The sequence below is a fragment of the Mesoplodon mirus genome, assembly GCF_964341445.2.
Source record: "Mesoplodon mirus genome assembly, chromosome: 19".
Taxonomy (NCBI): domain Eukaryota; kingdom Metazoa; phylum Chordata; class Mammalia; order Artiodactyla; family Ziphiidae; genus Mesoplodon; species Mesoplodon mirus.
The window spans coordinates 33494982-33638064 of record NC_138995.1 but is presented as its reverse complement, the minus strand read 5'-3'; the positions used below and the strand labels follow the sequence as shown (position 1 = coordinate 33638064).

General features: G+C 43.8%; 3 protein-coding genes across 16 annotated transcripts; 2 read left to right on the top strand and 1 right to left on the bottom strand.

Moving 5' to 3' along the window:
* Positions 1-3124: 3124 nt before the first annotated feature.
* On the bottom strand, positions 3125-10676 carry SNX20 (sorting nexin 20; the record flags this gene model as incomplete). The annotated part of the gene is made up of 4 exons (XM_082606930.1): positions 10336-10676; positions 7064-7202; positions 5289-5440; positions 3125-3793 (listed from the first exon to the last, which is right to left on the bottom strand). Exons 2-4 carry the CDS (start codon positions 7191-7193, stop codon positions 3125-3127), a joined length of 951 nt encoding a protein of 316 aa, XP_082463056.1. The 5' UTR covers positions 7194-7202; positions 10336-10676.
* An 11829-nt stretch (positions 10677-22505) lies between these two features.
* On the top strand, positions 22506-49519 carry NOD2 (nucleotide binding oligomerization domain containing 2). Of its 7 annotated transcripts, XM_082608273.1 has the most exons (13): positions 22506-22825; positions 23707-24173; positions 26024-26129; positions 29515-31330; positions 35189-35272; positions 35504-35587; positions 37857-37940; positions 39862-39945; positions 40437-40520; positions 42211-42294; positions 45653-45736; positions 47215-47296; positions 49286-49519. In XM_082608273.1, exons 2-12 carry the CDS (start codon positions 23715-23717, stop codon positions 47285-47287), a joined length of 3042 nt encoding a protein of 1013 aa, XP_082464399.1. In that variant the 5' UTR covers positions 22506-22825; positions 23707-23714; the 3' UTR covers positions 47288-47296; positions 49286-49519. The 7 variants fall into 7 exon arrangements, with proteins under 7 accessions (XP_082464399.1, XP_082464397.1, XP_082464398.1 ...); XM_082608271.1 differs by lacking the exon at positions 49286-49519 and having other exon boundaries at positions 47215-47400; XM_082608272.1 differs by lacking the exon at positions 49286-49519 and having other exon boundaries at positions 23450-24173; positions 47215-47400.
* A 7605-nt stretch (positions 49520-57124) lies between these two features.
* CYLD (CYLD lysine 63 deubiquitinase) lies at positions 57125-125193 on the top strand. 8 transcript variants are annotated; one of them, XM_082606247.1, is made up of 18 exons: positions 57125-57182; positions 57812-57872; positions 63551-64202; positions 65351-65653; positions 67793-67898; positions 96531-96629; positions 98768-98884; positions 103636-104015; positions 104905-105070; positions 105994-106135; positions 107456-107578; positions 110253-110344; positions 111174-111240; positions 115950-116082; positions 116988-117096; positions 117909-118027; positions 118309-118525; positions 120167-125193. In XM_082606247.1, exons 3-18 carry the CDS (start codon positions 63699-63701, stop codon positions 120349-120351), a joined length of 2862 nt encoding a protein of 953 aa, XP_082462373.1. In that variant the 5' UTR covers positions 57125-57182; positions 57812-57872; positions 63551-63698; the 3' UTR covers positions 120352-125193. The 8 variants fall into 8 exon arrangements, with proteins under 8 accessions (XP_082462373.1, XP_082462370.1, XP_082462376.1 ...); XM_082606244.1 differs by having other exon boundaries at positions 57812-57892; XM_082606245.1 differs by having other exon boundaries at positions 57128-57274.
* The last annotated feature ends 17890 nt before the right edge of the window (positions 125194-143083 follow it).

The window sequence follows — 143083 nt, the reverse complement described above, 5'->3', positions numbered from 1 at the left end:
TGTTGGCTGTGTGACCTTGGGTAAGTCACTTAACCTCTCAGGGTGCCTGTATCCTTGTCTGTTAAATGGGATAAGAATATCTCTTGGGCAGAGCTGGACCGCCAGTAATCAGAGAAGCCCTAGACACACAGTAGGGCTCCAAAAATGCTGGGGAGCCCCTGGTAGTAACCGTTTCCCCATCCTGGCTTGGGGGTAAGAGACCTGCCAGCATCTCAGGCATGGGGTCTCATAAGGATGACAAATCCCATCCAAAGGGAGACCTTTGGCTCTGTGTCACATCCAGCAGGAGCAAGAGGCTGCTGGAGCAGACCTTCGTGTGAACCGGACCCCCTCAGGCTCCGGGGCCAAGTGCCCAGAGCAGGTTCCCGGGTGTGGGTGTGGCTGGCATGGTGCTCCCACTAAGAGCTGCTCGGGCCCTGGGCTGGAGCATGTGTACCGGCGAGGGCCTGGGCTGGGAGGAGGTGGGGCAGGGAGGAACCCAGATGGCAGACTGCCCAGGCTCTGTGGATGGTTTTCCTCAAGGCCACCGTCAAGTCAATTCAACATGGGGCTTCTCAAATTTTAACCTGCGTACAGAGGAATCACCTTCGTGGGGCAGCAAGGAGAAGGTGGGTGAGGGAATCTTGTTAACATGCAGATTCTGGTTCAGAAGGTCTATGGTGGAGCCTGAAATCCTGCCTGTCTCATAAGCTCCAGGTGACACAGATGCTTCTGGTCCAGGGCTCCACCCTGAGCATTGAGGGCAAGTGCCCCTCACCTGTCCTGTGGGCTCAACTTTTGAGAAGTCAGGAGAAAAGGGTCCAATCCTAGCTGCCACCACCCCAGAGTTCCCTCAAAAGAAAGACTTAGCAATACCGTGGGGTGGGAGAGGGTCCAGGCAAACAGGGAAGTGGGGTACCCTTGTGGGGTACCCTTTTGGGGTCACAGTGGGCCACAAGGAAAACTTCCTAGAGGAGGGGGTTGAGGAATTCAAGGACTTGTTCCAGGAACCCAAGAAATGAGCGGGTCTCAGACTTCTGCGGCAAAGGGAGATGTCAGGAGGAGAGGCCGTCGGACACCCGGAGTGGATGAAGACACAGTGTGCGTGGCCCGAAGAAACACCAGTGGACCCACAGGCCAAGGCCGTCAGAAGAACTGGGAGGGCAGCATCTAGCATCACCAGGAGGAGACAACGTGGGAGGCCTGAAGCCGTGCTTTGTGGGTGGGCCCTTTTCAGAAGCCAGGGTAAGTCCTTTTCCTTATTCTGTGGTACCCAGCCCTTCTTTAAGGATACTGATGGGAAACTCCCCCATATGATTTCTTAGGTCCCTTTTACCTCGCGTAAGGTTTTTTCCTCTCTCTCGACACCACACACATGTATACCATATATATATATGTGATTTTCAGATGCACAGGCACCCTCCACCCCCTACACTTTAGCACCTCTGAAGTCAGTGGCATCTTCCTCTCTATTGGCCTGGATCTATGCTGACTTCCTTCAGAGAGAATTTGCATCTGTGGTGCAAGGTACCTGAAACACCTGCATCTGAAACCTCTTTACCATGACTTCTCAGCTTGAGGATTTTGGACCACACTGTGTGTGTTTAGGCCCCAAACCTGGGTGAGTACCAGTTTGCAGTTCTAATTCTAGAGTCCACACTCTCCACTCAGTGTCAAATTTGATTCATGCCTTTCCTCACTGTCCCTTTCTACAAAGCAGGTTTATTTTACGTGGACCGTTACACTGGGAGCTAACTCTTTGTTCTCCCAGCTTTTTGCTGGAAATTCCTACTGAACTCCCCATGTTGGGCATTTTTTTCTTTCTTAATGAATATTTGGTGCATCTAAGAGTTGACAGTAGCATTTTATATTTGATGAAAGAACTTGTAAAATCAATATGATCTTCTCTACTATTACAAAAGAATTGCAGCTCTTTTTATTTTTCCATTTAACACTTTAATTATCCACCTGCCCAGATTTCCAAGAAATCCGATCTCTCCCACTTAAAGTGTCCTTCTCCTGGAGTAAATTGAGATACTTGAAAACTTTCTTTTTCTGAAGGTGTCAGTCTGTGTCTAACCTCCAGGAAGGAGCCTGGTTGGGCCACTCCAGTTGTTGCTGTTTAATACGTTCGGTGTACTTCAGTGAATGCTTGTCCGCTGCCCTTTGCTGAGCTAGATCTTGGCTCAGGCCAGTGTGGTGCCCCAGGTTAAGGTTCCCAAGTTACAGCCTCACCCTGGTAATAACCTCAGCCACATGGTTTAGGTCTTCAGGGACTACTAGCCTGATAGGCATAGGGGGTCCAAACCAGTCTGTACCATCATCTCCTGCCCTGTGCTGAACCCAGGTCATTGGTCCAGAATCCACTTCACTTGGGGGCCTGACAGCAGACTTCGGTTAAGGGCATCCCAATCCATTGTCCTTCAGATGCGGAGGTGTCGAGCATTCAATCTCTTCTACCCAGAGGCCCCACCTCCTGTCAGGGCTACGTCTACGTAATCCAGAAAGGCCATTCAAGGGACGGTTGCCTTACAAATGAAAACCAGCCCCAGGCAATGATTGCTGGTTCTAGCCCAGGGTCCTCTCACCCTTCAAAGGATGACATATGGCTCATCCTGGGGACAAAGCTGGCTTTGAGGAGCAGTAGGTGACCTTTTGTTTGGCTGAGTTGGGCCTACACCTGACAGGGAAGAGCTAGAATACTTAGGATAATAGGTAGGAATATTCGCCAGCAAGGCTGAGGTGGGAGGAACAAAGAGGAAAGACTCAGGGCAGCTAAAGAGAGACGTGCCTGAGGAAACGGATTAAGCTTTGTCTGTGATGTGCAGTTTAAACCCCTCCTCCAGCTACCTACAGAAACACCAGTAAGGTTGATATGACTCTCCAGTGTTTTGGCAGCTGGGTTTGTGGTTTTGAGACGAAGTGGGCCTGGCATCAGGGGGACACAGGACACAAGCAGAGGCTTCCAAGGATGCCCGGAAGCATCTCCGCTCAACATAGATGGGGAAACGGAGGACCAGAGGAGGGGATTGTTCAAAGTCATCCCACAAGCTAGAGCCCAAAGTGGCTCTTCCCGCTCAGAATCAACCCCCAAAAGCCCACGAGCTATGGTGATCCCCAATTCTCAAGCTTCCCCGGGGAGTGGCTAGTATAGATACTCTTGGACAGTGAGTTCCTTCAGGGTGAAGCCCCGGGGGGCGGGCTTCCGGAGCTGGTTCTCCTCCAGTCTCTTCTGCAGGGACACAAAGTCCTTGCCCAGCGTGTAGGCCAGGCGGGCCATGGCGTCCAGCAGCGGGGCGTAGTAACGGTGGCCCTCCCGGGCCTGCAGGCACTGCAGAGCCCTCTCCCCGGCGGCGAAGGCCTCGGCGGGGCGCTCCAGGTCGCGGTGGCACACCAGCATGGCGCACAGGGATGGCACCACCATCACGGGGCAGTGGGACGTCAGCTTCTCCTGTAGCGGCACCGTGCGCACCAGGATGTCCAGGGCCTTGGTGTACTGCCCCGCGCGCAGGCAGCCGAAGGCCTCCTTCAGCTCGGGCCGCGTGAGGAAATCGATGAACTCGCGCGAGCGCCGCACGCAGCGGATGGCGTAGAGCAGGCCTAGGTACTCTTTGAGGGCCAGCTTGCGCTCGGAGATCATCTCCGGGGTGAAGTTCCCCATCAGGTGCTTTTTGGGGAAGACGACATCTTCGATCTCTTCCCGGAAGGTCTTTAGGAGTTTCTTCTGGAGCATCTCGAAGTCTGAATAACGCCGTTCCAGGATGGCTTTGTTGCTGTCAAAACTCCCCGTCTGGATGACGACGATTTGGTACATCTGCGGTGCAAAGAGAGAGGGCCTTTGACTACACCCTCACGGAGGGTTTGAACGGACAGAGAGAGCCCGGGAAATAAAATAATGATGACCATCGTTTAAAGCATACCCTGGAAATGGGTGATGGCTATCTGCAATTCTGTTTTAAATTGCCATCAGCATTGGCTGAGCTGTAACAGCGAATCGTGACAAGAGTCAACCGGAGAATAACAAACACAGCGACGTGGAGGCATCCTGGGGCCGAAAGGGCACACAGGAAACTGCCGTGCGGGGGGCCTGGGGTGTTCTTGGTTTTACGTGGTCAAAACTGGGCCTCGGGCTTCCCTGGTGGCGCAGTGGTTGAGACTCTGCCTGCCGATTCAGGGGACACGGGTTCGTGCCCCGGTCTGGGAGGATCCCACATACCACAGAGCGGCTGGGCCCGTGAGCCATGGCCGCTGAGCCTGCGTGTCCGGAGCCTGTGCTCCGCAACGGGAGAGGCCACAACAGTGACAGGCCCACGTACCGAAAAAAAAACAAAAAAAACAAAAAAAACCCTGGGCCTCAGGTTCCTGAACTGGGAGGCTTGGATTAATAAGATCTGTGTTTTCCAGGTGTGGAACTCCTGGGAGATGGTTTTAGGTGATATACTGGCAGTGATGTTGTAAGTAAGGAAACTATTCTTTTCTCTTTCAAGAGAATGCTGATTAAGGACACAGACTGCCTCGGTTATAATTCCAGCCCACCACGGTCTAGCTGTGTGGTTTTAGGTAGGTACTTTAACCTCTCTGAGCCTCCGTTTTCTCATCCAGAGAATGAGGATAGTAGCCTGCCTCACTGAGTGAGGATTAAATGAATTAATGCACTGAAACCATGACGTGAAGTCAGCACTCAGGGTCAGCTATTATTATGACTCCACTCCCATTTGGGGAATGGTGGGGGGCAAAGAAAGGCTGTGTGGGGGTCTTCCATAGTCATTAACCTCTCCCCCAACATAGGCTGAAATTCCATTCCAAAGAAAACAGCCCCAAGCCCAGCTTTCCACCAGCCATGGTAACCAGCTAGAATTTAATAACAGCCCTGAGCTTTCCTTGTATTTACTTTTATAATGACCTTTTCTTATGCCGTGTGATACTGGTTTTCCATTTAAGGTATTTCCCTTTTAAATAAATCTATTCAGTGTTTTTAAAAAGTGATCCACTTTAAAGAAAAAATGAGGTACATAATAAAAATGATATGAGGATATCAAAAGCAATGAAGCAGGGACACAGATGCTAATACCGGGTAACATGGGATTAAACTGGGCAGTTTGCTTCTTAGGCTTAGGCACCTTGACTCTCCAATTCTCACAGTGCTGAGCATGAAATCTCACTTTTGGACCATTTTTTGCCAGAAGACTTCTGTGAGTTAAAGTGTGTCAATCCATTTCCTGGTCAGGGAGACTGAGGGGCCACCGGCCTTGCCCAGGGCCGGGAAGGAGGCCGTGAAGGTGCGCCATCACCTTTTGGTCTCTGCTTACCACAAACTTGGAGACTCTCCCCTCCTCGATGCGGGCGGAAGCGATCTCGAAGAGCAGTTTGACGTGCTTCCAGCAGCGTTTCTGGGTCCGCCAGTACTCCTGCAGCTCCCGCGTGGTCATGCTGGAGTTGGAGCTTTGGCTGCCGTGGGCATCTGGAAGGACCACGCGCTTAAGGACTAGCACAGGTCAGCGCGCTTTAGGGGCAAGGGCTTGGGGAGATGGCTGGGTCTGTCTGGGATGAGCCGTGGGAATCTGGAAATGCTGTGAATATCCCTCTCCTCCATCCCACCTTGGATAGGCCCAGTCGGGCATCAGTCAGACCCCTACACCCAACCTGGCTGAATCCATCTCACCATGGGCAACCTGGAACAGCCCAGCGTCCCCAAGAGCCTTCTTGGTTGTGAAATGCAGTGTGTCTGTGGTACATCGTCCACGTCTGGCTGTTGTGAAACCCAATGATCCGGAAGAGCAGGGATGTGGCTGGTGGGTTTCCACCCTCCCTACTGTCGGCTGAGCGCACACCAGCGGACGATGGGGGCAGCTTTGAGGATGCTGGGCTCCAGGTTCAGCTTGGCGGGCCCTTCCTCTCTCATCTCATTCCCCACACTCCCTGCTTTTTCTTGCACATGCCACTTCTTTGCGGTACACGGGCCTCTCACTGTTGTGGCCTCTCCCGTTGCGGAGCACAGGCTCCGGACGTGCAGGCTCAGCGGCCATGGCTCACGGGCCCAGCCGCTCCACGGCATGTGTGATCTTCCCGGACCGGGGCACGAACCCGTGTCCCCTGCATCGGCAGGCGGACTCTCAACCACTGAGCCACCGGGGAAGCCCCTAACAGTGTTTCTTAAACCTCACTTGAGCCCTAGGCCATTCTGAGAATCTTGGGAAAGCTTAGAATCCTTCCTCTCCCCAAATGCACAAACCACTGTACATTTTATTTCAAGGGACATGTGTCCCAGGAGCCCTTCTCCAATATGTCCTTCAGGACCCAACCCATGTATCATTTCAACTGCCCTTTGGTGTTAGAATAAGAGCCTCCCACCTTGTCCCTGTGCCTTTTCCATGGCATCTTACATTATTTTCTACAGATCCGTTTCCTTACTAAACTTGAAGGCCAGCACGGTGTTTGATTGTTCCTGCTTCCCCAGTGCCTGCATAGGGCCAGGAACAGAGCAGGCGGTCAGCCAGCACATCTTGAAGGGTTGCATGCATATGACAGACGTTTGCTCCAGGAGCTGGCGCTATAGCAGACACTGTCAGTGCCCGGCCATGCCCCCTCACTGGCATTGACTGTTTTGGAACATCCCACTGGCTTCTATTGGAAGCACCTGGGACTCTCCCCCTGAGGGCTTTCTTGGGCCATTGCAGCATGCTGTGGAGCATACCTCTGCCAGTGGAGGATGGGACCAGGGGATAGCAGGCTGGCCTCCTTGCCGTTGGGTTGCGACAGCTCTAAGGTGTGATCCATACGGTCTCCCAGACAACCCCCATTGGGACTGAGCCCTAGTTGCCCACAGTGGTAATCTTTTCATCGACATCCCGTACTGGTTTCCTGCGCTTCCTTTCCTCGGTTTCCCACTCCCCTGCCATACCTCCTGGCATTGTCTCCTGGATAAACCACTTGCACCAAATCCCTGTCTCAGTGTCTACTTTGGGATAACACAAGTTAAGTGAGCTGCCCTGTTTCTCATGGCATCCACCGAAGTATGCACATTTGTATTTCAAATGTCTTCAAACCTCTATCCCCCCGACCAAGCCCCAAGCCTCAAACCCACCTAAGTGCTCTTCAGGTCCTGGACGTGGGAGGTCTGGGCCAGGGGCTGATGCTTTCGGCTTGGTCCCTGCCATGCACTGGGCTAGGGGTCTTGTCCATCCAGGGCTCCTGGCGTGCTTGGGAGTTGCCATGCTCCAAGGCTGCCAGGAAAACAAGAGAGAACAGTGAGTGCCCACTTGTGCTGGGGTTCCTGGTGGGTCCTGAGGTCTCCACTGCTGAGCCCTCCACTGCCCACCTAGCCATCCGCCCAACTGCCATATGCTAAACCTGGGCCTGGCCCTTTGCTGGACTGATCAAGGCTGAGCAGAACCTTCTCTTAGAGTTAGGATCCTTATATTATCGAGTTGCTCTGAATTTTAAATGAGGTGACTTTAAGCAAAGGTAGTAGCTTAATGATTGCTTGAGAGAAAGTTGCTGGCTTGTCCAGAAAAACCAATATTTCATTTCATATTACATGTGTAAATAAAATCTTAGTGTCCAAAGCAAGGAGGCTGGTATGTATCCTTCCCTTTTCTCTCTCTTTATCTTTAAGCAAACATTTACTAGCAACTTGTTATACCCACTTCGTATACACGCAGGCTCTTCATACCCACCATCTGATTTGACACCCACGATAATCTATCGTGACTCGAATAACAGATAAGGAAACTGAGGTTTAGCCCGAGGTCACGTGGCTCATGAGCGTGACCCACCAGCAGAGCCAAATGCCTGTGGTGTGCAAGCTGCACACCCTGCATTCAACACCCACTCTCTCACTTCATCTGAATCAGTGCGTGGTAGGAGTTTTTCGTCTCCATTTTATGGTAAAAGAACTGAGACTTTGAGCTGCCCAGGATCAAGAGCTGGGAAATGGTGGGCAGGGCACAAACGCAGGCTGGTCTGACTTCAGAATCCTCTTCCTGGTACTCAGGGGAGGGTGGGCAGCGGGAGTCCTGGGGTTCATTTTATGCATAACTCTGTCTGTGACCCAGGTAAGTGAACAAGATGAGCTGGTGCCTGGAAGTTATTTAACTTCTCTGAGCCTCAGTTTCCTACAAAAGGGACACAGTAACCTTCACGAGGCTGGTGTGAGTGTTAAGTCAGGCACACTGTGCGAAGTGCCAGATCAGGGCTGCGCACATACCAGATACTGTATTCGTCCCTTTTATTAGTACCTGACCCGTGATAGAGGCTCTAGGAAATACTTGCGAAATAAATGGCTGAATGAAGATGTAAGTTGGAATACAAGTTAAAATGTCTGAGACAAATTAGAAAAAGGGCCAATTAAAACATCAGCTCAGATGGAGCGAGTAGCTGGGGTACCATTTAGGCACAGAAATTCAAAATAAGAAGGATGCAAGTGACCTGACCTCCTTCTATTTTTTTTTTTTTTTGCGGTACGCGGGCCTCTCACTGTTGTGGCCTCTCCCGTTGCGGAGCACAGGCTCCGGATGCGCAGGCTCAGCGGCCATGGCTCATGGGCCCAGCTGCTCCACAGCATGTGGGATCTTCCCGGACCGGGGCATGAACCCGTGTCCCCTGCATCGGCAGGCGGACTCTCAACCACTGCGCCACCAGGGAAGCCCGTGACCTCCTTCTTAATGTGCTCTTGCTGTGTCAGGTGAAAGGAACCCTGGGGCATTCTCCAGGGGGCTCTGTGCTGGTGTCCAGTGGGGGGCTCTCAGGGACTCTCTGTCCAGCCTCATCCTATACAGATGGGAAACCGAGGCACAGAGCAGGGCATGGCTGGACCAGGGCTGCACACGCTTGAGTACCCTATAGCTTTCTCCCCTTGAGGAGTCAGGCCTTCCGTCCTGACCAACTGTGGGTCCGTAGGCAAGTTATTTAATATCTCCAGTCCTCGGTTTCCCCACCTGAGAGGTGTGGCCACCAGCCCTGTCCTAGATGATGGATGGCTAGGAACAGGTTCCCTATATTCTGGTAGGTGCCCAGGCAAGATAGCAAGTGGTCCACACACTCTTATCCAACGGACTTTGGGTAGCCAGGACTCTTGGGGGCTCAGTGATTCCTGTGGGCACTCCTATGCACCTGCTTCAGTTAGCTCATCTGTAAAATGGGTGATGGCGAGTAGAATTGGCCTCAATGGTCCCTGCCCTTCCAGCTCTGCTGTCTTGATCAGGCAGCTGGTGCCAGGTCAGAAGCAGGGCACTGTTTGCCCAGAGACCCCATGAGAATCCCAGGAATGATGGCCTTGGCTGGGCATTCCAGGAAAGACCTGGAAAAGCTGAGCATGAACCCAGAGCTTAGAATAAATACCAAATTCAGCAGCCAAAGCCAGCTCCCTTAGGTTCTCTTTTATGGGATCGGCTGAAACTGGAAAGTGGCAGGGAGAAAGTTGTCACTGGTGCATCTATGGAGTCTCTAGTCCTCAGTTTCCCCATCTGTGAAATGGGGAAAGCAATCCTGTGGCTCCAAGAGCTCTCTGGGGACAGCTGTACATGGTGTTCTGTGGGCCCTTCCCTCCCATCTCTACACCCCGCAGAGCAAAGATTTCTAGGCTTTACAACAAAATATGACGAGTGTTGGTCCTCCTGGCTTGGGGGCCTGTCCTTGGCCCAGCGGACAGCAGCTGCCCAGCCCCTCCACCATCCAGCTCCGGGAGCAGTCACCCTTGCTCCTTCCTTCCCAGGTGCCCTGAGCATCACTTCTCCCTCTAAGGGATGCCTGCCATGTCCAACCTTCTCGTGATGGGCACACAGGGCCCCCTTCAGAGCCCATGCTACCTCTCTGGGGGGGCAGGAGGGGACATTCCATCAGGGGTGAAACTCCAACAGAGTAAAGCACCCTAGTCCAACCTAGGAGACAGAAGATCCTAGACACTCCCAAATGTGAGCATATATCAGAACTTCCTCAGGGGCGAGGGTGGAAGTGGAGGTGCCGAGGGGCAGATTTCCTGCTCCCAACGTCAGAGAGTCCCATCTAGCAGGTCCTGGGGTGAGCCCTGGATTCTGCATTTTGCACCAGTCCCGAGGGCTCTGCTGATACAGGCGTTCCCTGGCACCACTTTTTGAGAAACACAGGTTTGGTGGATTATTCCCCAGGCTCAGGAGAGGTTGGAGAAGCATCTGGCACTTCAAAAGGCATTGAGGAGACGGAGGGTCGAGGAGCTGCTCCCTGCTCCGCCCCAGTGCGCTGAGGGGAGCCCTGCGTATCTGTCACCAACCCTTCTCCCTACCACCCTGCCCCCAAGAGGTACCGAGGGACGGTTACAGGAGGAGGGGGCTCAGGCCACAGGTGGGCAGAGGCCCACTGAGCTTGAGATCAGACACTGACCTGAGGTCTCTGGTCCTGTGCGTGTCCAGGGGTCCAGGAGGGATGTCACATGGCCCCCTTCAGCTCTCTGTTCCAAGCTCTGGGCGAGCAGGCCAGTGGCTGCCACTTTGCTAAGTTCCCTGTATGAAAACAGGAAATAAGCTGTGTGACCCGCTCCTGGTGGCCCCAGCCCATTGGCTGATGAAAGATGGTAGTGAACTCAACTAACAGACAGTCTGAGGCTGCCCTGCTGGGCAGGACCTGGCAGGGCAGGGCGGGCCTGGATCTCAGTTCCCACATCAGCCTGTCTGACCCTCAGGGTCCTTGACAATCTCTGGCATTTCGGACATTAGTTCCCAAAGCTCTTTAATGTGCATTATCCTACCCTAGTGAGCTAGGCACGATGGGGGCCATCCTGCTCTAAGGACAGATGGGGAAACTGAGGCTTGGAGAAGAGAGCTGGTGGGATGCAGAGCCAGGGCCGGATTGGGGACGGGTAGACTCAGAGTGCCTTTCTCTGGCGGAAGCTGCATCCCACATGCCAGACAGAAAGTACCAGGGAAGCCAAACCTCTGGGCAGTTGCATGATTTGTAGTCAACCGTATTGTGGCCTGGAGTGCAGGAGGCTGGAACAAGACAAAAAATAAAACCTCTCCAGCTCACCCCGCCCCCCCCAAGAAGTCTACCATGTATCTCTCCCCAGCCATGATTCCTCCCCTCCCCAGTCCTGATTTTGATGGGGATTAATTCCTTGCTTTTCTTTTTTTTTTTTTTTTTTTCTTTTCTTTTTTTTCTGCAGTACACGGGCCTCTCACTGTTGTGGCCTCTCCCGCTGCGGAGCACAGGCTCCAGACGTGCAGGCTCAGCGGCCATGGCTCACGGGCCCAGCCGCTCCGCGGCACGTGGGATCCTCCCGGACTGGGGCAGGAACCCGCATCCCCTGCATCGGCAGGCGGACTCTCAACCACTGCGCCACCAGGGAAGCCCCCTTGCTTTTCTTTGTAATTTATCACCTACTAACAGACCCCAAAACAATAGTTTCATTTTATTCATTTTTGAGTTTTATATTAATTGAGCCACACATACTGTTTGTATGCTTTGGTGCTTTGCTTCTTTCATTCAGCATTTATGTGAATAAGATTCATCTATTTTTGTGTGTGTAGCTAAAGCTTTTTCATTTTTCCTGCTGTATTGCTACATTATTTGAATATATCAGTACTTTTTTTTGTCTATTGATGCACATTTGGGTTGTTGCTAGTTTGGGCCATCATGATCAGTGCTGCTGGGACTATTCATACACATTCATCCAATGTACATATTTATCTGAAGCGAAATGACTGGGTCTCAGAGTATGAATAGCTTCAACTCTACTCAATCATGCCAAACACTTTTCCTGAGTGGTTGTGTCATTTTTCAATCCCACCAGCAGTGTATGAAGGCTCTAGAAGTTCTGCATCCTCACCTACACTTGCTACGGTCAATATTTTTTGTTTCAGCCATTCCAGTGGGTGTGTAGTGGTATCTCGTCATGGTTTTTAGTTGCATTTCCCTAATGACTGGTGATGTGAGCATCTTTTCGTGGGCTTATTTGCCATCCTTATATCCTTTTTGGTGAAGGGTCTGTTCAAGTCCATTGCTCATTTTTTTGATTGGCTTATTTTCTTCATGGTTTGTAGGTGTTTTTTATGTATTCATGTGGTTATATGTACTTCTCTATAATATCCTTCCCATCCTATGGTTTGCAGTTATACTCTCTTATAATGGGGTCTTTTGATAAATAGAAGTTGCCAACTTTAAAGCATTCAACTGTATCAATCTTTTCTTTCATATCTGGTGTCATACCGTAAGACCATGGACGTTACTCCTTTATCGTTCTCTCTGCAGCAACTTCACAGGCCACTGTGAGGCGTAAGATGAGTTAAGACGCTCAAAGCACTTAGGACGGTGCTGGTATCTAGTAAGCACTGTACAAGGGTGGGCAATTCTTGTTATTCTACAAACCTTTCTAGTTTGCCTTTCTTACTTGCAGCAGTATAATGCCCTTAGAGTACGTAGATTTTTGTGTATGGTGTGAGGTAGGAGGTCCATGTTTTTTCCCCACATGTTCACCTACTGGCCTTATTTATTGAAATGGCCGTCCAATCCCACTGCTTTGCAGTGCCATCACTGTTATAAAAAGAGTATCCACACATGTCAGGGTCTGTTTAGCTCAGGGGGAGGGGCATCAGTAGTGTGCCTCTGGCCTGCTAGCTGGTGAGCCCCTGGGGTGCAGGGGCCATATCTCATTCACCTCCACCTTGCACTGCCCCATAGAACACCTGGTGTGGCATGGAGATGCAGGTTCTGTATAGAGGGAGGCTGGAACGCCATCTCTCCTCCTCTCTGAGTCCTTTCATGGTCCTGGAACCTGCGAGATGCCAGCGTAGACTCTGAGTCCTTCTCTACAGGCCTGTGTGTCTCTCACCCACAACCAGCAACTGTGGGGAAGAGTGTGTAGAAGCCACTGCTTCCTCTTCTCAGGGTGGGAGATGCTTTTTGGAAACCCCCAGATGTGCAGGAGCGTTTGGCCTGCATAGGAAGGACCTAGCTGGACCAGAGTAACCAGGAGAGGCCACACTTGGCCACCTGCCGGGTGTTGGCTTTTCTCTGCAGGACAGGGCTCGAGGTGGCAGAGGACCTCTATATGTCTACGAGGACAGGCAGGGCCCCGCTGTCATGGTTGGGGGGCGGGGACAGGAATGGGCATTCCCCCACTGCACTATTGAAGCCAGAGGGGACACCAAGGGGCCTTGGGAACTCAGGAAGGGGAAATGCTGGCATGTCAGAGTCTAGGTGTCTTCCCTAGAATTCACCCTGCTTGGACCCTTCATTGGCTTCCCCCCACATTCCGAGTAAACCCAGCCCCCCCCCCGACCGCTGAGGCCTCCGTAATCTGCTGGTTGCTCCCTTCTTAACCTCATTCGCACCCCTCCCAGCATCACTTACCGCACACCAGCTATCTGGGCTGCTTTCTGTTCCTCAAATGTGCTTCACAGCCTTTGCGCTTGCAATTCCTTCAGCCGTCACCGTCCTGCTCTCGGTTCCTTCCATGACAGGCTCTTTTCTTTCTCATCCTCAGGGTGCAGCTCGATTGTCTCTACTTTGTGCAGCCCTCCTTGACCCCCCGTCAAGAACTATCATTGTTTTGCTTATTTGTTTACTTGTTTAGTGCCCGTCTGGAATGCCTTGATCACGGGGACTTGGTCTGTGGCAGCGTTCTGTCCCCAGTACCCACCGCAGCGCCTGCCACCTAGTGGATGCTTGGTAATTGTGTGAATGAATGAATGAGTGGGCGAACGCAGAGAAGTGGAGATCGGGCTGTGACTCCAGATCAGCCCTGACTCACTGTGCGACCTGGGCAGGCCACTGCCCTCTCCGAATGTCAGTTTCCTTAATTGCGACATGAGATTAAGTTAAGGATCCTCCCGGCACCAAAGCATTCCCCACTGGGCAGATAACAATACTGTAAACTACCACTCACTGCTGCTCTGGATGTCTGACAAGCTTGGGACTCCAACACCGAAACACCACTTTTGAGAAATTCAGTAAGAATTGATTGATCACAGGCGTGCCTCCACTTGTCTGGCAAAGAAAACCCAAACTGGTGAAGTTTTTGTTCGTAAGTAGGTGATGCAAAACCCGGTCATGTCGGTCTTGTTTTTCCATAGCCGGGTATACAAACATTAGCTTTTTAAAAAATCTCAAAAGTTCTTAATACTGCAGGGTTTTAAAATTAGGGCCACAGACAGAGTGCGCTGTAGGGCACCGATGTGATGTGGTTATACTGAGACATAGCAGAGCGTCGGGTGGGCCGGGGGGTGGTGGGACTGGGGTGTGGGTTTCTATTTTTATACTGCAGGCTGGGGAGACACCTCAGCCCTTCCTGGGCCTCACACAAGCTCTGTCAGTCCTTCTGATCTGTGTAAGAATTCATGGCTAAAATGTGGAGAAAATCTAACTTTAATTATCAGCAGGACACAAACATCTTGTGTTCCTGGGAGATCTGTTTGCTTAGGTAAAGACTTTGATGAGTTTGCATGGGAGTTTAGGGCCATCACACGTAGTTTGAAGGTTTGTGCCCTGCCCAGAGCACCTCAAGAGGGCAGGAGTGGGGCTGAAATCCAGCCCTCACTCTGCTTTTCCAAGCTGGCTCCTGTGTTCCCTCAGGTAAAGGGGTCGCCTTTTTCTAATCTGAAAAGAAGGGTGATGTGAGCTGGCTGTGAGTGAACTAATGACGGAGGATTGAGAAACTGTTTTTCAAAGACAGTAAGTTCAGCTGGTGGAATATTCTGTTTTGCTGAAGTGGAATTTGTAAGCTTGGGGCTAGAAGGGAAGGGTTTGAGAAACTGAAGGTGATTCTAGAAATCATATGGGGGAGGGGAAGAAGAGAGGAGACACAGTAAGGGGTCTGCAGAAGAGGAGGCCCACCCATCAGGGGAGCTGGATTTGTTGGGTGTCTTATCTTCAGCAAAACCTGCCTGATTCACTGATGAGCTTGGAGGTGGTTAGGGCTGGAGGTGGGGGGAGGGGACAAAATGTGGGTCTGGTCTTGAGATGGGGATGGGTAAGACCAGAGGCTGTCCAAAGGCCCCAGGTACATTGGGTTCCCCAGGTTTAAGGCAGCTCAGTAAAAAGCCGCCTTCTCTCCTGTGCCTTTCCCTCATGCATTGTCTCTCTTTTAATAAGTCACTCAACAAACTTGGGCCAGGCACTGGGCCAGAGGTGGAGGTCCGGCAATGGTGAAGGGATGTCTCAAGCCCGCAAGGACTCACAGTCTGGTGAGAAAACAGGATGGACGCATGAGCTGAAACAGAACACCATTTAGGCTGAGAGCAAACAAGAGCACAGGCAGGCTGCTCCTTGGTAGCTCAGAGGACTGGAGAGTTCTGTGGGGACAGTGGAAAGCTACCTGGAGGGAGGTGGGCATTGAAGGATAGGTAAGTCCCAACAAAAGAAGTGAAAGAAAGATGTGGGCTTGATTAACAGCTCCACCATCCTGTAGCTGAGTCATCTTAGGAAAATTGTTTACCTCTTGGAACCTGTCTCTTCATCTCAAAAGAGTGGGGACAAAGAATAGTACCTATTCCATAAAGAGGATCATGTGATGGATGAGAGTACAGTGCCCGGCATATAGTAAGTACTCAATAAATAACATTCATATTATACAGAGTTTAGGGCTTACTCTGTGCCAAGTTCTATATTTGTACTCCTCACGACAAGATCTAAGTGAATTGTCAGCACCACTTAGCTGTTAGGGAAACTGAGGCCAAGGTTAAATAACTGGCCCAAAGGTATAGAGATCTGGGATTCAAATCCAAGTTCGCTGGAGCCCAAAGTCTATGCTATTCAACCTGTTGCCTCCCACTGAGGCCCAGAGTGAGCAAAGCACAGAGGTGGGAGGACCAAGAGCTATAAGGACACTGGTGCATCATTTGGGCCTGGTTGTAGAAGGGTCTGGACACTGGTGGGTGGGTGGGCTGCTTAGAGCAGGGGACCAGCATGGAGACTGCTGCACAGTGTGAGGTTGAAGAGAGACTAGTTAGAATCGTGGGGAATGGCTGGGTGCTCTTGTCAGGTGAGAGATGACAGTGATTTGGACCCAAGTAGTAATAGTGGCTATGGTAAGAAGTGGCTGATTATGAATATGTTTTGAAGGTCAGGTTGACAAATTTGCTTCCAGGTTGGGTGTGGAGTATAAGAGAAGATGAATCGGGCAAGTTTTCCAAGTTCAGTTGCTCTGTTACTTTTCTTAAGTAATCTGCTATTACTGGGCATTCAGGAGGCTTCCAGCTTTTTGCTGTTTAGATAAGATGGTGGTGAACATCCTTGCAGACGGATCTGTACACCATCTGGAATGATTTTCCTGGGGTTAGAGTCAGTGCTTCTAACACAGCATTTCCCAGCCTCAACCAAATGTACACCAGCAGTGTGGGGTAGTGGTTTGAGCATGAACTTTGATGTCAGACATCTGGGGGCCAAATCTCGGCTCTGCTGTCATGACTTGGATAAAGTAATTAACTTTTCTGTGCCTCAGTTTCTTCCTCTACAAATTAGGGTAAAGATAGTCAATATCCTGTAGGTAGGATTAAATGAGTTAGTATCTGTAAAGCACTATGTCAATGTCAGTTTTTTTTCTTGAAATTGACTTTACATTTAAAATTTTCCAAGTACAAATGTGTTTTTTTAAATTTATTTTTATTTAATTTATTTATTTTTGGCTGTGTTGGGTCTTCGCTGCTGCATGCAGGCTTTCTCGAGTTGTGGCGAGCGGGGGCTACTCTTCGTTGCGGTATGCGGGCTTATCATTGCGGTGGCTTCTCTTGTTGCGGAGCATGGGCTCTAGGCACATGGGCTTCGGTAGTTGCAGCACACAGGCTCAGTAGTTGTGGCGCATGGGTTTAGTTGCTCCGCGGCATGTGGGATCTTTCTGGACCAGGGCTCGGACCCGTGTCCCCTGCATTGGCAGGTGGATTCTTAACCACTGTGCCACCAGGGAAGCCTCCAATTACAAGTGTTTTAAAAGGAATGTTTATATTAATACCTTCCATGAAAAACCAGCAATCACTTACCAGGAATAAGAAATCATAAAATAAAATAAATCTAGTGAAAACAAAACAGTGCTGGTGAATTCTAGTTAGATAAGGTCACAGAGCCAAGTAGACTAGGCAGTGTTAGAGAGGTGTTCAAGCCCTATTAGTACTAAACTGAGATGGCTTGCCTCAACTTAGAAGAATGGAAAGAAAAATGTAGAAAGAGGAAGTTTAAATGCCCTGTCCGCTGTTACCTGACACGGAACCATCACACTCCAGAGAGCTCCGTCCTGGGACTTCACAATAGTAAGGCTTTAGATGACTATGAACTTCCTGACCCTCAAAGGGTGCGTCGGGAACAGCTTTCCTAGCTTTTCAATTCACAGGATACCTCCGTGTGTGTGTGTGTGTGTGTGTGTGTGTGTGTGTGTGTGTGTGTGTGTGTGTGTGTGTGTGTGTGTGTGTGTGTGTGTGTGTGTGTGTGTGTGTGTGTGTGTGTGTGTGTGTGTGTGTGTGTGTGTGTGTTGGATGGGGGACTTGTCCTGAGAGGCTCTTCGATTCCCTCTGGTTCAAAGGTGGCTCAGGAAGGATGACATACTTGGCCCGGGTCATGCGGCACCGGCCGTCCAGCCTGCCTCTGCCCTGCGTGCTCCTCCGCCCACGGTCCGGCTGCCTCTCTCGGGAGGGGCGGGGCTGCCAGGCAGAGGGTGGGCAGTGGGGGCGGGGCACGTCGGGGGCGGGGCCGGGGCCGAGCGCCCGCGCATCCCAGGCTGGAGCTGAGCCGGGGAGTCAAGACTCAAGCTGCGAGGAGGAATCGGGAGGCCGGGGGTGAGTGGTCCTGAGCCCCGCGCGGGGGCGGCAGGTGCCGAGGGTCCCGCTCCCGGGACTGGGACACCTGACTTCCGAGCGGTCCAGGCCGCCAGCCTTAGGATGGGGCTGCCTCGGTTTCCCCTTCGGGAGTCCTGGGGTCTGGAAGGAAAGGGGGGTGTTTCGAGGTTGGGGAACCTCCTGGTGGGCTGTGACTACAAACGATGAGGGGGTTTGGGAGAGTGGGCAGAACTTCTGCCCCAGGAGCCTCTGAGGTCTGGAGAGAGACCGTGATTTGGGGATCGAGGGGTTTGTGGGGGCAGAACATGCAGGATGAAGTTTCGAGGCACCGGGCCGGCCTGGGAATGAGAAGGCCAGGCTTCAGGTCTGAGCGGGAGCTACTCTCTGTTCAGTCCCCTCCTCTCTCCCTCAGTTTCCCCATTTTCACCTTGCTTGTGGATGGGTGGGTATAAATGAGAGTGCCTGGATAATCTCTAACCCTGCCTGTGGCCTTGTAACTCTCATGGGGGTCTCCTACCTCCTCCTCCTCCCCCGTGGTGGGTGTGGAGACCCCTGCCCACTCTGCATCCCGTCCCTGCCCAGACCCGCCCACACCAGGGCATGCCGGCATCACATCCTTTGTGCTGTTCATCCTCTCCTTCTCTCCTAATGTTGAGGAACAGCCATCTGGTCCTACTTGCTTTGCAGCAAACTCAAAAGCCTCCCTCCATCCCCTCCAGGGAGGCCTCCCACCGCTGGACCCTTGGTTCTGAGTTTGCTCTTGCTTCTCTCTCTCTTTTGGAGCTCTTAGTCTCCTCCCTTTGGTGGGCTCCATCTCCCCATGGGCTGTTCCCTGGCCACAGGGTCCTTGTTCCATAGAGGGGAGAGAAGCCTGCCATGTCATCCATCTCCTGACCCCTTGATGAAGACCCGAGTGACATTCCGGTTGCTTCTGCTCTCCTGTCCCAATCACTCTGCCCCTAAGTTGGTTGGTTACTCAGATCCCCTTAGCCAATTGGCACTCTGAGATCTGAGGCAGGAAGGGACCCCATCTAGCCTACTGACCTCCCACCCAGTGCAGGATCCCTCTGTTGCATACGCTCAGTGATGGGAAGCTCATTCCTTATGAAGCGCTGTTCAGTGTCCTGCAGCTCCAGCTTCATTTAGTCAAAATCTGTGGCTTGCACATTCCACCCCTTGGCTCCACTTCTGCCTCCTGGAACCATGCAGAGTAAATTCATTCTTTTATCCATTCACACAATCTTGATCAGGGCCCTGCATGAGACACTGGGGAGATAGCAATGAAAAAAGCAGACAAAATTCCCTGCCCTCATGGGGTTGGTTTTCTAGAAGGGAGTTGGACAGCAGTCCCATAAGTAAATACAAGGTATGTCAGGTGGTAAGAAGTGCTATGGAGACTAATAAAGCAGGCAAAGGGGTGAGGTATTGGGCTGGGGGTATTGTGGTTTTATATAGCTTAGTCAGGGAGGGCCTCTCTGAGATGGTGACCACCGAGCAAAGCCTTGAAGGAGGTGAGGGGGGAGCTATGTGAATAACTGGGGGGAAAGGACAGTGCACCCACAGAGGGAAGAGCATGTGCAAAGGTCCTCGGGCAGAAGCATGACAGGTGGGAGCAGGTCTGGCTTGTTCTAGGAACAAGTGTGGCTGGAGCAGCGTAGGTGAGGAGCCAGTGAAGGATTAGTAGGAAATGAGTGCAGAGACATAAGGGGTGGGGAGGTGTGGATCCATTGCATGGGGTCTTGACGGACACTGCAAGGGCTTTGGTTTTCACTCTAAGTGCACTGGGAGCCACTGGAGGTCTTTGAGAAGAGGCGTCACCTGCTCTTACCTAGGGGTTAGCAGGTTCATCTGGCTGTGGACGGGAGAGAGAATGCAGGGAGGTGAGGGCAGAAGGGTGGGGGGACCAGTGAGGGGACCACTGCTGTCATTCTGGGTAGAGACCGTGGGGGCTTGTTACCCATGGCATAGAGGCGATGAAAAAATACCAGATTTTCAGATTTGGGATATATTTTGAAGGTAGGGGGTGATAGAATTTGGGATGTGAGAGAAAGGTGGAGTCAAGGGTGACTCGGAGGTTTTGGGGCTGAGCATCTTGAAGTTTAGAGCTGTCATCGGCTGAGATGGGACCTGTTTAGGGGGAAGATCTGGAGTTCGGCTTTGTGCTTGTGAAGTTTGCGATGCCCATTGGGCATCCACATGAAGATGTCCATTAGGCAGTTGCAAAAGTTTAGTGTGGGGCTTCCCTGGTGGCGCAGTGGTTGAGAGTTCGCCTGCCGATGCAGGGGACCCGGGTTCGTGCCTCAGTCCAGGAGGATCCCACATGCTGCGGAGCGGCTGGGCCTGTGAGCCATGGCCACTGATCCTGCGCATCCGGAGCCTGTGCTCCGCAACGGGAGAGGCCACAACAGTGAGAAACCCGCGTACCGCAAAAAAAAAAAAAAAAAAAAAAAAAAGTTTAGTGGGGAGGTTGGAGCTGGAAATAAAATTTGGGGCATCATCACCATATAGCTGGTATTTAAAGCCATAACAGCAGGTAAGCTCACTTAGGGAGAGAGTGATACAGAGAAAAGAGGTCCCACCAGGGAGTTCTGGGGCTCCCAGCATTAGGAACTAGCCAAGGAGACAGAAAGAGTGGCCAGTGAGATGGGAGGAAAAAGCAGAGAGTTGGGGTGTTCTGGACGGCAATATAGGAGGGTATAGGAGGGTATAGGAGGGGAGAACTTGAGGGCAGCAGTATAGACAACAGCTAAGGAGTCCTGCTGTGAAGGGGGCAGATGGAGAAATTATAGTGTGTGTATGTGCTGGTGAGAACTGCTCTCCCAGAGGGAAGCCCGGTGAAGGGGGCAAGAATGGAGGATGCCGCAGGAAGTGAGAGGGATGGGTCCACTGCCCCAGGAAGGGCGTGGCCCCAGCTGAGAGCAGGACAGTTAGGCTGAGCTTCCAGGGCCTCCCTCTCTTCTGTCTGCAGTGGCCCAGCCGGCTGAGATTTCAGCACTTAAGGAAATCAACTGGCTCAGGGCTCCAGAGAAACCAGACTGGCTGTGTCTCAGGAGGGAGGGAGGTGTCAGGGCTTGGCCTGGGCTTGGGGATAAGGGGGTGCCCACGTGGGTTACCCCTTCCACTTGACCCTCTGTTTCAGCAAGGAAGTGCCCTTTTCTTTGCACAGACCTCACCTTCCTCGAGAAAAGACTACAATGACTCCAAAGTTGCAGTAATTGAAGCAGAGAAGAAAAGGCAACGGAGAGAGGCTGATTTAGTCTGAAGAGGGGAAGTCTGAGCAGGGAGTAAAGGGGTAAGAGGTAGGATTTTAGGGACAGTTTTTATGAGATAGGTGATGAATGGACATCTGTTTTCTCCCATTCCCAATTTAAACTGAAGCAGGAAAAACTTTGGTTAAACATAATGAGGAACTTCCTGTGCTGGTTAGCGAGGACAGCAACAGGCCAGGTCCTCTGCCCTGGATGTTTAAGATGAGAAAGAACAATGCCTTCTTAGAGACAGGATGCTGGTCAGATTGGTCCTTGGGGATTCTCCCACTTCTGAGGTTTCCGGAAGAAGGCCAGGACAGAGTTGGGACTTTCCAGCTACTGGTGCGAAGATAGAGCAGCAAACCTTCTGGCTTGGGCCTGCCTCTTTCTCCAGGTGCCCTGACATCACGAGTTGGATATGTGTGGCTCAAGCATCCATCGGCTGACCCAGACTCGGAGTGTTTGGGAAGGGCCCCCTGCTTACTTGTAGCTTGTCCACTTGCGGCCTAGCATGTCTACGGGTGTGTCGGAGATCACTGGGCTTGGTGGGGTCTCTCAGTGCAGCTAATGGTGGAGGGGGAAGGCTTTGTGCCAGAACTGCTGAGAATTGTGTAGTTCTTCACAGCTGGTTAGCCACTTCTGGCTTCTGCCCATCTTTTCGGGGGTTTTCCCGGGAAAGAGGTGGGATCTGTGGGCAAATCTAGACCTGCCAGTCCTGTGCCACTCAGCCTTGCCTTCCTGCTCAAGGCCTGCCTGCAGATGACTTGGCCATGACTATTCTAAGCCTCATGATGTTTGACGGGGTGGGGAGGGTGGTCCAGGCTCTCCCGATGCTGAGGAGAGAATCAGCTGTCCGTCCTTAGGCATTCTCTGAGTAAAAGGGGCAGGGAATGTCCTATCTCATCTTAACTCTTCAACTTCTTTAATTTCTGGCTGCACACATGCCCTCCAGGCATTGGGTCGGAAAGAGAGTGCTGACCCCATTTCTGGGCTGTTTCCGGAGGGGTGGGTGGTAGTTCTTTCCCCCAGAACCTGGGCAGGGGTGGTGATGGGGCTGAGAACCACTCCAGGGTCAAGCCCAGAGCTCTTCCTACCCTGTCCTGTTCTCTCCTCTCCCCTCTCCCCACCTCTACCCTCTTGCCTCCTCTGCTTGGCAGTGGGCGCAAGAAGGAGGCCTGCTTGGCCAGAGAGAACTATTTTCCTTTCTGGTTTACGGTGGCCTCTGCACTGGGGATGCCCTCCCTCCCAAGCTGCCAGGCACATGGGTAACCTCGCTGCCTCAGTTTCCTCATCTGGCCAGCGCAAGACTTCCAGCCTAAGTGTTGGCAGCATTCCGAGCTGGCGATTTCTCCTTTCCCTTACTTTGGGTGGCATATGAGGACAGGCGCAGAAAGTTCCAGCCCCACCCCTTCCCTCAGTGGGTTTTTGATTCATGAACATTCCCACTGTACTTCCCCTTGGCCCAGCCCCATGCCAAGCTTAGTGATGCCAGGATGAGTAAAACCTAGGCTTCCACTTGGGCCAAGAAGGGAGTTAGACGCATAAACAACCAATAGGAAATACACAGACTTTCCAGGCCCCTTGGCGTCTGCTCCTTGGAGTATCCTGGAATGTCCCTGTTTTGTAGAAAGAAGCTGGCGTTCCTCTTCTTTTTCCATGCCTACCTCCTTTCACTTTCATTTTCTGCGGGCACTGCCCCAGCTCACAGCCCTGGATTCCGTTACTGTCGCAGAAGGGACCCTGCTGAGAGATTTTCTCTGCCGCATGGGGACACTCCCAGGGCCTGAAGCTCCGTGAGATCGCTTCCCCACAGATTCCCAGGACGCAGAGTCTGAAGGCTGAGCCCAGAGCAAGCCATCGACAGAGGTGACGGCACATACTGTGTGGTGGAAGGGAGTGGGGGGGTGGTAAGGGCCTGGGCATTTGGAGAGGGTGCAGTGGACTGGGGTCAGTACACCCATAAGCTTTGAAACGTCTTAGTTGGTACCATGAGTTTCGCTTCACCTGGGTTGGCATCTTTATAGCAATGTTCTGGGTCTGTCCCTGGCGGTAGCAGTGGGTTACCTACACATGCCTGGGCTCGGGCCCCTGTGGGGAACCCAAACAGAAGGGAATTAAAGACATGCCTTCTGGAGTTGCACTGCTTGGGTTCAAATCCTAGCTCTACCTCGTTTACCTTGTACCCTTCTACAAGCCTCAGTTGTACTCAGGCCTCTCTGTGCCTCAGTTTCGTCACATGTATAATGGGGCTGATCCTAGTACCCACTTCAGAGTGGTTGGGAGGGTTAATGAAAGCACTTAGAATAGTGCTTGGCACATTGTATGTGGTTAATAAATGTTAGCCATTGTTGAAAAGACAGCTGCGGTAGCCTGAATCCAACCAGCATGTAAGGGCCCTCTCATATGGCCTCAAAGAGAATTGATTCCCTGATCCCTTGGGAGACATTGCTCCTAGTATTAACTCAAGCCTTTTAAAACTTCTTAAAGCAGGGATGAAGCATGGATGTGGGAGCCAGGGGCCTTGATTTAACTCCTGGCTGCTTCAAACCCTCTGTGGGACCTCGAGCCAGTTTCTTGCCTTCTCTGGGCCTCAGTTTGTACATCCATACAATGGGGAGCTTGCATTGGTAATGTCTAAGGGTAGAACTGTGGCCGTCTTGGTCTCAGGGTGGGGCTGACTTGCCCTCTCCACTGCCGCCTGCCTGCTTCCTGAGAAGTCCTGCACTGGACCTCATTTTCCTCCACAGATTGTGAAATGTACACGCAGGACGCTTTCCAGGCACAGAGGAGCCAGCTGGTGGAGCAGCTGGTCTCGGGGTCCCTGGAGGGCTTTGAGAGCGTTCTGGATTGGCTGCTTTCCTGGGAAGTCCTCTCCTGGGAGGACTACGAGGGGCTCAGCCTCTTGGGCCAGCCTGTCTCCCACTTGGCCAGGCGCCTCCTGGACACTGTCTGGAATAAGGGCGCTTGGGGCTGTGAACTACTCACTGCGGCTGTGCAGGAGACCCAGGCTGACAGACAGCCCCCTGAGCTTCCCGGCTGCTGGGAGCCCCACTCACCCCACCCAGCCCGTGACCTGCAGAGTCACCGGCCAGCCATCGTCAGGAGACTCTACGGTCACGTGGAGGGCGTGCTGGACCTGACACAGGCGCGGGGTTTCATCAGCCAGTACGAATGTGATGAAATCAGGCGGCCCATCTTCACGTCATCCCAGCGGGTAAGGCTCTTCCCTCTTGGCTCATCAGAATTCAAAGGAAAAGCGTGCTTAGTTACCGAGACTGGTTTGTGAAGTCAGCCCTGTGGGGAGACATGGGTCGTGGCGCTTCCCTTTTAAGGGTAGCCAAGCAGGTAAAAGTTGCTCTGGAATTTTGGTATCATGCCACTTCTGACGAGAGGCAGCGATATATGGTGGCGAGCATCTTGGATTCTGGAGTCAGGACGATGCAGGCTCAAGGCCTGTGACTTTAGGCTTCTCTGTGGAAACTCACCATCCTTCATCTCTCCTGTCTCGGATTCCTCATCTGTGAAACACAGATGGGAGAATTCAATGAGGTGAGCTACGGAACTCTTAGAACGGTGTCTAGCACGTAGTAAACACTCGTTAACATTACCTTTGGCTACTATCAATTCTGTTATCAGTGATATTCTGTACTTGTACACTTTTAATGCTGTCTGCTTTAAATTAATAGCTCAACAGATGATAAAAATTCATTAAATTAAACCTGTGTTTAATAATGAATATAGCATACTATGTACTGATATAGTTTAAATGCCCACATAGGATTTCTAATATGAAATTGCATTAGATCATAGACATTTGGAGTTGGGATAACTGCCTCTGAATGTGACATCCCACAAGAACAGAAGAGTGTCTTTTGGGTATTTTTGAAACTCTTTGTTTTATTTTCTCCCAAATAGTGAACCTCAGGCCTCCCATGATGCAGATGGAACAGTCATTAACACCTCACTTTATGGATTGGGAAATTTGAGTCCCAGAAAAGTGGTTTGAAAAAGCTCACAGTAGGGGCTTCCCTGGTGGCGCAGTGGTTGAGAGTCCGCCTGCCGATGCAGGGGACACGGGTTTGTGCCCCGTTCTGGGAAGATCCCACATGCCGCGGAGCGGCTGGGCCCGTGAGCCATGGCCGCTGAGCCTGCGCGTCCGGAGCCTGTGCTCTGCAACGGGAAAGGCCACAACAGTGAGAGGCCCGCATACCGCAAAAAAAAAAAAAAAAAAAAAAAGCTCACAGTAGTTCATGAGAGGGCCAGTGCGTTACACAGTGCTCTGACTAATTCATTCATCATTAATTTATTCATCCAGAATCTATTTTGATGCCTACTATGTGCCAGGCTCTGTCTTAAAGCTTGTTGTGTTGAGAGCCTTGTACATAGTAGGCACTCAAGAAATACTTGTTGAAGAAATAATGAATTATTGAATGAATGAATTGGAATTACATTGCAGTGTTAGGATGGGCTGGGTTGGGGGACTTTCTAGTTACTGTTTTTGTCTATTTTTTAAAATATGTATTTGGTGTCCACGTGAGTTTAGGTAAGCCTGGTTGAGACTGATGGAATAAATCTGTTCAAGGCTGTTTTAAAGTATTTGTAGTATTTATGTTCAAGTATTTATAGAGCAGACATGTTCTGGTCCTCTCTCACTAGTGCACCTGAAACCTACAATTGTACCCTGAGCACTAGCTCCTTGAGCCTGGCCCTGGAGGGATTATAGAGACTCAATGAAATCACCTCTCATCCAAGTGATTTACATCTTCCAGAATTGTTTTTCCTATCCTTTATAGGGTTATGGCGCTTTTTTTCCCCCTCTGTTTTCAGTTATTCACTCTTTCAGTGGGTCCTGAGAGGGAACCAGATTGGATGTGTATTCAACTGTTCATTTCACTACCCGATACTGTATTGACTTCTCTAAACGCATCTTGTTTATGGATGTTTTTCTGGCCTTTTATTGTGGTGGAAGAGAGATGCCCATGGTATTGTCGTAATCAGTAGAAACCTTCCCACACTTCTCCATCCGCCTTTCTGGAGAAATAATGACTTTTGCTTTCCCCACAGGCAAGAAGGCTCCTTGATCTTGCCGCAGTGAAGGCGAATGGGTTGGCTGCCTTCCTTCTACAATGTGTTCAGGAATTACCTGTCCCGTTGGCCCTGCCTTTTGAAGGTATATATGTGTTCTTCTCAGTTCATCAGAAAGGGGAAGAAGGACTTTCAGATTCGTGCTTAAGAGCAAAAACTCCAGCATGAGACTTGTCAGAATCCCACTTACTGGCTGTGCAAACCCCCCTAAGACTCAGTTTCCTCATTTTAAGGGCAACATCACCACGGTCTCACTGGGCTATTGCGAGGATTAACAGGATTAATGTGTGTAGTATTAGGGCTTGCTTTTATTTCTTCCTGCACTGTGGAGTGATCACTGGAGCTACCTTGTCCTGAGAGCTAATACAGCTGTTCCTTACTAGCCATACTCTTGTATTGGAAAGATGTGGGTACATTTTTTTTTTTTTTTTTTTGTGGTACTCGGGCCTCTCACTTGTTGTGGCCTCTCCTGTTGCGGAGCACAAGCTCCGGACGCGCAGGCTCAGCAGCCACGACTCACGGACCCAGCCGCTCTGCAGCATGTGGGATCTTCCCGGACCGGGGCACGAACCCATGTCCTCTGCATCGGCAGGCGGACTCCCAACCACTGCGCCACCAGGGAAGCCCGGGTACACTTTTTAATGGCTGGTATCTCTTGATCTCTGCAGTTTAGCTACTCATCATCAGAAACTCAGGAGCCAAATGGATTTAGATAATGTGATATCTCTCATTTCACATGGTCACCAACCCAGTTCAGGAATGGGAGAGGCTTGGATGGCACAGCTTGAACATCCTAGGCATCCTGCCAGGTGCTTTATTTACGATGTCTGTCCTTGGCAACAAACTTGAGAAGTAGGTATTGTTTTTTCCACTTTACAGATGTGGAAACTGGGACAGGGAGTTTGAGTGACAAGGTAGGGGGGATGGATCTGGTTTTAGGCCACCTGCACCTACACTGCCTCTTTTCCTGGGAGAAGAGCTTGTCGGTTGTAAAGAGAGGAAGCAAGCCTGGTGTGTCTTATTCCCACATCACCGTCAGGAAAGCTCATCGGCACCCAGGGTCCCTGAATTGTGCATGGTGCTGACAGATGGATTTATCACCCTGGGGCCTGCCCTCTGGGCAGTGAGCATACTTGTGGGAAGGATGTCGGAAGCCTGTGCTTGGTGCCTGGGTGTGCACCCTCTCACCTGAGAACAGAACACAGACGTCGGTTTGTGACAGGGGATGCTGCCCAGAGCGTGGTACCCAGCTTGACCCTTGGTTAATGTTTAATGTTGATATCATCAAGCACAGCTGACTCTTCATGCACTGTAACACTGTGCCATGGTGCCAGATTCCCCAGGGTGATGATTCCAAAAGTGATGATCGACATGTGTTTGTTTTTAAAATGAGAGATATATTTTTTTTCCTGGAAAATTTTGATGGCAGCTGGAAAACCTGCATGGGAAATCAGGGTATTGAGAAAATATATATATTTCGGTGTCTGTTCAGTGCTCCTAGTTTATCCAGATGGCATTAAGAGCAATGACAGGGACTTCCCTGGTGGTCCAGTGGTTAAGACTCCACGCTCCCAATGCAGGGGACCTGGGTTTGATCCCTGGTCAGGGAACTAGATGTCACGTGCCGCAACTAAGAGCCTGCATGCTGCAACTAAAAGATCCCACATGCTGCAACTAAAGATCCCGCATGTGGCAACGAAGATCCCGCTTGCCACAGCTAAGACCTGGCACAGCCAAACAAACAAGTAAATAAATAAATATTAAAAAAAAAAAAAGCAATGACAATCATCAGCTTTGGGAACAGAACAGGAAGCACAATCACAGGGCATGTCCTTCGGACGACCATAAATACAGCTTCAGTGTGCTCAGAACGCTCTGTGAGAATTACCTGTTAGTCTTTGAGCTGAGAACAAATGGGTCAGTACCTGGTTGGGGGCAGTGAGGCTGTGATGCTCTGAGGTCCCACCACCCTGGGGTTCTGTACCATAATTTCCCCGTTTCCTATAAAAAGAACTAACCCCTGACACAGGGAGTGGTTTGCTCATGCTGGTATTAGGATGATAAAGGAAAAACAGCAGCTCTGTGGACACATCCTAGACATGAGAATTTTTATTGCAGACGGCTGTATGAAGAGGATGGGGAAGTGGATATTGATCAGGGAACCTTGTCTAAGTCCTTGACCTGGGCACCCCAGTGACCCTGACACCATCCAGTGCTAGTTCCACCCATGTAATCCAGGATAATCTTCCCATCTCAAGGTCTTTAATCACATCTGTCTAGTCCCTTTTGCAAGTAAGTTAACATTCACAGATCCTGAGGATTAGGATGTGGGCACCTCGGAGGGGCCCCTGTTGTGCCTATCACACCCAATAATAATAATGATAATCAACACCATTTTGTGAGAGTTAACCGTATGTCAACATTCTTCTAAACTCTATTTTATCTCATTTCTTTCTAAAACAATCCTTCAAGGTGTGAATTGTCTCCAATTTTAGAGATAAGAATACTGAGGCCAGAAAGGATGAGAGGCTTGCCCAAGCTGATGGTGGACCCAGATTTCTTTCTTTTTTTTTTTGATTTATTTATTTATTTATTTACTTTTGGCTCCAACGGGTCTTAGTTGCGGCACGTGGGATCTTCGTTGAGGCATGTGGGGTCTTTCGTTGCGGTGCGTGGCCTTCTCTTTAGTTGTGGCGTGTGGGCTTTCTCTCTCTAGTTGTGACGCGCAGGTTCCAGAGTGCGTGGGCTCTGTAGTTTGCCACACCCAGGCTCTCTGGTTGGGGTGCGTGAGCTCAGTAGTTGTGGCACGGGCTTAGTTGCCCCACCGCATGTGCAATCTTAGTTCCCTGACCAGGGATCGAACCCACCTTCCCCGCATTGGAAGGAGGATTCTTTACCACCGGACCACCAGGGAAGTCCCTGGCCCCGGATTTCAAACTTAGGTGTATCTGACTTCAGAAACCGGGCTCCTAAGCCCTTAAACCTTCTGTTTGCCTTTAGAAAGAACAACTGAGGCTGAGTGGTGAGGGGACTTGTCTAAAGCTCCTGAACCAATATGGTGGGACAGGCATCAGAATGTGGGTCTTCTGACCCCAACCTGGTGCTCCTTCTAATCTTCTACAGCTCTTTCCAATGTCAGTAATAATAATGGTGCTAGGCAATGTCTTTTGACCACTTTGTGTGGGACTCTGAACAAAGAACTGCCATGCATGATCTTCATTGGGCCATGGTTTCTTACATGGGTCCCTATCCCTGTAAGGTAGGAACCACTGCTTCTCCCATTTCACAGGGGAGAAAACTGAGTCTTGGGAAGGTTACGTGACCAACCTCAAAGTCCCTAGCCTGTGAGTGGAGAGCCAGGATGAGCACCGCCCATGTGCCACATCCCATTCCCCCAGGCAGCCCACCCTCTGGTCAGGTCCCATCTTCATCATGGTGCCACCTCATTTGTTTCTTCTCCTGTCTTCCAGATGCCGCCTGTAAGAGGTACCTGTCCAAGCTGAGGACCACGGTATCGGCTCAGTCTCGCTTCCTGAGCACCTATGATGGGACAGAGAACCTTTGCCTGGAGGAAATATATACAGAGAATGTTCTGGAGATCCGGATGGAGGCGGGCATGGCTGGACCTCTGCAGCAGAGCCCCGCCACCCTGGGCCTGGAGGAGCTTTTCAGCACCCGCGGCCACCTCAACGAAGACGCAGACACTGTGCTGGTGGTGGGCGAGGCGGGCAGCGGCAAGAGCACGCTTCTGCAGCAACTGCACCTGCTCTGGGCTTCAGGGAGGGCCTTCCAGGAATTTATCTTCGTCTTCCCATTCAGCTGCCGGCAGCTGCAGTGCCTGGCGAAACCGCTGTCGGTGTGGACACTGCTCTTTGAACACTGCTGTTGGCCCGACCTTGGCCAGCAGGACGTCTTCCAGGTCCTCCTCGACCACCCCGAGCGCATCCTCTTAACCTTCGACGGCTTTGACGAGTTCAGGTTCAGGTTCACAGATCGAGACCGTCACTGCTGTCCGACCGCCCCCACATCTGTCCAGAGTCTGCTCTTCAACCTTCTGCAGGGCAACCTGCTAAAGAATGCCCGCAAGGTGTTGACCAGCCGTCCGGACGCGGTATCGGCCAGCCTCAGGAAGCACGTGCGCACGGAGCTCAGCCTCAAGGGCTTCTCGGAAGAGGGCATCGAACTGTACCTGAGGAAGCGCCATCGCGAGCCTGGGGTGGCCGACCGCCTCATCCGCTGGCTCAGAGGCACCTTGGCCCTGCACAGTCTGTGCCACCTGCCCGTCTTCTCTTGGATGGTGTCCAAATGCCACCAGGAACTGTTGCTGCAGGGCGGGGGGTCTCCGAAGACCACCACAGATATGTACCTGCTCATCCTGCAGCACTTTCTGCTGCATGCCTCCCCGCCAGACTCAGCTGCCCATGGGCTGGGAGCTGGCCTGCTTCGGGGCAGTCTCCTCACCCTCCTGCACCTCGGCCGCCTGGCTCTGTGGGGCCTGGGCACGTGCTGCTACGTGTTTTCCACCAAGCAGCTGCAGGCAGCACATGTCGACAGGGAGGAGGTTTCTCTTGGCTTCCTGGTGCGTGCCAAGACGGTCGTGCCTGGGAGTACAGCCCCCCTGGAATTCCTGCACATCACTTTCCAGTGCTTCTTTGCTGCATTCTACCTCGCGCTCAGTGCCGACACGCCGCCATCCTCGCTGAGACACCTCTTCAACTGTCACGGGCCTGGCTGCTCGCCGCTGGCCGGGGTGCTGTCCAAACTGCGCGTGCGGGGTTCCGGGTGCAAAGAAGGCAGTGTGGCCACTTTGCTGCAGGGGGCCGAGCCACACAACCTCCAGATCACAGCGGCCTTCCTTGCAGGGCTGTTGTCCCAGGAGCGCCAGGGCCTGCTAGCCGAGTGCCAGGTGTCTGAGAAGGCCCTGCTCTGGCGCCAGGCCTGCACCCGGCAGTGTCTGACCCACAGCCTCCGCAAGCACTTTCGCTCCATTCCACCAGCCGTGCCAGGCGAGGCCAAGAGCGTGCATGCCATGCCCAGCTTCATCTGGCTCATCCGGAGCCTGTATGAGATGCAGGAGGAGCGGCTGGCGCAGGAGGCTGTGCGTAGGCCGGACGTCGGGCATCTCAAGCTGACATTCTGCAGCGTGGGCCCGGCCGAGTGTGCTGCCCTGGCCTTTGTGCTGCGGCACCTCCGGCAGCCTGTGGCCCTGCAGCTGGACCACAACTCTGTGGGCGACATTGGCGTGGAGCAGCTGCTGCCTTGCCTCGGCGTCTGCAAGGCTCTTTAGTGAGTGTTGCTGGGCGATGCTGGCTGGGCGAGGGGGGAGTGCCACCACTGGGGTGCAGGTAGGGGAGCTCCGTGCTGGGAGCCAGGAGTCCAGGCCCAGCCCCAGGCCCTGCCACCCCTTTGGTGTAACCCCAGCCGAGTCCCCTCCCCAGTCTGGGCCTTAGTTTCGACTTACGATAGCGATAGCCATAATTCATGAAATGGTCCACGTGCCAGGCACTGTGTTACGCTCTTCCCAGAAATACCTCCTTTAATCCCCATGACCACCCTGGGCTATAGGCAGGGGCATTATTTTCCCCATGAGCCTCAATTAGAGGCTCCGAGAAATGAGGTAACTTGTCCAGGGTCACATAGGAGATGGTAGAGCTAGGATTCACAAATCACATCTTTCTGGTTACCAGTCTCTGCTCTCCACAAGCAACCTGTGTACGGACGGGCTTCAGAGGCACCAGGGCAACCTTTAAGTCACAGGCACAGTTGGGTGTAATATGTGTTTGTATTAGGAACCACCTCCAAATCAAAGGTGACTTGCACCCCATGAGAGATTTGATTTTATTTTGTAAATTTTATTTATTTATTTATTTTTAATGGACATATCGTTGATTTACACTAGTGTATTAGTTTCAGGTGTACAGCAAAGTGATTCAGTTATACATACCTATGTCTATATCTATATATTTTTTCTATTCTTTTCCATTATAGATTGTTACAACATATTGAATATAGTTCCTTGTGGTAGACAGTAAATCCTTGTCGTTTATCTATCTTATATATGGTAGGGTACATCTGTTAATCCCATAGTCCCATGAGAGTCTTTAAAATCCCAATGAGATGGAAATTTCGAGGCCCAAGAGATAGAAAGTGGCCACAGAGTTTCACCTGCTTTTTTATTCCTTATGTAGTGCAGAGATTTTGGCCTGGCCCTTCCTGCTCTCGGCCCCTGTCTGAAGGTGTGAGCTTTCCTATGTTTCTGCCTCAGCCCCCGTGGGCCTCTCTTCACATCTTGGGCCGGATGAGGGCAGAGGGTGTGCCCAGTCAGGTTTGCCTGCATGCTGCAGGCTCCCCAACTTCCCTTCCAGCCTTCCTGCTCCCTGCTTTAAACCTCTGAGAATGCAGAAGTTATAGCTTTAACGTGAAATTGACTCACAGCCTCTCCAGGGCTTTTGGTCTACCCCAGGTGACCTTAGATTGACCCTGAGCAAAGAAGAAACCCCTCCTTGACTTTATTAGGGTGACCTACCTTCTCTGGGCCAAAGCAGCGAGATTTTTTTTCTGCATGGAGCCAAACACATGGATATCTACTAGAAACTGTGTGGCGGCCTTTGTTATCAGGACCGTGGTCATAGATTTATAAATATAATGCAATAATAATGTACTATATAACATATCATAGAGAGTTAATATGTATATGATACATAGTTAATGTATGTGATAAACATGTATATATAGGGAGGAAGCTGATTTGGATGATTTGAGGAGAGTTTAATAAAGGGACAGCTTACAAAAGCTTGGGCAGGAGTTAGGAAGAGCAGGTAGAGACGGTGCAGGGTCCTGGGGCCGCTGACGGTGGGGACAGGGCTGTTGGCCTCCTTAGACCTGAAAGGGTGGGGGATGGGAGGAGTGGCTCTTGGCTGAGAGGAGCATGCGCAGAGAGGTCTGTCTGGAAGGACCGAGGCTGCAGCAGCCTGGAAGGGCGAGAGCTGGGGGTAAACCCTGGCCTTCCTCTCCTCCTCACTCTCGCCTTAACCCACAGGGAGCCGGAGCAGGGTGTCTACAGTGTAGTCCACTGGAATCAGCTCCCCACCGAGAGCCAGGCAGAGAAGGAGGAGAGTGGATCTGGCCGGGTAGACGGAAGTTGGCAGCACAATACCCTAGTTCCCCAGGAAGGAGGAATCACGATACATTCACTCAGGAATTTCGAGACCTGACTGTGGGAGCTGTTCTCCGGATAGAAATATGAATGTGTGTTTTTCTGGGTGGTGGACCTCCAGAGTAGTTCTCCAAAGGGTCCTTGAACCCCAGCGGGTCAAGAACCTCTGGTCTGGATGATCCTCATAGATGGATCCCCAGAATGCGTGGCTCCCCTTCTCCTGGGCTGGGAAGGCCCACGTGACTGCCACGGTGTGTGGAAGGGCTGGGTGGAGACTGGGGCCCTGCCTCGATTTTCAGAGAAAGACCAGGATGGTCTGGTTCTAACGCTCAGACCGGAGTGTGCAGGGGGACTTGTGGAAATGCAGATTCTTGGGCCTGTTCCCAGTGGGTTCCATTCTGTAGGTCTGAGGTGGGGGCCCCGGAATCTGGTTTTTAACCCAGTGATTCTGCTACAAGCGGTTCAGAGGCCACGCTGTGAAGACTGATGCTCTGTGGGAACCAGCTTGATTTTCCATTAACAGTGAAAGTCCCTGACCAAGTTCCACCGAGCTTTACCCTACACACACTTGGTATTGAAACTGCCATTGCCACGGGGGAGGGGCAGAAACCATGAGGTTGCTGCGTGGGCATTTCCTGTGTGTGACAGAGACAGAGACAGATAGTGAATGAGGGAGCGGGGCAGAGGGGCAGAGAGAAAGAGACAGCGACAGGGAGGGCGGGCGGGAAGCAGGGAAGAGAGAGAGAGGTTTCTCTCCCACAGTGCCAAGCTGCATCCCTCCCACTTGAAGCTGTTTCCATGCCAACCGAAACCCTCAGGCTTCAAGAAGCCCCATACACAAAGTGCCCCAATGCGTGTAGGTTTCTTTAGACCCCGATTCTGACTCTAGGGCGATGGCTTTCGAAGTTTTTTGACTGTGACCCACAGCGAGAGAGGGTGTGAGCAAGCACACGGGCATGTCAGATTGAAATTTCACAAAATGACTTATTAACCGTGATACACTCTGCTCTCTTTTTCCTTTCTCTTCTTTTTCCAATTTAAAAATGCTACTCCAAAGCTTCTGAGTTGATTTTGTGATCCACCAATGCATGAATCTGATGTTAAGAGCCCAGAGCAGGCCGGAAGGGAGAGGCTGTACAACGGCATCGTTCAGAGTGGCCTTTGGAGCCAGAAAACCTAGGCCGCAATCCTTTAGGTGCTGTGCAACCTTAGTGAAGTCGCTTCACTTGCTGGGCCTCAGTTTCCTTCTCTCTGGTGGACATAATAGTACCTACTTCATTAAAGATTAAAGAAGAAAAAAAATGAACAAAAACAAAAAAAAAGATTAAGGAAGATTAAATATTGTTACTATTGGGAAGTGCTCCATACGTGCGAGGAATCATATTACAGGTAGCTTTTACTATGTGCCAGGTGCGCACAGGGCTTTATGTGAGCTATCTCTTTAAATCCTCACCAGAGCCCAGTGAGGTCGGCATTACCCTCCTTCCTTTTCTACAGATAAAGGGACCAGCAAATAGCTGGTAAGTGGCTGCCAGGATCAGAACTTCCTTTGAGGGGCTCCAGAGAGCTTGAGGTGTTAACATTTAAGTCAGGGCCTCCCAAGTTGGCCTGAAGATGCAGAATCATGGGCACAGTTATTAAAATACACAGATCCCTGAGCCCCTCCCCACACTTGCAGACTCACCAGCTCCAGGGGAGGGGCCCGAGAGTCTGTATTTATTTATTTATTTATTTATTTATTTATTTGCGTGAGCTCTGGGTCCCCACTTCCGAAGCCCCCCACCCTACAGAGTGAGTGACATCAGCACCCTGGCCAGGCATGAGGGAGTCTCCACTTTTCTGGGGTGCTCTTTCCTTGCGGCGTTTTCCAGAAGCACAGATGCTGGCACTTCTGGCTTGAGCAAAGGTCCCTTTTGGGGTTTTGTTCGTTTTTTCCCCTCTCTCATTGGCTCTGTTTTCAAATTTATTTATTTTGTCTTTTTTTTCAGCTTGCGAGATAACAACATCTCAGACCGAGGCATCTGCAAGCTCACTGAACATGCACTTCACTGTGAGCAGCTGCAGAAGTTAGCGTAAGTCAGGCTGGGCCATGGACGTTTGGCCCCGTGTCCCCAGCCTCACTCCAGGCCATGCTGCCTGGGCAACAGCTGTGAGCAAGGGACAGGCTGGGACAGGGACCTTTGCGTGGCCGGAGGGCACAGGAGGCTCCTGTCCTGAGGGACCCGGCTACCCGGGCTTTGGGTGGCCACTGTCCACTGTGCCTCATCTCATCTCCATGTCTCTTCTCTCTCGGGATTTTCCAGTCTTTTCAACAACAAATTGACCGACGTCTGTGCACACTCCATGGCCAAGCTCCTTGCATGCAAGCAGAATTTCTTGGCTTTGAGGTGAGCCTGGGGCTTCCCTACCCCTGGAAACTGTTTCTCATCCCCACAACTGAATCAGTCTGGTCTGGTCTCGGCTCATAATGGGCGCATGATCTCCTCGCTGAATACAGGGGCAGTGTCTCGTTGTGAGCAGGGTTTCACTAATGCTGTGACCTCCCTAGCAAACTCTAGACCAATTCTGCTGAGGCTTCCTGCCCTTTGACCTTTATCTCCCAGGACTGAAGAGGGTTTCCAGGACCTTTTTCGGCCCTGTGTCTAAGAGTGTCACCAGCTCTCTGGGGTGCCCGAGTTCCCTGATGTACATTGAGCACGTGCTTGGCAGGGGGCGGAATGCAGCCGTCACTTGTCACCACAGTGAGGCAGCCAGTTGCCAAAAAGTTCTCAGAAGGTCCTTTTACTGCTTGGCGGGGGGGTGGGGGGGGGCGGGTCCAGTCTGGGAAGTCTGCGTTTCTGCTGCTCCCAGCCCTCTAGGCCTCAACTGGAGTCTCTCTCCCATCTGACACTGTTGTGTCGCCCCTCCAGCTAGTCCCTGGGTTGGCCTGGCTTCTCTTCCTCTCTGGGATATTCTTGCCTCCTGGATTTATGAGGCAGTAAAAGAAGACAAAGTGAGGAGTTGCCTCCATCCTTTCTTTCTACCTGCTGGGCTGGGTTTAGGAATAGGAGCTGCCATTTTGAAATTGTTGACTCCGTCTCAGGCAGGGCTGCTGAGGCCCACACCAGAGGTGTCATTCTGTACCAAGGACTCTCTTTTGCTACCACCACCTCCTCCTCCCAACTCTGGAACCCGAGAGCAGCTGTGGCCAGAGCTGGGCTGGCCCAACCTCCAGGGAGGGCTGTAGGGTAGCAGAAAGGTGCTGCACCCAGAACTTGAGACCTGTGTTTTTGGTCAATATAGCATCAGAGTTGAGAGCACAGGGCTCTGGAGCCAGACCAACCAAGGTTTGGATCCAGCATCCCTGAGATTTGAATTAGCTGTGTGACCTTGGGTCAGCCCACTATCTCTGTGTCTCTGTTTTCCCTTCTATAAAATGGAGATAATGGTTATAGCTACCTCATAGGTTGTTGTGATGATTAAGTGAGGTAACATACATCAAAAGTTGGCACAATATAGTGAGTGCTTTCTATAAGGGGCTTAGTGCCTGAAAGATGGTGGGTAAATCACATAAGTTCTCAGCATGTTTATTCTGTTCGTCCAGTGCTCCCAGGACGGATTAGATGTGCGACACAGTTATTGGGGAAAATGCCTATAAGGGAAGATTGGGGAAGGAAGCTGGGGGAGCCTGGGAGAGTTGGCCGACTGCAGGGTAGGTCTGACCCTGAGTGAGGGAGAGAGGGAAGGAAGGAGGGGTGGGAGGAAGCATCTTAGACCCCAGTGCAGATCGGGGAGAGGACAGAAGGCTGTTGGCGAGTCCTCCAGCCAGTGTGCCCAGCAGAGGAGTCTCAGGTCTCCCAGTCCTTGGCTGGGAGCAGCCCGTTGGAAACAGGCCTTGGTGCAGAGGGGACGTCGGACTTCCCAGCACGGCAGCTGGGGCCCTTCGTTACCCAGGAAGCTCAGAGGTCTGAGAGGCTGCCACACCCGTTCCGGAAGGGAATACTAATACCTGCCCTACAAGATTGTTGTCGGCCAGAGTGGCTTAAAGTGTATGAAAGTTCTTTGAAAGATGAAACTGTATTATTATTCCAGGAAGCCTCGAGCTGTGGGTGAGAGTTCTGGGCACCTCCCTGAAACTCTCTGAGGTGTCTGGATTTTGCTGAAACCCCCTCCTCGACCCCTGCCTGAGGGCTTAGCAGGATCCCTTTCTTTCAGCCACCTGGGCCCGCCCCAGGCCCTTTCCCAACAGGTAGAGGCTACCGGGCAGCCACAATGAATCTGGGAAGGCTGCAGCGGGGAGGCAGGGTCTAGCGAGGAGACAGTGGAACAGTGAGTCACCCTTGCTCCCTGGGGGAAGCCTCCTTCCTGGAGGGCAGCCTCTTGTGGTTCCTGCTCAAAACCTGTCCCACTGCTTTGCAAAACAGGCCCTTCCCTTTGCTGGTGGAAAATGAAGTCCGCAGGAGCCTTGAGGGAGCTCCCCCTGCGTGAACAGCACGCACTGCATCTGCCCAGCTGGAACTGGAGGGCCGGTTCCTGCATCCTGCAGAGAAGTCCTCAAAGCTTTCTTCCCTGTTTCTCTGTCCAGGCCACACTTCCCCCACCAGACCCCAGTCTCGGGGCACTAACGGTCCTCCCATCCTGCTCTCTTTCTCAGCCTCCTGTGTCTTTTCCTTCCAGGCTGGGGAACAACCACATCACAGCCGCGGGAGCCGAGGTGCTGGCCCAGGGGCTCAGAGCCAACGCCTCCCTGCAGTTCCTGGGGTAGGTGGGATTCTGGGGCGGAGGGGCCTGTGAGGATTCAGGGGCAGGCGAAGCCAACTCTTCAGCCAAAAGGCCCCAGGGGCTGCCCAGGCTGCAGTGGGGAGGGCGAGGCAGGGAGAGCGTGGGCGGCCCTTGGCTGCCTCTGCCTTGCTTCGAGCTCAATAAACAGGAAGTTCTGTATGCCAGGGTTGGGGGAGGGCAGAGCCCATGAGTGGTGGCAGGAAGTCCTCGAGGGTGCTAGGGCCGTGCTTCTCACCTTTGGCTATAGGTTGGAACCACTTGGGAGCTCCTGAAGAATGCCACTGCCTGCCCCAGACCAATTAAATGAAATATCCAGATACAAGGTCCAGGAATCAGTAATTTTAAAAAGCTCCCCAGATGATGCACAGCCTGGGGTGAGAACCAAGGAAAGAGAAGGAAGTGGGGAAGTTTGGACCCTGGACCCAGGATGGGAGGGGCTGCACCAAGTCCTGCAGAGCCCTTGCCACCTGTAGGGTCATGACAGGCCTGCCAGGGAGGGGAGAGGGGTCAGACGCAGGCGGTGGGGGGGCAGTCCTGCAGACCTCAGGGCCCCTGAGTGGGGCTTCCTCTGTTTGCTGGGCAGAGCGATACCCTCCACTGTTGTACCTGTACAGTCCCCTACAGCCCCTCTCCTGTCCTGTCTTCCCCTGGTGTAAACTAGGATCCATTTGATAAGAACTGGGGGCTTTAGAACCCAGGATTGTAGGAAGAGAGAATGACCTTAGGGCTGGGTGTTCCAACCCATTTTATAGGCAGGCAAGTTGCCCTCCAGCTCGGTTTGAGCCCTGAGTGGGACCGCATTGCTGGAGACATCAGCACCTTTTCCAGGATGCATTAGGAGCAGCACGGAGTCTAGGAAAGGGTGGCTGCGGCCCCACCGAGTTCCTTCCTGCTTGAGATCACATCTTGCACATCGGGGGGTGTTTATCTCTCAACACGTTATTTATTAAGGTACCTGTCTGGGCCTGGCCTTGTGCTAAAATCCCAAACACTGTCATATGATACAAACTGTTCTGTAGCTTGCATTTTGTTTTTCTTCACAGTATATTATAGGCATTTTTTTCATATGACATGATCTCATTTTTTAAAGGATAGCTGCCTTAGTATTCTGGTGGATGTCGTGATGCGTTTAGCTGGTTGCCTGTCGACGCACACTTTAGGTTGTTTGCAGGGTTTTTGCTATTACAGTGTCACATCCCCGGAGCACAGAGCAGTGCTGGCACAGGGCCCGAGCTCAGTAACGATTCACCTAATGAGTGAAAGTGCAGTGAGCATCTCAGAGCCACTGTCTCTGCTCACGTGGGCACCTACAGGTCCAGCCTAACTTCCCACACGTAAAATGACCAGGTCCCAAGGTATGACCGGGGCTCCACCTTTGAAAAGGGGTGTGTCCAAATTAGGGTGTGTCTGAGGAGTATGAGCCGAAAGGTGAAGGAGTTAGATGCCGTGAAGGGCCCGTGGATGCGAAGAAGGAGGAAGAAATGAAGAGCTGGCTTGTGGAAGAACAGTTAGCCTTGTTCTGGGTGGTCCCAGAGGTAGTTAGGGACACATGGGTGCCAGTTAGCACAAGCACGTCTGACCTAATGTCAGGAAAAATATCACAACCATGAACTGGCATTGAGAATGAGTTCCTCGTCCCTGAGGGTGTACACTGGGTGGGCCTCTAACTATTTTGTAAGCCTGATTTAAAGAAGCTAAAAAAAACCTGAGTGAAGTTTGGCCATCCCTCCAAAAAATGAAGGCAAGTTCACTTTGCTGGGACCTAGGAGTCCCCCTGAGACCTTTCTGGGATTGGGTGGTCCTGCCCCTCTGACTGGGGCCACAGAGAGGAAAGGCACATGTCTAGAACACATGGCAGGTTCTCACTGACACTATCTGTTGACTCTGTTGGACTTTTCAGGTTCTGGGGCAACAAGGTGGGTGACAGGGGAGCCCAGGCCTTGGCTGAAGCCTTGAGTGATCACCAGAGCTTGAGGTGGCTCAGGTATGCCTCAGTGTTTGTCCTGAAATTGTCATGGGGGAGCCAACAGGAGGAGGGAGGAGCTTGGGCCAGTTCTGAAGACCTTTGAACTTCATTTTTAGCCCCTATATTAGATAATTGGATGAGAAAGAAAGACCACTGGATTTGGAGTCAGGACACTTGAGTCTTTCTGGGTGACTTTGGGTCACTTCTCCTCTCCGGGGTCTTGATTCCCTATCTGTACACTGAAGGTCTTGGGCTAGATCAGATACACTTTAGCTCAAGGGCCAACTCCAGTCTGTTAGTGGGGGCTGCCCAGTGCACTATGTTGGGAAGGATTCTAAAGCTACTTCTGGGCTTAATGAAAAAGAGCACTGTAATCAATTAGTGATGTCTGACATGGAGCAGACTAGGACATGGGGCAATGTGTGCCATGCATTTTGCACTTCGTGGGTTATCTTATCTCTGAGGTCCCTCCCTGCTCTGACACATTTTTGTTCCTTGATTACATCCAGCCTGGTGGGGAACAACATTGGCAGTGTGGGCGCTCAAGCCTTAGCATTGATGTTGGAAAAGAACGTGGCCCTGCAAGAACTCTGGTGAGTTTAGGAGATTCATTGCTCTAGAGAGGCAGACATCAGCCTTTCTTCATTCTCTGGCCTCATCTGTGGAAGCCATTGTGTGTGTAAGACAAAGATGGATGACTGAATGATTGGGTAATTGTGTTTGTCTTTGTCCTGGGTGGCATGAAGCTTATAGAGCCTGGCATAGAGGTGCGAATTCTTTTCATTTAATTATACTGACCGGTTTGTTGTTTTGTTCACTGCCTCCCTGGGGCATAATGGTTAAGAGAACAGACTCTGGAATCCAGCCAGCTGACCTTCAAGGCCTGCTGTGATCTTAGGCAAGTTAGGTAACAATCTCTGAGTCTTAGGTTTCTTACCTGTAAAATGAGAGTATGGATGCTTTCCACTGTAAACCACCTTTGTAAGAATTAAACGAGGTAATGTTTGTGAGGAGCTTAGTGCAGTGTCTGGAGCGTGTGCAAGCAACTCCGTAAATGTGAGACTGTAGTAGTGACGGTGTTTCTACTACTCTTGCTGCTGCTGCTGCTGCCCCAGTGACTGCTGCTTTGTCATTTCGAGGTAAATGTGAGTGCCTAAGGACACTGGATAGTAAAGCCAGGGTCACGTGCAAGGTGGAGTGGAGTTTGGCGGAAGTTAAAAGATGAACCGTGAATCATATTTATCCTGATGCCAAGCTTTCCATCCTTCAGCTGCCACTTGTCTAGCCTTCTTCTGACATATTCTGGGCAGTTCCAAATTATATCAGGGAGATAAAATGCTAAATGTTTGATTTTTCTGGGAAGTATAAAGGCACTGAAACCTATGAGCATGGCCACAAAATGAATATTGCCAGTGGGCCTTGGCAGGGCCCACTAGCAGGGCCCAGGGCTCACTAGCCCTGCCATTGTACCATTGAGTATATCCTGATTGGGTTCTACAGCTTGGAATTTCTTGTTAGAGGAGCGCCTCACTGTGAGGGTATCAGTTATGACTGCATTAGGCTGCAAGTGATGGAATACCTTTATTTACAGTGGCTTAAACTTGTAAAGGGTTGATGTTTTCATGTACATGCAGTTTGGAGGTAGGCTGCATAGGGCTGGTATGGCAGCTACATGAGGCCAGCAGGGGTCTGGACTCTGTCCCTCTAATCTTTCACATCCTTGGCGTGTGGTTTCGTCCGCATGGTTGGTTTCCTCGTGGCCACAAGGTGGCTGCTGCAGCACCCACAGCACTCCTGTGTTCCAGGCTCAGTCTCTATATCCAGGAAGGGCACAAGACTGGGTCTCTCCCCTTCAAAGAACATTCCCAGAGGTCCCATCCGTCAATTTCCCCTTATGTGTTGATGGCCATGTGGATGTCACTTGGCCAACCCTGGCTGCAGTGGAGAGTGGGAAATGCAGTTTTTCCACCAAGCACATGGCTGCTCCAAATGACATTAACCTTCCATTAATGAGAAAGAAAGGGAAATGGGTATTGAGTCACTGGGACATGAGGGAACTTCTTAGGTGAAGGAGCCCTGGGGCAAATTCTCTCCCAGAGATGTCCCAGGAATTGAGAACCCTCATACCCTGCTTGACCTGTTCTTACTTTACTGGTAAATGTGAGTTTTCAGATGTTGGATAGTCTTAATTGGGGGGGGGGCACATGCATTCATTTTTATTGACGTCATCTTCCATAATAAACATCACCGCATCAACTGGGTTTTCTCCCTTGTTCTTGCCAGCCTGGAGGAGAACCACGTCCAGGATGAAGGTGTGTGCTGTCTTGCGAAAGGACTTGAGAAAAATTCAAGTTTGAAAGTCCTGAAGTAAGGAACCTGTAAGCAGGAGCTGGGACAATAATGACTGGCCTTGGGAGGGGGTGTTTCTGAATCAGAGATCTGGGAGGCTTCCCAACCTGGCTGACTCACAGGAGGTAGCTCGGTAGAAAACTGCTGGTTTTTCTGTGTTCCCCCAATCCCAGGCAGGGGTTCCAGTGTACATAGTTTACTTGGGAGGTAGTCCCTGCAAACACTGGCGAGAGGGTAGTGAAATGAGGCCAGGGAGGGACAGTAACCAAAAAAAGGTGTGTTATCAAGCCGGTTATCACTGGGGACCTCTGGGGTACAATCCTGTGGGCGAGAGGCAGCGGGGGTACTTATCCACCAGCTGCTATCCTTCACATATTGAACTGTGCTTGTGGGGATATTTGTTTCCTGGCACATCTGGCTTGCCCCGAACATGGTTGAGCATGCTCCTGGGGTCAGCAGAAAGGCCTCAGGCAGAGAATGGGGGTCTTCCCGGAAAGCAGCCCTGAGAGGTAGAGGTGAGAGCTGAGGCAATGTGGGTGGGTTGCCCACAGCATCTGCTATAGTGGCTTACAGGCTGGGCCCTTCCCCTGCTCCAGGGGTCCTCTCTGACTCAGGCAGGAGAATTCTGATGGTCATCCCCAGTGGTTCCTCTTGGTGTGTTATGCAGGCAGGCATGCTTGCTTTTACTTATGTGTGCGTTCATCCATTTATGTATTGATGCAAGAAATGTTTCTGGAGCAGCCAGTCTGTGCCAGGCTCTGTTTGAGGCACTGAAGATAGAGTGGTAAAAAGGCCCCTGCTCACATAGCTCTTAAATTTGAACAGGAGAGACAAATGATGAACAAGTAAACAAATGAGACCATTTCTGTTAGTAATAAGTGCTCTCAAGAAATTCCAGAGAGAGATGACAGGGAGTGACTGGAGAGGGTAGGGGAGTTGCTGCTGGGTAAGGCCTCTCTAAGCAGGTGACCTCTGAGTTGAAACCTGAATAACAAGAAGGTTCCCACCATGCTGAGGTCTTAGGAACGTGCATTCCAGGTGGGCAGAACAGCAAATGCAAAGGCCCTGTGGCAGAAACGAGCTTGGTGGTTTTGAGAACAGAAGGAGGGCCTGTGAACTTGGACTGTTGTGGATGGTGGAGTGGGAAGGAGCTGGCCACAGCAGCCTCAGAGCCCTGGGAAAGATTCGGGAGTTTATTCTAAGGACATGGAGATGCCTTCGGAGGGTTTTAATGAGGGCAGTCATGTGATCTGATTTATATCATCCAAAGATCGTGCTTACTGCTTTGTGCAGAACAGGTGGAAGGAGAGTAAGATGGAAGCAGGGAGACCAGCCAGGAGGCTCTTGCACCCTTCCAGGCGAGAGATGGAAAGTGGATCAGGCTGAGGGCCGTGGAGGAAGCTGGTGAAAGGGGATGGGACCTCGTGCAGGTCCTGCGGGTCCAGAGCTGGAGGGCTGGGCAGCGGTGGTGTTGCCAGGGAAGTGATCGGGGGACCACTAGAGGTGCACTCGGTGGTCAGGGACCCATGCCACAAGGAGAGGGATGGCGGATCTGAGCAGGATCCCAGCCAGTGGTCACCACAGGCTTGTGGACCGGTGCTCTCTGAGGCTGGCGCCACACCAGCCATGGTGCCAAAGGTCTCACTTCCCAGGGATGTCAGGGCACCAGCAGATGGCTCTTTTTGCTAGAGGAGACTGGCCTCTGCCCTGGCAAGCGTGGCCCGGGGAAAACACTCACCTTCCAAGGCCAGCAGACAGCTGCAGCTGGGAGATCGTCTGCTTTGCTGCCAACCCGCCATCCACTCTGGCAACACTTGTTTGTGTTGCTTCGCAGGGGCTAGGAAGTTGCCAAACGTTTGGGGAAAACACTTCCACTCGTCACATGGGTGAAGCTCGGGCTCGGAGGCCCTGGTGAAGCTTGGGTTTGTCTGCGCTGGGATCCCAGGCTTTGCACACAGGGCGGCTCTCGGCAATACCTGGTTTATCATCAACCCTGTGTAGATGAGGCGCATTTGTCCTCCCTCACTGTCACAGGCTTACCCCAGTCGAACCCCACAGAGGCCAGGCGGTGGGAGCCGCCGATGTCCCACGCTGCTCTGTCGAGAGCCTTATAATTCAGCACCGCTGAACTGGATCCTCCTCCACTGTTTCCCCATAAAAATCGAGCTTCTCACATATCTTAAAAAAGAAAAGCAAAGCTTACATCCTTCTTCCAGACGTGGTCTGTGCCAAGCCTTGGTTAAGACTGCAGGCTCTGGAGCCTGACAGCTGGGGTTTGGGCCCCAACTCCACCATGACCAGCCGGCCCTGCTTGGATTTGTGCCTCAGTTGCCTCAAGTATAAATGGGGTAAAAACTGAACCCTCGGGCTTCCCTGGTGGCGCAGTGGTTGAGGGTCCGCCTGCTGACACAGGGGACACGGGTTCGTGCCCCGGTCCAGGGGGATCCCACATGCCGCGGAGCGGCTGGACCCGTGAGCCATGGCCGCTGAGCCTGCGCGTCCGGAGCCTGTGCTCCGCAACGGGAGAGGCCACAACAGTGAGAGGCCCGCGTACCGCAAAAAACAAAAAAAAATACAAAAAAAACTGAACCCTCCGCATAGGGTTCTGAGCATGAACCCAGGTGGTGTAGGTTATGAAGTGGCACATAGTAAGAGCTCTAAAAATATGGGCTGCGGTTATTTTTAGCACTGCCTTAGGGTCAGCTTCTCAGAAGTTCCTGAAATTGTTGAGGGGGAAGCCAGGTAGTGGAGATTATAGAAGGCCAGCTGTGAGCAAAAGAGCAGTGTGGGGACCACTTGGCTCTCCCCCTGCTGTCCCTGACTGTATGCCATCTTCCCTCCCCATTTCCAACCTCATATTTTCTTTAGTCTGTGTCCTTGTGCCCCCAGGGCCCTTAAATGACAATATTACTGTTCATGGATTATTTTCTATCAGTTAAGTACGGTGCCCAGGGCTTTAGAATATGCCATTCTTTGTTTAATTCTTGTACTCCATGAGGTGGGTACTCTTCTAGGTCCTTTTTACAGATGAGGACATTGGGACTCATTTGCTTGAGATCAAAAAGGGAGTAGCGTAAGGTGGATTTGAACCCAGGAAGTCTGGCACTAGAATGCACATACTTAACCACCATGCTCCTTCCTAAGGGAGCAGCTACTTAATACTCATCTGGTGACTGGAGGAGAGAGGGGTGCATTTCACTTTGGGCATTGAGCCTTTGCGGATGAGCTCATTGGGAATCTCAGGCAGGAGAGGGACATGCTGAGGGGGCCGGTGGGCTTCAGGAGGCTGGCCGGCTCCCAAAGCCTCCTTTAATTAAACAGGCTCAAGAAGAGAAGCAAGCATCCTCAAAGCTCACCATTCCATCTTCCTCTCCAGACTGTCTAACAACCGCATCACCTCCCTTGGGGCAGAAGCGCTCCTGCAGGCCCTTGAAAAGAATGACACCATCCTGGAAGTCTGGTAAGGCCCCTGGGCAGGCCTCTTTAACCTCCCTCAGTTTTCCAATCTATAAATTGGGGTGAAGGGAGAGAGAAACTTGAGAATTTCTAAGATCCCTTATGACCCTGACATTGAGTCCCATTCTGCATGTGATGGATCTGGCTCCCTGGGAAAGATGTCTTCATGTTTCTAAGCTGGGACCAACTCTCTCATTTTTAAATCATGAGCATTTGTTCAGGAATGTCTCTGTTCTAGGCAATCGTGTGGGATTTGGGGTGTGGTTGAAGAGGGAAACAGAGAAAAGAACTTAGCTCTTGCCTTCCCTGGGTATTACATCTGCCTTCACAGGTCAATGCTGTTATATTAGACCCTCTGCAGTTCTGGGCGGCTGTTACACAGGATGGGAACTGTTGGCCAGTGTTTCCAAGTCTTATACATTATGAAAAGCCATGTTCCTTTATGTATTTGAAAAGAGCAGTGCATCACAACTTCAAAGATTTCTCCTTCTTCTTTCCAGGGATCTATTTATTGCTCAGATTAGAGGTAGAAAGATTTCCCCTGATTTAACATGTTATGAGTGAATAACACTATATATGTTTCAGACACTGGGCTAGAAACCAATATTTTAAAATGAGGACATTCCCTATAAAAATCTGTCTTTCAGGGGTTTCTCAAAAAAAGCTGGCCACTCTGGAACTCCATTTAGAATGCCAGTAATTAAGCAGAGTAGAGGACAGGCTGACCCCATGCAGCTGGGCAAACCGGCTCAGGCTGACCCCAAACCCCACCATGCTGATTGGCTTGGACCAGGCCCCTTTGGCTGCTGTATATTACATGCCTCATCCCTGAAAGCTCGTGAACCCTGCTTTACATATGCAGATTTGTCCCTCCCTCAAAAAGCACATCAAGACAGTAGCAACTGTAGCTATCAAACGATGAAGTTAAAAATAAAGACTTGTAAAAATCTGTCCTGCCATGGAGAGATTTTTCCTTTCTGTGCGATTGTGTAATCCCTGTAGCCTGTGAGGTCCTCGGGTCCTGGGTAGAGCGTGGGCTTTATTTTTTTCTTAAACCATTGCACAGTTCTGAGAAATGTCACATTCTGTGTCCAGGGGGAGCAAGCTAGCATCAGGTTGATATTTTAAGGGCTCTGATGTTATTGGCAGAGCTTGGGAGGACATTGGGACTTGCTCATTGCATTCTTGACAGATTCTGCTGTTGCCTTAAAAAGAATGGCCAGCCTTGGGAGTCAGGGCTGGCTGGGCCCCCTGTGGACTCTGCAGAGCCGTGGAGGCTTGTTAAATCATGCACAGTGATTCATGAGCCGTCCTGGCTGACAGAAGGTAAAACCTGAATAGACTTCTCTCCCAGGAGAGCTGCAGCTGGGCCGGAGGGCCAGGCCATCCAGGCATGAGTTCATAAAGCGGCAGCTTCCCGGATGAAAACACTGCTCTGGTTCCTGTTCTTACTCAAACCTCTCTTTGCTTTATCCCCTTCAGGCTCCGAGGAAACACTTTCTCTCCGGAGGAAATTGAGAAGCTCAGCCACAGGGACACCAGACTCTTGCTTTGATGTCTCCAGGTCAACGTTCATCTTTGTTTGGGAGCAGGCCGTGGGTTTGGATCCCAGAAACGGGATGACATCTGACAGCAGTCCACTCAGATGGAACCTGGTCCTGCCCAGGACCAGCCCAATAGGTCACCTTTGTTCTGGCAGAGGAAGGCGCATCAGTGCCCTGCAGAGCAGACTTTCCCAAAGCCTATTTTTCCCGTCAAGTTCTTCCCAAGATTCAATCCTGGGATGTAAAAGAGGGGCAGCCCCCCTCTACACGATGGGGCTGGTCTCCGGCCAACCTGACACGGGTCAGTGGAGCCACGGATGCCACTGCGTGCTTATTGGTGTAGAGAGCTCCACGTGAGGAGGGGTATTCAGGAAGCAACTTTCTGCTGTGTCTCAACTCATGGTCACCCATTAGGTTGTTCTCTATGTCTGGTTCCTCCACTCATCCTGGACCCCCTGTACATGACACTTACTCTGTGGTTGAGGATTCAGAATACTGGCGTTTTCACCTTTGCTCCTTCTGTTACACCCCAGCCCTCCTCCCGCCCTCCCATCCCCCTCAACACCCCACACATCCTGGATGGGAAGGGCTTTAATTTACCCTGCTCTCCTTCTGGTACTTAAGGCATTTTTGAAAGGGGACACATGACAGCCGTGTGTTCCTCAAGACATTCTAGATTTTCAAGAAAAATATGACCACACTACAGCTGGTATCACATCTGGACCTTTATTTCCAGTGAAATCAATTACTCTTCAGTTAAACCTTTGGAAACCACTCCCCACCCAAATGCAGCTTTTTAAAATTAATCTGGGCCAGCATTTTGAACAGCCCCACTCTGATGCCTGTGAACTGAACTCTGGCAGCAGACTTCCAAAATATATTCATAAGAGACGGTTCAGTTTTATTTGTGCCGGAATGCTTTAGGATATAAAGTTATGGATCAAAAGTTTACAGGGCAAAATCAAAGGCCCTTCCTTATAAAGCAAATGTTTTTTCTGAATTTTTCAAAATGATGCATGTTGAAGCTTTTCTAAACTGTCAGGTGCTGTGCAAGTGTTATTATTTTAAACACTGTTATCTGTGAAAAACTGGTTAATATTTATAAACCACTTGGTTTTTTTCTCCCAAGTTTATGTTTTTATAAAAAAATAGGACCATGAATTTTATGCGCACATAATCACAGAGGAGAAAACTATTGAGTCACTGAAGCTATCTTTGTTGAGACCAAACATTTAAAAATATTCCTGAACATTGTCAAATATTAAAGCACAATTTTCTACTTGAAGGGGGGAAACATGATGTTTCAACCAGATAGTTGATTGCTTAAGGCACAAGCAAGTTTTAGAAATAGGCTTGCAATCAAAACACATTTGGCTTTGGTTTAGAAAAGTCTAATCCAGCATGAACTTTAGGCTGTGGCAAATGTGAGAAATGCGAGAAGGACCCCTGGGCCTCCCTCCATTCTCTCCAAGTGGCTCTGGGAGTCTCTAACAGGCGAAGATTTGGGAACAGTTCTCCTCGGCAAGCAGCCTCCTGAGTGGGCCTTGGCGAAATAATTCTTAGATGCATTTAATTAGCAAGGACTCAGGTGGCTGCTCATCAAGGTGAAATCTGCTTCCTTGAATGGTTTTGTGTGTGTCTGGTTGGTTAAATGTTGTGGCATCTCCCTGGGCCCTTGCCCAGGGAGAGCATGTGTGTGAGTTCTCTTTGTTTGTTTGTTTTAGTTTATTTTACTGATGCATAGTTGATTTACAATGTTGTGTTAATTTCTGCTATACAGCAAAATGATTCAGTTACACATATATGTACATATTCTTTTGCATTATGGTTTATCACAGGATATTGAAATAGTTCCTTGTGCTGTACAGTAGGACCTTGTTGCTTATCCATTCTGTAGATCTTATGTCTGCTCACCCCAACCTCCCACTCCATCCCTGCCCCACCACCCCTCCCCCTTGGCAACCACAAGTCTCTATGTCTGTTTCTTTTTTTCTTTTTGCGGTACGCAGGCCTCTCACTGTTGTGGCCTCTCCCATTGCGGAGCACAGGCTCTGGATGCGCAGGCTCACCGGCCATGGCTCACGGGCCCAGCCGCTCCGCGGCATGTGGGATCCTCCCGGACCGGGGCACGAACCCACGTCCCCTGCATCGGCAGGCAGACTCTCAACCACTGCGCCACCAGGGAAGCCCTGTGAGTCTGTTTCTGTTTCATAGATAAGTTCATTTGTGTCCTATTCTACATTCCACATATAACTGATATCATATGGTATTTATCTTTCTTCACTTAGTATGATAATCCCTAGGTCCATCCGTGTTGCTGCAGATGGCATTATTTCATTCTTTTTCATGGTTGAGTAATATTCCATTGCATATATATATATATGTGTGTGTATATATATATATATATATATATATATATATATATATGTATATATATATACTGTATCTTCTTTATCCATTCATCTGTCGACGGACATTTAGGTTGTTTCCATGTCTTGGCTATTATAAACAATGATGCTATGAACGTAGGGGTGGGTTCTCTTTGTTGGTGGCATCAGGTTCTGTCCAGACCATTCTTTCAAATAGAGCAGATCAGGAGGAAGAGGGAGGGGGGGCCTGCTTTCTCAGAGGAGTGGACAGAGCAGCCTGTTTGCATGGCACCATCTTGGATTGTAAATTCATCTGAACAGAACAGACACCAGCCCTGTCATCAAGGCACTGATGGGGAGGGGAGAGGGAGAGGCAGGCAGAAAACAAGTAAATTGGAAAATATATAAAATAAGGTCCACTGTGTCAAGTGCCAGGAAGGAAATAAAGTTTCAAGATAGAGGGAAACTTTTGGATTGGAGGTTGTTCAGAGACAGGTTCTGCGAGGTGGTGACAGGTAAGGTGACAGGCCCCCAGATGAGAAGGAATTGGCCATGCAAAGAGGGAGGGGGACCTGGGGGGGGAGCGGGACCAGTCACAGGGAACAAGCTGTACAAAGACCCTGTCATGGAAGAGAGCTTTGTGGGTGTGGTTAGGCTGAATAATCCACCCCCCGCCTCAAATAGCCAGGTCCTGATCCCCAGAACCTGAAAATGTTGCTTTACATGACAAAAGGGACTTAAAGATGTCATTAGGTTAAGGATCTTGAGATAGGGATATTATCCTAGGTTATGTGGGTAGACCCTAAATGCAACCACAAGTATCTTTATAAGAGAGAGTTGAAGGGAGACTTGACACAGAAGAAGAAGGCAAGGTGACCACTGAAGTAAGAGGCTATACTGCTGGCTTTGAAGGTGGAGGAAGGGGCCTCATGGGCCAAGGAATGCAGCTTGAGAAGCTGGAAAGGGCAAGGACACACGTTTTCCCTTAGAACCTCTGAAGGGAGTGTAGTCCTGCAGCTACCTTTGTTCTAGCCCCATTTTGGACTTCTGGCCTCCGGGACTGTAAGAGAATTAATTTGTGTCATTTTAAGGCACCAAGTTTGTGATAATTTGTTACAGCATCCACAGGAAACTAATACAGTGTGTTTGAGGCAAGCTAAGGGGAGAGTCCACCACATGGGTCTGCAGAGGTAGGTAGGGCCAGTTCATGAAGGGCCTAGTTGGCCATGGGAAAGAATCATGGCAGGCCATTGGAGAGTTCTAAGCAGTGCAGTGGAACCCACTGAAAGAAGATCTCTCTTGTTCTGGGGTGGAGAAGCGACTGGAATGCATAAAGGTAAGGGTGAGGAGAAGAGGAAGTAGGGAGACCACCTAGGAGCCATTGCAGGGGAGAGGCAGCTGGGCAGCATGAGGGGGTATCAGTGGAGGTGGAGAGAAAAGGGTGGATTCCAGAGATATTCTAGAGGTCAATTCCCAAGGGTTTACAAATGGAATGGATGAGAGGGATGAGGGAAAGTGAAGACTCAAGGATATCTGCTAGATTTTTGTCTTGAGTAACTGGGGAGGAAACAAGTTTGGAAGCAGGAGAGGCTTCTGTCTTGGATTTTCAAGTCTGAGGTATCTAAATAGAAAGGTCAAATGGAGACGCCACGTTCTGGAGCCCGTGGGAGAGGTCACCACCAGATATAACACCATGGGCGTCCTCAGCATCAAAAGGGGAATGGGGTCCTTGGACCTGGATGATATAACCCAGGGAGAGATTATGGAGAACAAAGAGCTCAAGAGGGCCCAGGTGAGACTGCTCTGGTGGCGCAGTGGCTAAGAATCCACCTGCCAAAGCAGGGGACACAGGTTCGAACCCTGGTCTGGGAGGATCCCCCGTGCTGTGGAGCAGCTAAGCCTGTGCACCACAACTACTGAGCCTGCGCTCTAGAGCCCGCGAGCCACAACTACTGAACCCGCGTGCCACAACTACTGAAGCCCGCGCGCCTAGAGTCCGTATTCTGCAACAAAGAGAAGCCACCGCACTGAGAAGCCTGTGCACTGCAATGAAGAGTAGCCCCTGCTTGCAACAACTAGAGAAAGCCCACGTGCAGCAACGAAGACCCAACACAGCCAAAAATAAATAAATAAATTTATTTAAAAAAAAAATCTAAGAGGGCCCAGGTAAGGGTGGAACTGAGATCTTGACATGTGATTACCGTCAGAGCTCAGAGTGGATGTTTCCTAACTTGCGAAAGGCCAGTAGGTCCACCAAAGGCGTTCTAGGTATCTGCAGGTAACTTGCGAATTAGTACTCTTAAAATTCTCCAACAGGGAGGTTACCTGAAAGATGTGTGCTTGTGGCCAGTGGCTTATCCAGGAGAAGGCAGATTCCAGATCTGTAGCTCAGAATATTTAATTCTTCCACGCAGAAAAAAAAGGTATCAGAGCAGAAGAATTTTTTAAAGAGCTTGAGACTTTAATTAGATTCACCATCATCTTAGAAGAAAAAAAAACGTCAATCTGAGTGTTTTTTTCCCAAAACCTAGAGTGCCAAACCCAGATGCTGAAATGAATACACCCCACGGAAATGTGGGAGGCGGAATCCCATTCCAAGCGGGCTGCGTTGAGACTACATGCAGCATCATTTCATTATTGCACCAACACCTTCACGCCTCCTTTCCTGCTCGGGAGATTGGTGCAGCACTGTGAGTGAAGCACACAGCACTCAGGGCACACTCCCCGGCAAGGCCTTCCGGGAGGGGACACAGGGCCTCGGGCCCTGGGTGGCAGGTTCCAGTGGGCAGCAAGGTCATGAACACCATCGAGGACCGGCCTGGGCAGTTGCCCTTGGAGAATTACACAGGGGGAGACTGCAGCTGTGCAGACTGGCAATCCAAGCTCTTTGGATCCCCCAAGATTTCCTTTTTTTCTCTCTCTCTCTAAATTTAATCCCACCTATCATCACTTCCAGAAAAATCCACAAATCCAATCCCCTAAGTGCTACCCCTCCCCCGTCAATCACCTGAAAATCCTTCCTCTCAGGAAGGGCTGCATCTCTTCTTTATCTGGACCTTCTTTCTTGACATCTTCAGTTCCACATTCCCCTCCTCCCACCTGCTCTCTCCCACCCCCCAAGAAACAAGGGGCTCCTTTGGGGCCCACCCTTGCCCGATTACTGACTGTTCTCTCTGCTTTTGTCCTTGTCCCTCTGAGTGAGCCCATTAAAACATAAGTCAGATGAGCCAGGGCTCTGATTTAAACGCCTCAGGACTTCCCATCTGGCGCTGGGTAAAAGACGAGGTCTGCTGCTGGCCTGGACCACCTCCCCTGTGCTTTCTCTGGCCTCACCCTCGTCACTCACACCCCCATTCTCTGAACTCCAGCCACACTGGCTTCTTGGCTCTTCCTTGGCAACGCCAAGCACACCACTGCTTCCAGACCCTCTCACTTGCCTGTCTCCTCCTACTGGGACACTCTTCCCTAGACGGCAGCATGGCTGTCTTCCTAGTTTCCTTCGGGTCTTTGTTCACATGCTACCACATCAAGGGAGCCGTTCCCTGAACAATCTATGTAAAATAGCAGTCCCCAGCCACCTCCTCGCCCCTTCCCTGCTTAGTCCTCTCTTCTCAGCATGACCACCTGATGAACCCTTGTTTCTTCCTTCCCCTAGAATATCAACTCCATGAGAACATGGGCTATGCTCACGGCAGCATCCTCAGAATCTAGAACGGTGCCTGGCACATAGCAGGTGCCCAAATATTTGTTGAATGGAGAATCCACCTACTTAAAAGGGGGCAGAAATAGAAGTTTCTGCCCCTGGGGTAGATTCTGATAATGAGTCACTTTTTTCCAACATTGCTAGTGTCTGCTTCCTTAGGGAGGAAGGCTTCCTGGGACATGGGATCATTCCTAACGTATCTACTGCTCAAAGTGAGATTCTAGATGTAGCACAAAGATCCCAATGGAGAGCATGAACCCCTTTTTCTCTGTGTGTGTGTGTTTTCTAAATCACACAGAAATCATTTGTCATTGTTAAGAGCAAATAGCTCAAACAGGAGAACATGGGTTTATAGTTCAGCTGGCTTCGTTTAAAGATGATTAAAGTAATCTCTTTTATCTGATTAAAAAGAGCTTTTAGGTGACTGGAGTACAAGCCCTCAGACAGAATGTTCAGTTGTGTTTAGAGTGTGCCCTCGCTAAGAGAGAAGCACATCCCCGAGTTGGAGGGCTCTCGACTCAGCCATTGACTGAAACACCACACTGGTCTATCATGGAGAAAGCAGTGGTATGGTGTCCTTGTCTGTGGGGACGCCTGGTCCATTTAGCCTCGTGGTTTAGAGTTCATGAATGCACACGGTGCTAGGACTGGACCCACGGGAGGCTGGATGAAAAACCGGCAGTTGCCATTTACTGAGATGGGGGAGTGGAAGTGTGAAATATCAGGAGTTCACCTTGGGTTGTGCAACAGGATATAAAATTCACACTGAAGTTGGCAAGGCTGGAAGTAGGGGTAGCCTGTGGCAGCGATTTGGGAAGCACGGGGCAGGATCTCATGAATAAGCATGACTCGTGCTGCTGCGAAGGTTTTGCTGAGACCTGACTGGGTGTTACTCCAAGTCATAGGCCTCTACCAGGCAGCCAGGAGGGTCCCAGCTCCTGGGGGAGAGAGCTCCACTCAGTTCACTGGCTTTTTGTTGGGGTCCTGCTATGTGCCATAAGAGAAGTATGCAAGGTAGTGTAGAATTACAGTTACTACCCTGCTTAACCCCCTTCAGAGGGCTCCGACTGCTCTTGGGATATAGACCCCCCCTTGGTCCTCGCTCATCAGGCCCCGTCGGACAGGCCCTTCTGCGCCCACACTTTCTGTGCCCTGCCCCTTCCAGTTCCTCCAATATGTCATGTAACATGTTCCCTTTGCCTGGGGTGCTCCCCTCACCCCGGCTGCCAGTCAACTTTCCTACCTCATCTTAAAGATGACTTCCTCAAATAGGCCTTCCCTGGGTACCCAGCCACCTTTGATGTGTGCTCAGAGCAGTTCTCCTTCTGGGGCTCCCTCTAACCTCCCCAGTTAAGTGGTGGTGTAATTATTCGTTTAAGGTCTGCCTTCCTTGCCAAAGGACGAGGGTGGCATCTCTCTCAATCGCTGCCGTGTTTCTTGCTGCTCGCGAAGTAACAGAACCACCGGTCATGTGAAGCCAGGGCCAGGCTGAGTGGAAGAGGCTGCCGGGTGGTGGGTAGACAGAGGGGATCAGTGAGGCCTGGAACCATCAGCAAAGACCCCGGGAAGTGGGAGGACTCTGGCTGAGCCTTAAGTGAAGGAGGATTTGGAAGGCAGAGAGGATGGGCATTTCAGTTGGAGAATCCATTTAAACAAGGTAGAAAGAGCCCTGGCTTGCAATTAGGAGAATCAGGGTCCCAGCTCATCTCCTGGGTGACTGTTGACAAGCTGTTTTCCCTCTCTGGACCTTAATCGCCCATCTGTAAAAGGAAAGGCTAGCTTACTAAGGACTGCAAATAATAGCACCATGACACCGTTTCCCATTTCATCCCCTGGCAGGCATCTCTCTTCCCCGTGAGCCTGAATACAGCTTTAGAATTGTTTTCGACACAATGTTCTAGGCAGTCATTACCAACTGATAGGAGACGGTAATTGAGATAAGCCCTGTTTATCCCATCTGGCTTGGAAGAATATCTGTTGGATGAATTTGGGCCCTGACACTGTCTGATTCAGGGAACCTGTGACAGGAGGGCTGACCACCGCTGGTAGGGAAGAAAGCCCTCCTGAAGCCTAGGGCTCAGCGGCACCAAATGCCATCATCAGAAAGGACACGAGGATGTTCTGTGCCAGGGGTGGCAAATTCAAATGCCTTCAGGAGCCGGCAGATAATGTAAATGAGAGAAGTGCTCCAGCAGGATAAAATAGGGAATGGTGAGGAGTGTGGCAAACTGGAGAAAGGGAGTGGGCTTGCCCTGTCTAAAAGGATTCAAGATCTTTCTCCCTCACCCCACTTCCTCCTCCTCACTGTATGGGTCAAGCAAAAACAGTCCTCAGGCTGAATTTTTCTTCCCGACCGCCAGACTGTGACTTTGGAGTCCTATTGACTGTTTTTGGAGAATCTAGATCTAGAAGGGAAGTGTTGCCTAAGGCCACACTTAGAGTTAGGCCTGTTGAGTCTCATTTGATTGCTTTCTCCTGCATTGTGATCATGAAGATGGCTAAGGATGGACTAAGGAGGGACAAGAATGGATTGAGGTTTTTCAAAAGATGTCCATTTCCTTCTGGGCTCTTATGGCAAAGGAGATGGGTGGCCTGTTTACCAGTAATGTTAATAATCACTCCTGTGACTTATTTTATGGACTCACTGGTTTAAATTCTCCAGATTTTCAGAAATGTCACTTTCCACTGAGGAAATTTTCCCTCTCATGGTTAAACACGCACACACACACACACACACACACACACACACACCACGTCTTCCTTCCTCAGTATTAATCACCTTCTCCTATAATTGGTACTTAAAATGTCAAAGGAGAAGGAATTAATTAACAGGAGTATCCGGTGCAGCAAGGCATGCTGCAAGGCTCTGGGACTGATTATAAAAAGCACTTCCTTAAATATTGTGAGCACTTTTGGGAATCAGAAATCTCCCTTCTAATTGAAAGATCCTTAACTACACCCCAAGTCCTGGCTGGTGGCCAGGGGTGCAGAGCTGTGGGAGGCCTTGTGTGGAAATCCCTTCTCCATCACCCTAGGGAGACGTCCCTCCAAACTGGGATAGGTGGCAACGGAGGTTCAGAAACAGCAGGGGTCCCACACAGAATCTGAGGAAGAGGAAAAGACTTAACTTTACTGAGCTCTTGCTGTGTGTCAGGACTTTACATACGATTTTTCACAACAATCCTGTAACACAGGCGATCCGATTGTCTCCATTTTACAGATGGGGAAATTGAGGCTCAGAGCAATTGAGTTCCCCATGTCACGCGGTTACTAATTGAAAGCGCAAAGGATTCAAACTTAAGTCTTATTCTAAAGCTTTGCTTTTTCGTGGAATCCTAGAATCCTATTCCTAGCTTGCGTCTGGGCTTCTCCCCACCCCAGCTCCGAACTCTCAGTCTACGGGAGTTTTGACAGCTAAGCCAAAAGCCAAGACCCGGGTGGAGCCGGGAGAAGCACAGCGCCCCGCCCAGGCTCTGTTGTTAGCCAATGGGGCCGTGGCACCCGCAATATTTCATCCAATCAGCCAGAGCCCCCGCCCCCCATATCTCCAGTTCTCCTCCCCTCCCCTCCGCTTTCCCTTTGGCTCGACCGAGCTTGACGGAACGGAAAGTCCCTTCAGTCCGCTCCGAGCCGGCAGCCATTGGAGGAAGGTCTGTCACAGGAAGGCCCAATCAGAGCGTGCTTAGGAACGCAGCTCGGGCTGCGATTGGTTAGTGTCGGGGTTGCCCCCGCCTACCCCTCTCCCTCCCTCTGTCCTTGGGCGGTTCGGAGGCGGGGCAGGTGGGGGCGGGCCCAGGTAGCAGGTTCGGCTGCACTGGTGCTCGCGCGTTGGAGGTAAATACTAGGGCGGCGGTTGTGGGGCGCCGGTGCCGGCCCGATAGGCGGGCTAGCGAGACTGGGGAAAGGGCGACGCCCCGCCGCCCGAGGTGAGTGAATGAGCCTGCGGCCGAGCGGGCGAGCGACTGGCGGCCCGATCCCTCGGGCGCCCCTCCCCGGCCTCTGGGCTCCTCAAGCTACCGCGGCGGCCGTCGGGCCTCGGCGCCGGCCCGTTACTTGCCCCGGCCCTTAGCCGGCCGGGCCCGCGGGGTGCTGAGCCCGTGACGTCAGCCTGGACTTACCCACTCCCCGGGGCTTCCCCACCGACACCCCCGACCCCCCGGCCTTCCTGAGAGGGCTCCCAAGTCGTGGGAGCGTGGTCACCACCGCCAGGACCCCGGGAGAAGAGAGGACTTGGGGGTGGGAGCAGCGCAGGAAACGGTCTGTCCCTTGGGCCCCCCATTTGCAGATGGCGAAACTGAGGCACGGGCCGCTGGCTGGCTCCCGACAGCCCGGGTTGGCATCGAGAGCCCCGGGTTGTAATGTCTCACATCGGTGCCTTGGGTTTTGGGGTGTTTGTGGCTCCCGTCCAGGAAGAGCAGTCGGGGTTCTGGCCTCGTTAATGGCGTGTTGTGTTTTTCTTTCAGTTTCTCCCTTTCCAGGGTGAGGACGGTTTTACACAACAACCCGGAGTTCTTTAGTTGAAAGGTGCGCTCTGTTGAAGCAAGGTATTCATTCTTTTCTTTCTTTTTTTTCTTTATTGACATATTAACGATCTCTGGGGAAATCGTGAAGTCTTGGCGGAAGATGGTGTTCCTGAGTTTGGTTTTCAGCCGGCTCAAGTGCCCAGTTATTCATTTACTTGGCATCTTTTCTATTCCGCCCTATGGCATTTGCATGTTTTAGGATGGTTGTCACCTTCCAGCCACCAAGCTTTTCAGTCCCCATCATGCCTGCCCCCTTCCTCTCCTCAGGCTCCCTAGAAAGTTGTATGCTTAGCTTAGCTTAGCTAAGGAGCATTCCCTGCTTGGCTTTTGATTTCGGGCTAATAGGGATCTTAATAGGATTGTTCCTTTTGCAGTCATTGGCTCCAGGAGAAAAATCCAGGCCTTGAGAGAGGGTGTTCATTCAAGCGTTGGTTTTCTGCGCACCCCCTCACTCCCCAAGTAGATTGAATGGTCTAAGAATTTAGCTTGCTAATTCCCTACTGAGTAGTGGGTGGATTTGAACTAGCACAATATTAGGTGAAAATGATTTGCTGGAAATTCTTGTTGAAGTTCACGTACTGTGAGTGTTGATAACACCTAGAACATTCTCTGATGTTCTGCTACAAAATTTTACAGTACTCTTTCGAAGAAGCCTTCCTTTGGAGGGTAACTTTAGTGAAGAGCTGATAAGACCAGGGCACTTGTAATATAAAACAACAGACATGCAGCAGGAATGATTTCTTGTGATCTGGCATGCCTAAACTGTGATTTTGTTCAAGGAAGTCTTCAACACAGAAGAAAGGAGTAAATTATCCTATTCATCAAACTTTTAGTATTTTGTTCCTGATTTTCACACTGTGATCTCAAATTTGTCAAGGTATTTTCATTGGTTGCGCAGAATTTATAATTTCTGCGCAATTTCTATAATTCCTCACACCAGACATGGTGTGAGGATCTAGGAACCCAGTTTCAAATGAACCTCAAAACAACTTTTCGTAACTGTGAAATATTCCTTATCTGTTTCCTCTTATGTGTGTAACAATGAAGTGGTATAAAGACTGACCATTCCTTCATTGAGCCAGAGAATTAAAATTAGCATTTATTTAGGGAATTAGGTAAAAACCATTATATACTCTCAACTCCTGAGTCTTTTCTCTTTTTCTTCTTTTAACCTAAAAGAAGCTTTTAATCACTTAAACGATTAGGATGAGGAAGTGGAAGTTTGGCTTTCATTGTTATCACCTGAGTTAACCAAGTCATTCATTCATTTCTTATGTACTGATTGTCTAACATACTGTCAGGCTCTTGTTTGGGCAGTGGAAATATAAAGATGAAGGACTTAGAGAGTTCACGGTTTGATAATGCAGTGGCCAGGTTTAACTCCAGTGAGACAGGAGTGTTTCAGGTTCTTCGGAGAACGTGAATATGCGGATGTGGGAGCCAGACTTTCTTCTAAACCTCATAAAACCCACTTGTTTAGGGACTGAATATGTGTGTACTTGGGTCACAAATTAATCTGTGAGGAAAACGGACTCTTCTCTGGTTTGGTCTCTTTTCTGGAATCTCTGCTGTTTGGGAATATACAACCTTGTTCTTTTAATGGGAAATATTCTTTCTTAAAATGGTAATTATTCTAGCCATCTAGAAGCATTTGGAAAAAGTCCTGTGTATCTTCTTTTTTTGGGGTATGCACACTGACCTCCCTACCTGTTTGCCATTTATAATTCTGGGCAATTTTTTAGTGTTGTAATGTTTATTCTGATCTACATAGCCCCCTGTGGTTTTTAGAACAAGTCACGATATCTCAGGAGATGCAAAACATTACTGAATTGCATCTGTTTTTGTTTTCTTTAGTGAAGTTCTTTGAACAATAACCTGATAACTTGAGAATCAAAATGACATTGTTTCTTCTAGATAAGTTAACCATTGTCACTTTTATGTAGCTAATGCTGTTCATCTGTACTATATATTATCTTTGAGAACTAATTTGGACCTTTAATATTTTCATATGAAACTTAATTCTCAATCATCTTCTTTTCATTGCATTTGATAGGAAACTGATATTTGTGCCTTCCCACCCTCATCTTGGTTTAATGACTTTACTGTAATACAATTAAATTCTCCTTTACTCAGAATCCAGACCATCAACAAGCTTAGATAACCAGCTATATTTTCAAATCTATCTGACCCTGAATCTCATCCGAAATGTTGTCAAAAGAAAGTCCTGTTCAGTATGGTTTTAGGGTTAAAAATATTATTGTATTCCAACTCTTTGATAATCTTCATTCAGTACTTATAGTATTTATCAGGATATTCATAATTACTCAGTTTTTCGGCCTGAAATAAGTACGATGGTATTTTAGATGAATCGTTTGTGATACATTTACACTCAAAGTGAAGTACAGTATATTGTTAGAGGCAATTTTTAAACAATTAGACCTGGAAAGTAATAAAAGAACACAAATGATGGCAGCCACCAATCTTAAATCTTCTGTATTTTTCAGTGTCTAACACTGTGCTGAGTCCATAAAAATACTAAACTAACAAACCTTGATTGATAAAGAACTCACTGACAATGTGATTTAAATCTTTCCCATGTGGTCTTGAGTCAGTTTTTACTGCTTGGGGTTCTTTATAAGACTTAATTTTAGTGTTGTGCATATCCCAGTGAAAGAAGAATGTGGGCATCCTATTCATTTCTACAGGGAGGAAAGTCTGTATTAGCATATTCTGCTGTAATGCCAGTACGTTGAGATATTAATGATCATTAAACTTGTCTTATATACCTCTAATAGAGCCATAAAGTTCCCTGTTCAACTTTCTCTATCAGTTGCAATGAGGAGAATCAAATTTTAATATGATAATTCCAAACCTATTCTTTCTTCATGTGTTCTTTTTCAAAGAGGAAAAACCACATCCTTTTTACTTTTTGGATAATGCTTTTTAAATATTTTATAACTTTTGCTGTGGCTGTTCTAGTTGTCTAACATGACTCATCCTGTTAATGAGTTAAGCTCACTCTGACTTGTGCTAATGCAAGTCAGAAAAAAGTTACTACTCCTTGTGTAGTTAACTTTAAAACACAGTTCTTATTAACTATTATTAAATCACCCTCAACCTTTTTATAAACCAAAGTAGTTATATTTTACTGTGGACTGTCTCTTAAATGATTTGCAAAAAACCAGTCTTGTAATCAAATTCACTTAAAATAGGGTGTCCTAATGCCTTCCATACAGTGATTTAGTTTTGTCTTGGTAATATTCCATTAGCACTGGTGGTTTTTATTTTAAATCATGACATGGATTGTTAAGCTAGAGCATCAATAGAGCAGAAGTTGTTGGCATATACTAATTATTAAGATTCAAGGAATTTCTTAATTTTAATATTTGAAGATATAATTTGTAGGAACTTAAAAGATTTCTTTTCAAAATAGAATTGTCATACTTTAAAAACAATTTTTGGCCCAAAATATTTAAATATATTCTAAAGAGAACAAAACAACTTCACTTTTTTAGGAGTTGCTTTTTGACCGTCTCATCCTTCCGGGAGCAACTGAAATAATGTCTATGCAGTAAAGCCTATGCGCTTTACTCCTAAAAGACCCGTTCAGAATTTATGCATTCCTCTTTTTGTTATTGTTTTGTTTGTTTTTTTAAAACACACAACCATATTTCATCACCTGGTTAGAAGCAATAAGTTGGAAAGCAGCAAGGCTGTAAAAGAAGTCAAATGCATGTTGCAGGAAACCACAGAAAATGGCTGATGGCAGGGTAAAACCATAGACTGTAAATCTACAGAAGGCAGATGAAGAACTCAGAAAGCATGATGTAAAGCCTCATAACAAAGTAACGAACACCCTTGCATATTGAGGGTCACACATAATAATTTATATTCATGTTGATAATTCAGTGATCAAGATAAAAATGAGGCTATTGTTGAAAAATGTTGACATTTAAAAAGAATTTCAGTCAGCAATAACAAATACTTCATTTGAGGACTTTCAAGGAATAGAGCCAAATTACGGTTTGGGTCGCCTTCCTAAGGGGTTTTGTTTATATGGGGTTTCCACAGGTGTCTTATATAAGTAGCAAACATAAATTGATCCTATTCCTGCTGAAGAGACAGTGCCCTCAAGTGGAATTAAGACAAACACATTATAAAAAGAAAAGGAAAAGAAAAAAAAAAGAGAGAGAACCACTTTATGCTGCTTGCCCTCACTAAATATTGTGCATATATTTGTTGTGCATATATTTGGATAATGTTGGCTTGAGGAGGTGCCAAGCCCTTTACCCTGTCTTGGGTAATCTTCATGTCTCATTCTGGCTTGTAGAGGGACAGACTTTTAAAAACTTTACCATTGTAGAGAACCTCACTATCTACCAGTGTGTTCTAAAAGAAATATTATTCTGTGTGTAGATTTGCCAGATTACACATTTAATCATTAAGTTAAATGGTTAAACTTAAAATTTGGCTCTTAAGTTTTAGGAGTATTTATTTTTTAATTCCAAGAATAAAATAGATAAATATGATAGTGCTATCATCTGCTGCTATTACCCAGAATAATGGAAATGGATATGGCTACCTCAGAGAAGGATGGAATAAGTACCGTATTCAGAAACCAAATAGCCACATGCATGTGACAGAGAATACCTAAGAACTATTGTTTTCAGTAAGATAATTAATTAACATAATGAATTAAAGTCTTTACTTGAATTGATGAAATTGTGTAGTTTTAAACCAGTGATTCAAGTAGGGTTGAGAAGGCTATTTTAATTGCAAAAGATTAGTATTCTTGTAAAAATTTTTACTGAAAAATTGAAACTGGAAAAGAAATAATCTTTCATGTATTCCTTTCTAGTATACATAGTTAAACTTGTGGTATAAAAACATTTTATATTTGATGCTGTTACGTGCAAATGTAACTGCAGTTACATTTCTTCCTTATGTAGTACAAGTTTTGATGGCTATAAAATTGATTTTTAAAATATCTTTAATATTAAGCAGATTTATAATATCTGATATTTATGACTGAGAGGAATTAAATGATAGCTATGATTAATACTATTAACATTTGCCTAAGGACAAAATGTACAAGATTAAGGAAATGAAACTGAGTTAGATAAAATGTTCCATTATCAAACTATGGTACATAGATAAATGAATTGTGGTTGAAGTTTCAGAATGTGATTTTATGGTATTTTTATTGATAAAAATGTTCAATATAATAATTGTGATGGGTAACTTTTTACTTAAACTACCTGTACAGATATATATAAAAATAGCCTTTTTGATTTGTGTGTGTTGCCCAAATATAGCAGCTTATCCATTTAAGTTAGGCAGGATCTATTAAGACTTCTACTTTTGAAAGTTTGAAAATGTCAGAATATGTATATAAGGTTATCTTTTACTAGAATTTGAATTCATAAATTTCAGTGCCTTGGAAACAAACATTATTGTATTGTCTTTGGAGATAATTTACAATTGAATCTCCTTAATTAAATATGCGAGATTACAGTAGAAACAAGTAATATAGTATATCTTTTAACCTTTTAAGATATTTTTGGAAGTATGTCATTAGTGTGTGTTTTTACTAGTCCAATGAAGAATTTAAAAAGTCTTTGACCGTAATTTTAGCTCACGTAGAGTGAAGTGTAAAGTTTCTTTTTGCTTGTCCTCCAGGCGTTTTGATTTGCTGTCTTTTTACAGCATGGACACCAACTTGCTAAAAACATGCTTTGGGACTGCCAGTGAATTTATCTTTTGTGGTTTTACTACACACTTAGTAGTTCCCTTTTTTTTGAGTTAATGTTTTGGAGTTAATATCACAATGAGTTCGGGCTTATGGAGCCAAGAAAAAGTTACTTCACCCTACTGGGAAGAGCGGATTTTTTATTTGCTTCTTCAAGAATGCAGTGTTACAGACAAACAAACACAAAAACTCCTTAAAGTACCAAAGGGGAGTATAGGACAGTATATCCAAGACCGTTCTGTGGGGCATTCAAGGATTCCTTCTACAAAAGGCAAGAAAAATCAGATTGGATTAAAAATTTTAGAGCAACCACATGCAGTTCTGTTTGTTGATGAAAAGGATGTTGTAGAAATAAATGAAAAGTTCACAGAGTTACTTTTGGCAATTACCAATTGTGAAGAGAGGTTCAGCCTGTTTAAAAACAGAAACAGACTAAGTAAAGGCCTCCAAATAGATGTGGGCTGCCCTGTGAAAGTCCAGCTGAGATCTGGGGAAGAAAAATTTCCTGGAGTTGTACGCTTCAGAGGACCCTTATTAGCAGAGAGGACAGTATCGGGAATATTCTTTGGAGTAGAATTACTGGTAAGTTTGATAAGCCGTTTTAGTGGGCTGTGTGTATGTGTCTGTGTCTGTGTGTGCACATGTTTTTTCCCCTTTTAAATACAAAATAAGTTTTCCCAGAAATCTTCTGTAATTTTTAATATTCATAATCCTTAGGATTTACTTTCTAATGGTAAACTGAGATGATGCAAAGATGCTGCATTGAAAACTTTTAAAAACTACCTACTGTAGTAGGAAATGCAAGTAGATGATGTAATTATTGAAGACTTTCATATCTTAGAAATTTTAACATTGAATGTTAAAAATGAACTCTATCAATTGTAAATGAATTCATTACTTAAAAGTGTTAATTATCCTGTGATATTATCATCAGTAGGTTTCTCAGTTTTTCTTAAAGTGTACTATTAAGTAGTGAATTTTGGTTATATAAAGTTGCAGCAGTTTCTACTTGCTTATAGTTGTCCCTGATAATATACGTGAAAATCATCTTGGAATTTGTTTCTACTGAAAAGAGAACCAAGAACTCTGTGATAATGTTTCCAAAATTAATATTAATTCTCAAGAACTTAAATGTCAGTTATATTTTGACATTCTTGCAAGTAGAATTTCATGCCTTGTTTGCTTTTTGATTTAATTTTTAAAAGCAGCAATTGTAAAACAATTGGAGATTTGAATCCTAGCTATGCCATTTGCTAGCTGGGTTACCAGGCTATTTAAGCAAGCCACTTCTCTAAATCTGCTTCCTCATCTGTAAAATAGTAATATTATACACAACTTGCAGTGTTTTTGTGATATATTGATTCAGGATTTAGCACAGTGGCTGGCACACAGTAAGCGCTCAATAAATGGAGCTAGCATTACTGTCATATTAAAGTTTTCTTTTTATGACAAAATTTTTGTTAAAGTCACAATGTAGAATCTAGCCCAAGCTCTCTCACAGTAATGATTTGAAATTATCAAGTAATTTTATTTCAGCATCAGATACAGTTTCTTCCTTATTTTTTAAACACCCTAAATTCAGTATCAGCTTCTAATAATTATATTTCTTATATGTGTCATTTAGAATTTGTTCAGTGATTTCTCTGAAGTCCCCAGAGTGGATCTTTTTCCTTAGGGATCATCTTTCTCTATCAGTCAATCATTTTTTTTCTCTCTCATTTAAAAACTAGGAAGAAGGTCGTGGCCAAGGTTTCACTGATGGGATATATCAAGGGAAACAGCTTTTTCAGTGTGATGAAGATTGTGGAGTATTTGTTGCATTGGACAAGCTAGAACTCATAGAAGATGATGACACTGGATTGGAAAGTGATTATGCAGGTCCAGTGGACACAATGCAAGTTGAACTTCCCCCTCTGGAAATAAACTCCAGAGTTTCTTTGAAGCTTGGAGAAACTCTAGAATCTGGAACAGTTATATTCTGTGATGTTTTGCCAGGCAAAGAAAGCTTAGGATATTTTGTAGGTGTGGACATGGTAAGAAACTTTTGAATTATGTTATCTTTATGAATATATCTATTAGCTTTATGACCAATTTAGGTACAAATTAAACACTTTGAATATCTAAAATGGACTAATTTGTAGTAATTTAAAGAACACTTTATAATTTGTCTTTGGTAGAGGAACATTGATAGGGGACAGGTGTCTAGCTGTAGATTTACACTTACTCGTTTTTCCAGTTTGAATAAACTGGAATAATGTTTTCAGTCTTTAAATTTGCTCTATAAATAGCTGACCAATAAACAGAAAAAAGCCCCACTGAAATATATTTCATGATGTCTTATTTTTCTTTATTTTGAAAAGGGTTTTTTTTTCTATAAGCTGTGTTTCTCTTTTTGTAATATTTTGCTGAATTTAATTGGCTGATCTGATTTTAATGAGTAGTGTGTAAAAGTCATTCTTGGAAAATATCAATACCTGAACAGAGGAAAGGCACATTGCTTTAGAGGAAAAGACAATTAGAATGTCTTCTTAGGATATAATTCACTCAAAAGAGTTTTTTTTTTTACTGTGGTAAAATATATGTGACATAAAATTTACCAATTTAACCACCTTAAAGTGACATTGAGTACATTCACATTTTTGTGCACCCATCACCCCTATTCATCTCCAGCCCAAACTGAAACTCTGTACCTATTAAACAATAACTCCCTATTACTCACTCCTTTCAGCCAGTATTCTACTGGTAACCAGAATTCTTTCTGTCTCTGTGAATTTGCTTATTCTAGGTGCTTCATTAAGTGGAATCATACAATATTTGTCCTTTTCGTTTGTGTCACTTATTTTTAATGTTACCTTACAATCATATTTGTTAATTATGGTTACATCCCAATATGGCAAATTGGACGATACCTGTGGGATTAAGAGAAGGAGAAGAAAAAGTCTTGAGAACATTTCTCTCATAGATTGAAAATACGGACAAGAATTTGTTAGGTATAATGAAGGAAATTCGTACGGAATTATTAAATACTAGAAAGAGTTGGGAGAGGATGTGAGTAATAGACTTGTACTCACGGTGTTTTTCGTGATTATTTTTATCACTTCAGGTACACTTTTTAGTAGGATATGAATGTTCTAGCTTAAGTTTCTCTTACACTGTGCTTGGAAATTCTATTTGATACCCATTAGTTAGACAAATGTTACTATGTTGTTTAGACAAACACTTACTGAACATTTACCATGTGAGAAGTTAGAGCCAGCGTAAAACATGTGGGTCCCTCGGGATAGCTAGAAATAAAGCACATCTTTAAACCATTATTCTTTAAATATTCAGAACTTGTTTAGAGAAGAGGTTGTGGGCTGAGTGGAGGGAAGGTTGGAGAAAGAGGGCCACTGGTCATTAGGGTTAGTTTCCTCTTGCTTTAGGTCATTTGGGCCTTAAACTTGGCAAAAGCCATTTAGGCCTGTCGCTTCTTAGATGGCAGTCTAGGGAGCATCTTGTTTACTTGGGGCAGGCTGCCTAGTGATTGCACCGCCAGCTTCTCCCCCTGCCTCTGTCTGTCTTCCAGTTGGCTTGTGCAAGCATTCATTCCAAACCCCTCTAGTGCACTCCTTGAAAGGAAAGTTCTGGCAAATGCAATAGTGTTCATCTCCTATTTCTGATGACATTTTGCATGCTGTCCATATTGGTGCTCAGGGCTTAATCTGGCTCCATGAACAGCACTTGTACCGTGCTGTTCGTGGAGTACATTTTTATAATTAATATAAAAATCTCCATTTTGGAGGGAATTCTTGCATACCCATAAAATGACAAAAGAACAGTTAAAAAAATAGACTTTCTGTCTACAGAAAGGCACACAGGAATTCAAATCGAATATTTAAGTGCTCAGGGAATGTGAAGTGACTAGAGCAAGCTAGGGTTAATTAGGGGCAGATTTCTGGCTGAAACAGTGTATGATTAATACATCTACCTATGTAGATGGGTTGTTATTATATAGATAAGTATTGTCCAGTGAAATATGACAAATGCTTTTGATCCCTTGCTCATCCATGGGTTTACTATGGCTTGATTGTTCTTGGATCTCATTTGTTGGAGGATCTTTTTATGGAAAATACTTTCATATTTATGTTTTGTTGAGGAGGGTTTTAAAGTTTATTCTATTATTTAATTTCTAGGATAACCCTATTGGCAACTGGGATGGAAGATTTGACGGAGTACAGCTTTGTAGTTTTGCAAGTGTTGAAAGTACAATTCTCTTGCATATCAATGATATCATCCCAGGTATGTTTTCTTTGTGTTTTAAATATTATGAAGGCAAAGCTTCTAAGACATATTTAGTTATGAGGATGTAAATATAAGCTTCAAGATGCATTTTTGGAACTTGACTTTTATATTATGGAATTGTTATTACATAGAATATCCTTCCTTACCCCCAAATAAAAACAATATTTAAAGATTTGCACTTCTAAAAGTATGTGAGTGTGGGGTAGCATTTATTCATTATTGTTCACTTTTTCATTATGTGTCCCTTCTAAGTGGGTGAAAAAAAAACCCTTTCTGATAATTGCAAGGGTCAGAAAATGTAATAAACTGCTACCTGTTTGAGTGAGAGGCTGGTTTAAACTAGAAGCCTTTAAGCAGAAGTTGGTCATTTAATATAATCTAATATACTGTGGAGAGGATTCTTGCTGGATGCCCTACGATATCCCTTCCAGTTTTGAGAATGGCGCAATTGATCAGGCTTCATGACTCTGTAGTCAGAAACAGATCACTCAACTTTCACATCTTAACAATAATCTTAAGCAACCTTTTATTTGACCCTAAACAAGTAGCACCTAGTGGCTGCTGTCAACTAATTGATAAATTCCTATTGATAGCAGCATCAACATCACCTTCTCCCTGCTCTTAGTGGAATTCCAATTATAAGCTAGTCTGTTGGTAGTCATGGAACTAACAGAGGCCATCAGAGGTGGTGATTCTTATTGAGCATCGAAAGGCTGCATTCAGTAGCCACAAATGACGAATCTCTTAATTAGATTGGACATTAATTCTTAATTAGTTTCTACATTCTTGACAAACTTATAAGGTAGGTCTTAATTATCCCCATTTTGCTGATAAAAAAACTGGGGCTTAGATAGAGATAAGACTGACTAGGATCAAGTAACATCCTAGTTGATTCTGGTAGAGCCAAAATTCAAATCCAGACTTGTCTGATTATAAAGCTCTGACCTTTTCAGTACCTCCTCACCCCAAATCCTGTGTGTATACTTAGGATGTGAAGCCCTGCACAGAAGAACATGATTCTCAGCCTCTCATGTATACTTGGGAATATTGTTTCCATGGAGATGTATTTTGTCTTTAATTCTTTAAAAACTGAATTTTACTATAGCAAGGATCACAACTGAACAAAATGTTGTTTTTGCTTCCAGTGTTATTTCATTACTGTTGATTTTGACACATAACACTTTTGAGTTTCCCAAAGCTCAAAAGGTCATTTCAGGTCCTCAGTTTCTCTTTTTGTAAAAACGAAGGGGCTAATACTAGGCGATCCTTGAGATTCCTTCTAGCCTGCCCTCTTTGTCCTACCTGTTTCCCTGTTGGCTTGGCAAGTAATAAATGCTTGTTTTGCTGAGTTAGGAAATGCTTTCTACGTTAGCTTTTAGCCTCACAGCAAGAGTACATTAATTTAGTTGGAGGTATGGGATTCAAATGATAGCTTTATTTTGATTTTGCTTTGTAAAACTCTGACATACTTTGTTTTCCTTGACTTCTTTAAAATCAGTTTTTAATTTCTTACACATTGGATTCTTAGCTGTTTCTTTGCTTCCCTTTGGAAACAAATGGGTTACATTCAGTGGAAAGCATACATGTGCTTTATATTTTATCTAGTAATATTTAATTTACCTTTTCATGACTGCTTATGGAAAAACACAATTTGTGATCTTATAAATCAAAATACTTTTTAATGTTACAATAAATGCTTATTGTTTAAAAATCAGTTTTGTAAAGGGTTGTTCCTTCATCAAATATTATTAAAGCCTTACTTAGGCTTCTTTTAGGTGTTGAGGCTATAGTAGGAAGCAAAACAGGCAAAAGGTCTTCCAACATGGAGGTTTTATTCTAGTGAGTGAAGACAGACAATAAATAAGACACATGGTCAATTAGATGGTGATTGCATGCCGAATGACAAGGCAAGGTGGAAGGGGAGTGCTGGGGTGTGAGGGGTGGGATTCTTCTACTTTATATAGGGTAGTCCCAGTGAGCCTCTCTAATGTGGTGACATTGGAGCTCTTGACATGAAGGAGATCTGAGGGCTTGGCCAGCTTGAGGAATAGCAAGGGGTTCATTGTGGCTTGAACGAGGGAGAGTGATAGGAGAGGTAGTGGAGCTGGACCAGGCAGGGCCAAGTAGGCTGGTGTATGGATTCTTGGCTTTACTCTGAGGGAGATGGGGAGCTCAGGTGGGTTTTGAGTGAAGGACAACTTAACCCTAACTTACATTTTAAAATGATCGCTTTGGCTGCGTGTTAGAAGGCAAAAACAGGGAAATCAGGAGGAGGACTGTTGCAATTATCCATATGAGAGATGGAGGATGGTGGCTTGGATTGAGGTGGTATATTGGGGTGGTATATAATATATTGTTTAGTTTAGCCTGTTTTTAAACTTAGTATAAACAGAGTCACAGTGATTGTATTCTTTAATGCTTACATCATTTACTTAAAGTGTATTTTGAGAGTCTTTCCTGTAGATGATGGTGTTAGTAGTCTGTTCACCCTCACTGCTTCATAGTATATTTCATTGTGTGAATACCTCATGATTTAATAACCCATTCTAATGTTAATGGATGTTTGGGTTTTGCGTATTTGCGTATCCTCTTCAACACTTGGTACTGATTAACATTTTTGCCAATCTGATGCCTTTGGGAAATGGTATCTCAAGGTGGTTTTAATTTGTAGTTCCCTGATTACAAGTAGGGTTGAATAACTTTTCATATGTTTATGGAACATTTGTGTCTTCTATTAAATACCTGTTTGTGTCTTTGCTCAGTTTTCTGTTGATTTATTTATTGATTTATGAGTTCTCTATTTTAAACTTTTAATAAAATATTTTTTCAACATTTTATTATGAAATTTCAAACATATGGAAAAGTTGAAATAATTTTATACTGAACATCCCTATTCCTATGACCCAGAGTCTACATTTAATATTTTTGTACTTGCTTTATCATCTGTTTATCCATCCCTCTATCCATGCACCGATCCACCTTTTTTTTAATGCATTTCAAAATAAATTACAGACATCAGTACACTTCCTCCTAAATACTTCAGCGCGCATATCATTAACTAGAGATAAGTATTTAGGTTTTCTTTTCCTTTTGAGATAAAAGACATACATGTAATGAAATATACATTGTATCATTTGAGTTTTGACCAATACAAATACCGTTGAGTTTAGTAACTATCAAGTTACTAAAATAATTTTTAATAAGAAATGCATTCACCTAGCTCAAATCAAAATAATGAAACAATATAGGAGGGTATCTTGTTTCCATTCTTATCCCCTCTGCTGCAGTTGCCCCCTCACTCCACTCCTTGCCTCCCACTAGTAACTATTTTTTTCAGTTTCTTGTATATCTTTCCAGAGTTTCTTTACACAATATAAATACATAGTCTTTCTTCCCTTTTTAGGCATGAAGCATAGTATTTACATGGAACGTGCTTTATTCTCTTCACTCTATATCTTGGAGCTCTTTGTATATCTGAATAGAGAGGTTCTTCTCATTATTTACAGTGTTTATTTTTCCATTGTATTGTGGTTCCATAATTTATTGATTCTTATTGATGGATATTTGGATTGTTTCTAATTTTTTACTATTACAAACAATGCTGCATAGCCTTGTACATATATATTTTCCACATGTGCTTAACTTATCTATAGGATAAATTCCCAGAAGTGGGATTGTTTGGTGAAAAGCTGCATTCATTTGTATTGTTCTAGATACTGCTAAACTGCTTTCAGTAGTGGATATAACAATTTATATTCCTACCAGCAGAGTGTGAGGGTGATTTATTTTTATTTTTTTATTGAAGTATAGTTGATTTACAGTGTTGTGTTTCTGGTGTACAGCAAGGTGATTCAGTTTTACATATATATATATATACACGTGTGTGTGTGTGTGTGTGTGTGTACACACAAATTCTTTTCCATTATGGTTTATTACAGGATACTGAATATAGTTTCCTGTGCTATACAGTAGGACCTTGTTGTTTATCTATTTTATATAGTAGTTTGTTTCTGCTAATCCCAAACTCCTAATTTACCCATTCCCCACCCCCTTTCCCCTTTGGTAATCGTAAGTTTGTTTTCTATGTCTGTGAGTCTGTTTCTGTTTTGCAAATAAATTCATTTGTATAATATTTTAGATTCCACAAATAAGTGATATCATATGATATTTGTCTTTGTCTGACTTACTTCACTTAGTATGATAATCTCTAGGTCCATCCGTGTTGCTGCAAATGGCATTATTTCATTCTTTTTTATGGCTGAGTAACATTCCATTGTATACATATACTGCATCTTCTTTATCCTTTCATCTGTCGCTGGACATTTAGGTTGCTTCCATGTCTTGGATATTGTAAATAGTGCTGCTGTGAATATTGGGGTGCATGTATCTTTTTGAATTAGAGTTTTCTTCAGATATATGCTTAGGATTGGGATTGCTGGATCATATGGTAGCGCTATTTTTAGTTTTTTTTAAAAATATATTTATTTATTTATTTGGTTGCACCGGGTCTTAGTTGTGGGAGGCAGCATGAGGGCTCCTTAGTTGCAGCATGTGGGCTCCTTAGTTGTGGCATGCATGTGGGATCTAGTTCCCTGACCAGGGATCGAACCCGGGCCCCCTGCATTGGGAGCGTGGAGACTTATCCACTGCACTGCCAGGGAAGTCCCTCTATTTTTAGTTTTTTAAGGAATCTCCACACTCTTTTCCATAGTGGCTGCAACAGTTTATATTCTCACCAACAGCATAGGAGGGTTTCATGAGGGGGATTTTTTATAGCCTTGTCATAGATTTTTTTTCCAATCTGATAGGTGAAAGATATATTTCAGTATAGTTTTAATTTGCATGTCTGTGATGAAGTGGTTAAGCATCCTTTTGTATGATTAAGAGAAATTTGTATTTCTCTTTCTGTGGACTGTTTATACATATTTATTGTTTATTTTAAAAAACTGGATTATCATTTTTTTTCTTACCAGTTTCTTCTTTATGTGTTAGGGTTGTAAACTCTTTTGTGATACGAGGTGCAAATGTTCCTGTCTCATTTGTCCCCAACCCTCATTTGTCATTAGTGTTTTTAATTGTTTGATTATCTGATTGTCCTCATTTTTAAACATTGTAATAAAATATATGTAATAAGATTCACCATTTTAACCATTTTTAAGTGTACAGTCAGTGGCATTAAGTATATTTACAATGATGTGCAACCATCACTGCCGCTTCCAGACCTTTTTCATAATCTCAAACAGAAACTCTATACCTATTTAGAAATAGCTCTCCATTTCTCTCTTCCCTCAGCCCCTGGTAACTTCTGTTCTCTACTTTCTGTCTTTGTAAGTTTGCCAATTCTAGATACCTCATGTAAGTGGAATCCATACAATATTTGTCCTTTGTATATAGCTTATTTCACTTAGTTTAATGTCTTTTGACTTTGCTTTAGGTGATTTTTGTCACACAGGATTTAAAATTTTTACATAGCTGAGTTTATCAAATTTGTTTAGAGGCATCTGGATTTTATCATTCCAAGGTTATAAAGGAATTTCTCCATGTTTTCTTCTAGTACTCTTGTGGTTTTATTTTTTACATTTATATCTTTGATCCATTTTTATTTTATATAGTGTATGATGTGAAATATGGATCTAATTTAGTTTCCACCCCCCTGCCCAGATAGTTACCTACTTGTCCCAACACCATTTATTAAAAAGTACATCTTTTTCTTCCTCCTTTGAGATGCCACTTTCATCATACTAAGCTCCCACATATACTTCAGTTATTTCTGGACTTTCCATTCTGTCTGTTCATGCTTCAGCACCACATTGTTTTTAATGATTCTTTATAATATGTTTTAATAAGAGCCCTAGTCCTGTCTCATTGCTCTTCTGAGTTTTCCTGTTATTCTATATTGTCTTCTAAAAGTTTAATAGTTTTGCTTTTCACATTTAAGTGTATAATACACCTAGATTTTATTTTGTGTAGGATATGAGGTACATATACCCAGTTTTCACTACCGTGCTTGCTGGGTATAAATCAAGTCCTAACATATGTATATATGGATCTCTTTCTGGGCTCTACTCTTTGTCTACATTAAGACCTCTAGGCCTTTATCATCAGAGCTTTAGAAGAAGTCTTACAGCTGTAAGAGTACATTTCCCTTCTTGTTCTTTTTCCTTTTTCTTTTTTATAACTAAAAAGATTTATTAAAATTAATAACCAAGTGTTTTAATTGACATCAGAAGAGCAAAACAATAAACCCTGAGCTTTTTCTTTTTCTTAATGAGTGTCTTGGCGGTGATTGGCCTTCGACTCTTCACTGTAAATTTAACAGTCAGCTTCTCAAATACTATGAGAGTTCTGTTGGGATTTTGATTGGAATTGCAGTTAAGCTGTGGAATAATTTGAGGAAAATGGACATTTCTATTATCTTGAAACTTCTAATACATGAACAATGTATAGCCTTTCATTTGTTTAATCTCTTTTTAGTAAAATTTTATAATTTTCTCCATTTCTTGCATATATTCTGATACATTATAAAGTAAAACATATTTTCTAATAGTTTTTTGGTGGTAAGTAGAAATATAGTCTACTTATAAAAACAGTTGTATTGAGATCTAGTTCACATACCATATAATTCACTAGTTTAAGCCATACAATTCAGTGTCTTGTAGTGTATTTACAGATATGTATAGTTATCACAACAGTCCATTGGAGAACATTTTCATCAGCTCAAAAAGGAACCTTGTACCTTTTAGCTATAACTCCATTATCCCTTCATCCTCCTCAGTCCTAGGCAACCATCAGTCTACTTTCTGTCTCTGTATGTTTGCCTATTGTAGACATTTCATATAAATAGAATAATATAATCTGTGCTCTTTTGTGACTGACTTCTGTCACTTAGCATAATGTTTTCAAGGTTCATCCATGTTATAGCATATATCAGTACTTCATTCTTTTTTATGCCTGAATAAATACTCCACTGGAGTAATATATCACATTTTGTTTATCCATTCATCTGTTGATGACACTTGGGTTCCCTCCATCTTTTGGCTATAATGTATAATGCTGCTACAAACATTCGTGTACAGGTTTTTGTGTGGATGTATGCTTTCATGTCTCCTGGGTATATATCTAGGAATGGAATTGCTGGGTCATATGGTAGCTCATGTTTAATCATTTATGGAACTGCCAGACTGTTTTCCAAAGTGGCTGCACCATTTCGCATTTTACAGCGATGTATGAGAAGTCTGATTTCTTCATTTTTTTGTTGTAATTTGACTTTCTGATTCTAGCCATCCTAGTGGGTGTGAAGTAGTATCTCAGTTGACTTCTGTATGCTGAGTTTTGTTATAAACAATCTTATTAAAATCTTTTATTCACAGTTTATCTGTAGATTACTCTTTTAGTAGCAAGTCATTATCATCTGCAAATACTGTTTTACCTCTTCCTTCTAATCCTTATATCTTTCATTTTTAAAATAGGGTTTTGTTATCATAGTGTCCCTGTAAATAAAATATTGGATAGAAGTGGTGATAGGAGGCATCTTGGCCTTGCTCCTGATCTTAAAGTGAATGCTTTCAGCATTGCACTATGAAGTATGATGTTCATCATAGGATTTTATTGTTGTTGCTGTCATTTATCAGGTTATAGAAGTTGCCCACTATTCCCCATTTTCAAAGAGTTTTATCATGAGTGGATATTGAATTTTTTTTTTTTTTTTTTTTGGCTGTGTTGGGTCGGGTCTTTGTTGCTGCACGCGGGCTTTCTCTAGTTGCAGCGAGTGGGGGCTACTATTCGTTGCGGTGCATGGGCTTCTCATTGCGGTGGCTTCTCTTGTTGCAGAGCATAGTCTCTAGATGCATGGGCTCAGTAGTTGTGGCTAACGGGCTCTAGAGCGCAGGCTCAGTAGCTGTGGTGCATGGGTTTAGCTGGTCCGCGGCATGTGGGATCTTCCCAGACCAGGGCTTGAACCCATATCCCCTGCATTGGCAGGCGGATTCTTAACCACTGTGCCACCAGGGAAGTCCCTAAATTTTATCCAACTTTTTTCTTTATATATTGAGATAGTCCTATGTTTCTTTTCTTTTAATCTGCTAATTTTCTAATATTAAATTAGCCTTACATTCCTGATATGTCCAGTTTTATCATGAGTCATGCATTGCTTGGTCCAGTTTGCTAATTTTTGCATGTTTCAAAATTAAAGAACAAATTTGCATTGCATGTTTAAAATTTTTTTTACATAGTGCCCTGGAATGGGCTTGCCTCAGGAAGGGCCTGTTCCTTGGAAAGTGTTGGGGTAAAATTTAAAAAAAAAATGTTTTTAATGCATGTGTTTAAATTAAAAAAACATTTTTGTTTGGTAAAGTGCATATGGCATAAACGTACCATCTTAACCATTTTTACATGTACAGTTCAGTGGTATTAAACACATTCATAATTTTGTATAACAATCATCACCATCTGCCTCCTTAATGCTTTTCATCTTGTAAAACTCTGTACCCATTAAGCAGTAAACGCCCATCTCTCCCCTACCCTCAGCCTCTGGCAACTGCTGTTCTATTTCCTGTCTCTGTGATTTGGATTACTCTAAGTACTTCATTTAAGTGGAATCGTACACTGTTTCTTTTTTAATGATTAGCCACTCCACCCGCCACTCCAGGGTAACCACCACTCTACTCTCTGTTTTTCTGAGTTTGTCCTTTTCAGATTCCACATATAAATGAGATCATACAGTATTTGCCTTTTTCTTTTTTTTTTTTTTTTTTAATTTTTTGCCTTATAACAAATTTAATCAGTTATACATATACATATGTTTCCATATCCCCTCCCTTTTGCGTCTCCCTCCCACCCTCCCTATCCCACCCCTCCAGGCGGTCACAAAGCACCGAGCTGATCTCCCTGTGCTATGCGGCTGCTTCCCACTAGCTATCTACCTTACGTTTGGTAGTGTATATATGTCCATGCCGCTCTTTCACTTTGTCACAGCTTACCCTTCCCCCTCCCCATATCCTCAAGTCCATTCTCTAGTAGGTCTGTGTCTTTATTCCTGTCTTACCCCTATGTTCTTCATGACATTTTTTTTCTTAAATTCCATATATATGTGTTAGCATACAGTATTTGTCTTTTTCTTTCTGACTTACTTCACTCTGTATGACAGACTCTAGGTCTATCCACCTCATTACAAATAGCTCAATTTCATTTCTTTTTATGGCTGAGTAATATTCCATTGTATATATGTGCCACATCTTCTTTATCCATTCATCCGATGATGGACACTTAGGTTGTTTCCATCTCCGGGCTATTGTAAATAGGGCTGCTATGAACATTTTGGTACATGTCTCTTTTTGAATTATGGTTTTCTCAGGGTATATGCCCAGTAGTGGGATTGCTGGGTCATATGGTAGTTCTATTTGTAGATTTTTAAGGAACCTCCATACCGTTCTCCATAGCGGCTGTACCAATTCACATTCCCACCAGCAGTGCAAGAGTGTTCCCTTTTTTCCACACCCTCTCCAGCATTTATTGTTTCTAGATTTTTTGATGATGGCCATTCTGACTGGTGTGAGATGATATCTCATTGTAGTTTTGATTTGCATTTCTCTAATGAGTAAAGATGTTGAGCATCCTTTCATGTGTTTGTTGGCAGTCTGTATATCTTCTGTGGAGAAATGTCTGTTTAGGTCTTCTGCCCATTTTTGGATTGGGTTGTTTGTTTTTTTGTTATTGAGCTGCATGAGCTGCTTATAAATTTTGGAGATTAATCCTTTGTCAGTTGCTTCATTTGCAAATATTTTCTCCCATTCTGAGGGTTGTCTGTTGGTCTTGTTTATGGTTTCCTTTGCTGTGCAAAAGCTTTTAAGTTTCATTAGGTCCCATGTGTTTATTTTTGTCTTTATTTCCATTTCTCTAGGAGGTGGGTCAAAAAGGATCTTGCTGTGATTTGTCATAGAGTGTTCTGCCTATGTTTTCCTCTAAGAGTTTGATAGTGTCTGGCCTTACATTTAGGTCTTTAATCCATTTTGAGCTTATTTTTGTGTATGGTGTTAGGGAGTGATCTAATCTCATACTTTTACATGTCCCTATCCAGTTTTCCCAGCACCACTTATTGAAGAGACTGTCCTTTCTCCACTGTACATTCCTGCCTCCTTTATCAAAGATAAGGTGACCATATGTCCGTGGGTTTAACTCTGGGCTTTCTATCCTGTTCCATTGATCTATCTTTCTGTTTTTGGGCCAGTACCATACTGTCTTGATTACTGTAGCTTTGTAGTATAGTCTGAAGTCAGGGAGCCTGATTCCTCCAGCTCCATTTTTCGTTCTCAAGATTGCTTTGGCTATTCGGGGTCTTTTGTGTTTCCATACAAATTGTGAAATTTTTTGCTCTAGTTCTGTGAAAAATGCCAGTGGTAGTTTGATAGGGATTGCATTGAATCTGTAGATTGCTTTGGGTAGTAGAGTCATTTTCACAATGTTGATTCTTCCAATCCAAGAACATGGTACATCTCTCCATCTATTTGTATCATCTTTAATTTCTTTCATCAGTGTCTTATAATTTTCTGCATACAGGTCTTTTGTCTCCTTAGGTAGGTTTATTCCTAGATATTTTATTCTTTTTGTTGCGATGGTAAATGGGAGTGTTTCCTTGATTTCTCTTTCAGATTTTTCATCATTAGTATATAGGAATGCCAGAGATTTCTGTGCATTAATTTTGTATCCTGCAACTTGACCAAATTCATTGATTAACTCTAGTAGTTTTCTGGTAGCATCTTTAGGATTCTCTATGTATAGTATCATGTCATCTGCAAACAGTGACAGCTTTACTTCTTCTTTTCCGATTTGGATTCCTTTTATTTCCTTTTCTTCTCTGATTGCTGTGGCTAAAACTTCCAAAACTAGGTTGAATAAGAGTGGTGAGAGTGGGCAACCTTGTCTTGTTCCTGATCTTAGTGGAAATGGTTTCAGTTTTTCACCATTGAGGACGATGCTGGCTGTGGGTTTGTCATATATGGCCTTTATTATGTTGAGGAAAGTTCCCTCTATGCCTACTTTCTGCAGGGTTTTTATCATAAATGGGTGTTGAATTTTGTCGAAAGCTTTCTCTGCATCTATTGAGATGATCATATGGTTTTTCTCCTTCAATTTGTTAATATGGTGTATCACGTTGATTGATTTGCGTATATTGAAGAATCCTTGCATTCCTGGAATAAACCCCACTTGATCATGGTGTATGATCCTTTTAATGTGCTGTTGGATTCTGTTTGCTAGTATTTTGTTGAGGATTTTTGCATCTATGTTCATCAGTGATACTGGCCTGTAGTTTTCTTTCTTTGTGACATCCTTGTCTGGTTTTGGTATCAAGGTGATGGTGGCCTCGTAGAATGAGTTTGGGAGTGTTCCTCCCTCTGCTATATTTTGGAAGAGTTTCAGAAGGATAGGTGTTAGCTCTTCTCTAAATGCTTGATAGAATTCGCCTGTGAAGCCATCTGGTCCTGGGCTTTTGTTTGTTGGAAAATTTTTTATCACAGTTTCAATTTCAGTGCTTGTGATTGGTCTGTTCATATTTTCTATTTCTTCCTGATTCAGTCTTGGCAGGTTGTGCATTTCTAAGAATTTGTCCATTTCTTCCAGGTTGTCCATTTTATTGGCATAGAGTTGCTTATAGTAATCTCTCATGATCTTTTGTATTTCTGCAGTGTCAGTTGTTACTTCTCCTTTTTCATTTCTAATTCTATTGATTTGAGTCTTCTCCCTTTTTTTCTTGATGAGTCTGGCTAATGTTTTATCAATTTTGTTTATCTTCTCAAAGAACCAGCTTTTAGTTTTATTGATCTTTGCTATCATTTCCTTCATTTCTTTTTCATTTATTTCTGATCTGATTTTTATGATTTCTTTCCTTCTGCTAACTTTGGGATGTTTTTGTTCTTCTTTCTCTAATTGCTTTAGGTGCAAGGTTAGGTTGTTTATTCGAGATGTTTCCTGTTTCTTAAGGTGGGATTGTATTGCTATAAACTTCCCTCTTAGAACTGCTTTTGCTGCATCCCATAGGTTTTGGGTCGTCGTGTCTCCATTGTCATTTGTTTCTAGGTATTTTTTAATTTCCTCTTTGATTTCTTCAGTGATCACTTCGTTATTAAGTAGTGTATTGTTTAGCCTCCATGTGTTTGTATTTTTTACAGATCTTTTCCTGTAATTGATATCTAGTCTCATAGCATTGTGGTCGGAAAAGATACTTGATACAATTTCAATTTTCTTAAATTTACCAAGGCTTGATTTGTGACCCAAGGTATGATCTATCCTGGAGAATGTTCCATGAGCACTTGAGAAAAATGTGTATTCTGTTGTTTTTGGATGGAATGTCCTATAAATATCAATTAAGTCCATCTTGTTTAATGTATCATTTAAAGCTTGTGTTTCCTTATTTATTTTCATTTTGGATGATCTGTCCATTGGTGAAAGTGGGGTGTTAAAGTCCCCTACTATGAGTGTGTTACTGTCGATTTCTCCTTTTATGGCTGTTAGTATTTGCCTTATGTATTGAGGTGCTCCTATGTTGGGTGCATAAATATTTACAATTGTTATATCTTCTTCTTGGATCGATCCCTTGATCATTATGTAGTGTCCTTCTTTGTCTCTTCTAGTAGTCTTTATTTTAAAGTCTATTTTGTCTGATATGAGAATTGCTACTCCAGCTTTCTTTTGGTTTCCATTTGCATGGAATATCTTTTTCCATCCCCTTACTTTCAGTCTGTATGTGTCTCTAGGTCTGAAGTGGGTCTCTTGTAGACAGCATATATATGGGTCTTGTTTTTGTATCCATTCAGCCAATCTGTGTCTTTTGGTGGGAGCATTTAGTCCATTTACATTTAAGGTAATTATTGATATGTATGTTCCTGTTCCCATTTTCTTAATTGTTTTGGGTTCGTTATTGTAGGTCTTTTCCTTCTGTTGTGTTTCTTGCCTAAAGAAGTTCCTTTAGCATTTGTTGTAAAGCTGGTTTGGTGGTGCTGAACTCTCTCAGCTTTTGCTTGTCTGTAAACGTTTTAATTTCTCCATCAAATCTGAATGAGATCCTTGCTGGGTAGAGTAATCTTGGTTGCAGGTTTTTCTCCTTCATCACTTTAATTATGTCCTGCCACTCCCTTCTGGCTTGTAGAGTTTTTGCTGAGAGATCAGCTGTTATCCTGATGGGGATTCCCTTGTGTGTTATTTGTTGTTTTTGCCTTGCTGCTTTTAATATGATTTCTTTGTGTTTAATTTTTGACAGTTTGATTAATATGTGTCTTGGCGTATTTCTCCTTGGATTTATTCTGTATGGGACTCTCTGTGCCTCCTGGACTTGATTAACTATTTCTTTTCCCATATTAGGGAAGTTTTCAACTATAATCTCTTCAAATATTTTCTCAGTCCCTTTCTTTTTCTCTTCTTCTTCTGGAACCCCTATAATTCGAATGTTGGTGCGTTTAATGTTGTCCCAGAGGTCTCTGAGAGTGTCCTCTGTTCTTTTCATTCTTTTTTCTTTATTTTGCTCTGCAGCAGTTATTTCCACTATTTTATCTTCCACCTCACTTATCCATTCTTCTGCCTCAGTTATTCTGCTATTGATCCCATCTAGAGTATTTTTTATTTCATGTATTGTGTTTTTAATCGATGCTTGATTCATCTTTAGTTCTTCTAGGTCCTTGTTAACTGTTTCTTGCATTTTGTCTATTCTATTTCCACGATTTTGGATCTGGGAAATAGAATCTTGGATCATCTTTACCATCATTATTCTGAATTCTTTTTCAGGTAGACTGCCTATTACCTCTTCATTTGTTAGATCTGGTGGGTTTTTATCTTGCTCCTTCTCCTGCTGTGTGTTTTTCTGTCTTCTCATTTTGCTTATGTTACTGTGTTTGGGGTCTCCTTTTTGCAGGCTGCAGGTTCGTAGTTCCTGTTGTTTTTGGTGTCTGTCACCAGTGGCTAAGGTTGGTTTAGTGGGTTGTGTAGGCTTCCTGGTGGAGGGGACTAGTGCCTGTGTTCTGGTGGATGAGGCTGGATCTTGTCTTTCTGGTGGGCAGGTCCACGTCTGGTGGTGTGTTTTGGGGTGTCTGCAGACTTTTTATGAGTTTAGGCCACCTCTCTGCTAATGGGTGGCATTGTGTTCCTGTCTTGCTAGTTGTTTGGCTTAGGGTGTCCAGCACTGTAGCTTGCTGGTCGTTGAGTGAAGCTGGGTGCTGGTGTTGAGATGGAGATCTCTGGAAGATTTTTGCCGTTTGATATTATGTGGAGCTGGGAGGTCTCTTGTGGACCAGTGTCCTGAAGTTGGCTCTCCCACCTCAGAGGCACAGCACTGACTCCGGGCTCCTCAATTTGGGATGATGTGTTGTCTATTCATGTATTCCACAGATGCAGGGTACAGCAAGTTGATTGTGGAGCTTTAATCGGCTGCTTCTGAGGCTGCTGGGAGAGGTCTCCCTTTCTCTTTGTTCTCACAGCTCCTGGGTCTCAGCTTTGGATTTGGCCCCGCCTCTGCGTGTAGGTCGCCGGAGGGCGTCTGTTCTTCGCTCAGGCAGGACAGGGTTAAAGGAGCAGCCGCTTCGGGGACTCTGGCTCACTCAGGCTGGGCGGGAGGGAGGGGCAAGGAGTGCGGGGCGAGCCTGCAGCGGCAAAAGTCGGCGTGACGTTGCACCAGCCCGAGGCGCGCCGTGCGTTCTCCCAGGGAAGCCGCCCCTGGATCCCGGGACCCCGGCAGTGGCGGGCTGCACAGGCTCCCGGAAGGGCGGTGTGGGCAGTGAACTGCGCTCGCACACAGGCTTCTTGGCGGCGGCAGCAGCAGCCCCAGCGTCCCACGCCCGTCTCTGGGCCCCGCGCTTTCAGTCGCGACTCGCGCCCATCTGTGGAGCCCCTTTAAGCAGCGCTCTTAATCCCCTCTCCTCGCGCACCAGGAAACCAAGAGGGAAGAAAAAGTCTCTTGCCTCTTCGGCAGCTCCAGAGTTTTCCCGGACTCCCTCCCGGCTAGCTGTGGCACATTAGCCCCCTTCAGGCTGAGTTCTCGCCGCCAGCCCCAGTCCTCTCCCTGCGCTCTGACCGAAGCCCGAGCCTCAGCTTCCAGCGCTGCGTGCCCCGGCGGGCGAGCAGACAAGCCTCTCGGGCTGGTGAGTGCCGCTCGGCACTGATCCTCTGTGTGGGGATCTCTCCGCTTTGCCCTACCCAGGTATGTGGGGGGTTTCTTGCCTTTTGGGAGGTCTGGGGTCTTCTGCCAGCGTTCAGTAGGTGTTCTGTAGGAGTTGTTCCACGTGTAGCTGTATTTCTGGTGTATCCGTGGGGAGGAAGGTGATCTCCGCGTCTTACTCTTCCGCCATCTTACCCGGAAGTCAATAATATCTGCCTTTTTCTTCAAAAAATTAAAAATAGAATTACCCTACAATCCAACAAGCCCACTTCCGGATGTATATCCAAAGGAAATGAAAACAGGATCTCAGAAAGATGTCTGCACTCCCATATGCATTACAACATTATTTACAGTAGCCAAGATATGGAAACAACCAAAATGTCCATCAACGGATAAATGGATAAAGAAGATGTTGTGGAATATTATCTGGCCATGAGAAAGAAGGAAATCCTGCCATTTATGACAATGTGGTTGGACTATGAGGGCATTATGCTAAGTGAAATAAGGCAGACAGAGAAAAACAATCTTGCCAGAGGATTCTCACTTTCATTTATTCAAAAAACCATCTTTTGGATTTCTTAATCCTTTCTAGATATATTGATTTTCTGTTTCAGTAATTTTAAAAATTATTTTTTCTTTGACTTTTTGTGGATTTATTCTATTTTTTTCTAAACTGTTTAGTTTGAATGCTTAGCTTGTTAATTTTTAGTCTTTTTTTCTAGTGTACAGCATCTAAGGCTATAGATTCTCTCTGTGTACCCAAATACCTACATTCCATAAACTTTGATATATAGTTATCTTGTTACCATGAAATTTGAAGTGTTCTGTAATTTCCTTCATGATTTTTTAATGTAATTCATCAACTATTTTAAAATGTACTTAAAAAATTTTCAGATATCTGTTTTTATCGTTATTAATTTTCAATTTGATTGATATGGTGAGAGAATATGATACTAATCCTTTGACATTTGTTGAGGCTGGCTTTATGGCCTAGTACATGATCAGTTTTCAGAGATGTTCTGTGTGTACTTGAAAAGAATGTGTTTTCAATTACAGTTGCATGTAGTTCATGCATATTTTATGTGTCCCTTAGGTCAAGCTAATTTATTATGCTATTCAAATTTTATGTATCATTACTGAGTTTTTAATTGTGAGATCTAACAGTTACTGAACAGGTGTATTAAAACATCCTCATATGATGATGGATTTGTTAATTTCATCTTAATCTATAAGTGTTTCCTTTAATTTTGAAATTATTATTTGCTACGTACAAGTTTAGAAATTTTAGGTACCTAGAATTGAGAATTGTTGTATCTTCTAAGTGATTTCTCATTATGTGGTGACTGCCGCCATCTCCAGTAATTTTTTTCTTTTTTTTTTTGCCTTAAATTCTGTTTTGTATGATATAGATAGGTTTTCTTTTGGTTAGTATTTTCCAGGTATGTCTCTTTTTCATCATTTATTTTTAGTTATGTCTCTTATAATCGCATATAGTTGGTTTCTTAATATAGTTTGACAATTTTTATATTTTAACTGAAGATTTTAATCTATTAATAGTTATCATTGCTGACAGTTGGATTTATTTCTACCATCTTGTGTGTTTTCTATTTGTCTACTTTATCTGCCCTATCCCCAATGTGTTTTTTTGGATTGAGATGTTTCCCCCCGCCCCACCTTCTTTACTCCATTTTCCCACTCTATCCCACTTGTTTTCTTTTAGACAGCATGTCATTTAAAAAAAAATCCATTCTGATGATCTCTGTCTTTTTGTTGTTGTGTTTAATCTATTAACACTTAAAGTAATTTTTGTTTTTTATGTTTTCTATTTGTCCCTCTGTTTTTCATTCTTCTTATAGTCATTTTCTACCTTTTTGGTAGATTATTTGAAAATTTTTAAGAATTATATGTTAATTAATCTATTGGTTTTTAAGCTATATTTCATTGTAATATTGCTTTTAGTGGTTTCTCCAGGGATTATAGTATATATCCTTAATGTTTTAGTTTAGTTTGGGTTAATATTGTGCCAATTATATACATCAGTATAAGGTGTAGAAACCTTGTAACCATGTAAATCTAGTTACTTCTTCCTCATTATTTATGCTATTAATTGTCATGTACATTACATCTATGTACTTTAAAAATGCACAAGAAAATGTTATTTTTTTGTTGAAATAATTGTTTATATTTTAAATAATTAAAAGATCTGTGCATCTATTTATCATTTTCCTTCATCCTGAAGAACTTCTTGTGGTGTTTGTTGAAGTGAAGTCTTCTAGAAATGAATTTCTCTTAATTTTCTTTGAGAATGTCTTTATCTTGCCTTCATATTTGAAGGATATTTTGGGTATATATAGAACTCTGCTTTAAAGTTGGTTTTTTATGATTTTCTGGCTTTCATAGTTTCTGATGAAAAGTCATCAGTAGCTTGAATCATTGTGACCCTGTATGTAATGTAATATGTTGTTTTTCTCTGGGTGCTTTGAAGACTTTATATTTGGCTTACAGCATTTAACTATGATGTGCCTAGCATGATTTTCTTCATCTTTATCCTGGTTAGCATTTGCTAAACTTCTTGGATTTGTAAATTTATATTTTTTAACAAAGTAGGAAATGTCTAGCCATTTTTCCTTCAAATGTTTTTTCTGTTCCTTTCAGTGTTCTCTCTTCCTATACCTTCAATTTGATATATGTCAAAATTTTTCATATTGTCCCTTATCCTTAAGGTTCTGTTAATTTTTTTTCAAATTTTAGTCCCTCTGTTCTTTAGATAATTCTATTGTTCTACCTTCAATTTTATTCACTTCCCCCTCTTTTATCTGCATTGTGCTTTTAACACATCCAATACATTATTTTTTGAGATATTGTATTTTTAAGTTTTTAAAAGTATTTTAAGACTTTCCATCCAGTTCCTTTTTTTGTTTCTCTAGTTTTTATTTCTCTGATGAGATCCTATCTTCTCCTTCACTGTAAGCATACTTTTCTTTACTTCATTAAGCATAGTTATAATAACCTCTTTACAATTCTTTTCTGCCAATTACAACATCAGAATCATCCATGCATTGGTATCCATTGCAGTTTTTTCTTTTGAGTCTGTCACAGTTTACTGGTCTTTTTTGTTGTTGTTTTTTGGTATGTTAAGCAATTTTTAAAGTTTTTTGTTTTGTTTTACTTTTACTTTTAGCATTAGTACAAAACCTTCATAAGAAGGTCATTTTAGTTGTAAGCCAGTAGTTCTCCACCTGTGGTGATTTTGCCCCCAGAAGACATTTTGCAATGTATGGAAACATTTTTGATCATCGCATCTGGGGTAGGAGTACTGCTTGAATCTAGGGGATAGAGACAGAGATGCTGCTAGACATCCTCCAATGCAGCAAGCAGCCCTCCACAAAAAAAGATCTGGTCCGAAATGTTAGCCTTGCCGAGGTTGAGAAGCCCTGTCCTAATAAGCAAATTCTGTGAGTTATGCTAATTTTATAATGTTAACTTGCTAGATAGCTAAGGGGAATCCCTTGTAAAATCAATTTTCTTTCATTATTTATTCTTACAGGGATAATCAACTCTATGCTAATATCGTCTCACCAGAACCACATGGATAAATGTAATTTAACTTGTCTTACCAAATCAAATATCTCTGTGGGTATTTCTTTTTCTTACCTTTTTTTTTTTTTTAATGTCCAAAGGGTACTTTTGAAAGCTCAAAACCTTATTAGTATAACCATCCTTTTTACCTACCTTAATTGAATTTCTTTAAATTTTCCATTTTACAACTAAATATAATTCATTATATCAAGTAAGTTGGGAGGCTGGGGAAATCATTAGTTCAGTATTATAATTTAAGAAAGAAAAAGATACCTGAAATATGAGGTTGGCTTATGTATAATTGATTGTGTTTTTCTCAGTTTGCCATAGAATAAAGATTTGAAATGCCCCACCCCCTTTTTTTAAAACTCCAGAGCTGTGTTTCTTTCTGTATACTTTTTCCATATCTCGATTTGGTTTGAAATGTAAATGATCTTGGTTTCTACAGTAGCACTTAAGAAGAAAAGAAAAGAAAAAGCTACCATTTCTATTTTTCATGTGATGGAATTATATATAACCTCACAAAGAATTCATCTTTAGTAGCATTTATCTTCAAAAACACTTACAATTACATTTTATTTAAATAGTGATGTAGGATTAAAATAATCAAAATTAGTTACATGAATCTCTTAGGAATCACTTGTCAGGCAAACTTTGATCTTATAGATCAGTGGCTATCATTGTCATTGTTACTGGCTCTCAGAGCAGTGTGACAGGCAAGGCAAAGAATGCTTTTTTTTTTCTTTTAAACCTTGATTTTCATAAACCATGAATAGAAGATAATTAGGAATGATACCAGCTTTTATTACATAATACACCAATTATACTTTTTTGCCAACAAAATAAAGCCTGCAAATAGACTTTAAAAAGCAAAGTTGTCTAAATGAAAATTAATTTCATTTATTTAAATAGGTCTTCATCTATATTTCATGTCATCATTAACACCCATTTCTTGAGAAAGAAGAAAATAGTCATAATCTCATTTAGTTTCTTAGTTTCTTTCTTGCCCTATTACCTTCACTTGTAGGACAAAATTATTTACAGAATTAAAAAAAATTTTTTGGAAGCAGTTGAACAGTTGATGAGATTAGGAAAGAATTCATCCTATTCAATTGCTTGTTACAGTAGGCTTCTGAAGAATACCATTGACTAAAAATGCAGGAGTCTTCAACCTGTTAAGAGTTTTTCCTTTCTTCATTACTGTTTTATTTTTTTTAATTTTTCAATTAATTTATTTGTTTTTGGCTGCGTTGGGTCTTCGTTGCTGTGCACGGCCTTTCTCTAGTTGTGGCGAGCTGGGGCTACTGTTCATTGCGGTGCGTGGACTTCTCATTGCGGTGACTTCTCTTGTGGTGGAGCGTGGACTCCAGGCATGTGGGCTTCAGTAGTTGCAGCACACGGGCCCTAGAGAGTGCGGGCTTCAGTAGTTGTGGCGTGTGGGCTCAGTAGTTGTGGTGCACGGGCTCTAGGGTGTTCCAGCTTTCAGTAGTTGTGGCTTATGGGCTCTAGAGTGCAGGCTCAGGAGTTGTGGCACACTGGCATAGTTGCTTCGTGGCATGTGGGATCTTCCTGGACCAGGGATGGAACCCGTGTCCCCTGCATTGGCGGGCAGATTCTTAACCACTGCGCCACCAGGGAAGTCCTGTTTGTTACTGTTTTAAATGTTAAAAACTTCTAACATATCTAATTTGACATTATATTCAGGTTCTTAAATCTGTTGTGATGAAGCATGTCAATTAGTGCCTCCCCTAAATTTCTGCTTTTTTTAGTCCAATCTGTGTTGTCTTTTTTAGTTTTGGGGGTTAGGAATGTAATACTAATTTTATTTTTCAGATTATATAGTACATTCATGTTCGCACAGAATTTTCAAAGGGTGTATGAGACCTTTTCCTCCTAGCATTGCCCCCCAACTACCTAATTATCTTCTGTATCCTTCTTGATTAATTCGTTTCTTTGTTCAGTGTTTACATATTTTATACACTTTTTTGTACCTTCTTTTTATAATCTTAACAATTTTAGTGAGTTTTAACTGACATACAGTAAACTGCACATATTTTAAGTTTATGGTTTGTTATGTTTTAACGAATGTGTAGACCAGTGAGACCTTTACCGCAGTCAAGCTAGTGAGCATGTCCATCACCCCAAGGTATGCCCCTTGTGTTTGCTTCCTTCCACTCTGCGTGTCCCATCCTCCAAAATCTAGGCAACCATTGATCTTTTTTCTGTCAGTATACATTTGTTCACATTTTTCAAGAATTTTATATAAATGGAGTAACTCAGGATGTATTCTTTTTTTTTTGGTCTGACTTATTTCATTCAACGTAATTATTTGTTGACTCATCCATGTGCCCCTTTTGTTGCTGAGAAGAATTCCATTCTATAGTGAGAAATAATATATATATATTATATATGAATAATATATATTATATATGTATAATATATATTATATATATGCATTATATATATTATATGTGTGTATAATGTATATATAATATATATAAATGTATAATATATATATGTCTCTGCCCCTGAGTCTTGCTAATGTTTGGTCTTTGACCCAGGTTCCTGACACAGAGCTCCTAAAATCCTTTGGAATTTTCTGGGTGATAGAAGTGTTTTTTGTTTTTATGCGGTGATTCTTAGTGGGCTCCTGGATGGAGGGCTGGTCACTACAGAGACCAAGACATGATTAGAACTTCAGCCACATCCCCATCCCCTGGCGAGGGGAGAGGAGCTGGAAATTGAGTTAATAATCAAGCATGCCTATCTGATGAAGTCTCCATAAACATTCCCAAAGTATGGGGTTTTGAGAGCTTGCAGGTTACCGCAAAGCTTACGGTCTTTTGGGACTGAGCCCTTAACTTGTGGGATTTGCCTCTAACCCCAGGTAGATAGCATCAGAACCAAATTGAATTGTAGGGCACCCAGCTGGTGTCACAGCTTAGTGTGGGAAAACTCCTCACACATTTGGTGGCCAGAAGTGTCACAATTGTTGTGAGCATGAGAACAAAGGGAAAGACAGTGTGTTTTCCCTATAAGCATAAGGATATACCAGTTTGTTTTTTCATTCACTTGTTGGTGGATATTTGGCTTGTTTCTATTTAGTTTGTGGCTATTATGAATAATGCTGCTATGAAAATTCATGTATAAGTCTTCGTATGGACATAGGTATTCACTTCTCTTGGGTAAATACCCAGATGTGGAATGGCTGGTACTATTGTAGGCGATTGTTGAACTTTAAAAACAAAACAAAAACAAAACAACAGCAACCTGCCAAACGGTCTTTCCAAAGTGGTTATACTATTTTACATTCCCAGCAGCAATGTGTGAGAATCCCAGTTTTTGCATGTCCTTGCCAGCGCTTGGTATGGTCAGTCTTATAAATTTTATCTATTCTAATAGCTATATAGTGGCATCTAGTTGTAGCTTTAATTTTCATTTTCGTGATGGCCAATGATGTTGAACATCTTTTTATGTGCTTATTTGTCATCTGTATATCTTCCTTGGTGGAGTATCTGTGCAAATCTTTGGCCAATTTCTTATTAATTTATTTTTATTATTGGGTTTTGAGAATTCTTATAAATCTGAATATAAGCCCTTTGTCAGATATATGATTTAAAAATATTTGAGATTATTATATATTTGCATGCAGTTGTAAGAAATAATACAGAGAGATCTTGTGTACCTCTTACACAGTTTCCCCCAAAGGAACATCTTATACAACTACAGTGTAAGATCACAACCAGGGTGTTGACATTGATATGGTCAATATACAGAACATTCCCATTACCACAAGGATACTTCATGTTGCCTTTTTATTGTCACACTGCCCGTCTTGTCCGCTTAACCCTGGCATCCACTAATTTGTTCTTCATTTCTACAGTTCTGTCATTTCAAGAATCCTTTTGAGGTCAGCTTTTTTCACTCAGCATAATTCTCTAGAGATTCATCCATGTTGTATCACTGGTTTATTCCTTTTTATTGCTGAGTTATAGTCCATGTTATGGCTGTACCACTATTTGTTTAACAGTTTACCCATTGAAGGACATCTGATTTGTTTCCAGTTTTTAGCTGTTATAACTAATGCTTATAAACATTTGTGTAGAGTGAACACAAGTGAACATAAGTCTTCATTTCTCTGGTATAAATATCCAGGTGTGCCACTTCTGGTCATGTGGTATTTGCATGCTTTTTAAGAAACTGCCACACTTTTCCAGAGTGGCTGTACCATTTTACATTACCATCAACAATCTATGAGTGATCCAGTTTTTCCACATCCTCACCACCATTTGGTATTGTCACTATTTTTTATTTGAGCCATTCTGAGATGTGTGTAGTCATATCTCACTATGTTTTTTTTTTTTTTTTTTTTTTTTTGCGGTATGCGGGCCTCTCACTGTTGTGGCCTCTCCCGTTGTGGAGCACAGGCTCCGGACGCACAGGCTCAGCGGCCATGGCTCACGGGCCCAGCCACTCCGTGGCATGTGGGATCTTCCCGGACCAGGGCACGAACCCGTGTCCCCTGCATCGGCAGGCGGACTCTCAACCACTGCGCCACCAGGGAAGCCCCTCACTATGGTTTTAATTGAATTTCCCTGATAGCTCATGATGTTGAATATCTATTTTCATGTACTGATTGCCATTTATGTATCTTCTTTAGTGAATTTTGTTTTCATCTCTTTTGCCCATGTTTTCATTGGATTATTTGCTTTTTTACTGTTGAATTTTGAGAATTCTTTATATATCCTAGACACTAGTCCTTTGCAAATATTTTTTCCCCAGTCTGTAGCTTATCTCTTCATCCTCTTAACAGAATCTTTCACAAAGCAAAAGATTTTGATTTTTATGGAGTCCAGTGTTTCTGGCTGTTTTTATATTTCTTCTCTGTTCCCTTCTCTTGCTCTCTTCCTTTGTGGTTTGATGACTTTGTTTAGTGGTATGCTAATATTCCTTTCTCTTTATCTTTTATGTAAAAAGTTTTCTATTTTTCATTTTTTCCTAAGTGTGTTTGTAATTGCTTATTGAAGCATTTTTACCATGATTGCTTTACAGATCTTTGTCAGATGATTCTAACATCTCTGTCATCTCAGTGTTGGCATTTATTGACTGTCTTTTTAAATTCTTTTTGGCATCTTCCTGGTTCTTGGTATAATGAGTGATTTTTATTTGAAGCTTGGACAGTTGGGTATTATATTCTGAGATTCTAGATCATATTTAAACTTTGTTTTTGCCGCTTCAAGGGGTGTGTGTCACCTCATTATTGTCAGGTGGAGGCAGAAGTCCAGATTCCCCGCTTGGCCTTTGTTGGAGTGGGTGTGGCCACTGTGTTTGGTTGTAATAGAGGGATTATTGTCTAAAAGTTTCTGTTTAACTAGGGTTTGTCTTTTCTCATTCTTCGACTAATGAGAGGATACCTTTGTTGGGAGTTTCTTTTGTCTCTCCCCATTGGCATTTCCAGGTTGCTGCCTTCTTCAGCTCTAAGCCTGGGATATATGAGGCAATAAGAAAACCCAGGGAAATCTCGTGTCACTCCTTAGGTCCCGTGCTCCCTAGCTGATCTGCCTTCTCCTCTTTGCCTTTCAGAGGCTTCTCTGTTTTGTTTTATATGTTACATCCAGAGTTTTTAGCTGTACTTATCAGGAGGAATAGGAAAAAGTACACCAACTTATCTTCCCAGAAGAGTAAGTTGCACCTTTTTAAAAAAAGCTAACAGTAGATCTATCATAGGGATCATTTTATATTAGTACATAAATTGCATACTTAATCTTTTGCTTAAATTATTGCATTGTATTTCATTTTATAAATGTATCAATTTTTTGAAAGCAGTCCCCTACTGATGGGCATTAAGGCTGTTTTCAATCTTTTACTATTATAAACAGTGCTTCAGTGAGTAATGTCATATGTATGTTTCAGTTTGCATGTATCCAGTAAAGCTAAAAGATTACTTATCTGTTCATTTGATAGAAGAGCCACTTTGTCCTGAAGAAAATTAGAGTATTTCATTTTAGACAAATCTAATTGTGAAAAAGTCTCTCCTTGTATGATACGTGCTTACCTCTACCTTCCTGTAACTTCCCTCATTGATTCTAGTTCTAACTGGGGATGAAGTTAGGACAAATCCAGCCCCTCTTCCTTGTAGCAAACCTCAGATATTCAAAGATGAGTGTCCTTGACACCTACATCTTCTGTTCTCCAGCCTAAATAGTTTGAGTCATTTTAGCCATGTCTCATATGGCATGCCTTCCAGATATTCTGAATAAGACCTGGTTTGTTAAAGACACCTTCACACTTGGACACCTAGAGGGGAACAAAATACCATAGTCTGTATGTAGACTAATTATTGCAATAGAACAGGACTTTAGCAGAAAAGATTTTGGGACAGCCCTGTCACAGTTTGAATTATATTACCAGAGACACGGTAATGCCTTCCTTGCATGGAGTTGGTGGTATTTCTTGACTAAATGAATGCACTTATAAACTAATGAATTAATGATTCCTGAACTTACGCTTGACTTAAATCCCCAATTTTGTTCACATGTACTTCTGCTTCTGATCTATATTTGTATGGTTGATTTGGGGGACATATGGCAGGACTTTACATTTGTCCCTGTTTAACTTCATGTCGTTAGAGCTATCCAGTCTTCCATTTTCAGATCATTTTGGATACTAATTCTGTCTTTTCGTGTTTTGTCTCTCTCAATATCATGTCATCTGTAGATTTTTCTTGTGTGCTGTCAGTATACTTTTCTGAGTATTTAAATGGGATATATTATACTCATATTTACATTAAAATATTTATAAGATCTTAAAAAAAAGATAACTTCCTGGAAGTAGACTTGCTGGGTCAAAGGGTATGTGTACTTTACATTTTGATAGATAATGCCAAGTGGCCTTCTGTAGAGATTGTCAGTCTGAATCACCCTGAATGTTGTCTGTATAGGCAGGACTCCTCTCATATGAGACAGTTAGAGCCCAAAAGGTTATTTTGAAGCACTAGATCACAGTATGCAACCCTCATGTTATCTCTATGGACTTTTCAGGATTTCTTGAACAATTTTTCATATAAAATTGTCTAAAATATAAGGAAAATATTTACTTTGATCAGTAGTCTCACTGTAAGGAGATTTTTGCTTTGTTGTTGTGTATAGTATGTTTGGTATTGGGTTTTATAATTCTTCATTCTACCCAAGTAAACTTACATTTTCTTCAGTAGATTTCTCCATGGATATTAAATTCTCATTTGGGTTTGAATTATGCTCTTGTGGCTGATGATGTTAAGCCGTACATCAGTTAAGCAATTTTCTCAGTTTAGTGGGTCATTCAAATTCACAGACATTTCTTGTGGTTTGTTATTGTTCACTGGTTTATTGTTACAATTTCTAACCCAAGTTTCTCCCAAGGATTTTTCTTTTTCTGATTAAATCAATACGAGTGATGGGCAGGCTTCTAATTTTATCATTTTGAATGCATTCCTGCTGTGTATATATAATGGGTACTTTTGGCTTCATTTCTTTTCTCAACACAGTGTCCATGTTGTGTATATCAGTTGTTTATTCTTTTTTTATTGCTATGTAATATTCCATTGCATGAACAGATCGCAGTTTGTTTATCCATTCTCCTGTAGAATGCATTGTTCCAGCTTTTGGTTATTACAAATAAGGCTGCTATGAACATTTTATACATGCCATTTGGCGGACATGTCTTGCTATCTCTTTTAATATCTTTTAATCAGGATTGTTTTAATCTCACAAAATTGCCTGCCAGATTTATTCCTTACTTTGTTTACTTTCTCATGCTTGCCTTTTCCTGAGATGGTAATCTCTTAAAATTCATTTAAGATGGAAGGCTTTGACTTTGGATCATGAATATAGTTGTGATAAAGAAAGAAGAATTAGTTGGTATGTAACTGCTGGAGGGCAAGTTAGATATGGCATGTGACCCTTTATCTGCATAGAATTCTGCAGGACTGTCCTATTCCTCAAAGTTGATATTTGAGCCCCTACCTCCCCCATGAAAAAGTCTTTGGCAGGAGATAACCACCATTTCCAACTCCAGTGCCCTGCATATTCCTAATCCTTGGAGCTCTCCCCTAGCATCACCAGCAGAGTTGTCACCACCGGCTCATCCATTGGCCTTTTGGCACTGCCAGGCGGCCTTAGTTAAGACCATTGTCTGCCTTTATTATAATCACCACTAACTGTATAATGTATATAGATTATGGTATACATGTGAATATCTTTTCAAAATGGACTTACATGCAATTAATTACAGTTAATAGTGGGAGTTAGTTTTCTTTAGTCAATTTATATACTGTAATTTGGAAACTTTTGCCAGTGACTAAGAAGTTTTACCTTTCACAGTAGCTGTCACATGTGGTATTTAGAGATATTGGAATGGTAACATCATAAAAATATTGGTAAATAGCCTTTCATTTACTACATCACTTGGTTAAACACATGGTTATTCAGTATAATTTTTGAACTAAAATAATATTCCATTTGATCACATTATGAGACAGCTAAGATATAGTTTAATAGTGCATTCTTCTCCCCCTCCAACTGTGGAAAAAAGTTACCAAGCATCATTTATATATAATTAATTCAGTATTATTTCCTTTTTCTTAAAAAAAAAATAGCCCTTGTGTTTAAAATGTAAAACTTTCCCTCTTTTTCTCTTTCTGTTCTCAAAAATCCACTGTGGGTGATATTGTTTTTGCTGATACATAGCTTTATCAGGTAGGACTCTTAAGTGTCACGTTGGACTCCACGGCTATGTTGAACTTTCCAGGGGAAAACTTTCCAGACTGACTTTTCTACATTTGTTTGATCAGTTTTTGTGAATATCTTATGAAAATCACTGGCCTTTAAGGTTTAAGGTAGTCTTTGTATCAAAAACAAAATTATTGCACCAATTTTTCAAAAAAGTTTAAAGTGTTTTTTTCAGAAATATTGTTGCTATTTATCTCTGGCTTTCTGCATTATTCATTTGTGTATTTCTCTGTGTTTTTTCTCTTATATGTATATGTGTTTGTGTTATTCTTAACATATATAAATATATATATATATATATATATATATATCTTTTTTTTTTTTTGCGGTACGCGGGCCTCTCACTGCTGTGGCCTCTCCCGTTGCTGAGCACAGGCTCCGGACGCGCAGGCTCAGCGGCCATGGCTCACGGGCCCAGCCGCTCCGCGGCATGTGGGATCTTACCGGACCGGGGCACGAACCCGTGTCCCCTGCATCGGCAGGCGGACTCTCAACCACTGCGCCACCAGGGAAGCCCTATATATATATATTTTAAAAAACTGATACATATACCTAACCAGACTTTTTCCAATCTGTGTCCCATGAAATATATTAATCTGAGATGCTAAGTAGAGTGGCACAAAAAACATTATCAAATAAGCTTATTATATCCCTTTTTGAGAGATTCACAATGCATATTAGCATATTAAAGGTTCTGGGGTTACGCAGTAAAGAAGTCTGTTTATCTCAGCATCTTCTAGAGATATTTGAGAGTGGGACACTTCATAACACACAGGGGTGTTCTGGGGATAACTGATTTGGGAAATCCTGCAAAAACTGAGTAAGGTTTTCTTGGTGGTGTTTCAACATATCAAATAAAATTGATTAAAAGTGGTTAAATTTTCAAGAAGTTAAAGCACTTAGCTGAATTGTACTTGGGGTGTGTTATCTTGTAGAAATTATGTTTTGAAATACAGCAGTGATTTTTTTTTGGTATGACCTTTTTCAGTACTTTTTATGGCCTTGACGAATTTGTAAAACTACTCTGAAAATTCTGTTTTTTTGTTGGAAAGGGATTGTTGTTGTTATTGTCATTATTTGCTCAGGTGTTTCTCTTCTATAAGAATTTGCTTTTATCTTTAAAAAACATGTTTACTGTTTCAGATAGCATTACACAGGAAAGGAGGCCTCCCAAACTAGCCTTTATGTCAAGAGGTGTTGGGGACAAAGGTTCATCCAGTCATAATAAACCAAAGGCTACAGGTATGGATTAATAGAATACAGTTCTTCGTTATTTACTTGATTTTTTATTTGCCATAGCACTGAAAAAAGGTTAAAAGGTATTACTCCTTAATGTATATGTAGACTTTCTTCTTGCAAACATTTTTAGTAGTTTACTAAAAAATGTTTATAGATGGTGTTGCTTAAGCCAAGAGTTCGCAACCTTTTCTAAATGATGAAAAGTTTCTTGTGGGGACCTGTGTCTTTTTCTGGTCCATATACGCTGGTTTTTGGAATTCCCTACTTGTAACATTTGTATATATAGTTTAGAGTTGCACTGTACAAAATAATCATTTATGGATAATGTTTATAGGATAAAGTATACTATAGATTATGTGGATTTTGCTAACACAGGTGGCACAAATTAAATTCCAAACCACTAAGCAAAAATTTTTTTCTTTCTTCCAGAAACTCCCTTAAAATACATGTGGAGTTTTTAGTTGTTTTTTGGTTAGCTTCCACATATTTCATAGGTGTATAGGGTGGTAGTTATACAAGCTAAACAGCTAATTTAAAAAGCTGCAAGAATTTTTAAGTCAGATGTAGGTTAAGAAAAGAATTTTTTTCCTCAGTTATCTAGTGAAGAAAACTTTTTCAGCTTATTTAAAGGGAAATTGTACTTTAAAAAATATTTTATGTGACATTGGACCCTGGGAGATGTAGAATTAAATAGAATATATAAGTGATAGATAGTACTTTTTATGTTAACCTGTGGATCTAGATAGGCTAGCACCAATTTGCTACTCTCACTTAAATATGAATAGCCTAAAGATTTTCTTAAGATATGTGTACTACTTATGTTGTAACAGATCTTAGTTATAGGTACGAAGTGTAAAGTTATCTGCTTTAAATTGAAAAAGAAATCAGATTTTGTTGTAGGTTCTAGAGACCTCACTGCTCTCAACGATAGCATGTCCTCTTAGTAATGAGGCAGGGGAATGTCTTGATGTGTCTGTGGCATAGCTACACTAAATTTTCTTACATTTAATAAATCTAATGTATAAGAAATAATACTGCTTCACTTTTTCAGAGACATGAAGAAATTCAGCAAGGGATTTGTTGACTAACAATTCAAAAATGTTTAAACCTTAAATCTTTTAAACTTAATTTATACATCTATTTATATACATTTGAAGACTGCCTTTTTTTGAGGGCAACCGTTTTAAAATAATATGTTAAGTTTGTGAACCAAGAGGTTTGTTAAATGAAACTGGGGAATGGTGATTTTGACATTTGGAAATAAGCCATAGTACATGAAATGATTTTTTAAAGCAGTTTGTTTAAAAAAAAAAAACAAAAAAACAGGCTTTTCTTTTAACTTAACTCCTGTTCTCCTTTTACATTGTTTCTTGGGCTGAAGAATCTTTTTTTTTTTTTTTTTTTGCGGTACGCGGGCCTCTCACTGTCGTGGCCTCTCCCGTTGCGGAGCACAGGCTCCGGACGCGCAGGCCCAGCGGCCATGGCTCACGGGCCCAGCCGCTCCGCAGCACGTGGGATCTTCCCGGACCAGGGCAAGAACCCATGTCCCCTGCATCGGCAGGCGGACTCTCAACCACTGCGCCACCAGGGAAGCCCTGAAGACTCTTTTTGACACTGCAAAAATGGTTACCAAAGTTTTAAAAGCTGGGCTTCCCTGGTGGCGCAGTGGTTGGGAGTCTGCCTGCTAATGCAGGGGACACGGGTTCGGGCCCTGGTCTGGGAGGATCCCACATGCCGCGGAGCAACTGGGCCCGTGGGCCACGGCTGCTGAGCCTGCGCGCCTGGACCTGTGCTCCGCGGCGGGAGAGGCCGCGACGGTGAGAGGCCCGCGCACGGCGATGAAGAGTGGCCCCCGCTTGCCACAGCTAGAGAAAGCCCTCGCACAGAAACGAAGACCCGGCACAGCCAAAAATAAATTAATTAATTAATAAACTCCTACCCCCAACACCTAAAAAAAAAAAAAAAAAATTAAAAAAAAAAAATTTTAAAAGCTGAAGGCACTAATAAAATATATTGTGTTTGTATACATCTGTTGGTTGTGTAAATAATTGTTGACACCATATACATATTATTTTCTCTTACGGAAAAACTTTCACTTCATATTGACTTTATTTTTAAAAGGAACTTTTCTTGCTCCATAGGATCTACCTCAGACCCTGGAAATAGAAACAGATCTGAATTATTTTATACCTTAAATGGGTCTTCTGTTGACTCACAACCACAATCCAAATCAAAAAATTCATGGTATATTGATGAAGGTAATCTATAATTTTAGTGTTCTTTATAATGATTCTCTCCTTTTAACTCACTAGAGAAAAAATGGCTTTTTCACCAATATAGATAGTTTTTGGAAACAGAATGAGTAGACCATTCTTTATTAATATTGCTGAATTAAAATATTATAGACAATTTGAACTGCACTGCTGTTAAGGTTAATGTAATATTTAGAAAATGTATTAGCAGCTTGTTCTCTGCACTTCATTGATCTGTTTAAGGTAGAAGATCTCTAGAATCAATTGAATCATTTAAAGACTTTACTATCTTGATATCCTTTTTTTTGATACCACTTTAAAAAAACTCTACCTTCCCTTGGTTCTGGGACATCACTTTCTTCTGGTTTATTCTTTTTTCTTTTGTTCATCTGTTCAACAAGTATATATTGAATGCTTACTGTGTGCCAGAAACAAATGAAGAATTGCAGTCTTGATGAGTATAATGAAGGCATATGATGCTGTGAGAGTATATTAATGGATGCTTTTACTTGAGGGGCTCAGGGATATTTCTAGGAGGAAGTGACATGAGCTTAGATTTACCAGGGGAGTGATAGATAACAAATTGAAATGGGGCAAAAGAACGTTTTAGGCAGAAAGAACAGCATATGTAAAGGCCTTGTGGTAAAATGGAGCTGGTGTTTGCCAAGGACTAAGGAGAGCCAGAGTAGCCAGAACAGAGAGATAGAACATTTTATGAGATGAGAATGGAGCGGCAAACAAGGCCAGGGCATGTGGAGCCTGGTGTATCCTATTAAAAGGAAATGGCTGGCCACTGAAGGATTTTCAGCAAGGGGTTTGCAGGGTTTGCCTTTTGAAAAGATGATTGTGGCTGCAGGGTGGACAGTGGACTGAAGCAGGGGCTGTGTGAATGCAAGGACACCGTTGAAGGCTGCTGATAGGCTCAGCCGTAGATTATAGTTGCTGGGGCTAGACTTGTTGGGGAAGGGATGGGGAGAGGTGGATGGCTATGAGATATCAGAAGTGAATTGACAAGATTCACAGATAGATTGAAAGTGAGAGGTAAGGAAGAAAGAGACGTGAGTGATGACTCCTAGTTTTCTGGCCTGCATACTTAGGTGATGATGGAGGAAGGTGATGGATTAGGTGATTGTGGAGGAAAGTGATGGATTTGCTTTGAATATGTTGAGTTTGAGGAGCCTTTTAAACTTCCCAGAGTTGATTTGTCGAGCAGGCAGTTGCATATGCAGATCCGGAACTTAAAAGAGATGTTAAGAGCTGGAGAAATAAATTTGTAGGTTGCCTTCACGTATGTGGTGATTAAAATCCTGTGAATAGTATCACCTATGGAGAAAGTAGGGATGGAGGGTGTGGCTTAAGTCTGAGCCTTGGGGAGCATAATGGCTGGGAGGAGGAGAAGTCTTCAAAGGAGACAGAGAAAAGGTAACCAGAGGGTGTGGGCAAAACAAGAGGTTATTGGGCCAAGAAGCCAAGGAGCTGATAGACACCAGTGTCTATGCTTCTGAGAGGGCAAATAAGATAAAGACCACACAAAAACCCGTTGGATTTAGCCAGTGGCAGTCGCTGATGGCCTTGTGAGTTATGTTTTTACGGAGCGAGGAGATGGAGACATGAGCCCAGTTGCCTAAAATGTAAGTTTCTGCTTCATCCTGGACCTCCTCTCTCTTTCTCATTAGTCACATCCAGATGTCACTAAGTCCTGGGGATTTCCTCCTCTTTAATATCACTGGAATCCTTCCCCTCTCTTCATTTCTGAAACCACTGCCTTAGTTCAGATCCTTTCCTTTGTTTTTTGCTGTCTGGTTCAAAAAGACATATGAAGTAATGAAATTTATATGGAATAGGCCTGCATCCTTAAATTAGAAAATAGAAGCAATTTACTTGTAAAAGAACATCATATCTGTAGTTGTTTTACTTACACATTTTAAAGGCTATTCTTTATAACATTTGATTCATTTATTCAATTTTTTTTATTACAAATATTGAGTATTTTCTTGTGTTAGTGGCTATACCAAGTGTTGTGGATCCGACCATGGAAAAGACTAACAAAGTTCCTCGTTGTAGGGAGCTTATATTCTAGTTGGTATGATAGACAATAAACGTATAGACAGACAAGGTAACTGTGACATGTGCAATGAAGGAAATGAACAAGGTGATAGCAGCTGGTGAGAGGCTGGCTCCAGAGGTGGTTTGGAAAAGAGTCTTTGAGGAAATGATATTTATGTTGAGATCTGGATGATGTGAATGAAACTGCCAGAAAAAGAGCTTGAGAAGAGCATTCTAGGCAGAGGAAATAGTAAAGGCAGAGGTCCTGAGGTGAGAAATTATATTTGGGGAACAGGAAGTAGGCCAGAGTGGCTGCAGCAGAGTAAGCAAGGAAAAGAGGTGTATGAAATGAGTTTGGAGGGGTAGGTAGGAGTCAGATCATGTAGGACCTAGTAAGTGTTGGTAAGAAATTTAGTATTTATTGTAAGGTACTGGAAAGCCATTGACGGTTTTAAACAAGGGAATGATACAAGATCCCGTAAGATCTTTAAATTTTAAAAAGATCTCACTAGTTGTGGTATGGTAATTAGATTGGAGAGGGGCGAGAAGAGGGATAGAGAGTCCAGGTAAGAGACTGGTTGCAGGGTGAAAGATGATGGTGGCTTTGACTGGGGAGATGATGGTAGAGGGTAAGAGGGGTGGACAAATTTGAGGTATATTTTGGAGGTAGAAACAACAGATCTTGCTCTATGGAATTGAGTGTTGGGCTTGGGGGGTTGAGGGTTTGGGAAAGAAAATGATAACTTAAAAAGTTTTTAGATTAAATATCATCAGTAAAGAATCTTAAATGGATAAGGTATAAAGTACAGTGAACACCCATGGAGTCGCTACTCACTTTAAGGCAAAGAACATTTTCATTCCCTTTGAAATCCCCTCAGCGCTTCTTCCTAGTGTTGTTCTTTTCACTCTCCTCTGAGCTACCATCATCTTTAATTTAGTGTTTATCACTCTCTTGGTTTTCATTATCGCTTTATGAGTTTGTCCATCTAAACAGCATACTGTTAGTTCTGCGTGGTTTTGAGCTTTATATACAAGGAATCAGACTGTATGTATATTGTGTAATTTCCTCCCTCAACATTATGTTTCTAGATTCATCCAAGTTGTAGTATGTGATGATGATTTATTTGTTTTCGTTGCTGTATAGCATTGCATTCCATTCCATTTCATTTCTGTGAAATATGGTATTTAAATATACCACAATGTAACTATCCATTCGACCATTGATGGACATTTGAATTGGTTTTATTTTCTTGCTATTATTAACAGCTCTGCTATTAACATTCTTACCCATGCCTAGGGTATGTACCTAGGAGTGGAATTACTAGATGTACATGGGATATGCACATCTTTCCTTTACTAAATAATGCCAAACTGTTTCCTGGAATAGTTAGTACCAATTCACACTCCCATCAGCTTTGTGTAAGGGTATCATTGACTCCTCATCCTCACCAGCAGTTAATGTTCTAAGACCTTTACCTTTTGAAATGCTATCTCATGTTGATTTTGACTTTCTTTTATGTATTTACTAGTGAGGGCAAGAACCTTTTCATTGATTTGTTGGTGATTTAGGTTTCTTTTTTTGTGAGCTCCCTTTTCAAGTCTTTTGTCCATTTTTTTTCTATTTTTTTCTGGTCTTTAAAAAAATTGATTTATAGACCTTTTTCAAATTCTAATCCTTTGTCAGAAATAAGGATTACAAGTATTTTCTCCTTGTTTGTGGCTCATATTTCTACTCTTGCTATGATGCCTTTTAATGGACAAGTATCTCTTAATTTTAATGTGGTCATATTTGTCAGTCTTTTCCTTTTTGGTTTGTATACTCATGTTTAAGATATTTCTCTCTACCCTAAAGTCATAAAGAACATTCTTCTATATTCTCTTCCAAAATTTGTAGTTTTGCCTTTGACATTTTTCTTTAAGACATCTGGAAATTGTTTTTGTGTAGAGTATGACAGAGGAATCCAATTTAATTTTTTAAAAATATGGATAGTTGATTATCTCAACGCCATTTATTAAGAAGTTTGTTCTTTCCACACTGATTTGCAGTACCTGCCTGGCAACTGTATTAGTTGTTGTAATGAAACAGCTTTTGGCTTTGGTTCTTTTTATTGGATGTTTGTTTCCTCTTTCATTAATTTCTGTTTTTGTGTTTATCCTTTCCTCTTGACTACTTTTGGGGAGGTTATTCTGTTGTTTTTCTAACTTCCTAAGTTGTATGCTGAGTTTATTAATATTACCCTTCCTTTTTTTTCTAAAATGAACTATTAAGTCTATACATTTCTTTTATAAGTATTACTTTAGTTGTGTTCAAGTGTTTATTTTTTCTTTATTTAAAAATTTACATTATCATTTCTTCTTTGATTCATTTGTTATTTAGAAGCATCTTTCTTAATTTTTTTGCTCTTTTTTTGTATTGGTTTTTGTAACTTAATTGTATTTTGGACAAAGAATATAACCTATACAATTCCAATCAATAACATATTTTATTGGTTTGAATAATTGGGTGCCATTTACTGAAGAAGAAAAATTTGCAGGTGGGGATGTGAATCAAGAACACTGACTTGGAGGTAGTAAGTTCGTGATGCTTATGAGAATCATACTAGAAGAGGTCAGGTGGGCAGTTGGACTTAAGTATATATTAATCTTTAGAGATGTAGGGCATATTTAATATTCTTGAATAAATTTCTCTAATTAAGAATAATTTTTTATAGTTGCTGAAGACCCTGCAAAATCGCTTACGGAGATCTCTTCAGACTTTGGACATGCTTCACCACCACTGCAACCTCCTTCCATGAACTCACTATCCAGCGAGAACAGATTTCATTCCTTACCATTTAGTCTGACAAAGATGCCCAACACCAATGGAAGTATTAGCCACAGTCCGCTCTCTCTGTCAGTTCAGTCTGTGATGGGAGAGCTAAACAATGCACCTGTGCAGGAGAGTCCACCCTTGGCCGTATCTTCTGGTAACTCACATGGCCTGGAAGTGGGCTCGCTGGCCGAGGTTAAAGAGAATCCTCCTTTCTATGGGGTAATCCGTTGGATTGGTCAGCCACCAGGACTCAATGAAGTACTAGCTGGACTGGAACTGGTAATTTAATTTGACCTAAAAATTGCATTTCTTTTCTGTCTGGGGTTTTGTACAGATCTTTCGCTATTCTTTGCTTTTTGGTGAAATATTTTATTTATCCACAAAGCCATCACTAGAGAAAAATTTTATTACCATGCTGCCTGACATCCTTTGCCACCCATTAAGCATCTGATCCACTTATTCTTAATGTTAGTTGATCTGTGTTCAAGAATGAAAGTAGATTTTTAGGCTAATATGTTTAGGCTCATTATATTAAACAGAATGCAGTAAGGAAAGCAAACTGTTGTCAGTTTTTCTTTCTTTTTTTTTTTCTTAGCTTCCCTCCTGCCATCAGTTCTAATATTTCTATCATTTATTTTAAGATTAATCACCATTTTTAGTGACCTTTTGAGATCTTTGGTAGAGGGAAAGACTTTGGAGATTAGAAAGCATATTGTTTGACATTTCATAATCAGAAAGAGAATTCAAGTACATTTAGCTTTTATTTAAATATATTTCTTGTTTTTTTATTTGTTGGTTTACAGGCCAGTGAATGCTATTTTTCTCTTTGGGTTGTTAAAATAAACAGCCCCTTCTGGCCCCCTCTCCCCACTAGTTTTAATGCTTTTGGAAATTGTGCAGGGAAGTCAGTTAACCAGGGAAGGTTTAACATGTATTCTGAAGGGAAATACATTGAGGATTTTATGCTGGAATAAGGCATTAATTTCTCAAATCATCAGCTGTGGGCTGAAATACTGATTAGTCAACCCCTTTTTCCTGATGGAGTTCTCAGTACAGGTGTGACAACGGAATTCTAAGAAAGGGAAACAAGTCTTAGTTCTTTGTATACCATCTTTGCAAGATGGAGAATAATGCATGTCTAAGCACTTTTTTTTTTTTTCTTTTTCAGGAAGACGAGTGTGCAGGCTGTACAGATGGAACCTTTAGGGGTACTCGATATTTCACCTGTGCCCTGAAGAAGGCGCTGTTTGTTAAACTGAAGAGCTGCCGGCCGGACTCTAGGTTTGCGTCCCTGCAGCCAGTTTCCAATCAGATCGAACGCTGTAACTCTTTAGGTATTTGTGTGCCTTTCATTTATTCATCCATTGGGAATGACTCTAGTTCTGACCTCATGTCATTTTGCAGTAGTTGGTAGTAAACAGTGTTTCTTTCTTTCCTGCCAGTGTTCATCAAGCTTTTAAATTAGAAAAAAATTATTACTTGGTGTATGAGAAAGTTACAGTTATCCTAAGAGGGGACATTTAAAAAAAGTATTAGCCAGGAAACCATGCTTGAGACTTAAAAATTGAGAAATAGTGGGATTTATTTTCCCCTTCCTGTTGATTACAGACATTTAATTTTCAACAACCCAGGAAGTAGAGATTGATATGTGGCCTTCTTTATGGCACCGATTTTCCTCTCTCTGTATTGTTCAAGTACATCAATAAGCATGTCTTATCAAGAAGTCAGCATTATTACAAGAAATAGTTTTAATTGCTTGATGAAGGACAGATCTCATCACTTATAGTAGGTGGCAGTTTTCTGATACTGTTCCTTTCCAGTTTTGGATAATCGTGGTGAAACATCTTGAGGGTTAAACAGGTATAAATAGGAAAGCCATCTTTATGAAAAACAATTTTTCTTACAGTTGAAGTAGTGCTTTGGAATTTTTTGTTTTCTTTTCCAACTTGAAAATGGAACATCTTCAGACAAAATATTTGGGGAACAAAATATTTTACCTGGCAGATGCTTTTTTACGTTACTTGATACGCTAAAGTGTTTTTTAAATTGTGGAGGAAGTAAGGTTGAAAGCGAACATTAGCATTTTTTATAAGCCAAGATGAATAACAATTAACCAAAACCTACCTTTAACTTAGTTTTAAGTTGGGTAATAAATTGTGTATCAAAATACAAAAAGATATTTTTAAGTGAAGAAATATGTATGGGAATATATAACTATAATAGTTTAAAAGAATTATTTTCATTTTTATCTTTGCAGCATTTGGAGGCTACTTAAGTGAAGTAGTAGAAGAAAATACTCCACCAAAAATGGAAAAAGAAGGTTTAGAGATAATGATTGGAAAGAAGAAAGGTATCCAGGGTCATTACAATTCTTGTTACTTAGACTCAACCTTATTCTGGTAAGTTTAAAATGAATGCAGTAGGAATATAGTGCCATGGGGGCAGGCGTGTGTGTCCGAGAGAGAGAGAGAGAGAGAGAGAGAGAGAGAGAGAGAGAGAGAGAGAGAAAGAGAAAGAGAGAGAGAAAGAAACTGCTAATTGCCTCTGAGTGGAGAAACTGGGGGCTGGGGTTCAGGAGAGAAAGGGAGATTTGCATTTCACTATATACTCCTTGGAAGCTACTGGATGTTGCCTCATGTGCCTGTATCCAAAAAATTAATATAAAAAATAATGCAGTGAATGATGGATAAGAGGTGAATGATAGTGTTACAGGTGGTACAGATATTCTGAGGATATGTGGGAAATCATAGGACTGAAGAGAATAAATACAGGATCTTTGTGCACAAATCAAATAACTTGTCATAAGCCATTGACTGGCTTGTGTTTGTTTTACTAGGCAGAGGCAATCATAAAACTATTTTAAAGAAGTATTTTCAGTAGAAGCACAGTTGCCCTCGTATATGTAGTTTGTTCCAAAGTAGAACGATTTAACATGGCAAGAATATTTACGCTCTGAAGCTTGAAACAAGAACATCACCAGTTAAACTGAGCATAACCTGCCAGCTCTGTACAGCCATGTTGTAAGAATTAGGAAGTTAATGGGATGTTAAAATTTTTAAGACAGGGAGAAGAATAAAAGTGGTGGGCCATTTTTTGGGCAGAATACTTTGTCTCTCAGAGGTGTTGACAAAAGCAAGAATTGATGTAATATTCTTCAGATTTTCTGATAAAAGTCTGTTTAGCCAAATTTTCTTTTTCTTTGATATCAGCAAGTCACTGCTGTTAGTCACTCACAAGTGATTTTGACATTTAAAGGAATTCAGATTTCTGCAAAGGGCTGTGGAGAGAGAGAAGTATACCTAGAGTGGGTTACATATTGGCTATGTGTTTGCCTTGGGAAATTAGTTTCCAAACTTTCTCCTATGTTGTAGTTTAACTCAGATTTGTAGACCTTCTTTCAGCTTTTGCAAAGAAGTTTTCCAGTGTACTGAGGGTGAATTTTTAATCCTTTAACACTGTCAATCTATAGTTTGCCTTCTTGATATTAGTATTCTCCTTAAGGATCTCTAGGCCCTGATGATTGAACCATGGGAACCTTGACAGGGGTCTTGGTTACCTGTATTAATAAAAACCACTAATTTGAAAAAAAAAACCCACTAATTTGTATGTTATTTGTTCTCGAGAGTTTGTGATTTTTCTCTTCATATTCTTTTTAGTATGTGTTTCTCAAAAATTAGTACATTTACAGCATGAGGAAAAATATTCTTTTTATTTTGCAGCTTGTTTTCTTTTAGTTCTGTTCTGGACACTGTGTTACTTAGACCCAAAGAAAAGAATGATGTAGAATATTATAGTGAAACTCAAGAGCTGCTGAGGACAGAAATCGTTAATCCTCTGAGAATGTAAGTAGAAGATAGTTATTTTTGCCTCTAGGTGGTATCCTAGGTGCTGTTTTTTGGTACAGTAATTAATTTATTCCCTGCTTTCCTTTAATGAGAAATAGGAGAGAATTAGTTCTCTCGATGACGTATTAACATCTTTTTTAACTTTCAGTCCTTGTATTGTCTTTTTTTTTTTAAAGAAGATTTCTGTTCAGTCTTTGTTGCTACTTTTATTTATTTATTTTTAAACTTTTATTTTATTTATTTAATTATTTTTTGGCTGTGTTGGGTCTTCATTGCTGTACATGGGCTTTCTCTAGTTGTGGTGAGCAGGGACTACTCTTTGTTGCGGTGCACGAGCTTCTCATTGCGGTGGCTTCTCTTGTTGTGGAGCACAGGCTCTAGGTGCACGGGCCTCAGTAGTTGCGGGGTGTGGGCTCAGCAGTTGCAGTGTGCGGGCTCTAGGGCGCATGGGCTTCAGTAGTTTCAGTGCACGGGCTCAGTAGTTATGGCTCGCCGGCTCTAGAGCACAGTCTCAGTAGTTGTGGCGCACGGGCTTAGTTGCTCCGTGGCATGTGGGATCTTCCCGGACCAGGGATCGAGCCTGTGTCTCCTGCATTGGCAGGAGGATTCTTAACCACTGCACCACCAGGGAAGTCCTGTTGTACTGTCTTTACCTCTTTAACAGTTTAAATCTGGCCAAGGTGTAGCACATAGTGTATGCCATGAAATGATTAAACCATTTTGGTAGAGTGTACTACAATTCAGCCATTACAGTAGGTTTATAAAAGCTGATATAAGGTTGGAATTCTTACCTTCTCCAATACTACCCCTAATGTAATCATGCTTATTAGTTTAATTGGTATGATCTGGCTTCTTAAACTTAATTTTATCTGAATGAATAGCAGCAAGGGAAATTTTTATTTATAGAGTAGCAAGTATTTAATAGTTTTATGTTAGAAATACATGAGATGTATTTTATTAACACATTTCTTGGTTAAAGGAAGATATTTAGGCCTCCCTCCACCTCTCTTAAAAAGGTGATGTTTTTGATTTTCTCCTAGTTTAAGAATTATAAGTATGTCTTTCTTTGGCCACAGGAAGCAATTTGTAATGGTATAAGTACAAGACATCTAGTAAGGACTTTTGTTAAGTGGTAGGAGGAATGTGTGATAATGTCACAGTATAAAATTTAAACTATGAAGAGTCAGGGCCATAGATCACAAATCTCTTCTTTTAGGAATATAGGGAGCAAACTATGTAATTTAAAGTCCATATTAAGATAAATTTAAATTTTGTGACATACTTTTATTATTTAACACTTAAAATAAAAAATAGTTTGATACAAGATTTTGACCCCAAAATGCAGAACACTGAAATATAATGAGCATTCAGAATGACCTACTATATAACATGACTAGGAAAATGTATTATAGGTGAATAAATTTCCCACTTGTATCTTTTGTTTTCTTTGAATTCTGTAATGATGAAAATAACTGTAGTTTTTACCCCCTTAAGATAATTATGAATCTTGAGTTTTACATCAGTTATATTGTATTTTATTTGTATAAATGCAAAATTTAAACATACTGTCTATTTTCCCCCCAAGTGATTGATACTAGAACAAGACAGATTAAATCCAAAACTCTAAGGCATGTTACCACTTCCTTCTTTCCTTCCAAACACCATAAGTCCGTTAATAAACGTTCTTTGAATACTGTTGTCCAACCAGTTAAGAATCATGGTTTGTCAGACTTTGTCACCCTGTCCACAACAAGAAACTTGTCAGATGCCCTGTTTTGATCAAGATTCCCTGTGTCTGCAGCAGTCATATCTAGATTATAGCTGACTGGTTTTACTTGGTACTGAAACACGTGCTTTCTCCATTTCAAGCTTCTCGCGGGCAGAGACCCTGTTTTTTCACCTTATTCATTTTTGTATTCCCAGTGACTGAAAGGTTAGATTACTATGTAAGTGGTAAATGCTCAATATATGTTGGCTGCAAAGAGCTAATGAGTGAGTGAGTAGCCGATATGAAAAATGGATATAAGACTAGGTGGTTCTGACTTGCTCTTATGAAGCCCATGGTGGCCTCTAAGCTGTCTTCTGAAGCCATTTTTAGAATTAGAATTTTGTCAAGGATTGACAGGAAGCTTATTGAATGTATCTTGTATTCAGAGAAAGATAAGAGAAAATGTCATAATTACGATGATTGGTTTGATTGCAGATTTTAGAATTTCAGTTTCTTATTACTTCCCTTTTCCATCCCCCTTGGTAGCTATTTCATCCTTTAGTACAACATTAAAAGGATTCTTTCTCAAAATTGTATATTCTGTTTTGTAAAGTACATGTTTTAATTCCTTAAGTAAAATAGTATTAAAAAAACAGCCATCATAAATTAAAAATATTTTTTCTTTTATTAGTATATGATAGTTATTTTTAGGTTATCATAGTATCTGGGATAATTCTGATTATAGATTTAAAAATTTTCAAACCTCAAGAAGAAGCTTATAATTGTATTTTCTGAAATAACTTATTAAGCTTACTAATTTATGACACACTGGAGTTACATAAGAAATATTTGATTATCAAAATGTGTTATGTTCATTGTAAGCCAACTGTCTTTCAATAAAAAATGTGTTATATTAATTTAATATATATGCTAATATTAATTAATAGTTTTTTACTAACATAGATACGGATACGTATGTGCAACAAAGATTATGAAACTGAGGAAAATACTTGAAAAAGTTGAGGCTGCATCAGGATTTACCTCTGAAGAAAAAGGTGACTGTTTTAATTTATAGGATATGCATTAAAAATAACTTGAAAGCATAAATGCTAAATTGTTGGCTGAAATGTTATATCTGTGTAGTTTTGGGGATTATATTTTAAAATATAATTTTTTTCTATGTGATGTACAATTTTCTTCTCTTTTTGTAAATGCTTTCGCTCTTCTAAAAGTGAGTGATATGTAGAATAATGAACCCCTTTAAGAAGCTGGCTGGTTTTAGTATATTATGAATAAATAAGGAGATCTTTCCATCCAGCAATGATATTCGGAGTTGTTTTCTTTTCAGGGGTGAAGAGTTGCACTGAGTCATCCACATTTCTCACTTAGCTTTCCTTGTTATAAAGGGAGTTACAAATGGCTGATTAGGATTAAGTTTATGGTCAGAGACAGTGTTTTAATCTATTCATAGCTAATGAATTTACTCAGAGATTCAACTCCTGACTTTGAATGTATTAACAGCATATTGTAACTAGCTATAATATTTACAGACTTGATAATTATTTAAATAGCAGGAAAAAATAAGGTCGTATGTCAGGTTTTATTACACTTAAGCCCCCCCCAAAGAAATTAAAATTATTTCCCTATATGTGAATTATTATACCCTTTGAAATATAATAAAGTTATAACAAAATTGGCACGTAATACTTTATCATATCATTTAAATATCCTTTGTTGTTAGGAAAACTTGAGAACTATGCTTTTAATTGAAATAATACTGATTATGAAATTGAATTCTGTATAGGAATATGACTGTTATAAAGAAAAAATAGAATGATTTAAAAATCTTGTCTGTGACTTATTTGATTTTTTATTTTCTCCTAGATCCTGAAGAATTCTTGAATATCCTGTTTCATCATATTTTAAGGGTAGAACCATTGTTAAAAATAAGGTAATTTTAAACTGTTACAGAAGCATTGGAAAAATAGACAATCCTCATATCCACTGCCATCATTCAGTAGAAATGATTTCCTTAATTATTACTTAATATTGTATTTATTTAGCGATCTTAATATGTTAGGTTCCTGCAATGCAAATTAATTTAAATCGTAATCTTTGCCATAGTATCATACTTAACTTGAAGAACAAATCCAGTGTAAATTTGTGCTTTTAATTTTAACCCCAGTAATAAGCACTATTGCAAATCGTTTTCTTATAAAACTGTTTATAAATATTTTTGTAATTTAAATTAATGAATCCTTTTAAGAGAATATTATTCAAACTCAATCAAACACTGTGGGAGCACTGTTTTCGACGACCCATTAGTCAAAGAATTAATTTAGCCCTAATTAGCTCTCTTGTTCTCAGTTTTATAACTCGGTCACCTTTCCCCCCATCTTTAATGAAAGCCTTGAATCTAATGCAGTGAAGTTCTTAGTGAGATGTTCTAAATCGATGAACTTTCCAGATTGAATGCTGGGCCTTTTTACATTTTAGTCTGGGTTTCTTTGTTGAAAAATCTTGCTTATATACTATTTACTTCCCTAAAAGCTAATCACGGACAAGTATTCTTACTCATCTCAGTGTCTTAAGTGATGTTCTTTGATGCCAGTGTTGAATTGATGAGTAAGAAGGACGGAGGGAAGGGTGGACAGTACTGCAGTTATAGTTTGATATTGTTTTGGAAGTTCTAGCTAATGAAATAAGATAGGATATATTTATTATCTATTCAAATAAGGTCATAGCTATATGTACACCCAGAAAATCCTAGAGAATTGTTTAGAAACTACTAGTATTAACACAAGAATTTGTAATTTGACCATGCAGGAAAAAACCATAGAGAAATCAGTCATATTCCAGTATCCCCACTAGCAAATACGAAAAAGGGATAGTTTCATACTTCATGAAAGTATAAAATGCTAAGAAATCAATTTTACTGAGATAGGTTTTTAAAGAAGACTTGCACAGAGCTAAAAGGTGATGTAATTAATTAGTGAGAAAGATTGTGTTCCAGGTAGGAAGATTAAATAACTTAAAGATGTTAATGTGGGCTTCCCTGGTGGCGCAGTGGTTGGGAGTACGCCTGCCAATGCAGGGGACACGGGTTCATGCCCCGGTCCGGGAGGATCCCGCATGCCACAGAGCGGCTGGGCCTGTGGGCCATGGCCACTGGGCCTGTGCGTCAGGAGCCTGTGCTCCGCAACGGGAGAGGCCACGGCAGTGAGAGGCCCGCATACCGAAAAAAAAAAAAAAAAGATGTTAATGTTTACAAAATAACTTGTACATAATCAAGATCTTAACTTTTTTTTTTCCTTTGGAACTTAGTAAAATGATTTTAGAATTCTCTACAAGATGAAATGGGTGAAAACATTGCAGTTTTTTTTTTTTAAAGAATTCTATTATAAGCTATAAAGACAAAACAACAGACATTTAAAACCGTGTGATACTGGTATACAATTAGAAATTGGTTAGATAGAATTGAATAGAAAGCCCAGATATAGAATTAACTATATGTGGTATTTCAGTATTTTATAAGCTGACCTTCAAAAACAAAAGGAGGAAGGAAATATATATTGAATACATGATGTAGGAAATCTGCCAGGCAATTTGGGAGGAAAAAAAATCACTTCTGTTTTTCATCTTGAAGAGATAAATTTCAGATGATTAAAACAGTTTTCATTCTTTTTTTTCATAGCCCAACACACCTTGGGTTGTAATACACTCCTGGTGTGTTACATAGGATGAATACTGCAGTGCACAGGATGTACACAGGATGAATACTCCAGTGATTCTTAGAGTGGGTGAAGAAGGGTCAGTCACATATAGGAATATGTCTGTGTCTGAAGGGCTTGTGGAGTTTGAAGAGGGCCCTGGGAGGCTCTGCCTCTCCTCCCCATTCAGCAGCCTCTTCATATTGAGAATCACTAGTTTGAAGATTATAAAAAGATTAAAAAAATACTTTAAAAGTTAGCAGTTTTTTCCCAAGTGTCATTCTTCCCCTCCATGAGCCTGTCTTCCTGACTGAGGGAGCGTCAGCTGATGCAACAAATAGGAGGATGAGTACCTTAAAACCTTGAAATAGTAAAATAGTCTAAAAGAGTCTATTCTAAAATGATATTCTTAGTATGAATATTCTTAAATAGTTTAAGAGAAAAAGAAGGACTTAGATACCTATGGAGGATAAATGCAGATTTGATAACAAAGAAAAATAAATAAAAATAAAACTCCCCCAAATAGAATAAAAACTATATATGTAGTTATATATATATAGCCATATATGTATATATGGCTGGGAGAGGGTACCTCACTGAATGCAGTATGCACAGCTAAAGAGAGAATTGCTTACTTGAAAGATAGATCTGAAGAAATTACCCAGAATGTAGCCCAAAGCGATAAAAAGTTAGAAAACAAGAAAGAGGAGATAAGAGACATGGAAGACAAATTCTAATTGTCATTGTAGGAGGAGACACTAGAGAGAATAGGGAAGAAGCAATATTTCAAGAGATAATAGCTGAAGATTTTTTGGAATTTTTGACAGACTTAAATTCTAAGAATAAAGCTGCACAAAATTCCTGAGCTGGAAGAACCAAGGCTAAATTACCAGTCAGAGACTTATTACAGGGTGTACTTTAATAACATAAAACTGAATTTAGAATAAAGGAGTGGTATGCAAGAAACAAGAAAGCCAAACAAGAAATTGGTAAATGTGGGTAAGTCAAGCCTTCATACTTAAAACAATAACAACGATGGTAGTAGTAATAATAATGACTGTGTATGGGGTGCTAAGGTGAAGCTAAAGTCATAGCCACTAATGAGAGAGGCTAGTGGATGGAGGTAAAGCATTACAAGAAAAATAATGGAATAAGATCAGCATCAGGAAGCAAATATAAGGGAATATTCATGTTGTATTACTGAGTACCTCATTATAGAACAGTAGAACTGGTGATTCTTATTACATGGGTATGCTATATTCCATAGTACTAGATAATCCAGAATCTGTAAAAAATTTTAGTTGACTACCCATTATGGTCTGTGTTACAAAGGTAGATAGACCAATATTATGCAAACCCATGGATACTTTTATCTTCTCTGTAGACGTCTGTTTTCTTTTAAGGTTAATACAACATTTGTACCCTTCTGCTCTTAGATGTTTTTCGTGATAAACAGCAATGTAAATTTCATGGTTTTGTACAACAGCACCGGTTTTGTTGTGATTCTTTTATATGTGTGTCTTAATGCCCAGCTAATTACCCTAGGATATTAGCCTTCTAAAACTTTAGTTATGAGGTTTGAGTGGTTGCTGCCCCGCTCACCCCCACCAGTTTTTCCGTCCCAGTATCCCAAAGCTGTTGGTATCACATCCTCATTTCTGGTTCCCGTCTCTTGTGTTTGCCACTCCGTGCTCCCTCCACTATTATTATTTTTTTTTCCCATCAGTATTATTATTTCTAATTTTTACAACTACTGACCTCTACTACTTTCTGCTTTCTTAGTTTCCAGTCTTATTTTCTCTGTTACCTATTAATTTTTTTTAAATGCTTTTTGGTTTTTTTTAATGGCTTTTTTTGGTAATGCTTTTTTGCTTTTTGGCCAGAAAAATGCTGGCCTTTTATTGTCATCAGTAACCAATTAAAATATTGGTACAGCATTAACCTTCAGGTGTTTTGGTTATCATTTTTTTTCTTTTTTTGTTGTAGCTTCTCAAGAATCTTTGCTTTGTTACCAAATAAGTTGTGTTTATTTCAGGATATAAGTTGCTTTGGGAAACTGAGGGTTTCTGAGGTTGGCCTCTCAATAGCTGAGATTTTATTATGAAATCTATGTTAATATTTTTCCCTAAAAATCTTGAACTGTACTTGTAAATCTGATTATAAACAGTCTGATTCTATATGCAGAAATTCTGCTAAAAAGGGTAAATAGTAAATTGAAAGATTATTGATTCTTTTAGTAGAGTTAGTCTTGAATTTTCATGCATTCTGAAGTAAAATATTTAGAAGGGAAAATGTTCAATATAAGGGTAACACTGTGATTGGCATATAGTGGGCCCTAACTTGGTGTTTGTTGAATAAATGAGTGACCATCTAAAGAGACAGCATGCTTTAGTGCAAAGAATAGTAAGCAGTTGTTAGGACACCTGGGTTTTATACCTGGCTCTGATTTTGAGTTACTGGGAAGGATTATCCTTCCCCAGATCTCAGGGCCTTCATTTTAGAAATGAAAAGTTGCATCTGGAAGGACTCTCAGGGTCTGTCCCATTCAGGCATGTACAAATTAACTTTCCTGTTTCAAGCATTAAATGCAGTTTGCTCCTTTCTAGCTTCGGCAGTTAAGTTGAACCAAGTGATGTTAGCTTCTGGTTTTTATTGTTCACACAGTGCTTCTTGACTGTGGATGTTATTGCATTATTTTTCTTCTAATCACTAAGGCAACTTTTCAGTATGAGAACTTAAACTTAAGAAATCATTTGCAAGGTCTTATGCATAAGTACATTTAATTATTTTATCTAAGTGATTGTCTCTGCCTCTGTTGTTCTGAGTGTCAGAGTTGCACCATCGGTTTCTGTTCTCAACAGTTTTTCTGTTCTCAAATGCCTCTGGAACCACTTCACTTTTTGATGCATTTCATAAATAAATTATCTGCCTTTTTTCTGCATATTTTTAGATCAGCAGGTCAAAAAGTTCAAGATTGTTACTTCTATCAAATTTTTATGGAAAAAAATGAGAAAGTTGGAGTTCCTACAATTCAGCAATTATTAGAATGGTCTTTTATCAACAGCAACCTGAAATTTGCTGAGGTTAGTGATAATTACTTATTGTATTTTTTATGCAAGTCATTAGGGTTCTCCAGACAACTATAGCTTCTATAACTATTACTTTTAACCCACTGAGAATAGTTAGGAACACAAATTATTAACAAAACACAAATTAAAAAAAAATATGCCATGCTTCAACTTTGTCCATGTAGAAAATACCTTAGAATTGATTGAACTTCTAAAATTTTTGGTGCCATAGAAAATATCCTTCTAATTTGTAACTTGAAAACTTTTAAGTAGCTTAAAGCAAAGAAGATTTGTGTTTTTCTGTTGTTCTTGTCCTTTCACCCAGCTTAACATTTTACCCAATTAAAAATGTTTCCCAAGCATATTATCCAAATATATCAAAAATAATGTTTACTTTTCCTCCTTCAATAAAAGACAAAATTCACTTACTGTAAATGAACAAGTGATTTAAATTACTTTTCTTTTACTGTTTACTGAGTATCTTCATGATCTTAGTAGTACATGCTTGTGGTTCATTTTCATTGTATCCATCTCTGAAGGAATGTTCTGGTAAAACCTTAACAGCTACCATTATTTATTTGTTGAAATATAAGGAATAGTGTCCTTCAGGTTTTTCCAAAGCCTTTTAAAAATATAAACCCAAAGTAGATGACTCTGCATGGTCATCGTATTATTTGAGACCCAAGGTTGTTGAACTGCCTGACTTCCGTGTCCATGTGTCCATAGATCTTGGACTACTTGAGGCTTGTGGCTCCTTGGTGCTCTGCCTTCACAGTCCATTTCACATGTGGATCCCATCTGTGAACACGGAGTAGCCATCCATATTATGGTGGAACCACTGCTTGGTCTGACAACCACAACTATTTCAGGGAAATTTTTTTTCAGCGTTTTGATTCTAAAATTATGTATCTTTTTTTTAGGCACCATCATGTCTGATTATTCAGATGCCTCGATTTGGAAAAGACTTTAAACTATTTAAAAAAATTTTTCCTTCTCTGGAATTAAATATAACAGATTTACTTGAAGACAGTAAGTATAAGATTTTTTAGTTTGTTTTTCAGAAATAGTCTGTCAGGTCATTCACATTAATTGTGAATAAGAGTCTAACAGGATAACGAGTTTTCTAAAGGACAATTTGGTATCTGAAGAGCCTGGAAATACTACACTAAAATTTATTCTGAAAAAATAATCAGACATGTAAATCAATATTTCATATGTAAATATGTTTATGAGTAAGAAATTAGAAGCACTCTATATGTTAATGAGAGTAGTTAAGTGAATTATGGTGTATCTCTACAACAAAGCTACTGCCATTAAAATTCATGTTTTTGAAGACCAATGTTATATGAAAGTGGTCATGATGCAATGTTAAGTGAAAAGGAGAGTATGCTGATATTTTCTATAAGAAGAGCTACACACACACACACACACACACGCACGCACGCCGAGTTATATGAGTGTGCAGATATAAAATTATCTGAGAAAATTCACAGTAGTATTGACAGTGGTTATCTCTTGCTAACTGAAATTGTAGATGCTCTCGGTTTTCTTGTTTATACTCTCTTGTATCTTTGCATATTCATCAATAGAAATTTTATAATCAGGGGAAACACTCTAGAATATATTATTTTTAAAAAATTGTCATTTGGTCAGAGAAAATGTCTTTAAAGATATCCTGAATCCAAGAAAATCCAATAAGCTTATGGGGATGGGGAGGGGTGGACTTTACTGAGTCCATGAGCATTATCCTTTTTAAAGCTTAACTTTTCTTTTTAATCTTTTTAATGAAAGAATGCATTTTTAAAGACCCCTTAACTCCCCGCCACCCCCAACGTTTTCAGCCCCTAGGCAGTGCCGGATATGTGGAGGGCTCGCAATGTACGAGTGTAGAGAATGCTACGATGACCCTGACATCTCAGCTGGAAAAATCAAGCAGTTTTGTAAAACCTGCAACACTCAAGTAAGTTTGACTTCACTTAATGGATATTCTCTTAATAAACAGTGAATCATTTGTAGTTTAAACAGATTTCAGGTTTTGAAAAATTTTCAGAATCATAATTTAACTTTAAAAATTCCATAATTAAATGGTATTGTTTATGCCTCCTCTGTTTATTTGATGGACTTCTGTCAGGTACTCAGTTGCTTTTTGTGAGGATGTATTCAATTAGAGTCAGTGGCATTCATTCCCTTCAGACACTGAGTTCGGCTTCTTAATGGCATTCTCTTCATGTTCCCTTTCAGGTCCACCTTCATCCCAAGAGGCTGAATCATAAATATAACCCAGTGTCACTTCCCAAAGATTTACCTGACTGGGACTGGAGACACGGCTGCATCCCCTGTCAGAATATGGAGTTATTTGCTGTCCTCTGCATAGAAACAAGCCACTATGTCGCTTTTGTGAAGTACGGGAAAGACGACTCCGCCTGGCTCTTCTTTGACAGCATGGCCGATCGGGATGGTACTTTCCAGACCTTTTCTACATGTGGCGACATTTGAGTTTGTAGTGGGATCACCATAGTGGGCTAGCCTGGTCTGAGTAATAAAAAGTTGGGAAAAGCCGTTCAGGAATATCTTGGTGACATAGTCCAAAATCTTGAAATGCATTAACAGCCCTGCTACTAAACTAAGGGATAATATTGTTGTGATATCTTGACATGCATAGAGTCTTTTAAAGAAAAGAAAAGAAAAAGGAACCAGAAATTTCTTTCTTTAGGGCTGAAAGGTTTTATTTTCAGCTTTGTTGTCTTTGACTTTCAGGCTTCTCTTATTTTCTGTACCATAGTCACCATTTCCAAAATACCAAGCTCTCAGGGAGGTACTTTACATCATTATACCTAAATCCTTGCAAGATGGGAATGATTCCTATTTTTCTCTTACTAAAGCTGAGATTTAAGGTGCCTAAGGTCTCAGAGCTTCTATTTATTTAATTCAGTCTTTCTGACCTCAGTGCTTATGTTTTTTCTGTTGTCTTCTAGATGACAAAGCTAAGAATAGAAGTAAATGTCTTCTTTGGAAAAATAAGCTTATTCTGTGTGTAATGTGTCTTCCTTAAGTGGGGAATATACTGCACCTTCTAGGCTGCTTTCTAGGATGTTTAGTCATTATTTAACAAATACCTAATGAGTGCATGTGAAGTGCCTGGGGCTCTAGAAGGCTTCAAAAACGAAACAGTTGTCAAAACAGCTGTACTTCTGCTTGTATAGAGTTTACAGATTAGGACTGGTCCTAGGCAATGTTGTGAAGTATGACTTACACGTTCCTCCAGTTCTCTGATACCCCATTTTTCCTTTAGTCACTCTCACGCTCCAGACCCCGAGTCTTCTGGTGTGGCCCTCTGGTGACCTAGGACGCCACCTTGTGGCAGCCTCTTGATCAGATGCCCAAGGGTTCTCAACGTTTTGTCAGCTCTCAGACGGTTGAGGGATATAGCACAGCCCCAACTGTAAATAGGTCCTTACCCCAGTTAAAATTTGCATGTAGCCATGTAACTCAAAAGCACAAGGGTTCCAGGCATTTTTAGAAAAGCCACTGGGAGGCTAAAGCCTTTCCTGGAATCCCTAAGACCACGCCTCATAGCATCTTCATTCAGTCTAACGAAATGTAGAACAAAACCTTGCAAGAATCACACAAATACATATTTTAAATTTAGCGGAATACAATGGTATTCATTTTACTAGATCTGCCCTAAACTGGACAGGCTCATGGTAAAGCATATAGGGAGGGGTGCTTGTGTCTGGGAAGGGATTTGGGAATGTAAAGAGTTGAATGTGTGTGCGTATGTGTATGTAACATTATTCCCTGATTGAATACACAGAGAAGCCTGGGAAGTAGGTTTTGGACTTTGCTCAGGATATGTGTCCTTTTATCAATAGTATTCACTGTTGGTCCCGGAATCCTTTCAGAAACCAAGAAATGAGACTCTGTCAGGAGTTAACAAGACGATTTAACTTCTAGAAACCAGAAGTAAAATAAGGTCTTTCAGGTCCTGGGAATTAGCCTTAACTAAATTATGGAATTGTAAAATTACTTTGGTGGGGCAGGACAGCAAAAGGGTTTAGAACTTGCCTGCCCTAAATACAGCTCTTCCTCTTTTCCATAGGTGGTCAGAATGGCTTCAACATTCCTCAGGTTACCCCATGCCCAGAAGTAGGAGAGTACTTGAAAATGTCTCTAGAAGATCTGCATTCCTTGGACTCCAGAAGAATCCAAGGCTGTGCACGAAGACTTCTTTGTGATGCATACATGTGCATGTACCAGAGCCCAACAATGAGTTTGTACAAATAAACGGGGTCATCTGGACAGGTGCAGAAACCCAATGCACAATTTTAATGTTGCATTTCACGCGAGCTGGCAGATTTGTTCAACGTCCATTGCCGGCAATGGATGTCTTTGTGGTGATGATCCTTCAGAAGAGGATTCCTGCGTTTAAAAACAAATTGCTTTTGTGTTACTAAAGTATTTAATAAGAAGCATTTTGCACTCTAGAAAGTATGTTTGTGTTGGTTTTTTAAGATGCCTAAATGAAGTTATTAATACCTGAAGCTTTAAGTTAAGTGCATTGATCATAAGATATTTTTGGAAGCATAAAATTTTAATTGTGACAGTTTAAAACCTCTTTTAGTCCATTGAGAATGTAAATAAATGTGTCTTCTTTATGGACCAAGGATATGAAATCATTTTTCCCTTGTAGCTGATGGTTGCCTTGAGGAGGATATATTTTGGTTTTATTAAGAGTCTACTTTCAATCCAGTTATTAAAGTTGTACTGAGTTTGATTTGTTAATTCTTCCCTGTATAGTGCTGATTCCTGCATGTCTGAAATCTGCTGAGTTTCTGTGTTTCTGCAGTAGTGGTCAGAAAAGTATTTAAATTCCCTTAGTGGTGTTTTATATTTGTTCTGGTTTTGAGATAAATGAGTGATTTTGTCATAAAATGTCCATTTTTGATGTAGTTTTCCTGGAGGATTAACGTATACAGCAATTGAAGCTCTAAATTCATAGTAGTAACTGTCAGCTAACAGCTTTTTTTTTAAGGCTCTCTATTTTATGCAACAGGGCACAGTAAGTTTTATTAAAGCGTTGGGGTGATAAATATATTCCTACACAAATATATATGGTTCATAAGAAAATTAATTTGGCATATAGAATCACTCATTAAAATTTCCCTGAAGAGATGTATTGGACATCTAAACCTCTACTATTTTAGATAAGACTGTCCAGAACTTAGATCAGTACCTGCATTAAATTTCATCTGATTTCCCTTGAGATAATGACAATTACGAATCAGATATTTTATTGAAATGTTAGCAGCAGCTTTGCCTTCCTCCTGATTAGATAAGTAGAAGATGGGTGTTTTTGTAGCTAATATCCGTCGTGTGTGTCTGTTGTAGACTAGAAGCATTGGCTGTAAATGTAAGTGCTGTGGGATGTGTTGTATGGCGTCATCGTCTCTCTGGAATGACTTCCCAACCACGTGGAAAGGCAGAGGCTGTCACGTGTGTCTAGCATATGACTTCATAAAACATTGAATGTCCAAAAAAAGGGAAAGAATCCTTGCAAACCCTGCAATTGTTTCTTTTTCAAGTCACGTTTACTTTTTGGTTCTGTCATTCCATTTTCCTAATATTTATTAGCTTTATAAATCATAATAAGGTACAAAAAGTTCTTTCATCTTGTGATTTTTTCAGTTTTGGAATGAAGAAGTCCGCAACTTGTGCGTGAAGTTTTGCTCAGTGCCTGGGTGGGGGGTGAGATGGTTTCTAGATCGGGGGGACGGGAGTGACCCCGCCCTGTCACCCCGGGGCAGGTGAGGAGCATGGGACGCAGGATGTCTGCGGTCCCATCCAGTCCTGACCTTCCGCAAGTCCAGTCACCGCTTGATCAATACGTGCTGGGGAGTAAATGGATGAAGGAGCTTATCAATGTGATTTTAAAAGGCTGTCTGGAGGAGTGACTAGGACTCTATATCTGGGTACGACTGGATTTAACAGTTAAAAAAGAGAAGACGGGGCCTTTCCTGTAAAAATTACAACAAAGTACAAGTTGAGGAAGCTCTGTCGTGCCCAGCCCCTCGCGGCCAAAGACTTGAAGAGGACTTGCGAGGGCGCATGTGCGGTGTCCCGAGGTGGGTGGAGGCGCTTTCAAGTGGGAGGGGCCTCATCCATAAATGATTTCTAAGGACAGACTCTTCAAGCACTAGCTGAAGAATGCTGACAGTTCTTTTAGCATTAGCTGGGGAGGGAGCACCCAGTAAAGGGAGGCGGGGCCTGCTGTGGTGGTTCCTGGGGGGGCAGGGTCCTTTCCGGCCCTGGGTGTCCTCCCTGCCCCCCCCCCCCACAGTCCTGTCTTGTTCCTGGTCCAGCAGAGGCCTGTGTGTCAGGTGGGCACAGGCAGGGCTGGGCTGTGTGGCACCAGTGGCCCGTGTGCCTGTTGATTTATTACTTTTCAGCCTTAAATTTTCTTTAATGTTTTCCTGTTGGCTTTTCAAATGTTTTTGTTATCCTTTCTTCCGTATCATACCTACAGTCAAGATGGCAATATAGTAGAATCATCTTATTTATAAAACAAGTCATGTTCTCCCACCTCCATTAAGTACACACGTGTAAGTGTGTGTGTGTTTGTGTGTGAGAATTTATATATGTGGGGTGGGGAGGGAGAGCAACCATGCCATAATGTGTTCAGTCCCTCCCTATCAGCTTTATGAAGGAGTTTGACTCCATCCACAAAAGAACGTTTTATAAGACTAGGGATACACATTGCAAACCAGGAGAAACAGTAACAAAACTCAATAAAATATAGTTGTTACAGTTGCTAAGGATTATCTCCCTGGACTAGTTGAGGATTTTTATAATTCTTATTTGCCAAATGTTATAGGTAAATAACTTCTTTCTATCCCATGGATTCATTTATTATTATTATTTTTTACATAATTCACATAATTCAGGAACAAGTGGAAGACACGGTAATTCTTATGGAACTTGCATTGTCATTCAAATTCCTGTTGTGTGAACATGGCACCTTCATAAATTCAGAGGCGTTACTGCCCTCCTCAGGTGGATCTCGATATCCAGCTAGATGATTTTGCATCTGTGTGGATGATCGCAGACAGAGATGTGAGTGGAGAATACAGAATGAGGCCTTAGCTGAGGGACTGCCTGCCAACAAGTATTTCTTAGACACTTATAACCTAGGATTGTGTCAGAAGGAACATGAGACATGGTCCCTGCCCTCAAGCAGCTTACCACCTACTTCTAACAACAGAATGTCTGCTAAAGGCTGCTTAGCCTAAGTGTAAGGGTACCAGGTCGGGGGAAAGCTCTGGGATGCAGTGAGGTGTGACAGAAATAGTGGTGGACAAGGGGACAAGAGAGCTGGTGCTAGCCCTTTCTCTGTCGCTTGCTCTCTTAGTCTCGGGCAACATCTTGACTTCTCTGGGCCTTAGTGTCCTCCTCTATATAGCAAGACGGTGGGACTATTGAATTTTATAGGAAAAAAAGACAAATTTCTGGGTCCCTGGCTATGCCCGCTGGATCTGACTCTTCACGAATGGGGTCTAGGAAATGTCAAAGGCCCAACCAGGTGACCCTGATGATCAGCCAGATTTGAAAAGCACTGAACTGAAAGATCTCGCAAATACCTTCTCTTTATGTGATTGTGTGGTCATAGAATGTTATTGTGTTAATTACTCTACATTCACGTGGGTAATTGTATGTTTGTCATATTGTTTCTCTGTGTTTACATGTGAATTTATATAAGAAACGCATTTTAGTATCTATGCCTCAGCCCGCTGTTTCCTAGAGGTTTTAGCCATCTTTGGAACACACTTAAGACTTAAAGAGGACATTGGATGTTATTTACCTGGCTATTTGCATTTCATTTAATTTCTTTAGGGGAAATTGAGGCTCTGGGAACCAAAGAAATGGAAAAACAAAATTCTTATGCAAAGTTAAAGAAAAAAATGTAAACTAACTAGCTGCTACTTCATAATGAAAACTTTAACCCTATATGAGAAGATTCTGGTCATAAAGTAAACTGTCCTTGTTAAAGTAGGGGGACTCTAAGGCTTATAATGAAGAAATAAAACCACCTTTTCTAGGGGTCAGTGATGTTAACACACCCACAATTCTCCTTCAGTGAAAATAATACTAGAATTTCCCAAGGCGAGTTGGGGTGGTAGAGGAGGGAAGGCCACCAGGTGTGGTACCCAGCCTGTGAAGGTGGGTTCTCTGCTCGCAGGCTTATGTCGCTGCTCAGAGACGGGCTGCAGAGATCGAGGCTTCCTGCAGGGAGTCAGCACTGCATTGTCTAGTTTCCTTTCAGAAGCTTTACTGGAGGGAAAAGAGAGGAAAAAAGACTCTTCATCTTACTCTAAATCCTGGAACAGCCAAAGGGTCTTTCTTGAGTCAGGAAGTGGTGGTAAAAAGCTAACCAGCAAATATGGCCAAGGATAATGAAAAAGGGGGAAAGAAGGACATTCCTTCTTCCTGTTCACAATAAACATCAGTATTTGGAGCAGGTCACTCAAGAACCCCATTTGCTTTCCTGACTCTCTGTCTTGTCAGTGATGCCAGTTTTTTTCACTGTATTTTAAAGTCCTTCTATAACACAGGTTGGAGGAAAGGCCAGGTATGGAGGGATCATCCTTGGGGGCATTGCAGTCTCAGATATAATTCTCTTGCACTTTTAAACCCTGTTCACTTTTGCTTTTCATTTTTTCAATAGAGATTGTGTTGGAGACTCAACTGTCCTTGGTTTTATTTTCTAAAATGGCCTATAGTACTTCAGAAAGTCATAGTATCCTGCCACAAACATTCATTTTAAAAAAAAAATCCCATTTGGAACCTCCCAGGGAAGTCGTGGTTATAGGAAATTGGTATAAAGGAGCACATTTTGTATTGCATTTCCCATATTTGGTATCTCGTTCAACATTTTTTTTTTGGCCTGATGAACATTCTATATTTATGAAGACATTCTTTAAAAATAAAACCACATAAAATATCCCTTTACTATCAGATTGCTCTGATTTAGCCTTAATTTTGTTAAATTTTTTAGAGATGATTGAAGTGCAGCTGTGGAAAGAAATGTACTATATACTATTTCTGTATCATTAAAATTAAATTTGTATGGTTCCTTTTCCTTGATTTCTTTGGGGAAGGGTTTTGAGTTATGGGAAGACTAGAATTGAGTACAACTTCATAAGTTTTTGCAGTGGTGCCTGGAAAGAAGATTGCTTTAGGAAAATGCTGTACCGGGCACACCTATGTCTTCCTCAAGTCTCTGCCATCATCACGATTGTTTTAGAAACCCTTACAGACTTTTCCTGTTCTGGGAGATATGCCAGTGGCCTCTGGGTTGCCTCCTGACATCATGACTCCTTGTAGTTTCTTGACGTAACTTGGTACCCCCAAGCTCTGATCCACCAGTCTCTAATCCAGCCAGAAGTTGTTCATCTCTAAACATGGGTACAAAGCTGTTGACTATAGAATAGTGTGTCCTGGTCCCTCACAGCGGCCAAGGAGGCAATTAAACACTTTACTTTTCTGTATAATCCAGAGACATGATTACATGATGCTATAGGACTGAAACTTTTACCTTCTTTTAGGTAACTGATATAACAAGACTTCTACAGGAATTACTACTTGGATTTTAAGTCACTTGTTATGCCAAGGTAAGAAAGCCAGAATGGTCTGAGTTGGCAATATTCATATGAATATAGAACCTTCAAGAACTTTCCTGTTTCAGAAATGCATAGCTGAATGACACATTCGTGATAATGTAACTTTGCCATTTTAACATCACTCAGATTTTCCTTTGTTCAGACTCAAGGGTTTTCATGCTTTTTCATAGATCCATTCTTTCTCTTTGTGGGTGTGTCAGTGAGACAGTGATAGTTTATACGCTTGTGTCCACCTGTGGATGTGGACAGTCAAAGCCAGACCTTGTTGGAGGCAGGCTACCCGGCTGTCAGAGGACCATGGCCTCTCTAGGCCTCTTCTCCTGGGTCCTGGCTCCCTGCTCCTTTCCTGACTTGCTGAGGCCTCTTGTCCCTCACTTTCCTGAGAAGGGCTGTGGTGCCTACGGCAGCAGTTCTCAATGCTGGCTGCACACTGAATTCACGGATGGAGGCTTTTAAGATAACTCATGCCTGTGCCCATCCGAACCCACTGGAGTCTGCAGATGGTGCTACCAAATGCAAGTTCCTGTGCCTGATGCACAGTAAGGCCAAACAAACCGAAGCAGCTCAGAGCAGAGAAAGGTTTATTGCAGGGCCGTGCGAGAACTGGCGGCTCGTGCCCAAAAGCCCCCAACTCCTCAAAGAGTTTCAGCAAAGCACTTTTAAAGGCCAGGTGAGGGGGGAGGGTCCCAGGGTATGCGATCAGCTTGTGCACAGTTCTCTGATTGGTTGATGGTGAGGTAACAGGGTGGTGTCACAGGGGTTAACGTCATCAATCCATAGGTGCCAGAAGGTCTGGGGGCTACTGCTCATGATCATCAAGTAGTAAATTTCTTCCATTTGGTGGTGGTTTTAGCATCTGAAAAACTCAGGAAATATGCATCAGATACTATTATCTAGGTGCTTCAGAGAGGAGCTAAAGCAGAGGATATAGGGTAGGCATCTGTCCCAGGAAGGTTCCACAGGGTCCTGCTCGGTGACAACGGGGCCAGGCACGTGGCATTTTTCACAGCTCCTTTCGTTAGTCCAACATGCAGCTGGGATCGGGGGCCACTTGTCAGGGGGAATGGAGTTTTCTGAGGGAAACATAATCCACCCGTCATTCCCTGGTGGAACTTCTGCTCTGATAAAGAGGACTATGGACTTGGACAGGCTCCAAAGGGGAAGTAGAAAATCTGTTGTAAAGCTCATGGCCCAGACTATTGAGAAAGAGCCTTGGAAATCTATGTGGGATGCATTCTAGAGGCCAGAGAAAGGATTTGGAAACAGGCTGAATGTCACTACTTCTGAAGAGGGCTTGAATGAAGATATCCTTCAAGGGGCATAATGAAGATGCTATCCTGTTCAGGAAATATTCCAAGGTGTGTAGAAACTTAGATGTCATAAACAAAAAAGAAAACCCACCAGGTTGATTAGGTAAGAAGGTGGGAAAGCTCTTAGGAAGGGGCTCAGTGTTTTGGGGGGCAGCCTTTACACTGAACTGTGGACAGATTTGTGCAAGTTGCCACTTTTGAAGGGCTGTTGTGCAATGTTGAATTTTATTGGAAGGGGGAGTAGTTTGAGGTCTAACTGAAGTAATTAGGTGAGTGAAGACTGAACTGGACATCATAAAGATAGAGTGATTTACCCAGCAGTGACCTCCATTACAAAAGCGCCACAGAAATTTGCAAGTTGCATCCACTGTTTTGACCTTACCCCTTTCCTGGGAGTTTATGAAAACTCTTAAATTTTATACATCAGACCATCCCCTTACAAATAACACCCAGGTCTGTTTCAAATACTGCCTTTTCCAAAGCAGTTTGAGGTTGAACTCAGGTTTGAAGAGTTGGATTGAAATTGACTTCCCCAGGGAGGCCTCCTGAGTCCCTGTCTGCCACCCCTCCCTACTTTGTGAGACGTTGAATGTGACCTCCGAGGTTGTACCTATTGAATCCCATTTGACAGCAGGCAGAGTCTCACCAGCCTGTGGAATAAATGAGGCCGGGCCTTGGGGCATGATGCATGGCTTCTGAGCTGTGCATCCTACCTGGCTAAAGACAGACAAGCACGGCTGCTCCGTGGAGTGTGTCGTGGTGGGGTTATGATACTGGAATCTCTACGTTTTAAACAAGTGTGTGTTTTGCTCTTTCTGGCCGTCTCTGCGAACTTTAGACTGTTTTGTTCAGATCTGTTTCCAAGATGTGTCCTGTATGTTACCTCTGGTGGGTGGGATGGGCAGCTGCAGGATAGAAGGACTTAAGTGCAGTTTCAGGTTCCTGTGCAGAGTTCACGTCCCCAGAGAGGCCTTCTCAGACCACATTAGCCGCTGGTGTGCTGGTAAATGTTTAACAGCCAGCTCTCCAGGGAGAAAAAAAAGCCCTGATCTGCAGCGTTTGCCAATTTTGAGGTGTAAATACTTTCACAGCGGCTGATTGCAAGCTGCCAGTGTGACATCCCTGAAGGTGGCACCGGGAAGAGATGCAGCTAGGATTAGCACACAAGTATCAATATATAGCATATCCACCAACTGGATACGACAGACAGAAATAGCTGAGCACAGACCGGGGGCTGCTGACTACGGCTGGGGGACCAAACCCAGCCCACCGCCTGTTTGCCTGTTTTTGTAGATAAGGTTTTATTGAAAGACAGTCACGGCCATTCACATTACATATCTCTGGCTGCTTTCAAGATACAAGGGCAGAGTTGAATAGTCAACGACAGAAACTGTATGCCCCGCACAGCCTAAAATATTTACTATCCAGTCCTTTACGGAAGAAGTGTGCTTCTCATTAGATAATTGTAAAATGTAAAATAATTAGGAAGGAATAAGTTTTAAATATGACTTATTTAATGATAACTTTTAAGTATAACAATTGTACGTTCATATAATTTAACATTAATAATGGATGTGTTTAAGACCTGGCTCACAAAATTCCTGAAAATTAAACAATTGGTTCTGAGGGTCGGTGGGACCAGCCCCAGCTCACCACCAACATCCTCTAAAATGCCCCTGCAGGCACTTTCTGGCCCTGGGGTTCTTCAATTTCTCCATGGCACCCCTCCTGGGACCTGGTGGTTTACTGTGGTCTCTTTGCACTAGAAGCAGGGATTTTTCTCTAGTTTCTTCAGTTCTCTTTCCTTAGCACCTTGAACAGAGCCAGGCATGAGTAGGCACTCAAATATCTGCTCAGTGAAAGAAGGAGCCCTCAGCCTTTTATGCATATAAGTCACCCCATTCACTATTGTTGATGTGGCCAGAATTAGATCACTGTCCCCATTTCTTTTGAGAAAATACAAGAGGTCCCAGCCTCTGGTGCCCCACATAATGCTTCCTCTCAGAAGTGGAGACATCGTGGAACTTCCCTCATAAGGCTTGATGAACTTGAAATGAAACTGTGTATGTATGTAGAGTGCTTATCACAGCCTGGTACGCGGCAACCCCTCAGTAATGGCAGCCGCTGGTAGCAGCAGCTGTCGTGGTAATAGCATGATCGTGAACTCTGAGAGACAGGCTGCAAATCTAATCAGCACGTCTCTTTCCCCCCTCTTCTCCCTCCAGGATCTTATTTGCAAGACATATTCTCAAGCCTTCATATTGCCTTTTAAGATTTAGATTTTCCGGTGCTTCTGCTCCTCCTGGCACAGCATCGCCATCTTGTGGTGATAATAGGTTATGTCAATGTCCTAGATCTTAACTCCCAGCTGGCTATGCAGCCAGATCCCAGGTTCGGGAAGCAGCAGGTGATTTTTGAAAACAAGTGTGGCAATTAGTCAAGGCTACACACCAGATTAAAAATTACATCCAGGAGGGTTTAAGCTCCCTGTGTGTCACTTCAGGACGTTTCTGCTTGTGACTGTCCTCTCACTGTCTGTCTGTCTTGCCCTTTCTCTGTCTCTCCATCTATCTTGAGCTTTGTCTCCTTTTACAAATGGTATTTAAAATGAGTTAGTGCCATCTGCTGGGTGAATGCCGTAAGGTCGGGTGTGAGCGCTTCTCTCAGGGATCTGCTGTAGAGTACTAATCCCTAGCTTTATGAGAAGAAAGTAGGTAAATCATGGGTTCCTGATGTCAAGCCCCTAAATTGGTATGCATTTCTCCCTTCATTAGAAACATGCTTTTCTGGGGCGGGGGGAACAGGGTGTGGGAAAAGAGTGTCAGGGTGAGCCTAATGTCTACTCACTTTACTACAGCTAAAGTTATCAGGGTCTCAGTATGAAAATCAACCACACTCTCATCAGTGTTTCCTAAAGAGTGGTCTGTGGCCCACCTGCATCTGAGTCATCTGGGAGCCTTAAGAATGCAGGCTCAGGGACCTTCCTGGCGGTCCAGCAGTCAAAACTTCGCCTTCCAATGCAGGCGGGCGTGCGGGTTCGATTCCTGGTCGGGGAGGTAAGATCTCACGTGCCTCGCGGCCAAGAAACTAAAACATAAAACAGAAGCAATATTATAATAAATTCAATAAAGACTTTAAAAAAATGTGATGGGGCTGACATATCAGTCACTTTTAAAATAAAAGGAAGGAATGCAGGCTCAAGTGCCCCACCTAAAACTACAGAATCATACTCTCAGCATGGGGCCCTGGAATCTGCACTTTGAACCCCTCCCCCTCCCCCCACCATGTGAGTGTTGTACACTCTTTGTGTGTGTTTGAGAACCACTACCCTAGACTCTGCCACTGTGGCAAAGACTTTTTTTTCAGCAAAATCCAGGAAGGATTTGCATGTGGATGAAGGCTCACGTAAACTGCTTTTTGTGTGAGCGAGAGCTGGAATCTCTTGCATGGTCATAGCTCCTACCTTCACTCACTTTGTCATCACAGACCCAAATGCCTGGACCAGCGCCTGGCACATCACAGGTGCTCATGCTGATTATAGCCACTGTATGTCCGTGACCCCGGCTCATACCCACCATCTCTTCCTGGCTCTGCTTGGCAGGTTGGATACGACCAGTCCACACTCCCACACCGAGGTGCAGCCTGCTCTTCCCCAGCAGGGCTCGCTTTACAGAAAGCACAGGGCTCTGTTGGAAAGACTCCAGAACTGGAGGTCGCCACCTTTCTGGGTGGTGTCTCTCTGGCCTGTTTCTCCACCCCTTCATATAGGGGGATTGGGCTAGCCTCTCCGCTGTCCTCTGACACTCAGGGGCCCCACTGCTTTCTAAGCCCCCTTCCCCATGTTCACATCTGAGGGTGCGTTGGTCTGGTATGTGCTCAGACCCCTCCTCAGACCGCTGACTTCTGTTGCTTTGGTTCTTCCTCAGCCCCCGACCCTAAACAATCACACACAGGTTGTGAGTCAATCCACATGTGGGGTTCAATCCACGTGCGCTTATTTTACAAAAGCCTTGATGTTCTTCTTCTACCTGGCAATTCTATTGCTAGGACATTTTTCTAAGGACACGATCACAAGGATGCCCAAGATTAGCTGTAAGACCACAGGCAACATTGTTCACAATGTGGCTACACTTGAGAAGCTTAAGGGTGCAGGACCTTGATCAATTTCTGGTATAGCTAGACTACGGAGTACTCGGCAGCCGTTGAAGATGCTTCTAGAACGTCATTTTTTAAAAAATGACATGAGCCAAGTTCCACAATATAGTAGGTGAAAAAAGCAGATTATAAAACACGTTTCCTAATACATCTGTCTAGTTTTGTTTATACAAAGTTTTGCATGAGTGTACTGAAAAGTTTGCAGTGAATACACTGACTGCAGAGATTACAGTGACGGCAAATGATTTTGATGTTCTCGTTTTTTCCCTTTGTCAGTATTATCCAAATCAAAACCCATGTTTGACTGAATGACAGGATATGCAGGGAGGTGGCTGGGCAGGGGCTGTGTATCAGAAGGAGATAATGGATGTGGGAAAGTCTGTGAGCTGTAAATCAAATACTGCTAGGGTGTTTGGGCGTTTGGGCGGTGACTTTGGAGGTCATTTGGCATGATGAAGACAGGTGCACGTCCACCAGTTTTCAAGTTCTCTCCTGGCAGTCCTGGGGAGAAAAGACGGCTCCTGGGGAAAGGGAAGGGAGGTTGGAGGGGCCTCGGAGGTCAGAGGGCGTTTAGGACCCCGGGGAGGGAGGGGATTGCAGCTGGCATGAAGGGTGAGTCAGCGAGGGCTCGGGGGTGCTGCCAATGACCCGATCAAGACAGAAGCTATTTCCAAGCCACGACGACCATTCTGGGTGAGGGAGTCTGGAAGGGACAGCGGGAACCGCCAGGATCACACTGGGGAGACTGAGGCAGCCCATCAGGCGTGAGGTGGCCAAGGAAGAGAAGTGTGTTCAGGGTGGTTTGGTGTAAACAGACTCGGCTGCGCCCGGCCCTTTCCGCTCCAGTCTCTGCTCACTGTTCAAGCCTTCGTGTGACGGCCAGAGCTCACAGCCTTCACCCTCACCCTCTGACCTCACAGAATGGAGAGGTGCGCTTTGGAGAAACTGAGGCCGAAGGAGCTGGGGATTTGGCAGGAGTTACGAGTTAAGCAGACTTCTGCTGTGGTGCCCCCAAGCCTATAAGCTGGCCTCTCCCGGGCGGGCAGGGCCAGAAGCGGCAGGCTGAGCTCCTCCCAGAGGCCACGGGCACAGGGCCTGCTGCTCGCTCACTGTGGAAAAGGGGGAGGGGAGACCCGGGGGGCCCTGCTGCTCCCAAATGTCTCTCCCCTTCTGGCCTTGCATGCTAGGGGGCTGGACAAGCAGGGCTGGGGAGGCGTGCTGGGCATCAGGGACACGCGAGGATGGAGGAGGCCAAGAGATGGGGTAGTTGGGACCAACGCAGAGGGCAGTGGTGGGCAGGACTAGGTGTCCCGACACCCAGAGGAGGGGACCAGGGAGGAACCGCAGGATTGAAGTGTTCCTGCTGGTGGCAGAACAGCCTGGGGGGAATTGGGGCTGCAGGGGGAGCCAGCACGGAGCTCTGCAGCCACAGGGTCCTGACACATCGAGGGAAGCATGTCTGTCTGTTCCCTGGGTCTCAGTTTCCCCATCTGGTGAGCATCTGGCCCTGGGTTAGGTGCTTCCTATATGTACTCTCCCATTCTTACAAGAACCTCACCCCACTTCCCAGATGAGGAAACTGAGGCCCAGGCAGAGCCAGTGGGACTTAAATTCAGGGCTGCCTGGCTCCAGAGGCCTAGCATTGACTCTAAAAGGAGGTAGGGTTGGGGGAGTCCTGCTCAAGATGGTTCCCTCTGGTCCCACTCGTTTCTGCTATCCTTCTGGACACGTCTGCAGGACCCTGCCCGATCCAGGTCCCCCTCTGACAGAGGGCCCTTGGCAGGGTTTCCATGCCAACCAGGTAAAGGCTCAATCTGATGCTCTGTGGTGTGGCCCTGCGTTTGGAGTCGTGCTCTGGCCCGCCTGCAGAGAGCAAGCCATCACCCCTGCCAGGGAGGGGCGCCAGAGCTTAGGGGCGCTGAACTGGGATCTATTCAGGGATCCCCGGGAGGGAGCCCAGGCCCACAAGGTGCCTGCAGCCTGGGGGATGCCCCGCCCACCGCGGGCATGACCGTGTGGGGCTGCGGCCGTTCTTATTGAGATGTACCTTGTTTAAGCACGCTTGTTTTCTGTGCAGGGTTCCTTTCACGTGTCCGTACAGCCTTCGGGTCAACCTCCGGGGCTTTTCCAGCACCTGGTCCTGCTCCCTTTGCCCCTCCCAGGCAGCTCCTTCCCCTCCCCCAGCAAGAAACACTATTCTGACTCCGGTCCCCATGATTCATTTTGCCAGGTTTGTGACTCCATGTAAAGGGGGACAGGCTCCTGTACCCTCCGTGCGGTGTCTGTGATTTTCACTCATTTGTGTATATCCGTGGTTCTAGTTCACGGCTCTGTAGGGCTCTCACAGTCATCTGAAGCTTCCCAGTTTCCTTGCCAGCAAAGCCTCTGGGGCCTCAGAGCTGCTGCATCATCCCTACGTCTCGCTTCTCACCAACCTGCCACTTCCTGCAGGAAGAATTCAAGACTTTCCCTAGAGAAATGCTACTCTCACTTGCCTGAGTGCAGAGAAAGGCCCAGCCTCACCTCTAGAGCTTCTGCCTCCCTTATCCTCAAGGGGACCCCTCCCCAGGCACTCCCAAGACTCCTGGGACTTCCACAAAGCTTTATATTCATCTGTTGGCTCTGGTAGGAGGGCGACCAGAGGGCGAGAGCTGCGTGGTCCCTGCTCCCTCAGCACCCATCCCAGGACGACCCAATGGGAAGCACACCATGTCCACTGGGGGACTGGATGGTTCACATGAAGGTCATTTTCACGGGCATTTCCAAGCTGAATATTCTCTTTGGCCCATGCCATTTTCGTTGTCAGGACTTTTCTCTTCCGGTCCCCTCCTTTAGCCACATGGCTCAGAGAGCCCACGCGGGGGTAGGGAAGAATTTCCCCCATCCTTCGCCAGCCCATCTCAAAGAATCTGCGATTAGAGGGACTCAGTCTGTGGTTTCCAATTGCAAACATCCAACATGGTGGTGTTGGTCCATCTAGTCTACAGCACGGAGAGGGTCCACTCACGGACAGGCCCACCTCCTCTCAGGCCCCCAGCTCCACCTAGATACTTGTGAAACCAGCCATATCTGGATTGCTTGGAGCCTGGTCACCACATGCTCCTTGATGAGACGGTCTCTCTGGGCCTCAGTTTCTTCACCTATAAAATGGGGAGGTGTCCTAGACCTTGGCTCTCAAGCTCACTGCCGATAGGGACCAGGCAGGTAATGGAAGAAGGGAAGGAAAGGCATGGGGGTGTTACAGGGAATGGGAGAAGCAGGCCCAGAGGATCCTGATTTTTCAAAGTCAGGAATTTCCAGGAGATGTGAGATTTCCCAAATTTGTACAGTTCTGACCAAAACATGAGTTTTTTAGTTAGTTTGTTTTTTTTTTTTTTTTTTTTTTTTTTTTTGCTGTACGCGGGCCTCTCACTGTTGTGGCCTCTCCCGCCGCGGAGCACAGGCTCCGGACGCACAGGCCCAGCGGCCATGGCTCACGGGCCCAGCCGCTCCGCGGCACATGGGATCCTCCCAGACCGGGGCACGAACCCGTATCCCCTGCATCGGCAGGCGGACTCTCAACCACTGCGCCACCAGGGAGGCCCAGTTAGTTTGTTTTTAAACACTGTATGGACCATCAGTTCATGAGCTCTGGCCTGGGCATTCTGTCCCAGGCCCTCTATTCTGCCGCTCTGAGCCTCCGTTCCTTCTGCACCGGGCTTTGGCTGGCACTGGCAGGGTGGGAGGCACAGAAGCTCTCGGGGCTGGGATTCTGACTACGTCTCCTCCACCCCCAGCATGCCAGCTGTCACATCACAGGCACCCTTTGTAGGAAGATCGCCTTACTTTAGGGGCGCCCGAGCTAGCATATGAATTTTTGATCAGATTGCCTTTTGAATGAGTTGACTGTAATGAATAATAGGGCAAAGGGCGCCAGCATTGTGTCTTAACTATAACTGTTCCAATTAATTATGGGTTTAATTAGCATACATCGAGAGCGGCCGTGGAAAATAATACTTCATGGGTTACAGATGCCCTGGCAGCTGTTACATGAAGTGTGATACCGGGCTGGGGTAGAGATACTTATTAATAAATTACTCCCATTGTCAGAGACCCTTATTTATACAAATTAGCAGGGGATACATAATCAACTTTAACTGTATAATTTATAATAATTGATTTCATTTTGACTGACCACTAGTCGCTTACCAAATACCCTCGGAAGAAAAATTGCCCTATTAGGGCAAGTTTAATCCTAAACATAGCTAATGAATCCTATTACTTTAAGGTCATATTTGAAGCTTTTGTTAATTGTCAGAACCATTTTAAATTGATTAGAGTTAAATTAAATCAATGTAATGTTTAGAAAAACAATATTTCTAATGGATGAGGCCGGGCTGACCTCGAATAAGCATATTTATCAACCGATTCTTGGTGACGGGCAGGGGAACAGCTGGGCCCATAATTCACATTTGTCTATAATATGGGAAATGTCACCAGGCAATTAGTTATGTCAGGTAATGAATAGGGAGCATGGGGACTCCCCTCTGGCAGCTGGGGTGGAGAGGGGTAGAATGTTCTGGACACAAGCGGCTGCTCACCTCCCGATGGCTTCCCTTTCCCCAGCCAGAACACAGGGCTCCCCATTCCCCGGAGCTCACCTGGCCCACTGGCCACTCTGCCCCTCCACTTCCCTCTCTCAGGCACATGGGCCTTCCTCCAGGAGCTGGGATGCTGGTCTTTGGTCTGGTCCACACCTCCTCACCCCTCCTCACCCCTCAGGTTTCACTTAGCATCACTGGCTCGTGGGGGAGCCTCACTTGACCCCCCCAGACTCCACCAAGTCCCCCAAGTATGGGCTCTCAGGGCAACAAGGTTCACCCTCCCAGCTGTCATTTTGCATCGTGTGACACTCTGATGGCATCTGGCTCCTTGCAAGCTCTGTGGGAGCCTCCGTATTGCTTTACTTAGCACTGGGTTCCCGGATTCTGACCCAGAACAGGAACTCCATGAGGACTTGATGGACGAATGGAGGGATGGATGATGCAGGATGAGGTTGTGCTCTTCTGTGAGTTCTGCTGTAAGGAGAAGGGTGTACCGTCTACCACTTTCTAAACGTTTACCAAGGCCAAGTGCTTTATATATATTCAGCTAGTTTTTGTGACATTCCCACGAGGTGGGTACCTCCATTTCACGAAGTAGGTAATTCATCCAAGATGTCTCAGCTCAGGAAGCAGGTAATTCTCGCAAGATGTCTCAGCTAAGCAATAGGGAGCCAAAATTCAAACTCGGGTCCAAGAGAATCCAGAGCCCTTTCTGGAATTTTCATCTGGTCAGTAGGGCTTCCTTTAGGAGGTAGTGTGGGGAGCCTTGGAGAGGGTTTGGATTTCCAGAGGGGGCTGAGTGGATGCTCTAGGCTAACTCCTGAGGGAACAAGATCAGGGCAGGAAGAGCAGATGTGGAGGAAAGAGATGGTTTGTTCCAGTGGCCTCCTGCTACTTCCCCAGCCCAGAGGGATGATGACTGTGGTGGGATGGTGAGCAGAGCAGAATCCCTGGGGGAAGTCTAGACCTGGGTTGAGTCCTGGATTGGAAACTTATTCACCATGTTGACTTGGGTGGTTCACTCTGGCCTCAGTTTCTAGGGCTGTGAAATGGGCTCCCAGCCACTCAACACTCAGGGGAAGGGCCTGGAGGGCAGCCCAGCTACGGTCACCCTGGCCTGGCAGGTCAAGTGAATTAGGTGTGGGCAATGGGGATCTCACACTTTATTTAGCTTCTATTTGGGACCCTGGGGGCAAAGCAGACGAGGCAGGCAGGCTGGAGTTTTTCAAGGCTGCTGAAGCCTGAAAGAGGACCCTCTTGAACAGGCTAGGAAAAGTATCTGGACCCCCTGCCTGGGGAGACAGCGTTGAGAATCAACCGAATACAACTTCTTTGGGTCCCCTGAACTTGGCAGTTTCCAAAGCTCTCATGTATCCATTGTTGAGAAAGGCAGCCCAGCTTCATGAGCCCCCTCCCCACAGGTGAGAAAACTCAGGCCCGGGGGTTGATGCAGCTTCCCCGCCAGCCCCCTGTGGCGGCAGAGCCAGAGGTGGGCTGCACTGGAAGTCAGGCCTCCTGCCTCTGACCCGTCCATGTCTGCCAAGCCTTCCTTTCCTCCTGCGTGTGGTTGGCTGTCTGCCCACTCTTGCTGATGACCAGGACTGATGGGGGGAGATGAGTGTGCAGGGACCCCAACTGCACCTGGCGCCCAGCACCCCACACCATGCCAATGACAACCACGGCTTACGGTTACTGGGTGCTGTCCTGGTGCCAAGCAGTGTTCTGAATGCTTCCCAGATACTGTTGTAATTGCTTCTCACAAAAACTGGGGGGTAGGAATTATTATTATCTATCATAATCATCCCATTTTTTAATGTTTCACCTAAGGCACAGAGAGGTTACCCCTTGCCCAAAGCTGCACAGCTCCTAAGTGGCAGAGCCGGGATTTGAACCCTGGTTCTCACTCTGGGGCCTGAGCTTGTCATCCCTCCCCAGTACTTTCTCCTCTGGTATGGAAGACCGAGGCCCGGGAATAATTTCTGATGATCTCAAGCAACCTTATCTTTGACCACAGCCTTCTTAAATGACTGTAGGTTTTTATCATCAAAAACCATTAAAAAACAAATGTAGGGCTTCCCTGGTGGCGCAGTGGTTGAGAGTCCGCCTGCCGATGCAGGGGACACAGGTTCGTGCCCCGGTCTGGGAAGGTCCCACATGCCGCGGAGCGGCTGGGCCCGTGAGCCATGGCTGCTGAGCCTGCACGTCCGGAGCCTGTGCTCCACAACGGGAGAGGCCACAACAGTGAGAGGCCCGCGTACCGCAAAAAACAAAAAAACGAAACAAAAAAAAAAACCACAAAAAAACCCAAATGTAACCAAAGCTGGAATAATTTGGATGACAAAACGAACAGCTGCAGTATTGGATTGTAACACCCCAAATAACCTAAATACCCATATTAATATAAAAAAATGATTGAATACATTAAAAAATGGGGGGAAAGGACAAATATCTCTTTTAGAAAATTACAAATAACACGTGTAGCTGCTGCCGCGTCTGGAGGGGGAGCATCCCCTCTCCCTGCCTGCGGGCTGGACTCCGGGACTCCCGTCAGAAGAACAGAGTGTGGCCAGGAAAGAACAGCCATGTTAGCGGGGAAACTGACAACACAGACTAACCAGCTGACCAAGGTTACCCTTACCAGGGGTAAGCGTGGCAGCTCGGACCCCGACGTGGTGTGGCAAGGAGAGTGCATCACCTTTGGGCTGTTTGTGCCTCACGCCTACCGTCCAGACTAACCACGAGGAAACGGGAGAAACCCAAACTGAGGGGCACCGGACAAAACATCTGACCGCTACCCTTCAAAGGTGTCCAAGTTCATGAAAAACAGGAGAAGGCTGAGAAACTGTCACAGACTTAGACTAAGGAGACAGGATACCTCAATGCGACAGGGGACCCTGGATGGGTGCCTGGAACAGAAAGAGGAAATTTGTGTAAAACCCAGTAGGACCTGGATAAAGTCTGTAAGATGGTACCATTGTCAACTTTTTAGCTTTGACAAATGTACCATTGTTAGGCTGACCTTAAGGGGAAATGGATGAAGGGTACATGCGAACTGTGTTATCCTTGCAAATCTTCTGTAAGCCTAAAAAATATTCCCAAACAAAAGAAGTTTGTAAAAAAAATCACTAATAGAACAGTAAGGTTAAAAAGATGTCAAACAGTATAAAAGTGAAAGGCAAACCTCCCTCCTACCTGTGCCTCCCAATTCCCTTCCTTAGAGTTTAGCATTTTTCTTATTTCCTTCCGGAAATATTCTTTTCATGAATCAACTCAGGCCATTAAATATCACCATTTTGTGGACAGAAATGGGACACACTCTGCACTCGGTTCTGTGCTTTGCTTTCTTCATGTAACCACGTAACAGAGCTCCTTAGCTTTTCACACGGCTGCATAGTGCTCTGTGGTTAATGTAGCCATTTAGGTTGTTTCCAGATTGTAGCTTTTTCTTCTTTTTTTTTAAGGATTGGAATATGGCAAGAGAGGACCTGCTTTTCTAGGGGTTTGATAATGTAATAAGCTCTCTCCAGGCTGTCTGGAAAGCCCGTCCAGAGGCCAAATGGTCATCAAGGGGAAAAGTCTTTTTTATCCACTCCGAGTCTTTTCATACCGCACAGCTCTGTCACTGGGGGGACACGTGTGTCGCTTTGAGCAGAGGTGGCCAAGGTGGGCAAGAGCGTGGCTGGGAGAGCAGTGGCCATGCAGGCAGGCGGCTGGCCGGGCAGCGGGGCCTCAGGGAGGAAGGGAGTCCTGTTTGTTGTAAGTGGCCCCTGCACGTGGCAGGCACCTTGCAGCCCCATATTCATCTGTGTCTGCAGCAAAGAAAGGACACTTTGGTCAACATACTCCAGAGGCAGAAAGAGCTGGGATCTAACATTTCCTTACCCAGGAGTGAGGGTATGGGGAGCGGCAGTGGATATAACAAGCATATATTGAGAACTGAAGAGGCTCTGGTCGGTGTGGACTGTGGGCCCAGGAGGCTGTGAGGATGGGCTGGCCTTTAAGGATGAGGTTGGTCTGTGTCTCTGAAAATTCTACCCCTGTGAGGGGAAGCGATGAAGGCTGTGAACCACAGCCTCTTCTCCACTGTGTAGAGGTTGCAGCCTCAAAGTCTGCATGGTGTTTGGAATAAATGTGAAAAGTTGCCTTTGTTTAAAAAATAGAAGCTTTTACAAGAAATCTGGACCTCCAGCTTTTCTTGAAAAACTGGGAAATCTGGCATGTTGGGGGCTGTTTTCTGGAAGGGCAACCAGGGGCTGAAGCTGACCACTGAGGACAAGCTCTGTGCTCTGCTCGCACCTGGTCACCTTCCCCAAGGCCTGGACACCAGAGATAATTGAGTTTGCAACCCCTGACATAAAGAGAGGGGTTGCCAGGGCCCATGTATCCTATTTCCCAGGAAAGGTTAACACTGGTCTCATTTTAAGGGAAAGGAAATCTCAGAGCCTCGTGTGCTAACAGGAAGAGAAGGGACATTTTCTGAGCCAGGCACCATACAGGGTACTTCATGGACACACAACTTATTCTGCCAACAGCCCATTTTACAGATGGGAAAACAAAGGCTCAGAGAGATCAATACTGCATACCTGACATCTGGCACAATGTCTGGCCCTTTAATAAATACTTTTCAGGATGAATGAATGAACAAATTCTTGAGTGACTGAGAGTGTGAATCATGTGACAGTTGAACAAGTGAATATCAAAGATGGGCTGAAGTCTGTGCATGGGGTGAGGGTGTACCATGTGGAGTAGGCAAGTTTGCTCTTGAGTCTTAATCAGAGCCCCACCCACCCAAAGAGCCCTCTCCCCCTACTGGTGTCCCGGCCTCCTTGGGCCATGGTGGGTTGTCAGATAACCTGATGTTGCTGAGGTGTTAACGGGTGATCCCGGCTTCCTGTGTCCTCTGCCAGCTGATGGGTTTGCATTTTAGAGGGTGGTGTCTTCTGGCTTTTCAGGGGTGCCTTCTACTGTGCAAGTTTAAAGGGTTGGGGATAGATTCAGACAAGTGGAAACTCTGATTCCTGTCCAGTGAAGAAGCTGTAACTAGATAAAAGTTTGCCCTGTTAATAATGCTTTATACATAATTCTCATTCTTAGGAATAATAATTCTATGAACCAGGTATGATTAACGTCATTTTACAGCTGAGGAAACTGGGTGCCCAGAAATTAACTACTTGACTGTCTCTTGTTTATATTTGTAACTAGTAAGGTTGGAGCAGAAACCTCATAACCAGGTGGATATATTATGACTTTACCAAAGACTGGCAAAATATCCTCCAAGAGAGGTCTGGTTGTTCCCCATTTTCACCGTCACTTGGATTGTCAGCCTTTTAAAAAATTTTAGCTATTCTTGTACGGTGTATCAGTATCTTCTTGTGGTTTTAATTTGCATTTCTTTAATGACTAATAATGTTGAGCATCTTTTCATGTGCTTATTTGCCATCCATATATCTTCTTGATGTAGTATCTGTTCTGATTTTTGCCCATTTTAAAAATTGGATTCTTTGTCTTATTATTGAGTTGTAAGAGAGTTTTTATGTATTCTAGATACAAACTTTTTTTTTTTTTTTTGCGGTACACGGGCCTCTCACTGTTGTGGCCTCTCCCGTTGTGGAGCACAGGCTCCGGACGCGCAGGCTCAGCAGCCATGGCTCACGGGCCCAGCCGCTCCGCGGCATGTGGGATCCTCCCGGACCGGGGCACAAACCCGTGTCCCCTGCATCGGCAGGCAGACTCTCAACCACTGTGCCACCAGGGAAGCCCTAGATACAAACTTTTTATCCAGTGTTTCTCAAGACATATTTTTGAATACCACCCTTCCCCCAACCCCTGAGCCTTGTTAGACATTTCCCCCTAATGCCTGCACTACCCCTGCCCAAGAAATTTAATGCCACAGATATACTGCATATCTGTTTATGCACTATTGCTCTTTGGAGGGACATATACCATTGTGATATTTAAAGGTTTTTTAGTCTCCTGAGAACCAATTTTTGCCGCTTTAGTGAATCAGTTATACATATACATATGTTCCCATATCTCTTCCCTCTTGCGTCTCCCTCCCTCCCATGTACATGGTATTTTAAAATTTCAGTTTCCAATTGTTCATTGCTAGCACATAGAAATATAATTGATTTTTGTATACCAATCTTGTATCCTGTGACCATGCTAAACTCACATACTAGTTCTAATAGATACTTGGTAGAGTTTATGGTAGATTTTTTTAAATGTAGATGATCATATTGAATTTCTTCCTTTCCAATATATATGGGTTTGTTTTGTTTTGTTTTGTTTTGTTGCTTTCCTTACTGCACTGGCTAGGACCTCCAATACAATGTTGAATAGAGGCGGTACGAGTGGACATTCTTTGAATTTCTGTTGTTAGATCGATTGAAATGACCATTTTTCTTTTTTCAGTCTGTTGATGTGGTGAATTTTTGAACGCTAATCAAATCTTGAATCTCTGGGATAAACCCCACATTGTCATCATGTAGTGTTCCTTTTATATATTGCTGAATTTTATTTGCTCATATTTTAAAAAGTATTTTTGAGGTTATGTTCATGAGGGACATTGATCTATAGTTTTCTTTTCTTGTTAGATTTTTGTCTGGTTTTGATATCAGGGTACTGCTGGCTTCAGAAAACGAATTGGAAAGTGTTTGCTCTTCTATTTTCTGAAGGAGTATTATTTCTTCCTTAAATGTTTAGCACAATTCACCAGTGAAGCCATCTGGGCCTGGAGTTTTGCTTATGGAAAGATTTAAAACTATAAATCAAGTTCCTTTATGGAACATTATTTATTTCTTTTCATATAAGCTTTGATAGTTTGTGTCTTTTAAGGCATTTGTCCACTTCATCTGAGTTATCAACTTTATTGTCATAAATTCACTCTTTTTTGGGGGCGGGGGTAGGCGGGCCTCTCACTGTTGTGGTCTCTCCCGTTGCGGAGCACAGGCTCCGGACGCGCAGGCTCAGCGGCCATGGCTCACGGGCCCAGTTGCTCCGTGGCATGTGGGATCCTCCCGGACTGGGGCACGAACCCGTGTCCCCCGCATCTGCAGGCGAACTCTCAACCACTGCGCCACCAGGGAAGCCCATGCCATAAATTCACTCTTAATATCAGTTTATCATTTTAATTTCCATAGGATCTCTAGTGAGGTACCTGCTTTCATTCCTAATATTGGTAATTTGTAGTTTCTTTATTCTTGATCATTCTGCCTAGAGGTGTATTGGTTTTATGGATCTTTTTAAGATTTATGTTTCCTTGATTTCTTAAAAATTGTTTTTCTATTGTATTGAT

What these genes read in the sequence shown, in the direction of transcription:
- CYLD (XM_082606247.1), top strand. Translation starts at nt 63,699, where the DNA reads ATGAGTTCGGGCTTATGGAGCCAAGAAAAAGTTACTTCACCCTACTGG. An exon ending in GAACCATTGTTAAAAATAAG is followed by an intron (nt 111,241 to 115,949) that starts GTAATTTTAAAC and finishes GCATATTTTTAG; the next exon opens with ATCAGCAGGTCAAAAAGTTC. An exon ending in GCAACCTGAAATTTGCTGAG is followed by an intron (nt 116,083 to 116,987) that starts GTTAGTGATAAT and finishes TCTTTTTTTTAG; the next exon opens with GCACCATCATGTCTGATTAT.
- NOD2 (XM_082608273.1), top strand. Translation starts at nt 23,715, where the DNA reads ATGTACACGCAGGACGCTTTCCAGGCACAGAGGAGCCAGCTGGTGGAG. An exon ending in GTGGCCCTGCAAGAACTCTG is followed by an intron (nt 40,521 to 42,210) that starts GTGAGTTTAGGA and finishes TGTTCTTGCCAG; the next exon opens with CCTGGAGGAGAACCACGTCC. An exon ending in GACACCATCCTGGAAGTCTG is followed by an intron (nt 45,737 to 47,214) that starts GTAAGGCCCCTG and finishes TATCCCCTTCAG; the next exon opens with GCTCCGAGGAAACACTTTCT.